This window comes from Cherax quadricarinatus, chromosome 42, assembly GCF_038502225.1.
Source record: "Cherax quadricarinatus isolate ZL_2023a chromosome 42, ASM3850222v1, whole genome shotgun sequence".
NCBI classification, from domain to species: Eukaryota; Metazoa; Arthropoda; class Malacostraca; order Decapoda; family Parastacidae; genus Cherax; species Cherax quadricarinatus.
The window spans coordinates 7245569-7389747 of record NC_091333.1 but is presented as its reverse complement, the minus strand read 5'-3'; the positions used below and the strand labels follow the sequence as shown (position 1 = coordinate 7389747).

The 144179-nt window shown below is 40.2% G+C and overlaps 4 protein-coding genes across 7 annotated transcripts in view; 2 read left to right on the top strand and 2 right to left on the bottom strand.

Annotated features, from left to right (window-relative positions):
• Positions 1 to 34754: 34754 nt before the first annotated feature.
• On the top strand, positions 34755 to 51139 carry LOC128695621 (uncharacterized). 2 transcript variants are annotated; one of them, XM_053786347.2, is made up of 2 exons: positions 34755 to 36545; positions 50589 to 51139. In XM_053786347.2, the coding sequence occupies exon 1, from the start codon at positions 35188 to 35190 to the stop codon at positions 36517 to 36519; it is 1332 nt and encodes a 443-aa protein (XP_053642322.1). In that variant the 5' UTR covers positions 34755 to 35187; the 3' UTR covers positions 36520 to 36545; positions 50589 to 51139. The 2 variants fall into 2 exon arrangements, with proteins under 2 accessions (XP_053642322.1, XP_053642321.1); XM_053786346.2 differs by having other exon boundaries at positions 34758 to 36499.
• A 12423-nt stretch (positions 51140 to 63562) lies between these two features.
• Mat89Ba (nucleolar protein 6 Mat89Ba) lies at positions 63563 to 117902 on the bottom strand. The gene is made up of 22 exons (XM_053786344.2): positions 117556 to 117902; positions 116127 to 116324; positions 107547 to 107678; positions 103847 to 103963; positions 100207 to 100389; positions 97508 to 97666; positions 94288 to 94429; positions 91463 to 91626; positions 89271 to 89391; positions 87434 to 87594; positions 87181 to 87302; positions 85741 to 86014; positions 84870 to 85135; positions 83809 to 83986; positions 81199 to 81277; positions 76932 to 77083; positions 75848 to 76011; positions 73554 to 73804; positions 68779 to 69038; positions 68388 to 68582; positions 67152 to 67253; positions 63563 to 66076 (listed from the first exon to the last, which is right to left on the bottom strand). Exons 1-22 carry the CDS (start codon positions 117568 to 117570, stop codon positions 65942 to 65944), a joined length of 3570 nt encoding a protein of 1189 aa, XP_053642319.1. The 5' UTR covers positions 117571 to 117902; the 3' UTR covers positions 63563 to 65941.
• A 4375-nt stretch (positions 117903 to 122277) lies between these two features.
• On the bottom strand, positions 122278 to 128176 carry LOC128695619 (uncharacterized protein CG1161). The gene is made up of 4 exons (XM_053786343.2): positions 128022 to 128176; positions 126880 to 126989; positions 126215 to 126329; positions 122278 to 123786 (listed from the first exon to the last, which is right to left on the bottom strand). The coding sequence occupies exons 1-4, from the start codon at positions 128085 to 128087 to the stop codon at positions 123499 to 123501; spliced, it is 579 nt and encodes a 192-aa protein (XP_053642318.1). The 5' UTR covers positions 128088 to 128176; the 3' UTR covers positions 122278 to 123498.
• Positions 128177 to 131777: 3601 nt separating this feature from the next.
• Positions 131778 to 144179, top strand: part of Strump (WASH complex subunit strump) — a 42193-nt gene continuing 29791 nt past the window's right edge. Inside the window, exons 1-8 of one of the 3 annotated variants that reach the window (XM_070093242.1) lie at positions 131778 to 131800; positions 134231 to 134379; positions 136031 to 136133; positions 136532 to 136723; positions 138144 to 138361; positions 138695 to 138767; positions 140820 to 141065; positions 141464 to 141706. In XM_070093242.1, the coding sequence (XP_069949343.1) occupies positions 134261 to 134379; positions 136031 to 136133; positions 136532 to 136723; positions 138144 to 138361; positions 138695 to 138767; positions 140820 to 141065; positions 141464 to 141706 (1194 nt within the window). In that variant the 5' untranslated portion in view covers positions 131778 to 131800; positions 134231 to 134260. Of the gene's footprint in view, positions 131878 to 134230; positions 134380 to 136030; positions 136134 to 136531; positions 136724 to 138143; positions 138362 to 138694; positions 138768 to 140819; positions 141066 to 141463; positions 141707 to 144179 lie in introns of all 3 variants that reach the window. The other 2 variants (XM_070093240.1, XM_070093241.1) reach the window with 2 other exon arrangements.

The window sequence follows — 144179 nt, the reverse complement described above, 5'->3', positions numbered from 1 at the left end:
TACTAGAGAATGGAAAAGGTACAGAAGACAGAGAACTCAGGAAAATAAAGAGATTAGCCGAAGAGCCAGAAACGAATATGCACAGATAAGAAGGGAGGCTCAGCGACAATATGAAAATGACATAGCATCAAAAGTCAAGACTGACCCGAAGCTGTTGTACAGCCACATCAGGAGGAAAACAACAGTCAAGGATAAGGTAATCAGACTGAGGAAGGGTGATGGGGAATTCACAAGAAACGACCGGGAGGTATGTCAGGAGCTCAACACGAGATTTAAAGAAGTATTTACAGTGGAAACCAGTAGGACTCCAGGAAATCAGAACAGGGGGAGGGCACCAGCAAGTGCTGGATGAAATACATATAACCAAGGAGGAGGTGAAGAAGCTGCTGTGCGAACTTGACACCTCAAAGGCGGTGGGACCAGACAACATCTCTCCATGGGTCCTTAAAGAGGGAGCAGAGATATTGTGTGTACCATTAACAAAGATCTTCAACACATCATTTGAAACTGGGCAACTCCCCGAGGTATGGAAGATGGCAAATGTAGTCCCAATTTTTAAAAAGGGCGACAGACATGAGGCACTAAACTACAGACCTGTATCACTAACGTGTATAGTATGCAAGGTCATGGAGAAGATCAGGAGGAGAGTGGTGGAGCACCTGGAAAGAAACAAGTGTAAAATTGACAACCAGCACGGTTTCAGGGAAGGAAAATCCTGTGTCACAAACCTACTAGAGTTTTATGACAAGGTGACAGAAGTAAGACAAGAGAGAGAGGGGTGGATCGACTGCATTTTTTTGGACTGCAAGAAGGCCTTCGACACAGTTCCTCACAAGAGGTTACTGCAAAAGCTAAAGGATCAGGCACACATAACAGGAAAGGCACTGCAATGGATCAGAGAATACCTGACAGGGAGGCAACAACGAGTCATGGTACGTGACGAGGTGTCAGAGTGGGCGCCTGTGACAAGCGGGGTTCCACAGGGGTCAGTCCTAGGACCTGTGCTGTTCTTGGTATATGTGAACGACATAACGGAAGGGATAGACTCAGAAGTGTCCTTGTTTGCAGATGATGTGAAGTTAATGGGAAGAATCAAATCGGATGAGGATCAGGCAGGACTACAAAGAGACTTGGACAGGCTACAAGCCTGGTCCAGTAACTGGCTTCTTGAGTTTAACCCTGCCAAATGCAAAGTCATGAAGATTGGGGAAGGGCAAAGAAGACCGCAGACACAGTATAGTTTAGATGGCCAAAGACTGCAAACTTCACTCAAGGAAAAAGATCTGGGGGTGAGTATAACACCGAGCATATCTCCTGAGGCGCACATCAATCAGATAACTGCTGCAGCATACGGGCGCCTGGCAAACCTACGGATAGCGTTCCGATACCTCAGCAAGGATTCGTTCAAGACTCTGTATACCATTTACGTCAGACCCATACTGGAGTATGCAGCACCAGTTTGGAATCCACACCTAGTCAAGCACGTCAAGAAATTAGAGAAGGTGCAAAGGTTTGCAACAAGACTAGTCCCAGAGCTACGGAGATTGTCCTACGAAGAAAGGTTGAGGGAAATCGGCGTGACGACACTGGAGGACAGGAGGGTCAGGGGAGACATGATAACGACATATAAAATACTGCGCGGAATAGACAAGGTGGACAAAGATGGGATGTTCCAGAGATGGGACACAGACACAAGAGGTCACAATTGGAAGTTGGACTCAGATGAATCAAAGGGATGTTAGAAAGTATTTCTTCAGTCATAGAGTGGTCAGGCCGTGGAATGGCCTACAAAGTGAAGCAGTGGAGGCGGGAACCATACATAGTTTTAAGGCGAGGTATGATAAAGCTCATGGGGCAGGAATAGAGAGGACCTAGTAGCAATCAGTGAAGAGGCGGGGCCAGGAGCTATGAATCGACCCCTGCAACCACAAATAGGCGAGTACAAATAGGTGAGTACACACACACACACACACACACACACACACACACACACACACACACAGGATGTTCCAGAGATGGGACACAGAAAAAAGGGGTCACAATTGGAAGCTGAAGACTCAGACGAGTCACAGGGATGTTAGGAAGTATTTCTTCAGTCGTCAGAAAGTGGAATAGCCTAGGAAATGAGGTAGTGGAGGCAGGAACCATACATAGCTTTAAGACTAGGTATGACAAAGCTCAGGAAGCAGAGAGGGGACCTAATATCGATCAGCGAAGAGGCTGGGCCAGGAGGTGTCTCGACCCCTGCAACCACAATTAGGTGAGTAAACACACACACACATCGCCTTGTACCAGACCGTACCTGTAGCTGTACTAGTACCTGTACTAGGGCCAGTACCTGTCACAATCACCACCACAACCATTACCACAAACACCACCAGTTACTATTAACCCAACAACCACGATCGCCACCGTAAACCACAACACACTCAGCTACAACCGTCATCACTTATACCACAACCACTACTACAATCACTGTTGTAACCACTACAACCATCATAACCACCACTACAACCATCATAACCACCACTATAACCATCATAACCACTACAACCATCATAACCAGTACAACCATCATCACCACTACAACCATCATAACCACTACAACCATCATAACCACCACTACAACCATCATAACCACCACTACAACCATCATAACCACTATAACCATCATAACCACCACTACAACCATCATAACCAGTACAACCATCATAACCACTGCAACCATCATAACCACCACTATAACCATAACCACCACTACAACCACCATAACCACTACAACCATCATAACCACTACCACCATAACCACCACTACAACCATCATAACCACCACTACAACCACCACTACAACCATCATAACCACTACAACCACCATAACCACCACTACAACCATCATAACCACTACAACCACCATAACCACCACTACAACCATCATAACCACTACAACCACCATAACCACCACTACAACCATCATAACCACTACAACCATCATAACCACTACAACCACCATAACCACTACAACCACCATAACCACCACTACAACCACCATAACCACTACAACCACCATAACCACCACTACAACCACCATAACCACCACTACAACCACCATAACCACCACTACAACCATCAAAACCACTACAACCACCGTAACTACCACTACAACCACCATAACCACTACAACCACCATAACCGCCACTACAACCATCATAACCACTACAACCACCATAACCGCCACTACAACCACCATAACCACCTCTACAACCACCATAACCGCCACTACAACCACCATAACCATCATAACCACTACAACCACCATAACCACTACAACCACCATAACCGCCACTACAACCACCATAACCACCTCTACAACCACCATAACCGCCACTACAACCACCATAACCATCATAACCACTACAACCACCATAACCACCTCTACAACCACCATAACCGCCACTACAACCACCATAACCATCATAACCACTACAACCACCATAACCACTACAACCATCATAACCACTACAACCATCATAACCACCTCTACAACCACCATAACCGCCACTACAACCACCATAACCATCATAACCACTACAACCACCATAACCACTACAACCATCATAACCACTACAACCACCATAACCGCCACTACAACCACCATAACCACCACTACAACCACCATAACCACCACTACAACCACCATAACCACCACTACAACCATCATAACCACTACAACCACCATAACCACCACTACAACCATCATAACCACTACAACCACCATAACCACCACTACAACCACCATAACCACCACTACAACCACCATAACCACCACTACAACCATCATAACCACCACAACCACCATAACCACCACTACAACCACCATAACCACCACTACAACCATCATAACCACTACAACCACCATAACCACCACTACAACCATCATAACCACTACAACCACCATAACCACCACTAAAACCATCATAACCACCATAACCACTACAACCATCATAACCACTACAACCACCATAACCACTACAACCACCATAACCACCACTACAACTGCCATAACCACCACTACAACCACCATAACCACTACAACCACCATAACCACCACTACAACCACCATAAGTACAACCACCATAACCACCACTACAACCACCATAACCACTACAACCACCATAACCACCACGACAACCATCATCACCACTACAACCACCATAACCACACCACCACTACAACCACCCTAACCACCATTACAACCATCATAACCACTACAACCATAATCACTACAATCACCATAACCACCACTACAACCACCATAACCACTACAACCACCATAACCACCACTACAACCACCACAACAACCACCATAACCACTACAACCACCATAACCACTACAACCATCATAACCACTACAACCACCATAACCACTACAACCATCATAACCACTACAACCACCATAACCGCCACTACAACCACCATAACCACTACAACCATCATAACCACTACAACCATAACCACTACAACCATCATAACCACTACAACCATAACCGCCACTACAACCACCATAACCACTACAACCATCATAACCACTACAACCACCATAACCACTACAACCATCATAACCACTACAACCACCATAACCACCACTACAACCACCATAACCACTACAACCACCATAACCACTACAACCACCATAACCACTACAACCACCATAACCACTACAACCATCATAACCACTACAACCACCATAACCGCCACTACAACCACCATAACCACCTCTACAACCACCATAACCGCCACTACAACCACCATAACCATCATAACCACTACAACCACCATAACCACCTCTACAACCACCATAACCGCCACTACAACCACCATAACCATCATAACCACTACAACCACCATAACCACTACAACCATCATAACCACTACAACCATCATAACCACCTCTACAACCACCATAACCGCCACTACAACCACCATAACCATCATAACCACTACAACCACCATAACCACTACAACCATCATAACCACTACAACCACCATAACCACCACTACAACCACCATAACCACCACTACAACCACCATAACCACCACTACAACCACCATAACCACCACTACAACCATCATAACCACTACAACCACCATAACCACCACTACAACCATCATAACCACTACAACCACCATAACCACCACTACAACCACCATAACCACCACTACAACCACCATAACCACCACTACAACCATCATAACCACTACAACCACCATAACCACCACTACAACCACCATAACCACCACTACAACCATCATAACCACTACAACCACCATAACCACCACTACAACCATCATAACCACTACAACCACCATAACCACCACTAAAACCATCATAACCACCATAACCACTACAACCATCATAACCACTACAACCACCATAACCACTACAACCACCATAACCACCACTACAACTGCCATAACCACCGCTACAACCACCATAACCACTACAACCACCATAACCACCACTACAACCACCATAAGTACAACCACCATAACCACCACTACAACCACCATAACCACTACAACCACCATAACCACCACTACAACCATCATAACCACTACAACCACCATAACCACCACTACAACCACCCTAACCACCATTACAACCATCATAACCACTACAACCATAATCACTACAATCACCATAACCACCACTACAACCACCATAACCACTACAACCACCATAACCACCACTACAACCACCACAACAACCACCATAACCACTACAACCACCATAACCACTACAACCATCATAACCACTACAACCACCATAACCACTACAACCATCATAACCACTACAACCACCATAACCGCCACTACAACCACCATAACCACTACAACCATCATAACCACTACAACCATAACCGCCACTACAACCACCATAACCACTACAACCATCGTAACCACTACAACCACCATAACCGCCACTACAACCACCATAACCACCACTGCAACCATCATAACCACTTCAACCATCATAACCACCACTACAACCACCATAACCACCACTACAACCATCATAAACACCACTACAACCACCATAACCACCACTACAACCATCATAACCACTACAACCACCATAACCACCACTACAACCACCATAACCACCACTACAACCATCATAACCACTACAACCACCATAACCGCCACTACAACCACCATGACCACTACAACCACCATAACCGCCACAACAACCACCATAACCGCCACTACAACCTCCATAACCACTATAACCATCATAACCACTACAACCATCATAACCACTACAACCACCATAACCACCAATACAACCACCATAACCACCACTACAACCTCCATAACCACTACAACCTCCATAACCACCACTACAACCATAATAACCACTATAACCACCATAACCACCACTACAACCACCATAACCACTACAACCATCATAACCACCCCTACAACCATCATAACCACTACAACCACCATAAGCACCATTACAACCACCATAACCACCACAACCACCATAACCACTACAACCATCATAACCACTACAACCACTGTTGCAACCCCTGAATGGGTTACAATGATTATGTATATATGTAATGTATATTACCTTTTCATATAATTTTATATTGCTTATATTTGCGATAATAGCTAAATCGCAAATGTATGACTTTATATTATTATTTGACTTTTATATTGTTATTTAGCTTATGTTGTTAGGATGTATATAAAATGTGCTCAGTTAGTCTTGATTGTCAAACTACTGTAATTATCGCTTGTCGCTCGTTATACTGCCGGCTTCTGAGCTGCAGTTGTCCACGTAGCTATCACGTGATCGAGGGGGGGGTGTCCTCACCTCTCGTGAAATTGTCAGTCTGCTGGAGACTCGCTTGCTGGTTGGACAGATTGTCTGTCTCATTATTCTTGTTAATTCTGTAGAACTTTGTTCACAGAACATTGTAAAGACTTAGTGATTTTCGACGTTGTACTGAGGTTGTGTGTCACATAGACACTCTGAGTATCTCAGGTCCTTAGCTATAGCTTCTGACCTAATTTTGTACTGGTTCCTGTGTATTGTCACAGTCACAGTTTTTCCTATGCTGAACATAGTATTATGGGAGCTTTGTAACTTTTGTGGAGGATCTGCAGATGGTCCCTACTTAGTGTCGTTATATTATCTCCTTGTTCCTGATTCTGTGTCGCAGTCGCTTGATATTGCATTGCTATTGGGCTTAGCATTCTTTGTTGTTCAAGCAGACTGTTCGGGTTGCCAGTCGGTCAAGAAGTTAGTTTATTTGAGGACTTTGTCAGTCACTTGTTTAAGTCTTATTCGAGTCTTGAGACATAGCTAACTACTTAAGAGCACTTACACGCATACTCACACTTACTTGTACATATTTGTAATATCTTATTAAATGTTAATGTACCTGACGGTACGTAAGAATTATAAATGTGATATGTGCTTTCAGCACAATAATATTGAACTCGAGAGATTGATTTTATTTTGATTGCTGTAATTAATTTAATTTGATAAAATACCTCTAGACAACTTACTACTTAATAAATTTATTAAATTTTAATTTCTCTAGTTAGTAGCCTACCAGTTGTAATCCTGAAGCACTATTGAATAATACAGAATTTTAATGGATAATTGGACAAGGATACTGACTACTTGTTACGAAAACCCAGTAACAGGCTGGATGCTAGAAGGGCAGTCCTTTCTAGTATTCACTGGAGATCTCTAAGCTTTTAGAATCGCGTTTTTTGTAACAAATGGGGGCCTGTCCGGGAGGCTCTTGATCCAAGGTGTTGGAGAAATTGTCCAGTTTGACATACTAGTACTTCTATGATCAAACACTTTGAGTACTTTCCTAATCTGAAGACTTTGAGTTTAGTCTTGTACAACATACCAGGTGGATGTATGTACCTGACTGAGTCTCTTGATCCAAGGAGATGGAAATACTGTTTATGAGTTCTAACTCTAAGACAACTAACACTAAAATTCCTATTAGGATTATAGTTTCCCATAATCACTCTCTCGTAGTACAATTATTTTTGTGATGTATGCCAAAGTGAAACAGTTAATTGATACTCTGACTTTGTCTGAGTTAAGTACATTAAAACTTCAGACGTGTTGGCAAGTAGCCAAGTATCTCGGTGTGACGTATAACAGGAATTACACAGCTGAAACTGTCAGAGCGTTAATTAAAGATATATTGTTTCCTGCTCGTACAGAGATGTCTGATTATGATTCAGATTCAGAAAGCCTAGTGTCACAATTAGGAAGTATGACTCTATTTGAAGTTGATGAAAGAGCAACTAGAGCAGAAGTGAGCCTAGTGTCTGAGCATAGTGTAGCTCAGTTCTCGCTCGCTCCTTCCTTCACTGACACTATAGTACAGAGTATAGCTGGTAGTATGACACAGCCTAGTACTAGTACAGTGTATACTACACCTGTATTTACTTATCCTAGACCAGATCTAGACACTCTAGAGACGGCTGGACCAAGTGACCGACCTAAGGACCGTCCAGACCATGTTAATTTCCCTACTCCTCCATTACCCACTGGTCCTATCTCTCAGGAACAGTTTGAGAGGTTTGAACGCCTCATTATGTTGCAGACTGCACAAATAGAGGCACAGAGGAAATTGAACGAAGAAGATTTCCAAAGAGAAAATGTTCGTCTGGGAAGACAACAGACTGATATATCACAGGACACATTTAATGTGCAGAAAGCTGCATCCATGGTTCCTAAGTTTTTTGAAAGTGACTTAGACACATATTTTGATGTGTTTGAGAACCAGGCTCGTGCTATGAACTGGCCACGTAAGCACTGGGCAACATTGCTTCATACAGTGTTGACGGGAAGAGCTCAAAAGTGTTCTGCAGCCTTACCATTTGCCAAGTACATTAGTTATGACGCTGTCAAACAAACTATTCTAGAGACATATAACTTGTTACCTGTAAGTTATCAAAGAGCATTTCGTACGTTACAACGACGAAAAGACCAAACTTGTGTAGAGTTTGCTCGTGAGAAAAAAGTTGCTTTTGAGAGATGGTGTAGAGCTGCTAAGTGTAACAACTACGACAGCCTTGTTCAGTTGTTACTACACGAAGAGTTTAACAACTGTATGTCTGCTGACATACAAGAATATCTGATCGATCATACTACCTCAGATATTCTGGAAACTGCAGCATTAGCAGACAATTACGAGATTTCTCACGAACTGGTACGTACTAAAACACTCAGAAACAAGGTAACTAAAAATTGTCCTAGAAGTTGGCAACCTAAATCAGCTGCTCATTGCCGGCCTGATGTACCTGCTACTGTAACTTCTCGTACATTTACCAGGAAAACTCACAATCCTGAATCTGTCTCTGTGGCTAGACAGAAATTTGGTATCGAGAAGAAGAAAGTTAAATGTACCTATTGTAACAGAAAAGGACATACTAGAGAGTATTGCTATAAGTTAGAAAGAGATACGAGAAACAGTCGTGCGGCTGGCGCCCCCACTCAAGTCGTATCCTCTTCAGAGCAACAAAGGCACCAAAATCCTAGCAATACCTCTGATCCTACTGTTTTAGATAATGTTACTCAGGATAGATGACTAGCGTCAGAAAGTGTATCTGACGAAAAGATTCGTTCAGCGATGAGTCCTTACTTTTCGAGAGATAAAGTAGGATTTGACGAATCACATCTAACTGAGATAATTTCTTTCAGAGACACTGGCAGTTATCTCACGTTATTAAGAGAAGATGTACTGCCCATAACTGACGATACCTATTGCAAGATAGATGTATTGTTAGAAGCCTATGGAGGGGCTGTTATAAAAGTGCCTCTGCACAAAGTTTATATTGAAACAAGCTATTATACTGGTTATATTTCAGTGGGTATATCCAGTGGTGCATTTCCCCTCAGGTCAGTGGACTTGTTGATAGGGAACGATATCCTTCATGCTGGTATATGTAAAGAACCACTTGTGATTGATAATACCACTGATGATAATTATGCCATTGAAGCTTGTAGAGAGAAACCTATTTTATTTCCTCTCAGCGCAATTACTAGAGCTATGTCAAAGATGCAACAACCATCCTTGTCTCCTGTTGAGTTAGTGGATGACAATGATTTGGGGTTGAATATGTTGTTTAGTGACGCTCTGCGCCCAGGATCATTAACACTGACTCCCCCCGGTCATCAACCTAGTCAGGACACAACTGACGTTAAATTTCTAACTCATGATGATTTAATCAAGGATCAGTTTGTTGATCAGTCACTGGAAAGACTGAGAGATATAGCAGTTACTGAGAGTGAAGCAAAGGATCTCGATAATTGTTACTATTATAGTAACGGTGTACTGATGGAGAAAAACACATGTAAGTTGTCAGCTGATAGTGTTTCTACCACAGTCAAGAATCTAGTTGTGTTACCAGTTACATTTCGTGAACAAGCCATTGATTTTGCTCACAATAGTCCCATAGGAGGACATTTGGGTGTCAAGAAGACACTCGGTAAACTGGCAAAACATTTTACTTGGCCAAAGATGAAGGAAACAGTAGCTGATCATGTGCGACGTTGCCACGTGTGTCAAGAGACAGGCAAGCCAGCACACACACCTCCACCTCTCACTACGTTCATTAGTAGCAAAGTTCAGTTCATCTGGACTAGTGATTGTTCAGATTTGTTCAAAAGGTTGAAGCGCCTGCTATCCTCTGCTCCTGTGTTGAAGAGTCCTAATTTCAATCTTCCCTTCTTTTTACATATAGATGCGAGTGGTTATGCAGTGGGTGCTGTGCTGCTCCAACAGTCAACATCCACTGATATTCTCCATCCTATATGTTACTATTCATCTAAGCTTAAACGACACCAGAAAAATTATGCCACTATTGAGAAAGAGGCTCTAGCTCTTGTGGTGTCCTTGGAACATTTTGACGTGTATTTGGGCACTTCCCCATTTAAAATTAACGTTTTTTCAGACCACAATCCACTCACCTATATAAATACTATGAAAAGTAAAAATGCTAGGATCATGAGGTGGGCCCTCAGAATCCAACCTTATTCTATTAGTATAAAACACATAAGTGGTCATTGTAATGTAATTGCTGACGCTCTGTCACGTCCTTAATAATTATCAATTACATTAAATTAACGTAATTTTATGCCCAAATACGTTTTGTTACTTGCTATGTCAAATTCAGTAAAGTAACTTAATCCCTCCAGCCCATATTAACTATATATACTCATGTCATGTCTAATTATTATATTTATATATTCACAGTAATGTTGTGTGAGGAGGAGACAAGCTGAGTGTTGAGTGAGTAGTGTGGTGCGGGTGATGTCGCAGACCCCCCCCCTCACTACACACCTTAAGCTGTTTCATACTCAGATGTTCATACTGCCTCGCATTCCACAACCACTACTTAAGAGTGGAATGCAGTCTCCTCTACTATGATCGAGCCTCAACGTGCCCTCCTTTTCAGCGCTATCCTGTCTCTACACTGATGTATATAACCACGAGTATGCAGAAATACGATACTGTGTACTGCCCTAGTTAGGGGCATATCCTAGTGACGGACGCTGTAAAATTTTAGAAGTGCTTGGCACAAGAGACTCGGATTAATATTTTATTGATATGAGTAACCAGAAATAATGTGATAGACATTCATGCAACTCCTAGTGCGACCCTCTGTCGTGTTGGGGGGGGTGTTGCAACCCCTGAATGGGTTACAATGATTATGTATATATGTAATGTATATTACCTTTTCATATAATTTTATATTGCTTATATTTGCGATAATAGCTAAATCGCAAATGTATGACTTTATATTATTATTTGACTTTTATATTGTTATTTAGCTTATGTTGTTAGGATGTATATAAAATGTGCTCAGTTAGTCTTGATTGTCAAACTACTGTAATTATCGCTTGTCGCTCGTTATACTGCCGGCTTCTGAGCTGCAGTTGTCCACGTAGCTATCACGTGATCGAGGGGGGGGTGTCCTCACCTCTCGTGAAATTGTCAGTCTGCTGGAGACTCGCTTGCTGGTTGGACAGATTGTCTGTCTCATTATTCTTGTTAATTCTGTAGAACTTTGTTCACAGAACATTGTAAAGACTTAGTGATTTTCGACGTTGTACTGAGGTTGTGTGTCACATAGACACTCTGAGTATCTCAGGTCCTTAGCTATAGCTTCTGACCTAATTTTGTACTGGTTCCTGTGTATTGTCACAGTCACAGTTTTTCCTATGCTGAACATAGTATTATGGGAGCTTTGTAACTTTTGTGGAGGATCTGCAGATGGTCCCTACTTAGTGTCGTTATATTATCTCCTTGTTCCTGATTCTGTGTCGCAGTCGCTTGATATTGCATTGCTATTGGGCTTAGCATTCTTTGTTGTTCAAGCAGACTGTTCGGGTTGCCAGTCGGTCAAGAAGTTAGTTTATTTGAGGACTTTGTCAGTCACTTGTTTAAGTCTTATTCGAGTCTTGAGACATAGCTAACTACTTAAGAGCACTTACACGCATACTCACACTTACTTGTACATATTTGTAATATCTTATTAAATGTTAATGTACCTGACGGTACGTAAGAATTATAAATGTGATATGTGCTTTCAGCACAATAATATTGAACTCGAGAGATTGATTTTATTTTGATTGCTGTAATTAATTTAATTTGATAAAATACCTCTAGACAACTTACTACTTAATAAATTTATTAAATTTTAATTTCTCTAGTTAGTAGCCTACCAGTTGTAATCCTGAAGCACTATTGAATAATACAGAATTTTAATGGATAATTGGACAAGGATACTGACTACTTGTTACGAAAACCCAGTAACAGGCTGGATGCTAGAAGGGCAGTCCTTTCTAGTATTCACTGGAGATCTCTAAGCTTTTAGAATCGCGTTTTTTGTAACAACCACCATAACCACCACTACAACCACCATAACCACTATAACCATCATAACCACTACAACCACCATAACCGCCACTACAACCACCATGACCGCCACTACAACCACCATGACCACTACAACCACCATAACCGCCACTACAACCACCATAATCGCCACTACAACCTCCATAACCACTACAACCATCATAACCACTACAACCACCATAAACACTACAACCACCATCATAACCACTACAACCATCATAACCAATACAACCATCATAACCACTACAACCACCATAACCACCACTACAACCACCATAACCACCACCATAACCACTACAACCACCATAACCACTACAACCACCATAACCATCACTACAACCACCATAACCACCACTACAACCATCATAACCACCACTACAACCATCATAACCACCACTACAACCACCATAACCACCACTACAACCACCATAACCACCACTACAACCACCATAACCACTATAACCACCTACAACCACTACAACCACCATAACCACCTACAACCACTACAACCACCATAACCACCACTACAACCACCATAACCACCACTGCAACCACCATAACCACCACTACAGCCACCATAACCACTACAACCACTACAACCACCATAACCACCACTACAACTATCATAACCACCACTACAACTACCATAACCACCACTACAACCACCATAACCACTACAACCACCATAACCACCACTACAACCACCATAACCACCACTACAACCACCATAGCCACCACTACAACCATCATAACCACTACCAAACCCTTTCATTAAAAATTAAAAAAATTAAAAAAAAAAATCTTCAAAAACGATATTTTTCCCGCTTTATTTCCTACGTTACAGCCAAAAAAAAAAATCTTTTTTTTGTGCTATATTTTCTATATATCCAAAAAATATCTCTTTTAGGGTTCTGTGTATTTTCTACTGTTTTGTTTGTTACCGTTTTTTTTTAATGGTTGTTAAGTTCAATAATGAACGTTGCAATTTGCAAACGATCTATTTTGAGAATCCTTTGAGCTGTTGCAAAGAATTTGATCTTCCACTTCCCTTCCTCGGATCAAACCTGGCTACCTCCCATTTTTAGACATTTTATTAATATGGGTTTAAAGATTCCCAATAATAATAATAATAATAATAATAATAATAATAATTTATAAAAAGTCTGTTAGCAAAATTTTTCTGTTGGATGTACATCTGTTTACGGGAATCTGTTTTGTTTCTTCTAGACGACGAAGGGAGCAAGAGTGACAGCAACGGTAGCAACAGGAGCAGTAGCAACAGCAGTAACATCAGTCACAGAGCAGGTGAGAGTTAGCAAAGTAACGTCCAACGGTAGCAACAGGAGCAGTAGCAACAGCAGGTGAGAGGAAGCAAACAGCCAACGGTAGCAACAGGACCAGTAGCAACAGTAGCAGGTGAGAGGAAGCAAACAGCCAACGGTAGCAACAGGAGCAGTAGCAACAGCAGTAACAGCAGCAGGTGAAAGGAAGTAACGTCCACCGGCAGCAAACAGAAACAGTAGCAGCAACAGGTAAGAGGAATTAGCAAGATTAGATCCCCAATTATTAGGGAAGCGCTTAACCCGTATGGGTTGAGGAGGAGGGAAGGGTGTGTCACGCAGCTTACCTGGAAAATTAGAAACTAAGGTTTGATCCAAGGAAAGGGAGGGTGGCTCCAGTTCCATGGATCAAGAGCCCATCAGTATCAAAACAGCTTCCTTGGAGAGAATCTCTCTCTCTCTCTCTCTCTCTCTCTCTCTCTCTCTCTTTACCGGGTTTTCACTGCATCTTTCATGCTTTTTTGGTTCTTTGCACCTGCATGACGTCATTCTTTGTTTCGTCTTGATGTGTACCTCTGGTGTTATCGCCCGTACTGGTTTAGCGCTCTTTGTTCATGTAATACAACGCTTAATTTGCATCGGTTTGAGTCAGCTATAAGACGCATTGTCCTCTTGTCTTTATTCCCTCAGCCGACCACGGTAGAGAGAACTCGTTCCGTCCCTGGTCTTCCGTCCCTGGTCTTCCGTCCCTGGTCTTCCGTCCCTGGTCTTCCGTCCCTGGTCTTCCATCCCTGGTCTTCCATCCCTGGTCTTCCGTCCCTGGTCTTCCATCCCTGGTCTTCCGACCCTGGTCTTCCGACCCTGGTCTTCCGACCCTGGTCTTCCATCCCTGGTCTTCCGTCCCTGGTCTTCCGTCCCTGGTCTTCCGTCCCTGGTCTTCCGTCCCTGGTCTTCCGTCCCTGGTCTTCCGTCCCTGGTCTTCCGTCCCTGGTCTTCCGTCCCTGGTCTTCCATCCCTGGTCTTCCATCCCTGGTCTTCCATCCCTGGTCTTCCATCCCTGGTCTTTCATCCCTGGTCTTCCTGGCGTCAACTCTCCACATTTCATTCCAGGAGTGGCTGTAGTGAGTAGATGGAGAAAGAAGAGAGCCTTCTGCTTTACTAACCTTGCCAGATCTGAGATGCCTAAACTTTTTCGTCCCTTAATCTGATTCGCCTCGCGGCTCGTACAGTGGCACCTACCTTAAATGTTCCATAATAATAGGTAGTTCCCATTAAGGTAGTAGATGCCCTCTCGTGGCAGCCCAGAAAGTAGTTATCCATTCAGTGTCCTCAGCTGACTCAGTGAAAAAGGTTGTACCGGGATCAGCTGATCTTTGCTTACGTTCCTGAGCTGGTTGAATGAACGTGTGACATCTGATGAGAGATCCCTGGCCGGAAGTTTTTTTTTTTTTTCGTTTGCGAACACTCTTTTCGTATAAATTTCGTTGTTTTGATATCAATGCTTATCATCCTTCTTTTCATCATCAATGATATTATCACCACCACCACCACCACAGTTGTCATTATCAGCTTCGTCAGCTTCAGCCTTATTACCATCACCACCAATACCATCACCATCTCATTTATCAGTAACACCCTATACACATCACTCAACAAAACTGGTGTTATTGAGATTTTAATGGTACCTAACTATTTTCAAGGTTTAAAACTTTCCTCTGGCTGAAACTCTGTATATAATATGAACTTTACAAAGAATGCCCCATTCAAGCGCGCGCGCGCGCGCGCGCACACACGCGCACACACACACACACACACACACACACACACACACACACACACACACACACACACACACACACACACACACACACACACACACACACACACACACACACACACAAATATATATATATATATATATATATATATATATATATATATTTACACACATTGGCAGACTGGGGAGGACAGAAGCGAGGGAGCTCTTACCCTCCCAGTAAAGCACCAATCTCACTTGATTACCAGTTATTAAATATAATATCTTTGAGCTATTTAAACTGTCTCTCACCAAGGCAGGATGACCCAAGAAAGAAGTAACAGATTCACCATCACTCAGTTACTGTCTTGCTAGAAGTGTACTGACATCCCACCTCAGATAACCTACGGTACTGGGAAGGATTGAAAGAAAACTCTATGGAGAATACAAAGATTTATTACAGTACTGTGAGAAATAAGTTATAAAATATCTACTGTGCAAACAAGGAATTTCATTGTTGATTTCCAGTTGAGCAATAAACCCTGCGAGAATCCAGTCCTTCAGTCTTAGTCTGCAGTACCACTACTAAGGACCGGTTCTCCTAGACTAAGCTCTATGCTTGACCGAGACTGTCTCGTCTCCCGGTCCGTGAGTGGACCAGGTAAACGACCAGGGAACTCTTGTTTTCACCTTACCTTTCGTGTTAAGTGGAGATGTTAGGGCTGCACCAACATTATAATTTATTCTTAAAACAATAACAGCCATGGTAATTTATGTATTATTATAATTATTACTTATTATTATTAGTTTTATTATTGCTGTGTTATTATTCACGGAATTTTTATTTAATATTAGTGAAAAAAAATACTTTTCATAAAATTTTGTCATTTGCTTTAGTGATTATATAAATTAGCATAATGGTTGATGCAAGTTTTCCGTGACCACACACACACACACACACACACACACACACACACACACGCCTAAGGACGTATTTAATTTGCAAGCAGAGTGCCTATAAGGATCAGTTCCTGACTCCATGGTGTTTCTGGTGTCGGTTTATTCATTAGCTGGAAAAAACTTCTAGACGTCTGTGTTTGTGGATGACGAGATCACGGAAGAGAATAAGAACGGATGTCTGTAGGGTGATACAAGGAGTCACAGAGCTGCAGGAATGATCCAGCGAGAGTGACCACTGAAATGCCACTCCAGCAAACGAAAGGTGTGGATAGGGTCAGAAGGAAGGATGCCAGAGGAAAAGTACCACCTGAGAGGGAGGCCAGGAATGGAAGAGTACCACTTGAGAGGGAGGCCAGAAGGGAACAGTGCCACCTGAGAGGGAGGCCAGAAGGGAAGAGTGCCACCTGAGAGGGAGGCCAGAAGGGAAGAGTACCACCTGAGAGGGAGGCCAGAAGGGAAGAGTACCACCTGAGAGGGAGGCCAGAAGGGAAGAGTACCACCTGAGAGGAAGGCCAGAAGGGAAGAGTGCCACCTGAGAGGGAGGCCAGAAGGGAAGAGTACCACCTGAGAGGGAGGCCAGAAGAGAAGAGTACCACCTGAGAGGGAACCTATTCATTGAATCAAAGAGAACAGGACATCAGGTTGATCACCCCGACGCTCTGCAGAATCACAGAACCCTGTGGGTGTAGCGCTTACTTGTTATAATAGCAGCAGAACGAACAACTGCATTAACGAACATAAGAATAACCTTGGGAACTGTGAACAAGAAGTTCAGAACGGTGCTCACTGGGGGAACGTGGGGGGGGGGGGGGGCGGGTACCTGACACCGGTACTCGAGTACGCTGCACCAACAAGCAACCCTTGTGTTATGCCAAACCTGTCTTCCTCTCCCCCTCCCCCGAATTGAAGTAAATGGACCCCAGAGCTGGAGCTTAACCAGTACAGTCACTACAAGTGTTGCAGGATTTTACGTTGGTATTTGTATGTTTAGTAGCATTGTGTTTGTGGTGAGGGGTGCGTGTTTGTGTGTGTCAGGTTGTGTGTGTGTGTGCGCGAGGGGTGTGTGAGGGGTGTGTGTGTGTGAGGGGCGTGTGTGTGTGTGAGGGGCGTGTGTGTGTGTCAGGGGTGTGTGTGTGTGTGTGTGTGTGTGTGTGTGTGTGAGAGGGGTTTGTTTGTGTGTGCGTGTGTGCGCGCGTATGGTGTGTGTGTGGGTTTGTGAGTGTATTTGTGAGTGTGTATATATGGGTTTGTGAGTGTATATATGAATTTGTGAGTGTATATATGAGGGCTTGAGTGTATGTGGGGGGTGTGAATGATTGTGTGTGTGCGTGTCTGCGTGCGTGCGCTAGCGCGTACGTGCATGCATTTCCCAGTGCTGAGTGCTTGCCGCAGTGTGCCAGAACATGCCTGTCTGTCTGCCTGTCTGTCTGCCGTGTATTGACGGGACCGCACCTCTGCTGGTGTATAAGTCAGCTGCTCAGCATAAGTCACAATTACTGACTGCAGCACGTTGTTGCTGGGCGAGGTGCTCTTGATCCAGGGAATATGATCTAACCTCTCCTTCCTCGGATCAAACCCATTAAACTCTCCAGGTCGTGTATGACCCCTACTGACAGCACCACCAGCTGAATGTACTGCCAGCTGATAGTACCACCAGCTGACTGTACCACCAGCTGAATGTACTGCCAGCTGATAGTACCACCAGCTGACTGTATCACCAGCTGACTATACCATCATCTGATTATACCACGAACTGACAGCACCACCAGCTGAATGTACTGCCAGCTGACTGTACCACCAGCTGACTGTACCACCAGCTGACTGTACCACCAGCTGATTATACCACCAACTGACTGTACCACCCGCTGACTATAACACCAACTGTCTGTACCACCAGCTGACCGTAACACCAACTGACCAGTGTAAACACACTGCTACAACATTGCTTACTCAACGTTATCCCAGCTTCACAAAGTGGCGGGAGTTATAACGAAGGTTACAGCAGGACTGGAAACCATTGTCCATTAGGCAACGGCTGAGTCTGGGGGATCAGAATCCTCTCAAAGGGTTCAATCCCTCTCCCTATTTTAAAAAGAGGATTCGATCGTTTTCTTGCGATTTTTCTGTGGTATTCACGAGCGCTTTGATAGCTTCACGGATCTGACTGTGAGGTAAGACTGTGCAGTTGTTGCTACAGTTAAAGGTGACTGTGCAGTTGTTGCTACAGTTAAAGGTGACTGTGCAGTTGCTGGCTCAGTTAAAGGTGACTGTATATGTGAAAAGGATAATGGTTGACCCAGTAACGCACAGCTAACGGAACAGCTGACCCAGTAGTGAACAGTTAACGCAACAACACCCAATAACACAACAGCTGTCTTAGTAACGCACAGCTAACGAAACAGCCGACCTAGTACCGCACAGGTAAAGGAACAGCTGTCTCAGTAACGTTAGAACGTTACTGGCGTTGATAGAATTAGCTGGCAAAGCGAAAGAAGCTCTTGATCCAAGGCGAGTGAAGTTACCATCTCCTGTCTCGTATCAAACCTATCTTCCATTCCCAAGCAGTCACTGTCTCTCTTCATGTTGCTAATGGCACTGTATTAGTGTCGCTAATGGCACTGTACTGGTGTCGCTAATTCACTGTATTGTGTCGTTATTGGCACTATATTGGTGTGTCTAATGGCACTGTATTGGTGTCACTAATTGCACTGTATTGGTGTGTGTAATGGCACTGTATTGGTGTGTCTAATGGCACTGTATTGATGTGTCTAATGGCACTGTATTGGGGTGTCTAATGGCAATGTATTGGTGTCACTAATGGCACTGTCTACTCATGGCACTGTCTCAACCCGTTTCTGCGGAAATCTAGGCAACGCCCGTATCGATTCAATGCGGTGTACCCTGCTGCTGCTGCTGCTGCTGTTGTTGCTGTTGCTGTTACTGCTGCTGTTACTGCTGCTTCTGTTACTGTTGTTACTTTATCCGTTGCTGTTGCTGTTACTGCTGCTGTTACTGCTGCTTCTGTTACTGTTGTTACTTTATCCGTTGCTGTTGTTACTGCTGCTGTTGTGCTGCTATTGCTGTTTGTGCTGCTGCTGTTTTCACAGCTTGTATTCTCTACACCTTGATCTCCCTTCGTACATGCAACTGTAGGTGCCTGTCTCTGTATATATACACAGAGAGTTAACTCTTTATCTTAGGTGGTGAACAGGTGGCATGCAGCCTTAATGCCCCTCGTGTAGTAGATAGGCTTGAAACCTTGATATAAATTAACAATTTCCCCCTACCTATGGTGCTATGGTGTATGTCAACCGTGTGTGTGTGTGTGTGTGTGTGTGTGTGTGTACATGAGTGAAGAGTGAGAGAGGTTAGAGAGAGTTTGAGACAGATCGATCATTACACACACACACACACACACACACACACACACACACACACAGTTCCACACAAGAGATTAGTGCAAAAACTGGAGGACCAAGCAGGGATAACAGGGAAGGCACTACAATGGATCAGGGAATACCTGTTAGGAAGACAGCAGCGAGTCATGGTACGTGGTGAGGTGTCAGAGTGGGCGACTGTGACGAGTGGGGCTCCACAGGGGTCAGTCCTAGGACCAGTGTTGTTTCTGGTATTTGTGAATGACATAACGGAAGGAATAGACTCCGAAGTGCCCGTTTGCAGATGATGTGAAGGTGATGAGAAGATTCCTGTTGGACGAGGACCAGGCAGAGCTACAAAGGAATCTGGACAGCCTGCAGACTTGGTCCAGCAACTGGATCCTGGAGTTCAAACCCACCACGTGCAAAGTTATGAAGATTAGGGAAGGGCAAAGAAGACCGCAGACGGAGTACAGTCTAGGGGGGGGGCAGATACTACAAACTTCACTCGAGGTAAAATATCTTAGGGCGAGTATGACACCGGGAACATCTGAGGCGCACATCAACCAAATAACTGCTGCAGCATACTGGCGCCTAGCGAAGCTAAGAACAGCATTCCGACATCTTAATAAGGAATCATTCAGGACCCTGTACATTGTGTACGTTAGGTCCATATTGGAGTATGCAGCACCAGTTTGGAACCCACACTTACCCAAGCAAGTAAGGAAACTAGGAAAAAGTGCAAAGGTTTGCAACAAGACTAGTCCCAGAGCTAAGAGGTATGTCCTACGAGAAGAGGTTAAGGGAAATCAACCTGACTACGTTGGAAGACAGTAGAGATATGGGGGGATATGATAATGACATATAAACTACTGAGAGCAATCGACAAGGTGGACAGACAAAATATTCCAGATTTGGGACACAGCAACAAGGGGACACAGTTGGAAGTTGAAGATTCAGATGAATCACAGAGATGTTATGAAGTATTTTTTCAGTCAGAGTTGTCAGGAAGTGGAATAGTCTAGGAAGTGATGTGGTGGAGGCAGGATCGATACATAGCTGTAAGAAGAGGTATGATAAAGCTCATAGAGTAGAAAGTGACACCCAGTAGCGGCCAGTGAAGAGGCGGGGCCAGGAGCTGTGACTCGACCCCTGCAACCACTAGGTGAGTACGTACACACACACGCACACACAGATACAGATGAGGAGGTGAAGAAACTGCTAAGAGACATCGATACCTCAAAGGCAATGGGACCGGACAACATCTCCCCATGGGTCCTTAGAGAGGGAGTAGATATGTTGTGCGTGTCACTTACCACTATCTTCAACACGTCCCTGGAAACTAGGCAACTACCTGAGGTATGGAAGACGGCAAATGTAGTTCCCATTTTTAAAAAAGGAGACAGAAAAGAGGCACTAAACTATAGACTTGTGTCATTGACGTGTATAGTATGTAAAGTTATAGAGAAGATTATCAGGAGGAAAGTGGTGGAGCACCTGGAACGGAACAAGAGTATAAATGCCAACCAGCACGGATTCATGGAAGGCAAATCCTGTGTCACAAACCTTCTGGAGTTTTATGATAAAATAACAGAAGTAAGACACGAGAGAGGGGTGGGTTGATTGCATCTTCTTGGACTGCAAGAGGGCCTTTGACACAGTTCCTCACAAGAGATTAGTGCAGAAGCTAGAGCATCAGGTGCATATAACAGGAAGGGCACTGCAATGGATCAGAGAATACCTGACAGGGAGGCAACAACGAGTCATGGTACGTAATGATGCATCACAGTGGGCACCTGTGACGAGAGGGGTCCCACAGGGGTCGGTCCTAGGACCAGTGCTATTTTTGGTATATGTGAACGACATGATGGAAGGGTTAGACTCAGAAGTGTCCCTGTTTGCAGATGATGTGAAGTTAATGAGGAGAATTAAATCAGATGAGGACCAGGCAGGACTTCAAAGAGACCTGGACAGACTGGACACCTGGTCCAGCAAATGGCTTCTCGAATTTAATCCTGCCAAATGCAAAGTCATGAAGATAGGGGAAGGGCACAGAAGACCGCAGACAGAGTATAGGCTAGGTGGCCAAAGACTGCAAACCTCACTCAAGGAGAAAGATCTTGGGGTGAGTATAACACCGAGCATGTCTCCGGAAGCACACATCAACCAGATAACTGCTGCAGCATATGGGCGCCTGGCAAACCTGAGAACAGCATTCCGATACCTTAGTAAGGAATCGTTCAAGACACTGTACACCGTGTATGTCAGGCCCATACTGGAGTATGCAGCACCTGTTTGGAACCCGCACTTGATAAAGCACGTCAAGAAACTAGAGAAAGTACAAAGGTTTGCGACAAGGTTAGTTCCAGAGCTAAGGGGAATGTCCTATGAAGAAAGATTAAGGGAAATCGGCCTGACGACACTGGAGGACAGGAGGGTCAGGGGAGACATGATAACGACATATAAAATACTGCGTGGAATAGAAAAGGTGGACAAAGACAGGATGTTCCAGGGAGGGGACACAGAAACAAGAGGCCACAATTGGAAGTTGAAGACACAAATGAGTCAGAGAGATAGTAGGAAGTATTTCTTCAGTCATAGAGTTGTAAGGCAGTGGAATAGCCTAGAAAATGACGTAGTGGAGGCAGGAACCATACACAGTTTTAAGACGAGGTTTGATAAAGCTCATGGAGCGGGGAGAGAGAGGGCCCAGTAGCAACCGGTGAAGAGGCGGGGCCAGGAGCTAAGACTCGACCCCTGCAACCACAAATAGGTGAGTACAAATAGGTGAGTACACACACACACACACACACACACACACACACACACACACACACACAGGCGCCTGTCGACCATAAATAAACTATGACTAACCACTCAAAGGAATGCTCTTTCAGTCCTGAAAAAAATCTATATCACATTCTCTCACTAAATGTATATAGAATTCCCGCGAAATGTATATCAGATTTCCTGCCAAACTTACGCCATTTTTCCCCCCGCCAAATATGCTCTTATTATCCAGGAAATATTCAGTAAAATGGCCATTGACGGACCTCTATTATAGGCTAATCAGGCGCTTAACTTATTGTAATATGGCGTCATATACGCAAGTTATTCCTCTTATTTATAATTAACATTCTTAGTGTTTCGTATGTAAGGACGGTCATTAGTACCGTACTTATATTCACTAATTATTAACGTACGGGTACTTACAAGTAGGCAAATACAGTTGTGACATTTTACCCCGGGCTTGTTACAAGTTTTGTTATAACCGGTTATTTACATTGAGGTGTGTGTGTGTGTGTGTGTGTGTGTGTGTACATCTGCGTATATACACAAAGAGGTGTACGTTTCTGTTTGGCTACCAGAACACGTTATGATTTTTCAAGCGAGTGAGGGGTGGGGAGAGAGTCTTCAGCTTCGCTATCCTAGCTTATCTGACTAGACAAAAGTAATGGCTGTGGTTAGATAGTAGCTGCGGTTAGACAGTAGCTGCGGTTAAACAGTGGCTGCGGTTAGACAGTAGCTGCGGTTAGACAGTAGCTGCGGTTAAACAGTGGCTGCGGTTAGACAGTAGCTGCGGTTAGACAGTAGCTGCGGTTAGACAGTAGCTGCGATTAGACAGTAGCTGCGGTCAGACAGTAGCTGCGGTTAGACAGTAGCTGCGGTTAGACAGTTTAGACATTTGAGCAGCAGGTAACCCCGTCACTGTGTTCCCCCATATACTACAGTGCACTCCCATGTACTCCCGTGCACTCCCATGTACTCCCACGCACTACGGTGCACTTATATTCTACAGTGCACTCTCATGTACTACAGTGCACCTCGTGTACTTCCTTGTACTCTCAGATCCTCCCATGTCGCCTCGTGTACTCCCACGCACTCTCAGGTACTCCATTGTACACTCGTGTACTCCCAAGTACTCTCCAGAGTACACACTGGCCGGCACCGTAGTTAATGTAGGCTGGCTGTCTCCTCTATTATTTACAATACCTGGGAGCGCTGCCCCCCTCAACCCCCCTGAAATATAAGCTCCCACTACCCCTTCCCCTCCCCTCCCCTTTCCCTCGCCTTCCCCTCCCCTCCTTCAGCCTGAATAGCTCGTTGAACACTTGGTGTTGGTGGAGGGATCTTGATCCAGGGAATTGGAGGTGACCCCCCCCTCCATCCTCTCGGATCAAATGGGATCACTTCCCGTTCACCCTTCCTCCCCCCCCCATCGCCCTTACGGTTTCAACGTTTCCCCATGAGTGCATCCCCATAAATGTATTCCCATGAATGGCTACCCATGAATAGTTACCAATGGATGGTTCCCCCATGAATGGTTCCCCATAAATGTAAACCCATGAATGGTTCCCCATGAATGGTTCCCCATAAATGTAAACCCATGAATGGTTCCCCATAAATGTAAACCCATGAATGGTTCCCCATAAATGTAAACCCATGAATGGTTACCCATGAATAGTAACCCGTGGATGGTTCCCCATGAGTGGTTCCCCATGAACGGTTCCCCATGAATGGTTCCCCATGAAGGGTTCCCCATAAATTTAATAGATTTAAATCCCTACATAAAATGCTACAAACATATTTCGAGACTTCAAGTTAACAATTGTTGACTGATGGACTGAGGTGTCCACCAGTCCACCTTTATGATGGAAGGAGAGAGACCGAGAACGACCCAGGAGCTAGACAGGAGTAGACAGTGCCTCATCAGACATTTATTATTATATTATAATCATGGGGAAGTGCTAAGCCCGTAGGAAAGGGAGGCTAGGACTCTGGGTAGCTTTAAAGAGATGTTGGACAAATATGAGTGGAAGGTTTGATTGATGTCTGGCATATGTGAGTAAATTCTGGGGTTGGACAGATACATGGGTGGTTTCCAGAAGGACCTGCATTGTATGGGCCGATAGGCCCATACAAGGCAGGTCCTCTTTGAGGGGGCGGGTCATACAACCCCTGTTTATAATCCATTTAACACTTGTAAGCTGGCATTAGCATTGTCAAAGTGTCTACCTTAGGCGCTCGCAGCAAGTGCCTCAGCATTGACACTGTTCAGCATTAAATCTTTTAATTGTCCACAGTCGTGCGTGATTTCCCGGGGTAGTCCCGGCTCGGGTCTTGGTCGTTTTCCTCAGTCGTGTTTTGAAGACCTATGCTCTGCAAGATGAAATGGTTATGATCATAACCAAAATTTTTAGAGGGGTGGACTGGTAAGCCAGGAAGGCCTCGGTGAGATGACCAGAAGCTCCAGCTGCGGGTCATCATATGACCCGCGTCACGAAGCACTTGACCTATTTCCTGACAAATCTTACTTAACCTCTGCAAGTCTTTCTTTTTCGACAACCAGGCATTTTGAGCTACGATCAATATTATAGACCCCTACCTGGGGCTAATTCCATTGGTAAATTAATGAAACATGAGGTTAACTGAAGACGACTGTATATACCAAGAAAGAGACGGCTGTATATACCCAGGTAAGCTTAGATATAGAAGCGGCCATTCGACTAAAGACCCCTCTAATCAGGCTTGGTACGTACACTGACAGTGTCTTTGGCTCATTCTTGTAGCATACGAGGCCAACTCTTGCTGCTTCAGTAAGGTCTTTCTAACACTCTGTAGTGTTTCATGCAACAACAGCTTCTCTTCAGACTATGATGACGCAAAGGCGTTCCACAAGTGTGTGGTTATAACACAGATGTAACGTTAATATAACCTCACGAAACTTTGTCGTCTTTATATGTGGATTTTGTCATTGCTGGAGACGGTACAAATACTCGGCATGTGTCCACCTCCTTACAGGGCATAGTTGACCACGCGTCTAGACTGGCTTCGTCACATGGCTTCAAGTTCTCATTATCTAAATAGAACTCCATTATATTTACTCGGTGCCCTGTTAGTCCCCGTTTCGTAATTTGCTCTGTGGTTCCCCTATCCCGGTCTATCAAACGTAAATTTCTTGGTCTCTACTCTGTTCAATGTTGTGGGAATTACACGTTATAGTTCTGAAGGCTACGAGTGTTAGGGGACTGAATTTACATAAAAATTTGTCCCATTTTACTACTGGGATTGAGAGGCGAGTTCTTAGTCCTCATATATCCTTCATTCTGTCTGTACTTGGTTATAAGGATCACGTGTATATTCACTTGCTACAACAGTCGTGCTTTGCAAGCTTCATTCTGGACATCAAGAACCACATTTGTGTCTTGGTGCCTTTCGCTAGTTCACAGTCCAAAACCTGCATTCAGAGTCTGCTCTTCCTTCACTGCTAGAGCGTAAAGGCACTCACTATCTATGCTGTCTGCTTCACTTTCACGATCATGACCCTGCGACCTATACAACAACTACTGACGTTAGCAAAGCTGACACTCTTAATGGCTGTTCTTCTTTATCACGTCCTTGTTAATCGTCGCCTTCACACTCTAGTTACTTCTCTCCCTCTCTACATCCCTTTTCCCTCACTCTGTTTACTAAGTATAGCCGAAGGAGACACTTAAGAGGTTGCCTAAACTAATCTTTTTCTCCAACATTCGTCTCTGTTTCACTCTTAACTCGAGACAGCTGCATCAAATCAACTTCCAGTTCTTAGCACTTTTGTAAGGTGAGGAGGACCAGACTTTCAGAATAATTAGCATGTACACGTGGATAGTGCCAGGACAGTGGCTGGTGTGTCTTAGTACCAGGATAGGTCCTAGTGTGTCTTAGTGCCAGGATAGATCCTGGTGTGTCTTAGTGCCAGGATAGGTCCTGGTGTGTCTTAGTGCCAGGATAGGTCCTGGTGTGTCTTAGTGCCAGGATAGGTCCTGGTGAGTCTTAGTGCCAGGATAGTGGCTGGTGAGTCTTAGTGCCAGGATAGTGGCTGGTGAGTCTTAGTGCCAGGATAGTGGCTGGTGAGTCTTAGTGCCAGGATAGTGGCTGGTGAGTCTTAGTGCCAGAATAGTTCCCCTTGAGTTTTCTTCGCGTGCTGGCAAATTCGTTGCTGTAGTGAATAATTAGACTTGGAATCCGCGCCATAACTGGAAAATGACTCATTTGATTGACTTTGCTGGTTCGCTTATAAGTTACTTTGTCACACTATTTTTGTTTGTCAATAATAACCTTGTGGTACCTCGTAACCCATAAATTAATAACAATAATAACAGTAATAATAATACATGTGATCCTTTCCTCCACAGGAACTAGAGAATGTTTGCATGGGACCTTCCAGGTGAAAGCAGTGCCTATTTTTAATCTGGAATTTCATTCATTTGACCTATATTGCAAATTATTTTGTTTTTGTTTTCTCGGGGATAGAGATATTTTAATATGTTAAGGAAAGTGCAGTTAACGGCGTACTTATGGAAATGTATATATGTGGCAGAAAGTCAGTTGTTGGAGAAAGCATGTTGCATGTTTTGATATTGATGACGGTGGTGGTAGTGGTGGTGGGGGGTGATGGTGGGGGTAGTTATGGCTGGCAACGGTGGTGGTAGTTATGGCTGGCAACGGTGGTGGTGATGGTGGTTGGGTGTGGCTGGCAACGGTGGTGGTGGTGGTTGGTAGGTGTGGCTTGTGTGTCACAACCACCCCACTCTCACCTACCCATCTAGCTTAGTAACCCACACTTAGTAAACCGCACATAACCCACACATAGTAACCCACACCTTGTAAACCACACCTAACATTCCAGTACATAATGACCCATGGTGAGACAACAGTTCATCTGGCGAAGTTTACGTTGTAATATTTACATCTGGTGGTACAGACTACTAGAGGCGCCTGACATCTAGGAGTGTTCTAATTATGATGAATGTGCCGTAGACATGTGACTCCTCATACATGATAGTGATATATGGAGTGGCTGGTCTCTCTCTCTCTCTCTCTCTCTCTCTCTCTCTCACTCTGACGTAATGAAGTTTAGTTTAAGTTCGTGAAGTTCTCAAGCCACTATCTGACAACACAGTTAGAATCTACTCCCTGCTTGAAAGTGTATGCTTCTGTCAACTCGTCGATTCTATCAAGCATTGGAACCCAATGCGAGGGAATCCACAGGTATATTAGCTCGACTGTCCTCATTTCTACCAGACAAGTGTCTGGATTCTGACACAGCCACATCACGATTGACACTCGTGGAGCTGAGAGATTTATGGATAGAGAATCTCTTACAATCTGTGCTAGCGACATGTGGGCGGCTAGCAGCAACAGCATGACTGACCAGGCGGTCACCAAGGAAGCCTGCCTCAGGCCAGGTAGATGAACCCTGGGAATTGGTCACAGAAGTGGAACCAACATGGATTTCTCGATACACTTCCATTTTCCCTTGCGTTCTGTGTCAGCACTCGCTGTATATTTCGACCCCCACTCGTCTCCTGCTCTCCACAACCACATCGCCACCTCCATAATTAGTTTTTCCTCTTAGTTAAATTCTGTCGTGTTGACGCCACCGCCACCACAAGTCGCCCAAAAGAATCATGTTATCGGCATAGGGCAACTGTGACAATTCTCACTTGGCATCGATTCATTTCATTTTAATCCCACATCTCTCGACAACACCCTAGCAGTTTTCTTTTATAACTCCGTCTATAAATATATTAAACAACCTTGGTGACATTACTTGTCCCTGTCTAAACCAAACTTTCACTGGAAAACGGTCCCCTTCTCTCCTCCATGCCCTAACCTTAGCCTCACTGTCCGCATAATTTTTTTTAATAACTTACTGTCTTTTCCAAACATTTGCAACATCTACTGTAATGTATTGGGAGCAGTGAGAGGATTAAATACTGTTTATGTTCATTCATTTGTAGCTGTGTTGTTGTTATGGAGCTGGGCCATGGAGAGTACACTTGTTATTGTTACTCTGGTTGTCATTAACCTACACCATAACATCTACCACACAGTTATACCTTTTCTGTATCCATAAACTCATCCAGCAAGTGCCCATTCAGTTTAATATGTGGGCAAATTTGACAATACAATATATTAAACTTCGAATCGTTGGAATTTTTAATAATCTTAAGAAACACAAAATATTTGTTTTCTTGGAGGACTGTAGTTTTTTTTATTGCTAATACAACTGCAAAAATAAAACAGAAAAATATTGAAAACTCATTATTTTAAGACATGCGTCGTTAGACATGCAACGTTAAATTTGCGACTTTAGACTTGAGTTCCAGGGTCTGGAAGAGGGGTGAGAAGACGGTATTTTTCGATGTTGCAGCGAGACGATGGCTGGAAGCAGTGGAGATGTGGCATAAATATTAAAGATTAAGACACACGTTCAGCAGTTGGGTATCTTTACTGATGAAACCTTTCGCCTACATAGTAGGCTTCTTCAGTCAAATACAATAGGAGCAGTAGAAATTAAATAACGTAATCAGTCCCTCAGCCTGGAGAAAAATTCAGCTACATGGAGCTGAACTCTGGGGATTTGTTAGGTTTTAATTTATCTATTTTACCGATAGATGAACATAGACAGCAGGTGCCTTAAGGAAACACGTCCTAATGTTTTCACCCGTAATGGGGATCGACCCCCGGACTTTACTGTGTGAACCGAGTGCGCTAGCAATCGACCTACCGGGTTAAAAAGGACGTAATGAAGAATAAGGTCACAATACTTTGACTTATCAACAGTCGAAATCGGACCAAAACGTCGTCATAAATTTGTCTCTTAAGTTCGGGTTATTTGAGTATAGGAGGTTATGAAAGACCTGGTTTTTTTTTTTTTTTTTTTTTTTTTTAGATGTAAAGATTTAAGTATCGTGCAGGTATGTGTTGAGTGGAGACAATGTGGTTTTGGGGATATGTGCTGTTGGAGTGTAAGAAAGGTAACATCTAGGAAGAGATTCAGGCAAATTAGTTAGATGAACATACGTTCTGGAGATTAGGTTAGGTAAGATTCGTCAGGAAACAGGACAAGTTTCCTGACGCGGGTGTTAGTCACATGATGACCCGCCACTGGAGGATTTGGTCATCTGACAGAAGCCTTCCACTGGCTTACCCCTCCACCACTTTAAAAATTAATTTGATTCTGGAGGTGGGAAGTACATTGGGGAAGGGTTGCTCCGGTTTGGTGGGTCAGTTGCACACTCACACGAGCTTTTAAATCTCTGCACAAAATTCAATTTAAACCAGCAAATAATAGAGCCTACTAGACTGGAGAATACACTAGACCTCATCTTCACTAACAGTGATGATCTGATAAGAAATGTCACCATATCAAAAACAATATACTCAGATCACAACATAATTGAGGTTCAGACATGTATGCGTGGAGCCCCAGACCGACATAATGAGACTAGTCACGAGGAAGCATTCACCAAATTCAACTTCAATGACAAAAACATAAAGTGGGACCAAGTAAACCAAGTCCTAACCTACATAAGCTGGGAAGATGTACTAAGCAAAACAGACCCCAACTTATGCCTAGAACAGATTAACTCGGTGGCACTCGATGTATGCACAAGGCTTATTCGTCTAAGAAAAAGAAGGAGTAGATGTAAAATAGAAAGAGACAGGCGCTCCCTTTACAGGCGACGGAAAAGAATAACAGAGCGGCTAAAAGAGGTCAATATATCTAAAATGCGTAGGGAGACACTGGTCAGAGAAATAGCAAGCATCGAACTTAAGCTAAAAGAATCCTTTAGGAGTCAGGAATCGCGGGAAGAACTAAAAGCCATAAATGAAATCGAAAGAAACCCAAAGTATTTCTTCTCCTATGCCAAATCAAAATCGAGAACAACGTCCAGTATTGGGCCCCTACTTAAACAAGATGGGTCCTACACAGATGACAGCAAGGAAATGAGTGAGCTACTCAAGTCCCAATATGACTCAGTTTTTAGCAAGCCGCTAACCAGACTGAGAGTCGAAGATCAAAATGAATTTTTTATGAGAGAGCCACAAAATTTGATTAACACAAGCCTATCCGATGTTATCCTGACGCCAAATGACTTCGAACAGGCGATAAATGACATGCCCATGCACTCTGCCCCAGGGCCAGACTCATGGAACTCTGTGTTCATCAAGAACTGCAAGAAGCCCCTATCACGAGCCTTTTCCATCCTATGGAGAGGGAGCATGGACACGGGGGTCGTCCCACAGTTACTAAAAACAACAGACATAGCCCCACTCCACAAAGGGGGCAGTAAAGCAACAGCAAAGAACTACAGACCAATAGCACTAACATCCCATATCATAAAAATCTTTGAAAGGGTCCTAAGAAGCAAGATCACCACCCATCTAGAAACCCATCAGTTACACAACCCAGGGCAACATGGGTTTAGAACAGGTCGCTCCTGTCTGTCTCAACTATTGGATCACTACGACAAGGTCCTAAATGCACTAGAAGACAAAAAGAATGCAGATGTAATATATACAGACTTTGCAAAAGCCTTCGACAAGTGTGACCATGGCGTAATAGCGCACAAAATGCGTGCTAAAAGAATAACAGGAAAAGTCGGTCGATGGATCTATAATTTCCTCACTAACAGAACACAGAGAGTAGTCGTTAACAGAGTAAAGTCCGAGGCAGCTACGGTGAAAAGCTCTGTTCCACAAGGCACAGTACTCGCTCCCATCTTGTTCCTCATCCTCATATCCGACATAGACAAGGATGTCAGCCACACCACCGTGTCTTCCTTCGCAGATGACACCCGAATCTGCATGACAGTGTCTTCCATTGCAGACACTGCAAGGCTCCAGGCAGACATCAACCAAATCTTTCAGTGGGCTGCAGAAAACAATATGAAGTTCAACGATGAGAAATTTCAATTACTCAGATATGGTAAACATGAGAAAATTAAATCTTCATCAGAGTACAAAACAAATTCTGGCCACAAAATAGAGCGAAACACCAACGTCAAAGACCTGGGAGTGATTATGTCGGAGGATCTCACCTTCAAGGACCATAACATTGTATCAATCGCATCTGCTAGAAAAATGACAGGATGGATAATGAGAACCTTCAAAACTAGGGAGGCCAAGCCCATGATGACACTCTTCAGGTCACTTGTTCTATCTAGGCTGGAATATTGCTGCACACTAGCAGCACCTTTCAAGGCAGGTGAAATTGCCGACCTAGAAAATGTACAGAGAACTTTCACGGCGCACATAACGGAGATAAAACACCTCAATTACTGGGAGCGCCTGAGGTTCCTAAACCTGTATTCCCTGGAACGCAGGCGGGAGAGATACATGATTATATACACCTGGAAAATCCTAGAGGGACTAGTACCGAACTTGTACACGAAAATCACTCACTACGAAAGCAAAAGACTTGGCAGACGATGCACCATCCCCCCAATGAAAAGCAGGAGTGTCATTAGCACGTTAAGAGACCATACAATAAGTGTCAGGGGCCCGAGACTGTTCAACTGCCTCCCAGCACACGTAAGGGGGATTACCAACAGACCCCTGGCAGTCTTCAAGCAGGCACTGGACAAGCACCTAAAGCCGGTTCCTGACCAGCCGGGCTGTGGCTCGTACGTTGGTTTGCGTGCAGCCAGCAGCAACAGCCTGGTTGATCAGGCTCTGATCCACCAGGAGGCCTGGTCACAGACCGGGCCGCGGGGGCGTTGACCCCCGGAACTCTCTCCAGGTAAACTCCAGGTATATCTCTGCACTTCAGCAAAGACAACTATTGATTGAGGGTGAATTTCTCATTTGGGTCAACTTGCTGAGAAACAGCCAAGTTGTTACTCGACTCCCAAAACCTATTTTATTTTCAACCATAATGCAAGATATCCAGTGACTTAGACAAGAATTACTTTGATGAAAGTTTGGAACCAATACTAGGTTTCACCCTAAAATTCTTGTTTGTGAACATATTTAGTGAGCAAACTTCAAAATCTATATCAAAGTTGTAGTGACGTGCATGATGGAACACAACTCCGCTTTTATTGTCAGTTCTAACATCACTTGTGTTAATACATGACATTATTCAAAGTCTCATCTGTTTCTTACACATTTTCCAAACCTTCTCTTGGTTTTAATTTTGTGTATTTGTTAGTGTTGTTATATCAATAAGTCATATAAATGTCCACTCTGGGACATTTTTTTTTTTTACCTCTTGTAGCTTTCCATAAACTACCGCTAATCATTTACTTAAATACTTAAAATCTTCAATGTTATTACTGAACTAATGCCGCACTCTACACTATTCCTTTCGTGTGTATTAAGGTACAGGAGACTAGTATGGGGATCGTACAGCGACTGAAATATATCTAGGTGATGTTAGTGTACAGAATTGCAGCCTTGTTGACACTTATGCAGTCGATAGGCTTCAAACTTGCTTAACAAGCGAAGGTGATGAACGGTGACTTTATAGGTTATGACTAATTAAAAAGAACCTTTCTGTTTCCAAAATATAACTGTTACCATTGCATAACCTGCTTAATACTGGAGAATTTACTTAATTAACTATCGTTTATTTAAAGAACCCTGGCTTGAAGTAAATATTAACCCAGTATATGATTTTTTGAGGATAGTGAGGGTATATACACGAAGTAAACATGTTACGTGTAGTCAACAGGTTTTTAAACCCCAATAACCAACCATTCACAGAGATTTTGAATGAATATAACAAGGATTAGATTTAGATTTTGCCATCGAAGTGGCTAGTTTACTGTGCACCCCATGTCCATCCTGTGGAGGGTAGCACAAGAGCATATGGATACATAAAAGGCCTAGGAACTAGGCCCCAGAAAGGCTACAAAGTGTACATTTGGATTTATATCTACAGTTCACTTATATGCTACAAACAAATTTAGGAAATTTGCTTAGTATATCTGGTATCTTATTTTCATTAATAAGATATCTTGACATGTCACATAGGTTATTATACTGTTTGTCTCTGTATTCCTCAATAAGTGGACAATTAAGCACATAGTGTTCAAGTGGAGTAAGAATGAATTGGAATGTGTTTAAGAGAAAATGGAAGCAGTGTGTCCAGAGAGAACGGTGGTGCAGTGAAGGCCCGACCCAGGTATTGATCTGTCTAGTCTCACCCCCCCTCTAGGGAGGTTCCTTGACGACGATAAAGGGGTTCTTGATCCTAGGAATTGGACTTGACCTCCCATGGATCGAACTTGATTGCCTGTCATTTTTCCCAGGCACTCTCTGACTGGCTAGCGCTCCTCTCCATTAACATAATAAGAGTTCTGTCAGTCTATATTTTATCCCGTCTCGTTTAATTCGTAAGGATTCAGGTTGAATTTATATGGGAGATTGCGTTTTCCATTGGTAAACCAATTATAAAACTGCATAAAATAGGAAAAAAGGAATGAAATTAGTGGCGGTAAAAGGTTATTTGGCCTCTCCCCGCTAGACTACTGCAGTGCCACTCACACATGCGCACCTCAGGCGCTCTGTGCCATGTATTACTATATAAACATTAACTCTTTTAGCAAAAATATTAAATGGTTTCAACTGAGCATCGCATAAGTTGCAAATCAGTTTGGTTCTCCAGGTGTTGATAATGCGGGTGTGGTGTTTCCGTGTAAATATTTCTATACTTAGCTTCCTTGTGTTCCATGAGGGTGAAGGGCGCCTGCGTCAGTCACTTGCACGCCATCTTTGCTTCGCTACTGATGACAATTCTCCCAGTTTGTGATTATGCGGTGGTAGGTGGACTTGGAGAACCCATAGCCGGAGTCATACCAGTTGTCGCCGTTATGCTCGCGAGGGAGAATCGGGCATGAGTGAGAATGTTCGTGCCTGCCGTGCCTGACGCCATGCACACAAATTCCTGAGACAAGACTGGGCGAGGCTCGCACCACAGCGGCCAGTGTTATGGTGGACGCTACCTTGTGGCTCTCAACTGTGGCCGCTACACACTCGTGCTTACCTGTTATCTGGTGTAACATCAACTAGCAAACATGACAGCCGAGAAGCAGATTTGTTTAGGCATTTGCGTGTGTCAGTTGGTAGCCATTTTGTCTGGGGTGTCTCTGCTCTACCTGGCAGTCATCGTTATTATTCCTTCGAAGGACGAACTGGGGATGGGTTTTCACAGGACGCCCATAATGTGTACGACAGTGGAGGCTAAAGACATAGCCTCGGGGAGTAAGAAGTTGTCGTGTGATTGGTCGACATGTGGAGAGTGGTGCTTGTCCAAGGGCTCTGGCAAATGCATGCAGATTCACGTCATGGTACGCAACAACGGCTCCAAAGTCAACTTTCGCGACTGCGTCGACATTGCTGACGACAACTGCTCGGCGCTTGATGTAAACGCAACCCAAGTTTGGTACTGTAAGAAGGGTCAGTGTAAAGATCTCACCGGCCTCTACTATTGTACAAAAGACGATGATAATGGCTGCAGCAACCTCACTCCAGCGTTTATTTGTCACAGCCGTAAGGTAGAGAGGACTCCAATCAAGTGCACAGAAGAAAAATGTGAAGAACGTCTTAACGGAGTATACTCCTGCAAGGCTGGTACGTGCCATCACCTCAAGGAGATCCACAAGTACTGGCGCGACTGTGAACGCAAGTGTACCAAGCTAGAAATGCGAGAGCGAAACGTAGTTATCTTCAGTCGTGAGAGACTTGTGGCCACAGCATGCTCGTCCATGGACTCGCCAGACAACAACACCCTCAACACCACTGCCAACATCGAGGCTGTCAGCTCGAGTCAAGAATGGCGGGACAAAAAACAGGTTCTACTCATTTTCTGCTCGTACGTGCAGAAGGTTACTGGCAAGAAAACATACGACTTACTGAGTGAAGATTGCTTCAACGCCACTCTAGCCAATGTAGAAGACGTAAGAGTCCTAAAGGATTACTTGCAGCTCCTCCAGCTCCACCAGAACCTTGGCAACCGCTCCGATTGGGTCATCCCGCCAGAGCACACACTCCGAGTCATGAACAACACTCAGCTACGCATAAACTCCGAGGGATGCGTCAACACACTACGTAAGGAATGCGCCGCCTTCTTCGAGACCCATGCTCACGACGGTTCTGATGGCATGACTCCAGACAGATATCCCTGCTACATCACCGACAAGAGTCAAGAGTTCGTCATTGGGAAATTCGACCCACAGTTAACCACCACCATCCTACTAGTAGCGACCATCCTACCTGGCTGCCTCTTCATACTGGCCTGTTCCTGCCTCTTCATCTGCTCCAAATCGGTAGGAGTGGACGACGAGGGGCACCTGAGATTGACACTTCTTCAGGCAGGGGGCGCAGGAGGTAACGCAAGCGAGCTGTGAGCCCACTCCTTGTCTCACGCTCATCAGTAGGTGTAGTAGCCCTCCGTATTGTTCCTTCTCCAGCACCGCCACCACCACTACTACTTCTACTACCACTACTACCAATAATAATAATACCACAACTAACGCTGCAACCATTGCCAGTCGCACCAGCACCCCCGCGCATTCACTTTCCAGAATTCATTAACTTAATTTACACACACATTCTCTTCATCGTTTACACTCTTATTTTCACCCCTCGCATCATTGTCCATGTCTTCAAACTATATTCTGAGAGCCAATGTATGTACAAAGAGGGTTATATAGCTTAGTACATATACCCTTAATTACTTTAATCCCTATATTTGGTATTAAAGTATTCTTGACTTCGGGTGTTTAGGTGACATGTAGCCTTAATAACCCTCGTGTAGACGATAGGTTTTAAACCTAATGAACCAACTCTTGCTCACCCAAATTATTATAATCATGGGGGAGCGCTAGACCCGTAGGATTATACAGCGCATGTGGGGGGAGGGGGTGGAAGGTATTCAGGCTCAATTCAGGGAACTGGAGCACAGATCCAATTCCCTGGGTCAAGAGCCCCTTACCAGCGTCAAGGAACCTCCCTGGAGAGGGTGCTCACCCAAAACCTCGCATTTCATATTTATACTAATCACTTTCCCCTCACCTCATCATTGATTCGAATTCACCTCTTCTTCCTCTTACTTTGTTATCCAGAGTTGTTTGTACGCTCACCATCGTTTACACACGTGCACGCACGCGTTTGGCACCAGGATAAAGCTCTAGTTTAGAAAATATGAATGAAAAATCGAAAAGATCCCAAGGTTTGCATCATGGCTAGTCCCGGAGCGAGAGAATTAAGTTGTTACAAAAGACTTAGCATATATCCTCCAGGTAAACTCCAGGTATACCTGACGAATGTAGAAAAGAGTACTAGGGGAAAGATGCTTATATACAAGGTACTCAGAATTTGGCAAGAGTTAAACAGCTAGAGACAAACTCAAAACATAATTTCAAGGGTAGGTATGATAAGGCCCATGAGAAAGAAGTCACTGTACCGTGGCTGGTACAATTCACCAGAAAACTCGCACTACTAAGAGCTACCTCTTAACGTTAAGGTCCATCTTGGACCACTGTGACTTGATTGGTGCAGGGCTGACCGAATTATGGATGAAGTCAGGAAGTAACAATGCCAGCGACTGTAGTTGAGGCGGGGGCCAGGAGCGAAGACTCGACCTCCTCTAGCCCCCTTCAGCCACATATACACGAGTACAGTGAATATACATACACACCCTTGAAGATATAAATTAGGGATGAAGGCTGAGGCACTATGCTGCCTGCTAGCAGGGCAATGTACCTTATTTTTGTCCTGTTTTCTGACAAAACTTACTAACCTAACGCCTTACGACGATGTTTCGATCCATCATAGGGCGAAACTTTGTCATGTAATAACTTTGCATCAGCAGACACAATCTAAAATGGGATGAGGGAAGCGTTACACCCGTAAAAGGGGGGAAGGATGGAGGCATTCAGGTTCGATCCAAAGGATGAGATGGATAGATACAATTCCTCGGAGGAGCCTCACTTGAGAGCTGGATGTTACAGTAGCAGCATCCTTGGTTTTGGTAGTATCCCACAGATAGGACTGAGTCTTGAATTAAACTAAGATAACTGTTCTTAGGCTCCAGGATGTACATGTTTATAGAGGGGCAACTGATATATCGGATCATTATTTAGTTGTAGCTACAGTTAGAGTAAGAGGTAGATGGGAAAAGAGGAAGGTGGCAACAACAAGTAAGAGGGAGGTGAAAGTGTATAAACTAAGGGAGGAGGAAGTTCGGGTGAGATATAAGCGACTATTGGCAGAAAGGTGGGCTAGTGCAAAGATGAGTAGTGGGGGGGTTGAAGAGGGTTGGAATAGTTTTAAAAATGCAGTATTAGAATGTGGGGCAGAAGTTTGTGGTTATAGGAGGGTGGGGGCAGGAGGAAAGAGGAGTGATTGGTGGAATGATGAAGTAAAGGGTGTGATAAAAGAGAAAAAGGTAGCTTATGAGAGGTTTTTACAAAGCAGAAGTGTTATAAGAAGAGCAGAGTATATGGAGAGTAAAAGAAAGGTAAAGAGAGTGGTGAGAGAGTGCAAAAGGAGAGCAGATGATAGAGTGGGAGAGGCACTGTCAAGAAATTTTAATGAAAATAAGAAAAAATTTTGGAGTGAGTTAAACAAGTTAAGAAAGCCTAGGGAAAATATGGATTTGTCAGTTAAAAACAGAGTAGGGGAGTTAGTAGATGGGGAGATGGAGGTATTGGGAAGATGGCGAGAATATTTTGAGGAACTTTTAAATGTTAAGGAAGAAACAGAGGCAGTAATTTCATGCACTGGTCAGGGAGGTATACCATCTTTTAGGAGTGAAGAAGAGCAGAATGTAAGTGTGGGGGAGGTACGTGAGGCATTACGTAAAATGAAAGGGGGTAAAGCAGCTGGAACTGATGGGATCATGACAGAAATGTTAAAAGCAGGGGGGGATATAGTGTTGGAGTGGTTGGTACTTTTGTTTAATAAATGTATGAAAGAGGGGAAGGTACCTAGGGATTGGCAGAGAGCATGTATAGTCCCTTTATATAAAGGGAAAGGGGACAAAAGAGACTGTAAAAATTATAGAGGAATAAGCTTACTGAGTATACCAGGAAAAGTGTACGGTAGGGTTATAATTGAAAGAATTAGAGGTAAGACAGAATGTAGGATTGCGGATGAGCAAGGAGGTTTTAGAGTGGGTAGGGGATGTGTAGATCAGGTGTTTACATTGAAGCATATATGTGAACAGTATTTAGATAAAGATAGGGAAGTTTTTATTGCATTTATGGATTTAGAAAAGGCATATGATAGAGTGGATAGAGGAGCAATGTGGCAGATGTTGCAAGTATATGGAATAGGTGGTAAGTTATTAAATGCTGTAAAGAGTTTTTATGAGGATAGTGAGGCTCAGGTTAGGGTGTGTAGAAGAGAGGGAGACTACTTCCCGGTAAAAGTAGGTCTTAGACAGGGATGTGTAATGTCACCATGGTTGTTTAATATATTTATAGATGGGGTTGTAAAGGAAGTAAATGCTAGGGTGTTTGGGAGAGGGGTGGGATTAAATTATGGGGAATCAAATTCAAAATGGGAATTGACACAGTTACTTTTTGCTGATGATACTGTGCTTATGGGAGATTCTAAAGAAAAATTGCAAAGGTTAGTGGATGAGTTTGGGAATGTGTGTAAAGGTAGAAAGTTGAAAGTGAACATAGAAAAGAGTAAGGTGATGAGGGTGTCAAATGATTTAGATAAAGAAAAATTGGATATCAAATTGGGGAGGAGGAGTATGGAAGAAGTGAATGTTTTCAGATACTTGGGAGTTGACGTGTCGGCGGATGGATTTATGAAGGATGAGGTTAATCATAGAATTGATGAGGGAAAAAAGGTGAGTGGTGCGTTGAGGTATATGTGGAGTCAAAAAACGTTATCTATGGAGGCAAAGAAGGGAATGTATGAAAGTATAGTAGTACCAACACTCTTATATGGGTGTGAAGCTTGGGTGGTAAATGCAGCAGCGAGGAGACGGTTGGAGGCAGCGGAGATGTCCTGTTTAAGGGCAATGTGTGGTGTAAATATTATGCAGAAAATTCGGAGTGTGGAAATTAGGAGAAGGTGTGGAGTTAATAAAAGTATTAGTCAGAGGGCAGAAGAGGGGTTGTTGAGGTGGTTTGGTCATTTAGAGAGAATGGATCACAGTAGAATGACATGGAAAGCATATAAATCTATAGGGGAAGGAAGGCGGGGTAGGGGTCGTCCTCGAAAGGGTTGGAGAGAGGGGGTAAAGGAGGTTTTGTGGGTAAGGGGCTTGGACTTCCAGCAAGCGTGCGTGAGCGTGTTAGATAGGAGTGAATGGAGACGAATGGTACTTGGGACCTGACGATCTGTTGGAGTGTGAGCAGGGTAATATTTAGTGAAGGGATTCAGGGAAACCGGTTATTTTCATATAGTCGGACTTGAGTCCTGGAAATGGGAAGTACAATGCCTGCACTTTAAAGGAGGGGTTTGGGATATTGGCAGTTTGGAGGGATATGTTGTGTATCTTTATATGTGTATGCTTCTAGACTGTTGTATTCTGAGCACCTCTGCAAAAACAGTGATAATGTGCGAGTGTGGTGAAAGTGTTGAATGATGATGAAAGTATTTTCTTTTTGGGGATTTTCTTTCTTTTTTGGGTCACCCTGCCTCGGTGGGAGACGGCCGACTTGTTGAAAAAAAAAAAAAAAAAACTGTTCTTAACCTGTAAATAAACTGATGATAATAACTCTTAGCCTGTAAATTAACCAGGTTAGGATAACAGCTACTAGCCTGTAAATTCGACATGGTGAACCAATGGAATGAGTTACAAGATATGGTAAGGTGGCTCAACCTCCGGAGACTGTGATGAATAGGTAATATGTAAATATATGTCGTGCCGAATAAGGAAAACTTGATATTTGGTCTTAAATAGCAACGCCATTCTTGCCGAATAGGGTAAGCTAAAATTTGTGTATAATTTCGCAAAAATTATTCTGAATCTAACGAAAAAAAATATATTTCATTGTGTTTGTTTATTATTAAATTATTGTAAACTTGTATAAAATGCATTTAGGTGGATTTAGGCTAAATTAAATTGCGCTTGTTATAATAAGATTAGGTAAGTTTTCTAAGGTTCTTTTGGTACAAAATCATTAATTTTTATATTAACATCAATAAAAAAATATATCTTTAAATGTACAAGAGAAAATTTTAGAAGGGGCTTAATTTTAAAAGAGTTCTTGTTAATTGACCAGTTTTACCTATTCGGCACGACGTGTATGTTTATTGTGGGTTCTTCCGTTGCACTTCATACGTTCATTTTTGAAGTTCATGTTACCTTTGAACAAAGTCAGCAGCGCCATCGCGTTTGTTCATGTCCACTTGTGCATAGAACTTCATCACTGTTTCGCCCTTTGTAGAGCTCCATCGACGTTTCACTCTTAAGAACTTCATTGGGCTTTTTTATGGTAATGGTTTATAAAACATGCTTAGGACACGTGCAACATATGAACATCCTTACTGTAGAGACGTTTCGCCCACCAGTGGCTTTATCAGTCCAACACAGAGAATAACCCTGGAGACTGGAAGACATGAACAAGTAGTTGGTGGTGATCAGTCTTTCAGCCTTGCAGGGAAGTGTCCAGTCTATCAGTCTACCTGGAGGGTGTTCCGGCTTCTTCAGTCGAGTACAGAAAGTAGGCAAGAGCAGTAGAGATGACATTTCTACTTTCTGTACTCGACTGAAGAAGTCTACTGTGCAGGCGAAGCGTTTCAACAATAAAGATATGGGTTTGGCCCTTGCAGGTTTTAGGTCACTTAATCTAAGTTATTTGTCTGCACACAACGTTAAAAAATTAACGTCAGCGGAGGCTAGGTGAACGTGTTGACTGGGAGCACGAAATCCACAAGGGATCATTTCTTACCCTCTTCCCATCATCTAAGTGAATGTTATGACTCTGTGAACGAGGGAAACGCCTTGATCAATGTGGTTACCATGGTAACATTGCCCTACTCAACACCTTTCAATTGTTACAGCTAGTGGGGAAGCTTTAAACCAGTAGGGGGAGCCCACATAGCACTTGGGGGGGAGGGGGGGGAAGGAGGGGGAAGGAGAAGTCTAGTTTCAACCATGGCTACATGGATCAAAAGCTCCTTCGCTTGCGTGTAGGGACCACTGCTCGAAGTATTGTGGCGCCAGCCACGGTATACCTGTCTAGACATTGTCTACCGGTCTACCTGCGGTCACTGGAGACTGGCTGGCCACTGGAGACTGGCTGGTCACTGAAGACTGGCTGGTCACTGGAGGCTGGCTGGTCACTGGAGGCTGGCTGGTCACTGGAGACTGGCTGGTCACTGGAGACTGGCTGGTCACTGGAGACTGGCTGGTCGTTCTCCAACTGTCGCTTTTTGGCTATGACTTTTTTTTTCTTTTTTTATCTGATCGTCAGCTACACAACAGAGCTGGTAATAGTCATATAAACTAAAAACAAATCAGTGACACTGTATTAACTGTACTGTTGTAAGTATAAACATTGTGTTACTTGCACTGGTTCAGTTTATTGGTTCAGTAGTAACGTCGTTTGACTCGTAACTAAAAGAGCTCGGGTCTGATCCTGAGGCTGGTGGAGACGGGCATGTTGCCTAAGAGAGAGATTTTGTTCGGGTTTTTTAACGCCGAAGGGTTAGCCTTCCACGATAACCCGTCGAGGGATTGTCTTATTTCCATTGGAGTCCTCAGGTCTTGTCCCATAGGATGCGACCCACACCAGTCGACTAACACCCAGGTACCTACTTGCTGGGTGAACGGGAGAACAGGTGTAACAAAATAATCCCAGTGTTTCTACCTTGCCGAGAATCGAGCCACACTGTGTGTGTGTGTGTGTGTGTGTGTGTGTGTGTGTGTGTGTGTGTGTGTGTGTGTGTGTGTGTGTGTGTGTGTGTGTGTGTGTGAAGCGAGAGCGGTGCCTACCAGGCCACGGACCCGTTTACAAACTGTTGGTGGTCGCATTCTGAAGCCTCAAAACGGGATTAAGTAACATTCATGCCTTTATTATCAAGTGAAAACGTCTCATACTCATTTCATTTATAAAAAAAAAGGCACAGTGTGACTGTAAACAGTCCAAGTCGGACCAAACCTCGTCGTAAGCTCCTCTCTTCTACGTGCGGGTTATTTGTGCAACATTTCATTTGCCACCATCATACCAAGTCCATACCAACACATTTTTTTTTATTTGAAAACTTCTTACCCTGCCCTAGTGTGATGTATAAACTTCCATAGCCATCTCTGTAGCCCTGGCTACTAAACTACCCTAGAAATTATGCTTGTTAGACTGGTCTTGTGCATCCTCACACGTGCATGATATCCATTAGTTTTGCTTGTGTTTCAGTATATCTTGACTTTGTACTCTAAAATGTGCTCGTATGTTGGCTGTTACTCAACATTTTCTAAACTGGTACTTGATCTTTGTAGTATTTTACTCGGGGTGGGGGGTGCTAAATGCATTGGTATTATATACCACTTGGGAAGTGGGAAGCAGTCAGGTTTAATCCGAGGAAAGGGAGGATGAGTCCATTGCTTTGGATTAAGAGCCCCTCTCCAGCACCTGGCACCTTCCTCCAGGGAGGCTCTTGCATACTCTCAGCTTGGTCTCACACACTCGCTGGGTGTTGTGCTCACTGGACTTTTATGTAAACTGGGAAAAACAGCACTAAATTACAGCATGTTTAGAACACCTTGAACATCAGTATCTTGTGAATGAGTCTGTTTCTCTAATGTTTAATGTGTGTGTGTGTACTCACCTATTTGTACTCACCTATTTGTGGTTGCAGGGGTCGAGTCTTAGCTCCTGGCCCCGCCTCTTCACCGGTTGCTACTGGGCCCTCTCTCTCCCCGCTCCATGAGCTTTATCAAACCTCGTCTTAAAACTGTGTATGGTTCCTGCCTCCACTACGTCATGTTCTAGGCTATTCCACTGCCTTACAACTCTATGACTGAAGAAATACTTCATAATATCTCTCTGACTCATTTGTGTCTTCAACTTCCAATTGTGGCCTCTTGTTTCTGTGTCCCCTCCCTGGAACATCCTGTCTTTGTCCACCTTGTCTATTCCACGCAGTATTTTATATGTCGTTATCATGTCTCCCCTGACCCTCCTGTCCTCCAGTGTCGTCAGGCCGATTTCCCTTAATCTTTCTTCATAGGACATTCCTCTTAGCTCTGGAACTAACCTTGTGGCAAACCTTTGTACTTTCTCTAGTTTCTTGACGTGCTTTATCAAGTGCGGGTTCCAAACAGGTGCTGCATACTCCAGTATGGGCCTGACATACACGGTGTACAGTGTCTTGAACGATTCCTTACTAAGGTATCGGAATGCTGTTCTCAGGTTTGCCAGGCGCCCATATGCTGCAGCAGTTATCTGATTGATGTGTGCTTCCGGAGACATGCTCGGTCTTATACTCACCCCAAGATCTTTCTCCTTGAGTGAGGTTTGCAGTCTTTGGCCACCTAGCCTATACTCTGTCTGTGGTCTTCTGTGCCCTTCCCCTATCTTCATGACTTTGCATTTGGCAGGATTAAATTCGAGAAGCCATTTGCTGGACCAGGTGTCCAGTCTGTCCAGGTCTCTTTGAAGTCCTGCCTGCTCCTCATCAGATTTAATTCTCCTCATTAACTTCACATCATCTGCAAACAGGGACACTTCTGAGTCTAACCCTTCCATCATGTTCACATATACCAAAAATAGCACTGGTCCTAGGACCGACCCCTGTGGGACCCCTCTCGTCACAGGTGCCCACTGTGATACATCATTACGTACCATGACTCGTTGTTGCCTCCCTGTCAGGTATTCTCTGATCCTTTGCAGTGCCCTTCCTGTTATATGCGCCTGATGCTCTAGCTTCTGCACTAATCTCTTGTGAGGAACTGTGTCAAAGGCCTTCTTGCAGTCCAATTATTATTATAATCAAGGGGGAAGCGCTAAACCCGGAGGAATATACAGCGCCTTGCAGTCCAAGAAGATGCAATCAACCCACCCCTCTCTCTCGTGTCTTACTTCTGTTATTTTATCATAAAACTCCAGAAGGTTTGTGACAGGATTTGCCTTCCGTGAATCCGTGCTGGTTGGCATTTATACTCTTGTTCAGTTCCAGGTGCTCCACCACTCTCCTCCTGATAATTTTCTCCATAATTTGTGTGTGTGTGTGTGTGTGTGTGTGTGTGTGTGTGTGTGTGTGTGTGTGTGTGTGTGTGTGTGTGTGTGTGTGTGTGTGTATATATATATATATATATATATATATATATATATATATATATATATATATATATATATATATATATATATATATATATATATATATATATATATATATATATATGTCGTGCCGAATAGGCAGAACTTGCCATCTTGGCTTAAATAGCAACCTTCATCTTGCCATATAGGACAAGTGAAAATTTGTGTATGCAATAATTTCGCCAAATTCATTCTAAACCAAACGAAAAAAATATATTTCACTGCGTTTGTTTAGTATTAAATTACTGTAAACAAATCTAAAATATATTTAGTTGGGTTAGGCTAAAATAAATTAATTTTGTTATAATAAGGTTAGGTAAGTTTTCTAAGATTCTTTTAGTGCAAAATTATAAACTTTTACATTAACATTAATGAAAAAAATATATCTTTAAACGTATAAGAGAAAATTTTAGAAAGGACTTAATTTTAAATGAGTTCTTGCTAATTGACCAGTTTTACATATTCGGCACGACATATATATATATATATATATATATATATATATATATATATATATATATATATATATATATATATATAATGTCGTGCCGAATAGGTAAAACTGGTCAATTAGTAAGAACTCATTTAAAATTAAGTCCTTTCTGAAATTTTCTCTTATACGTTTAAAGATATATATTTATGTAAAAATTAATAATTTTGTACCAAAAGAACCTTAGAAAACTTACCTAACCTTATTATAACAAGTTCAATTTAATTTAGCTTAATCCGTCTAAATATATTTTAGATAAGCTTACAAAAATTTAATAATAAACAAATATATTTTTTCTCGTTAGTTTCAGAATGAATTTTGCGAAATCATTGCATACACAAATTTTCGCTTGCCTTATTCGGCAAGAAGAGCGTTGCTATTTAAGCCAAAATCACAAGTTTTACCTATTCGGCACGACATTATATAGTGTGTAATACAATATAAACTATATATAGTATCCAACCTAGTGTTTCTACTATACCATAAAACTTAAACCACCACAGTCTACTAAAAGGTGGGTCATAATAGGTGTTTTACAGTGTAATTACTGTGATAGATGATAGTGTTTGTAGTGTCCTCAGTGGAGGTTAGTGTAGGGTAGGTAGTGTTGACTTGTGTTCATAGCTTATATTTCCACCCCACACATTACCGTGTTGTGATATTGTTGCACTTTTAGTAGTAATGTGTAGCATTGTTAATATGAATTAACGTAATAATAAATATAAAAGTATTAGACATCTCTGCTTAAAGGAACTTTGCCTAAGGTATGTTTTTTTTTTGTCTTTTTTTTATTACTGCGTGTGTACTCGCCTATATATGGTTGCAGGGGTCGAGTCTCTGTACCTGGCTCTGCCTCTTGGCTTCAAGGCCCTTGTCATACATTATATATGCCTCGACCACTTCATTCTTCAGATCGTTCCACATCCTGACTAAAACTGGAGAAATACTTCCTAACGTCCCTGTGACTCCTCTGTTTTTAACTTCCACCTGTACCCTTGTGTTCCTGTTTCCCATCTCTCAAACGGTCCCTGTCCACCCTATCAATTCTTTAGTATTTTGTACTTAATCATATCACCAATAGTCTTTCTTTCCTCTAATGCCATCAGGTATAGTTCCCATAACCTCTCTCATATTATTATTATTATAATCAAGGGGGAAGCGCTAAACCCGGAGGATTATACAGCGCCTGGGGGGGGATGTGGAAGGCATTCAGGCTTAATTCGGGGAACTGGAGCACAGATCTAATTCCCTAAATCAAGAGCCCCTCACCAACATCACGGAACCTTCCTTGCCTGGAGTTTACCTGGAGAGAGTTCCGAGGGTCAACGCCCCCGCGGCCTGGTCTGTGACCAGGCCTCCTGGTGGATCAGAGCCTGATCAACCAGGCTGTTGCTGCTGGCTGCACGCAAACCAACGTACGAGCCACAGCCCGGCTGATCAGGAACTGACTTTAGGTGCTTGTCCAGTGCCAGCTTGAAGACTGCCAGGGGTCTGTTGGTAATCCCCCTTATGCAGATGACACCCGAATCTGCATGACAGTGTCTTCCATTGCAGACACTGCAAGGCTCCAGGCGGACATCAACCAAATCTTTCAGTGGGCTGCAGAAAACAATATGAAGTTCAACGATGAGAAATTTCAATTACTCAGATATGGTAAACATGAGGAAATTAAATCTTCATCAGAGTACAAAACAAATTCTGGCCACAAAATAGAGCGAAACACCAACGTCAAAGACCTGGGAGTGATTATGTCGGAGGATCTCAACTTCAAGGACCATAACATTGTATCAATCGCATCTGCTAGAAAAATGACAGGATGGATAATGAGAACCTTCAAAACTAGGGAGGCCAAGCCCATGATGACACTCTTCAGGTCACTTGTTCTATCTAGGCTGGAATATTGCTGCACTCTAACAGCACCTTTCAAGGCAGGTGAAATTGCCGACCTAGAAAATGTACAGAGAACTTTCACGGAGCGCATAACGGAGATAAAACACCTCAATTACTGGGAGCGCTTGAGGTTTCTAAACCTGTATTCCCTGGAACGCAGGAGGGAGAGATACATGATTATATACACCTGGAAAATCCTAGAGGGACTAGTACCGAACTTGCACACGAAAATCACTCACTACGAAAGCAAAAGACTTGGCAGACGATGCACCATCCCCCCAATGAAAAGCAGGGGTGTCACTAGCACGTTAAGAGACCATACAATAAGTGTCAGGGGCCCCAGACTGTTCAACTGCCTCCCAGCACACATAAGGGGGATTACCAACAGACCCCTGGCAGTCTTCAAGCTGGCACTGGACAAGCACCTAAAGTCAGTTCCTGATCGGCCGGGCTGTGGCTCGTACGTTGGTTTGCGTGCAGCCAGCAGCAACAGCCTGGTTGATCAGGTGCTGATCCACCAGGAGGCCTGGTCACAGACCGGGCCGCGGGGGCGTTGACCCCCGAAACTCTCTCCAGGTAAACTCCAGGTATGTGTGCTGGGAGGCAATTGAACAGTCTCGGGCCCCTGACACTTATTGTATGGTCTCTTAACGTGCTAGTGACACCCTTGCTTTTCATTGGGGGGATGGTGCATCGTCTGCCAAGTCTTTTGCTTTCGTAGTGAGTGATTTTCGTGTGCAAGTTCGGTACTAGTCCCTCTAGGATTTTCCAGGTGTATATAATCATGTATCTCTCCCTCCTGCGTTCCAGGGAATACAGGTTTAGGAACCTCAAGCGCTCCCAGTAATTGAGGCGTTTTATCTCCGTTATGCGCGCCGTGAAAGTTCTCTGTACATTCTCTAGGTCGGCAGTTTCACCTGCCTTGAAAGGTGCTGTTAGTGTGCAGCAATACTCCAGCCTAGATAGAACAAGTGACCTGAAGAGTGTCATCATGGGCTTGGCCTCCCTAGTTATGAAGGTTCTCATTAGTGCCATTTGTCTCCTTTCTTAAAAATTAGGACTACATTTGCTATCTTCCACACCTTAGGCAGTTGCCCTATGTAAAGTGATCTGTTGACAATGATTGTTAGGGGCGCACCAAATACCTCTGCTCCTCTCAGGATTTACGGATATTTTCTGGTCCCACTTCCTTGAAGGTATCTAGTTCACACAATAGTTTCTTCACCTCTTCTCTGTTTTGCTCCGTGCAAAGTGCTCACTAGACACTGCTTGGTTCGCTGATAGCCTTCCTCTCTTCTCTGAGAATACCTCCCTATATTTCTTGCAGAGCTCCTCACCAACTTCTTGGTCATTCTTTGTGAGCTCTCCTACTCCTTCAGCCTGATTGCCTGGTCCCTTACTGTTGTCTTCCTCCTGATGGGGCTATATAAAAACTTTGGATCAGATTTGGCTTTCGGTGCTGTGCCATTCTCGAATTGTGTTAAGCCTCTTACTTACCCATGCATATTTGTTTCTGGCCCTTCTGTTCAGTTCATTGCATTTCTGCATTCTTATTTTTTTTTCCATCCTCGAGCACATTTAGCTTTGGTGCCTCTGCACCTCTGGGTGAACCACAGGCTCACTTTGCTTTTCCAATTGCTTTTGCTGCTCTGTATGAATTTGTCCTCTGCCTCCCTGCACTTTCCTTCCACATATTCCATCTTATTCACTACCTTCCCTTCTAGTTCCCTTTCCCTCTGCACCTCATTCAGGAACTGTCTCATACCTGCCCATTATGTTTCTCTTGGTCCTTCTCTCCTCCTTTAGCCTCTCTTCATAGTTCACACCCCTAACCTCTGGAACTAGTCTCGTTCCATACCTCTGCATTTTCTCCAGTTTCTTACATACTTCCCTTAGGTGGGTTCCATATTAGTGCTTCATACTCCAAGATGGGCCTGACATTTGTTGTTGCATAAAGTACATGTATGTGTGTACTCGCCTAATTCTGGTTGCAAAGGCCGAGTCATAGCTCCTGGCCCTGCCTCTTCACTGGTTGCTACTAGGTCCACACTCTCCCTGCTCCATGAGCCTTGTCATACCTCTTCTTAGAGCTATGTATGGATCCTGGCTCCACTACCTCACTTTCCAGACTATTTCACTTCCTGACAAATCTATGACTGGAGAAATGCTTCCTAACATCCCTGTGACTCATCTAAGTCTTCAGCTTCCAATTGTGACCTTGTTGCTGTGTCCCATCTCTGGAACATCCTGTCTCTGTACACCTTGTCGATTCCTCTCAATATTTTATACGTCGTTATCACGTCCCCGCTATCCCTCCTATCGTCCAGTGTTGTGTAGATTTCCCTTAACCTCTCCTCGTAGGACATGCCCTTTAGTTCCAGGACTAATCTCTTATTTCCTGACGTGCTTGGCTAGGTGTGGGTTCCAAACTGGTGGTGTGTTTGTGTTTGTGCACATGTGCATGCATGTGTTCATTTGTGTGCACACACAAATATGCACTCATGCACACACACACACACACACACTGTGTGCCATTCGTAAGTTTTAGATTATAGAATAAATTTTAATGTTTAACTGATATTGTCTGATTAGTTAATGAAACACTGAATGATATTTAGATATACATACATAAATACAAGCACATATGCATCAACTGATTTAAACTTTACCACATTATTATTATTATTATTATCAAAAAGAAGCGCTAAGCCACAAGGACTATACAGCGCTGCAGCTTTACCACAAGAACATTATAAATTGTCTTCCTCTATTCAATTCGATCCCTCGTTAAGATTTTAATTTTGTTTTTCAGCATCTAAGGAACCTGTTCAGTTTGACGAACTATTGTGACGGTGCACGCGACCAAGCGACTACACCCTCATCCCTAACCAGTGAACCAGGGACTGTCTCACCTCCAGCCAACCAGCCACTACTCTTATCTTCAATCAGAAAACCATTGGCTGTAGGCCTGCTTTGGCCTCCATCTCGGACTCTGCAGTTTAAAGTCTTCAAATTCTTGATCGATAATCACATCAAAATATTTTTTAAAGTGATAGTTTTCTTCCTGTTATACATTTAAGTAACATCTGCTTACATAATTAAAATCTATTACAGCATTTTAGCATTTGGCTATTTGACATAGTGCATAAGATATATGCTATAACCTTAGAGGAAGCTTTCACTGATTCAAGCTTTGATTCTTTAGTGAAAAAATGGGTTAATCTCAAAAAAACAAAAAACAAAAAAAAACAAAAAAATAAACCGGAAAAATATTAATTGTGGATGCAGTATATTGAGACTTGCATTGTTAGGTGCAAACTATTGATACTTGCATTGTTAGTTTCCAGGTCATTATTCAACAATTACTTGGAATGCACTCAGCATCCAAGGACTAGCACTTTCACCTTTGACGGCTTGATCCAAGCTTTATCATACACCTAAGGTACAGTGTTGAGCCTAGCAATAGCAGCAGGTACATCAGGACAAATCAAATTAGAAGCAGTGGGTAGAGAGATAATTAGTATCAGCCATTTAAAAAAAAAAAAAAAAAAGGCAACATTCAAAATTATTAAAATTCATAGCAAAAAATTTTTTATAACGCTTTAGTATACTTGTATGAAACACCATCCCATCTTGCGCTTTTTGCTAGGGGAAAAACACCCCATTATTTACAACTTTATATACAGTACAGCTAATTTTTCAATCAAATTTCAGATCTCTTTAGGCAAGGTAGAAACCTAATACAAAAAGTAGTGACAAAATTGACAATACATAATATGTACTGTACATTAAAGCTTGTATTTACATATGTAAGCATTCACAGTCCATGATTAAAGAAAAATTAATAATTTCCAAAAACTACACTATAAACTGTGTACATTGAACTCCTTGTGCTCTCATACTTAAAAATATTTTATTGTAAATATATATTTTTAAAGTGCCTAGTCCCATTTACATTTGTAGTATAAATAAGATTGGATTTGTACAATGTTTAATATATGAACTAATTATAACTTGATGAAGAATGCACTGGTGTGATATCTATTATAATAAAAGTTTGTCTCATTACCACTGTACATAAAGTTAACAAAATCGTCCTTCACTTCAGGTTTAAATATGCTTTTTTGTATTAAGCTTTAAAGTGTATTCTGCTTTGTTAGTATAAAGCTTATTTAGGTTTCATCCCTCTCAACCTTCAGTATCCCAAATTATACAGTGGAGATATAACTGTAGATACTGTAGTGCTCTACCTTAACCTGTCGTTAGGTAATTCTGCCATATTCTTACCTGTTATCTAACACTGCATCAGTACAGCTTCTCCAGATTCAAGCTTAGAGTTAGCTTCATAGTACATCTGAAGACACAATGAGTGACGAAGAGGAGCAAACCTTCCTTGAGAAGTTGAAATACTACGTCACTCTCACTCTTGGGACAACAGCATGTATCTCATCGTTTGTTTTCATGTTTCTGATCCCATGGGTATTGGACCCATCTATATCTACACTTGTGGCCAACTTTGATCCAGAGCCAGTTGTGTGTAAAAGTATACAATCGGACCATCTAGTGGGAATGAAAAATTGCTCGTGGTCCTCGTGCAAGGAAGGTTGCACAGTAGATCAATATGAATGTGACCAGATCTATATCAACTACATGCATCTTCCTTTTGCAAGCTACGAAGGACAGGAGATAGATGACGATGACGAGTTTTGGGTCGGTCGTGGCATTCCACTCTTCATCAACATTAAAGCTTGTGGGTACCCTCCTGGTACAAACTGCTCCATCTTTGCTGATGTTTATAGCCCCGAGGGCTCCATATTTCCTTGCTACTACTCTCGAGCAAACCCTGACATGGTCATCACTAACTATGACTGGGACACTGAGGTTCAGAACATTATAATGGCTCTTCTCATCCCTAATCTACTGAGTGGTCTCTCTCTTGGAGTGGTGAGCTACTGGTGGTACCCAGGATGCCAGAAGAAACGCTGTCAATACCAACTACCGCCAGACCAAGAAGATGCCTCCTCTAATAATGCAAATGATGATGATGATGAAAACAGTGAAAAAGGAGATGATGATGGAGAGGAAAACGATGGATCTAACAAGGAAGAGAGATGTGACAAGATGAATAGATCCCAAGAAGAGGAAAAAGACCGTGACACAGCAATCAATATGCCTGAAGAGTAAGCAGCTTCCATTTTATTTGGCAGTAGAATATGATGCCTTTGGTGAAAGTAATCTGAATTATCTTTAAATTGCAGTCATCATTATCTTCAATTAAAGAAATTACTATTAATATAAATTCACAGTTCACTTATTTTAGATATATATTTTCACCCTGCCTTGGCGGGAGACGGCTAACGTGTTAAAAATAAAAATTCCAATTGCACTGAAATTAAACCTTAGGCCATTATTATTCAAGGTTACTCCATTTTAGGCATCAGCACTGCTATACTGTACATAGCTTTGGTTTAGCCTATGGTCACTATATATATATATATATCTTTAGAAATTACCCCCTACAACTTGTTTACAAAGTCCTTATTATTAAAGTTCTCCATCTTCACTATCATGATTGTATGTGCCTATAGCACAAATGTCAGGCTTTCAGTATATTACCTTAATATTGTCTTCTTTATAATGTGATTTTTCATTATAAACATGCTAGTAAAGGATCCAGGATAATTATTTTGTAATTTGGGCAATTAATGACCAAATTTTACTAACATGCATCAATGAATACCATATTTTTAGTATTTTTTTTTTTTTTTTTTTTCAACAAGTCGGCCGTCTCCCACCGAGGCAGGGTGACCCAAAAAAGAAAGAAAATCCCCAAAAAGAAAATACTTTCATTATCATTCAACACTTTCACCACACTTACACATTATCACTGTTTTTGCAGAGGTGCTCAGAATACAACAGTTTAGAAGCATATACGTATAAAGATACACAACATATCCCTCCAAACTGCCAATATCCCAAACCCCTCCTTTAAAGTGCAGGCATTGTACTTCCCATTTCCAGGACTCAAGTCCGACTATATGAAAATAACCGGTTTCCCTGAATCCCTTCACTAAATATTACCCTGCTCACACTCCAACAGATCGTCAGGTCCCAAGTATCATTCGTCTCCATTCACTCCTATCTAACACACTCATGCACGCTTGCTGGAAGTTCAAGCCCCTCACCCACAAAACCTTTACCCCCTCTTTCCAACCCTTTCAAGGACGACCCCTACCCCTCCTTCCTTCCCCTATAGATTTATATGCTTTCCATGTCATTCTACTTTGATCCATTCTCTCTAAATGACCAAACCACCTCAACAACCCCTCTTCAGCCCTCTGACTAATGCTTTTATTAACTCCACACCTTCTCCTAATTTCCACACTCCGAATTTTCTGCATAATATTTACACCACACATTGCCCTTAGACAGGACATCTCCACTGCCTCCAACCGTCTCCTCGCTGCTGCATTTACCACCCAAGCTTCACATCCATATAAGTGTGTTGGTACTACTATACTTTCATACATTCCCTTCTTTGCCTCCATAGATAACGTTTTTTGACTCCACATATACCTCAACGCACCACTCACCTTTTTTCCCTCATCAATTCTATGATTAACCTCATCCTTCATAAATCCATCCGCCGACACGTCAACTCCCAAGTATCTGAAAACATTCACTTCTTCCATACTCCTCCTCCCCAATTTGATATCCAATTTTTCTTTATCTAAATCATTTGATACCCTCATCACCTTACTCTTTTCTATGTTCACTTTCAACTTTCTACCTTTACACACATTCTCAAACTCATCCACTAACCTTTGCAATTTTTCTTTAGAATCTCCCATAAGCACAGTATCATCGGCAAAAAGTAACTGTCAATTTTTAGTATATGTCTGGTTAATGAATCATTAATAAATTGATTACATACTCATTTCACTCACCATATGTGCAAGATATACTAATGTTGATGAATATATTGCATTTGCTTTATGTTACCACTACTTCCAGGAAAGTGTGACTACTGGATGGTGGGGCTGTTGGACAGGGTGGAGGATGAGCCTAGCAGTGCCTCGCTCCACACTGACACACACACTATTTGGGTGGGCTTGTGCAGCTTAGGAAACCTACTGAGATGGTTTTCATGGAAAAATTCCTTCAGAAAATTTAAAATTTGATACTTTGCCTGTACATTGAAGCTGCATCCATGCCATAGTCTTATGGTGATTCCAGCTACTAAAGACTATCACCCCCAGAAGTGAATAACAACCCACCTTCAGCCCCAGACTGAGGTCACTTGCCTCACCACTTCAAATTACACCTTAGCACAGCAAGCTTTAGAGAGATTCCTCGAGTGATGTACTGAAAGCAGGCACCAATGCAACCTCTCTAAACTATCTTTGTTCAAACTCTTACTCTCTTTTATCTGATATATTGTACTTAAGCTCCAAAACACAAGTAAATTGTGGAAAGGTAAACCACAAATTGCAGAGCAGAGATCTAAGTTTTCTTGATATTCCACCAAGACAGCTTCAAGAATATCAAAGTATGGATGTACAGTGAGGCTTGTACAATGCCAGCCATTGTTGACATTATACAAGTGTTATACAAGGGGAATAATGACACCTTGGACTAGTTCACATTTAAGAAATTAACAAGCAAGATACTTTGGCAACACAAAGTGAAACTTACTAACATTCCAGTTTTACAGATAAATGTATTACTATTATAATCAGAACTAAGCACTAAACTACCAGGGTCATACAGTGCTACCAGGTAAACGTACATTCTACATACAGTGTCTTTATTTTATAACCACTTTCACATTAACTACGTAGCTTTAGTTTATGGTTAGGAAGTACACTGTATTAAAATGATACTCTTACGCTAAGCCAATATTTGTCAGTATCTTGTACTCTCATCCATAACATGTCAAAATCACTACAAAGGATGCACTGCACATCAGATACTTCAAAATATTTCCCAGCAGTTCTAGAGGAAGTTTGAACTATGTTAAGCTTTGCCTCAGTCATAATAGGAGGGATTCCGTTAATTGCTAAAAACTATGATGTTGACAGGAGTTACAATGTATCCCATCCCATGTAGTAATTGTGACAGTATATGTGTAACAGAGTTTGTGACACTGACAAGGGTGGCTGAGCATGAGTTTTCTCTTAAAATACAATATACATACATCATAACAATGGTTTTAACCAGAGATTAGTATTTATGTAGGTATAACAGTGCGAAGATAAATTATTTTAACCATAAACTAGTATCTGGGTAAAACACTGCGAGGGTATAACATTGTGAAAGTAATATTGTACAATGAAAATGCATAGCATTTATATTTGTTTTTATTATTACCATCAAAACTAAGTGCTAAACCTACAAGTGTCATACAGCACTGCTATCAGTTTTTTATAATTAATAATCAATGTAAAAAGTTATTTATGCAGTCAAGACCCCTTGCTCATTTGTCAATATCTGAAAAGGTTGTTTTCCTGTATTTGCTGTTATCTCGCTGGTACACTGGCTGGCACCATATGAGCTATGAAGATATGCTGAGGAATCGAGTATAATGACCCTAGAGGATAGAAGGACTAGAGAGGATATGATAAACATACATTATAATAATAAAAAAGAAGCGCTAAGCCACAAGGACTATACAGCGCGATAAACATACAAAATGCCAAAGGAATTGCTAAGGCAGACAGAGACAGGCTGTTTGAGAGGTGAGAAACAGGTACTTAGGGACACACCTGGAAGTTAGACAGATGAGTCACAGGGATGTCAGGAAATATTTCTTCAGTCTCAGGGTGGTCAAGAAGTGGAATGACCTCAAAGAAATGGTGGAGGCAGACTCCACATACAGTTTTAAGAATAGGTATAACAGGGCCAACAAGACTAGAAGAGAGGGGCTAGGAGCTAAGACTCGACCCTTGCTACCACATACAGGCGAGTATTTTGTGTCCTACATTTGTTATTCCCATGGAGGTTGTCTTGGTGAAATGTTGAATACTCTTCCTGCTCTGCATTTGGTCTTGAAAATAATACTCTCATCCTGAACATAATGGAAGAGACAGCTTGGGAATACATTGCACTTAAGAGCAGCAAAGAGCTTGGTATTGCTCATATAACTTAAGCTTGTCTCCCAAAAATATTATATGTAGTTATAACATCTATATAAAGGGTACTTTTATTTTACTGTAGAGGCTAATGCACTGCATAACTAACCTGACTACAGATTATATATGCAGTAGTATTACTGAAATATATATTATAAATATTAGTACTTAAAAGAACATAGTATGACCTTTGTCTGTTTAGTGCTTTATTTGATTATAAGAGTATAGTGAAGTGAACTCTCAAATGTGATATAATGTACATTCTTCAAATACGAAAAAATCATTTAAATTTCTATTAGCGTAAGTTGTACATTATTTCAATTTCTTAAATCAACATATGAGAATAAATACCTTTAATATACATAATCATAAGATACTTATACCTGCAGCATCCTGTCTAGTAACTGCTGTGTGGAAAACTTTTGTTAAATAGATTTTGCAACCCATTAAGAAATTTTTGTACAAAATAACATAGCTATGGATGATAGAAGTTTACTAATGGTATTAATGAGAAATAAACAAGGTAAGGCAGAATTGCAAAACATGCAGAAAATCATTCTTGACTGCCATTGTGAAAGATGTTTCTTTGTACTCTTGTATATACAGGTGCTGCTTTACTTAGTGGGGTTACATTCCGACAAACCCATCGTAAGTTGAAAATATCGTGAGTTGAACGTAAAGATATGATTAAATAACTGTCACTGAATAAGTAAATAAAATAATTACTGTAACTAACTAAATACCAGTATTGAAAAGTAAATAAATGAATACAAGTTTATCCTATCAATAAATGTACAGTACGTACAGCATTCCTATCGCATCATCATAAAGTCAAACATTCGTACAGCGAGGAGCATCCGTACATGATTCAGAGTGAAATATAAAATGTTTTGTCAAACATTTAATCATATTATTTATTAATGTTAAAAATTAACACTGAATAGTATGACAAAGGATATATATATGGTAGAGCTGGTATTGATAAGATACATCTTGTACCTGTACAGTACCAGTGTTCAAGTTAAAACTGTACTTTTTATAGATTTTCTTTAACTGTTTTTCAAAGCTAGAAATGCTGTATATTAATTTGCACAAATGCTGTTGTATCATATACAGTACTGTATTGTTAAGTTTTATGGGCTTGTCACTTCATATGCATTCTAAAGCCATTGTATCTACATAACTGTTATGTAACATAGTAAATAGACTTAATACATGTCTCCTGTTTGCCTCAAGTTTGTATATATAAAAACAAAACAGATTTAACTTCTTTCATCCAAAATTACTTTTCTGCTCCAGAGAGAATAGTTATTGTTCAATGGCAAATAGGGTTACTGCTGAAGTATGTACATAGCTACAGTGCAAGGAAATATTTAACTCCCATGCTAGTGATTTGCTATTCTGTCAAGCATCCTTGGTGAACCATGCAATACCATAGATTCCAGGTGACTGATGTAAGCTGTGCACAACTAGGCTGCCACCTCCATAATCCCCATCCCCCCACCCCCCTCACCTTTTTCCCATCATTAGCAGTGAGAAGTTTCGACTGTTAAGTTTTGTATACAATAATTCTAGTGTTATTCCTTGTTGTTATTATTATAACAATTATTTAAAATTGTTACATTTTTTGGATATACCTTTGGAAATGCTGTACCAGTACTCAAAAAAATGGTGGAGTTTGACACAAGATAACAACCCCTCTTATTATATTCACAAAATAGTGCTAAGCTTGTAGGGGTTATTCAGCACACCACTATCATGAGCAAAGATACTGTTAAAACACTTAGTGCCAGGACTTGTTACAAAGCTCATGGTACTCTATATCTTGAAACAACGGTTTTAGTATGTGGAAAAGTTATGGCAGGCCGTACGTATGGCACAAAGACCTCCTATTATACATTATATGGACTAGTAACTTGATAAGGTTTCATTGATGGTGTCGAGCCTTAAGTAACAGAACCTGCCATTGTGAAATAGCGTATATCCAGGAGAGGTAACACACTATCAAAGGGATATACGTACCAAAGTGTACCCTTATGATGATGTAACCTGCCATTTTTCATCAATTATAATTACTGTTGTAATCACCATAAACTTACAAATTCCCTGTCCATATGAACTGGGTACTACAAACACAAACTCATATGCACAATTCATAGTTTATATGAATGGGTAAAAAATGCATCATGCTGTATTCTTGAAACATTATCAATAGTAAGAGCTGTGTCCAGTTGTGTTAGAAAAAGATAATGGAGGGAGCTTTACTATGCTATAAATATATTAGGAAACTAAATATAATGAGTCAATTTAACTATGGCATTAGAGCTCCCTCCTGTTACCTTTTGTGTGTGTGTACGTGTCTGTACGCGTGTGCGTACGTGTGTCTGTACGCGTGTGCATACGTGTGTATGTGTACGTGTACACATGTATGTACATTTTGTGTGTGTATGTATATGTACAGTGTGTGTGTGTGTGTGTGTGTGTGTGTGTGTACGTGTATGTGTGTACTCGCCTAATTGTGGTGTGTGTGTACGTGTACTCACCTAGTTATGGCTGCAGGGGTCGAGTCACAGCTCCTGGCCCCGCGTCTACACTGGTCGCTACTAAGCCACTCTTCCTGCTCCATGAGCTTTATCATACCTCTTCCTAAAGCTATGTATGAATCTTGCCTCCACTACATCACTTCCCAGACTATTCCACTTTGACAACTGTGACTGAAGAAATACTTCCTAACATCCCTGTGATTCATCTGAGTCTTCAGATTCCAATTGTGACCCCTTGTTGCTGTGTCCCATCTCTGGAACAACCTGTCTTTGTCCACCTTGTCAATTCCTCTCAGTATTTTATATATCTTTATATCCTCCTCTAGTGTCATCAGCTCGATTTCCCTTTAACCTCTCCTTGTGTGTGTGTGTGTGTGTGTGTGTGTGTGTGTGTGTGTGTGTGTGTGTATACATGTGTGTATGTACATTGTGTACGTGTGTATGTACATGTGTGTACATGTATGTGTGTGTACATGTATGTGTGTGTACATGTGTATGTATGTGTGCACATGTGTGCACATGTGTGTACACATGTGCAAAACAACCACAGGGGTAGTTGAATAATAGCTCTAGGCCTTTCATGTTGCAATCAGCACATAACCAGGAGTTTGCAAAGTTTCAGAAATGAGTAAGAAATCTCGGCAGATTCGTTCCAAGGGACACTTCTAAGATGTGTCCTAACAAGCGTCCCTCAGAACGAATCTGCTGAGATTTCTTACCCATTTCTGAAACTTTGCAAACTCCTGATGTGTTGATAGCAACACAAAAAGCCTAGAGCTATTATGCAACTCCCCCTATGGTTTTTTGCATCTTGTATTATTGTTTGCGATTCTTGCATATATGTATTATATAATGTATGTACAGTACATATATTTTAGGGTGGCCCACTGATGGAGGAGTAAAGCATAATTTCTTAATTTTTGTCTCCTCTCCCCTTTGTTGTGTTCCTTCTTTGTGCTAAAAATTTTATGTAAAGCTTTGTGATGATTGCAATTCATGGAGAAGAACCACAGCAACAGATTTTCACCACCTATAAATAGGAAATTCTTTTTTGTTATTATTGGTCTATTATTTATTTATTACTTAGTTTTGTTATACAACTGCTCTCCTCCCCCCCCCCACCTAAAAAAAAATAAAAAAAGTTTGAGGTTCTTGGGGCATCCCTAAATGAACCCTAAAATTATTAAAATGTGTGATTTTTTTTTCTTTCAGTGGAATATGACAGTGGAAAAACTTTTAGCGTGGACTGCCCCTGATATATGCACATACACGTGCATGTATTATATGTATGTATGCATATAATTTTATGTATGTATGTATTTGTGAATATATATATACATATAAAATGTATGTGCAAAAATACTCATGCACTGTTGATAAGTATTATATTGTTAGGTACAAGATTAGCTACAACTAAAAGACACAGCATACAATAACCTGGTGCTATTATCAGAGTAAATTCTATTTGAGAAATTTGTTAAAATAAATTTACTGCTGTTATGTAATTCATGATAGGTTTAAGATATTAAAAGGCTCTAATCTGTCCAAAATTAGATGATGTAGCCATTTATATATATTTGATTTTACAAATGTCTAAGTACTTTACCTACCTATAATTTCAAAGTTTTTAAAGTTTTATCTATATAGCACAATTTATTAACAAGAGTAAATCTAAGTCACCAGGATTTGTTGCTTTATTTTGCCATGTCCTCATTTATAACAACTTGCATATGCATTCAAAATACATCTGCACAATATTTGTGCTTGTTGATGCTTATATTTCTACACAAAGTTTGCAATAAACATTGCTCAACAGTTTATTTATTTGCATCCCTGAAGTGATATATATGGAGGTGGAAAGTACAATACCAGTGCCCTGGAGGAGGAGGAGTGGGAATGTTGAAGTTCAGAGGGTTATTTGACCTGGCTTGTCTTTCCACTTCTGGAAATAGTTACTGAATGAATAGTGGTGAATGTGTTTTTCTTCTTTTTTTTTTTTTCTTTGGTTCACTTTAGCTTGACAGGAGATGGCTGGCTTGTTGACAATATATATATATGTACCAGTGAAACTTCAATTGAACAGACTAATAGGTAAATGGGGTATCCATTAAAGTTGAGGGTCCACTGAATCCAAATTATGAATCTGAAACTGATTTTTGTTGATCAGAACAAATGGACAAAATCTGGATACAATGGGGTTGGTCCATTGCATCTAAATCGTAATGAACATGTCACATTGACAATTCTTTAAACAACAATGTCTTTTGGCTTGAGACACTATAAGACACATCAAGAACAACCTGTAACAGAGTACAGTAAATAAAGATGGAGGAGGTCAAAGTGCTATACATGTATGGTACAGATTTACCTCTTGTGGTGGATAGAAGAGACTTAAATTATGGGCATGCCATGACCTCTAGTTGTGACTGAATAATTTTTATTTCAAGCCACAAGAGCTGTAAATCTCCACTGGTGAATTTGTAGAGAGTCAAGGCGAAGTGGCTCGAGTAGGTATCATTGAAGCCTGTTTGTATGTAAAGGGTTTGGGAAACTTAGAATGAGAAAAATGGAGTGGCGATACTGACAAGATGTGGAAAAAGACTGACGTACAATTTAGGAAATTTATTAGAGGAAACATTTTACCATGAGCCAATTTTTGTAAATTTCTTAATTCATCAGAATACTAAAGTCTTTGATAACTTCACTGTAGAAGTCACTATTTATTGATGTAAAAATGTGGTGAGGGCTGATGTTGCCCAGTAGACCTAGTTGGATGTAGTGAGGTACAGACAGTCAAACAGGAGTAAATGTAGACACAAAATTTATGAAAAACTATTTTTTCTTACCTTAAATTCTGGTGATCTCGATGTCAGAAAAAGAGGTGCTAGTGGCCCTACTTGGTTGAGGTGGATGGCAATGGTTCTTGGGTTGAGGTGCATTGCTGTGGTTTTTGGGCTGTGATCAACATTGTTCTTATCTGATGGATCTACCATGATGCTTAGGTATTCTATAAGGCACTTTTGCTCTGATACACCCAGAAGTAGTTTATACAGCTGATAAGGCATCATATCAGCTGCTTCAGTCTCCATTTCACAGTAATGCTTCTGGATGTGTCAGATGTACCTTTCAGTTAAAATCTGCAACACTGCCAATACTATGGAACATCTCGTGGATCTCTAAGGTCAACTGTTTTGGCATGAGTGATATCTCATCCTCGTGTGTTACCTACCTCCATTCTAACTTGGAATTGCTCTCTTCCATTTCTGCAGTTTGTTCTTTGACATCATCTAAGTTCACTTATGTCTTCTTCCTGCATTTCTCCAAAGCCCTCACCTGGCACTGTCCTCCTTGTATTAACAATTTCCTGTATTTAACTACTGAGAGGAAACCTGTGAAATTATTCACTAAACTGGGTTACGATTTCCTTCGATTTGCATTTGCAAATATTTGGGGAGCTTCATCCCATGACACTTTTATGTGGGTTATTGCATCTAAATTGTTAAAAGTCCACTAGGTTCAACTTTATTGCAAAAATAATAAAGTGCTTAACCACGCAACAGAGCCTCACTCATCCATGCTGCCTTGTTACACCACCAAATAAAAAGCAGGGGCTTTGTCATTACATTTTAGAGCATGGGGACTGGGAGTGATAAATTAGCATAAGCTTGCATGTTAAATCACCCAAAGCATTAATGCACAGAACTTGAAGCAATCCTTTATTACCTTGAATCAAGATGCAATCTTTTCTGTCTTGCTGATATAAGTTGTAGAGGAATGGGGTTATTTGTATGGGTTAGCAGCAGTTGTACTATCTCTCTTTCTCACTCCCTCAGTGTTATGGTATATAATGTGAGAAGGCAGTGAAGATAATTGTGTGAGGGATGGGAGGTTTGGTGCAAGCTCATGCTGTTCTGTGCCTCATGCGTGGACATGTCCAGTGTTACGACTTTGATGTTGTAACTTTAATAAAATGGTCCTGGCTTCTAAAGGCTGCTCACACTGCTGTCTAGGGGCATTTAAACTACACTGAAAAACACAGCAACTCTTGGGCCAGCATGTACTCATATATTAAACAATGTTATTATTAGGAAGGAAGGACAAAAACTCGCCTATATAAAAATGTATCTATATTAATGAATAACTTGTAAACAACTTACAATCTACTCCAAAAAGACTACCACACTCCAGTTCACATTAGCTCATTAGCACACTGCTACTAATGAGTTAAACAAAATAAATCATCAGGAAGGCACCATGACATACATACCCCCCTCTTCACTTCTGCCTGGTAGACTAATTACCAGCAGGCAAAACACCATACAGTACTCTAGCATAAACAGGCCTCTGCATACTAGGGCTTTACAAATAAACATGAGAGCACTTAAACACAAATGCCTATAGTATACACTAAAAAACTTACCAAAATTACCTACTCAAACTACTGCCAACCCATGAAGACTTCACCTAGCCGCCTTCCTACACATACTGAACTAAACACACTTCTCATCTGCTCCTGTCCTGGCCACTGCCTGACTGACAGGAATAAAATGCATTCGCTTTCAGTTCAATCCTGGTACTATGGAACATTATTTTATAAAATATTTTTCTGTAGCACAATGAGTAATATGTGGAAAGCAGCAGTGTTTACCACAGAACACAATTAAACCCCAGACTGAATAGGTCTCATTTTAACAGACTCAAAAATAAGTAACAAAAGGTGATGGGTCAATTGTTTTGGAAACAACAAAGTCTGTTGGTCACAAAATTGTCTGTTAATGTTACAATCACATAAAAAACTTTAATCTCTACTCATCACAATCACCATTACTGGCCACATGTGACAAACACTCAGTCAAGAGTATATTTGTCACATGGCCACAGAAATTTTTCAAAATTTTGAAAAATGCAGTACTTACCATATGTACATACAGATCATGGTACTTTTAGGACTCGAGGCCATTCTAGTTCCTCCTCTTCAAGCACTAGCTCCATTTCGAGGTATTTCCATGAATTACCCATATCCTATTCATCGTTGACTAATTATGACATGTCGAGGCCATTATATATCTCCAACCATTGGGAAACATTAGCTGGTGGTCAACTTGCAGAATTGCTTGTCAGGATCAGCTTGCATCCCTAAAACAAGCGCAGCACCTCACTTGGATAAGTCATTATGTGGAGTCCTCACAAGCATTTACTCACTGTCTTGTAATGTGTGTGTGTGACTGTGCCACTTGGCAGGACTGACACTGAGGGAGACAGTGTTAAAAAAAAAAATCCTAATATATAATCTGTGCAGACAAAGGCCTGATAAACTTTAGGTTCCTGGGTTAGGAGTATATAAAGAAACCTAGGAACCAGTGTATAACACTACTGGATAATTTTTTTCTTTATGAAGAGAAACTAAGACAAAAAGTTCTGCCAAGTGGAAGGGATAGTTACCCTGACATAATGATAATCTTCATAGACCACCGTTGATGAAGATGCCATTCCAAACAGCATATTATAGAAAAATTTTCACTAAGATTTGAGAAATGGGCTAAATTTAAAAGTCATTAAAGAAATATACTAATATACATTATATGCTGGGTAGTGAAAGATTTGTGATATGGAAAAACCAAAGATGAGTAGTGAGAATTTTATAAGAACTATCCTATACTACCTCAGACTATAGTAACCTCAGTCTTTTGATTCTTCTATATATCCCCCTAACACCACACCTGTATTTCATATCTACAAATAAGGGGTGGATTTTTATTATTATAAGTATATTGACAGCGATAAACCCATGCTGGTGATCCATTGTAGACAATGAGAGTTAAAACAGTCACTTCATACAGACATCTAACCACATCCCTTTACTTTTGATGTACCTTTGACGAGTTCCAAGAATCTCTCTACTGCCAGAGCCCGGCCACAGGCCAGGCTCATCTGGTGTTTGCCTTGTCAACCAGGCTGTTGCTGCCAGTAGCCCACTGTTCTTGTTCTCCTTAATAAGGATTGCACTGCTTCATTCCTCCCCAACTCACTCTCCTTAATTACACTTCATGTAAACCATTTTATATGACAAATCAATTGCTCATGTCTACTGCATATATTTTCTAGAGAAATTCTAAATGAGTATAAATTTGAAAACCAATAAATCTTTTAATTTTTTATTATATCTTAAATCACACAATACCTATGAAGGTCGCTATACACATTTATTTCCCATAAACCTATTTACAGCAGACACTGTGTATAATTGCTAGACAATTTGATCACTCAAACATTTGAGCAGAATTTATTAGGAATTAGTTATCTTATTATAAAAATATTGTAATGTAATTCCTAGTAAAAAGAACAAAAGCATTTTGTAATTTGGATCCTCTGATGAAAAATAAACACTGTGTACCTGAATTTTTTCCTTTCGAATTTACTAATCAGCAAACTAACAATATTTACGGTAGCACAGTCTTGTGCTCAAACACGTATCTTAACATAAATTTGTTTTATGTGTTCTTAACAGATATTTTGCGGACGAGATCGACACCAATAGTTTGGAAATCGTCAAGAATTGCTTCGATGTTGGTCACCTGCTTCACTTCTTTCACACCTACCAGCTGCTGACCCTCCAGTCCACCCACCTGAAACATTTCCTATTATTACCATATTTGTAACCTTTTCTGTACATAACGATAATGAATGTGCAGCTCGTTGATATAAAAGAAAACAGATACAGCAAAGAATGTATCTAAACACTCTGGTAACATGAATATTATCTATTAAATACAGTGCTAATTATAGCACTTGTAGGTTGAGGAGCTGCAGCTGGGCAACACAAGAACATTTGTTCATGGTCAACGTGTTTCTTACAACAAATATTCCAGGAAATGTAGGCATCGATACTAAACTGGGGGAAACATTTTTTAACAAACTGGATGTCTCCCACCAAGGCAGAGTGACCCTAAAAAATGGAAACACATTCACCATCATTCATTCAATAGCTGTCTGACCATCAAAATTCAAACTGCAACATCCCCACCCCAATCTCAGTGCAAGCTCTTTTCTCCACCTCCAGGACTCAAGTCCAATAAACCAGCTTCTTTGAATCATTTTATAATTGTTACCATGCTCAAACTCCAACAATACATCAAGCCTTCAATATACTTGCTTCCACTAGCTCTAATCAAACACGTTTACACGAGCCTGCTGGATGCTCAAGCCTCTAGCACTCAAAACTTTTATGCTCTCCTTCAAATCCTTCCTGGCATGACCTCTACCCTTCCTTCCTTCCATCCCTAATTTATATACCCTCTTAGTCATCCAGTTCTACTTCATCTTCTTTAATTGCCCAAACCACCTCAAGAACCCCTCCTCAGCCCTCTGAATATACCTTTGGTAAACCCACACACACACACTTCTAATTTCTATGCAATGAATTCTCCACATATTCCCACCACACACCACCCTCAAACATGACATTTGTCTCCAGCCTCCTTCTCACTGCAACATTCAAAGCTCATGCCTCACACCCATGTAACATGAATATATATGTCCAACTACAGAACATAACTGATATTGTATATGACTAAAATGCTTAAGAATATGTACATGGTCACTAATCTTGCATGCAGAATTTTAATGGCCTAAAAAATAAATCAGCAGAGAATAAGAAGCAAAGGATGTTATTTTAGAAGAAACAATAGCAGATGGTGTAACCTTGAGCTCCTGTGGTAGGAGGGCCGACGGCTTCCAAACAACACCCACGAACTTTCCTCCATGTTCATCGTAGAAGAACAGTGCCACATGATTAAATGCATCCTGCAAAATTTATTCTTTTAGCAGGACAACCAATTTATCAATAAAGAAAGAATAAAAGTAATTGTGAAGAGAATCCTTTATGTTATAAGGTTCAAAAATTTTTGAGTATAAAGGTATATAATTTGGCATTAATATTCCCTAAATGATTTTCAAGAGAAGTGTAAGTATTCCAATCAATATGAAAAAAAAAGCAATAGTCTGAAACAAGCAATCCTTTTTATTTAAATTAAAATTTGGCTTATTTTCTAGACATCTCGCAATGGATTGAGAGACTGTCAAAAATAAAATACATTATTATGCATAACAATACAAACAAATGACCAGACTGCAATACAGATAGAGGCAGAGACTGGGGCAGCACCAAGGAAGGGGAACAAGAGGTAGGAGTGAAGCCTTCAAAATTTCCATCAACACTTCTTCAATACAAGTCCCACTGCTCCCTCTTTCAACCAGATAGCCAACCCATAGCCCCTCTTACATAAAGCCTCTAGAGCTGCCCCTGACTGGGTAGAGTATCATTATAAAGGCAGTCATTTCAATAAGCAGAAAATGAAAAGAACAAAGATATTGCTGAAAGGAGTTTAAGCAAACGTGGACATTGTTATCCCCAATTACACCTTAAATAAAAGGCATAATGTATATAACAATCAATCGTACACATTATTTAACAGCAAAATAGTTTAAAAACTTTTTGTCAAGCAGGAAACTGGAATAAAAGCAAGCATAACTTGAAAATTAACAAGCATAAAAACAAACTTTTCAGGAAGAAGAAAAAGCCACAATACCATGGTTGGAACAAATCACAAATAAGCTGTACTCAGGAGAGGAAACTTGTTGTTTCGAGAATAAAAAGGCACAATACCGCGACTGGAACAATACACAAATAACCCACACGTAGGAGAAACAGACTTATGGTGACGTTTCGGTCTGACTTGGACCATTAACTAGTCACACACCGAAACATCGTAAAAAGTTTCCTTCTCATAAGTGCGGGTTATTTGTGTATTATTATGTTTCGGTCTGTGGCACTTGTAACTTTGACAGTGGTCCAGAACAGAAGGAAACATCATAAGTTTTCTCTCCAAGTGTAAATTACTTATGAATTTTTTCAAGGTAAGATAATAATATACAAACCCTTAGTTCTTTTAAATACAGAAAAGCTGCATCAAACATCACAATAGGCATTAATTCGTTGGTATGGCGTTCATAGGGTTTAATCTTCAGTGGCTTGGGTGAAGTCCAGTTAACAGATTCATTTAAACGGCACAGATGCTTATGATTCAAGTGAATGACAACATCAAAGTCATCAGATGAGGGTCGGAAAATAGTCTGTAAATTTCAAAGGCAAACATTTTCAGTGATTCAAATAAGCATAAGAAAAAAAAATTAATTTTTTAATTAGGCTGAACAATGTGAGGCAAAGAATATTATACATGAGTGTGCTCGTAAGCTACTCAAGCAATTTACAGGTATGTTTATAAAGAAAAGAAAATTTATAATAAATATGAAATACCATAATTCTCACCTTGAAATTCAGGACACCTTTCAACAGTTTGGCATTTACAAAACTAAGGGCAGCTTCAGCTAGCTGCTTACTTCGATATAATATCTGTACCGATGGGGAGGTTTTGGTCCACATAGAAGCTAGTTTATATCGTCGTTGTAAGTCACCTGATGTTTCAGTGCTTGGTACAGATCGTAACTCATATGGGGTGACTATAAACATGTGTGGGAAAGCCGAGCGCTGGGTGAGGAAAAGTCGATTGAGCTCTGCCACATCTTCCACTTAAAGACAAATTATTCTCATTAGTTAGCAATCATTTTTGACAATCTTATTATAAAGTATGGAACAGGGTGCACTTTTGTGTATTCTAACTATAACTTTGAATAATGCTTGCATAAAACACAGGAATTCACAAGAGCATTTGACGAGATGGAAAGATGCCAAATTGGTCACGAAGAACAACAATCTGCATAAGTGTTGGTCTTAAGACTGCCTGGATAGCAGCTTCTGACCCAAAATCCAGGTTGTTTTAGCACCTCAAGAGTGCTAGCCAAGCTGAATTTACCCCACCACAGGAGCAGGCAATACATACTCAAGCACTTGACATCCTGAGACCTGATCCTGCTTTCCTCACCTCACTTCCTTTCCCGATATATTCTGTGTTTTTTTTATCTCTGCACTGGACTGATAAATGTCCCCTAATTAAATATCCTAGATGTTGCATTTGTGTTTCCAGCACAGTTTGTTGGTACTGTCAAACTTGCACCTGTACCACTGTATATATCTGAGGACTTAACCACATATACAATCTTCTCACACATTTTGACTGCCTTTAAGTGGTAAAATAAGTTTTAACAAGCTTTAGAAGCATTATTCAAAATCAATAAGTTAGTATGAAAAAAGGTGATATAGTTTTCTAACTGAGAAGTAATTTGACAAAGCTAAACCAACACTTACATCACACTACACATACATGTACATGTTTATTTATGCACACTCATCTGAGTTTTCTTTGATTTTATCTTAATAGTTCTTGGTCTTATTACTTTTCCTTTTATATCCATGGGGAAGTGGAATAAGAATCTTTCCTCCGTAAGCCATGCATGTTGTAAAAGGCAACTAAAATGCCGGGAACAATGGGCTAGTAACCCCTTTTCCTGTAAAGATTACTAAAAACAATAAGAAGAAAATTGTCAAAGTGGGAAGTCTGAATGTGCGTGGATGTTGTGCAAATGATAAGAAAGAGATGATTGTGAATGTTATGAATGAGAAGAAGCTGGATGTCCTGGCTTTAAGTGAAACAAAGCTGAAGGGGGTGGGAGAGTTTCAATGGAGAGGAATAAATGGGATTAGGTCAGGGGTTTCAAATAGAGTTAGAGCTAAAGAAGGAGTAGCAATAATGTTGAAGGATAAGCTATGGCAGGAAAAGAGGGACTATAAATGTATTAATTCAAGGATTATGTGGAGTAAAATAAAGATTGGATGTGAAAAGTGGGTTATAGTAAGCATGTATGCACCTGGAGAAGAGAGAAGTGTAGAGGAGAGAGAGAGGTTTTGGGAAATGTTGAGTGAATGTGTGGGGAGTTTTGAATCAAGTGTGAGAGTAATGGTGGTTGGGGATTTCAATGCTAAAGTGGGTAAAAATATTATGGAGGGAGTAGTAGGTAAATTTGGGGTGCAAGGGGTAAATGTAAATGGGGAACCTTTAATTGAGCTATGTGTAGAAAGAAATTTGGTAATAAGTAATACATATTTTATGAAAAAGAGGATAAATAAATATACAAGGTATGATGTAGCACGTACTGAAAGTAGTTTGTTAGATTATGTATTGGTGGATGAAAGGTTGATGGGTAGGCTCCAGGATGTACATGTTTATAGAGGGGCAACTGATATATCGGATCATTATTTAGTTGTAGCTACAGTTAGAGTAAGAGGTAGATGGGAAAAGAGGAAGGTGGCAACAACAAGTAAGAGGGAGGTGAAAGTGTATAAACTAAGGGAGGAGGAAGTTCGGGCGAGATATAAGCGACTATTGGCAGAAAGGTGGGCTAGTGCAAAGATGAGTAGTGGGGGGGGGGGGGGTTGAAGAGGGTTGGAATAGTTTTAAAAATGCAGTATTAGAATGTGGGGCAGAAGTTTGTGGTTATAGGAGGGTGGGTGCAGGAGGAGAGAGGAGTGATTGGTGGAATGATGAAGTAAAGGGTGTGATAAAAGAGAAAAAGTTAGCTTATGAAAGGTTTTTACAAAGCAGAAGTGTTATAAGAAGAGTAGAGTATATGGAGAATAAAAGAAAGGTGAAGAGAGTGGTGAGGGAGTGCAAAAGGTGAGCAGATGATAGAGTGGGAGAGGCACTGTCAAGAAATTTTAATGAAAATAAGAAAAAATTTTGGAGTGAGTTAAACAAGTTAAGAAAGCCTAGGGTAAGTATGGATTTGTCAGTTAAGAACAGAGTAGGGGAGTTAGTAGATGGGAAGAGTGAGGTATTAGGTAGATGGCGAGAATATTTTGAGGAACTTTTAAATGCTGAGGAAGAAAGGGAGGCGGTAATTTCATGCACTGGTCAGGGAGGTATACCATCTTTTAGGAGTGAAGAAGAGCAGAATGTAATGTAAGTGTGGGGGAGGTACGTGAGGCATTACGTAGAATGAAAGGGGGTAAAGCAGCTGGAACTGATGGGATCATGACAGAAATGTTAAAAGCAGGGGGGATATAGTGTTGGTGTGATTGGTACTTTTGTTTAATTAAATGTATGAAAGAGGGGAAGGTACCTAGGGATTGCCAGAGAGCATGTATAGTCCCTTTACATAAAGGAAAAGGGGACAAAAGAGATTGTAAAAATTATAGAGGAATAAGTTTATTGAGTATACCAGGAAAAGTGTACGGTAGGGTTATAATTGAAAGAATTAGAGGTAAGACAGAATGTAGGATTGTGGATGAGCAAGGAGGATTCAGAGTGGGTAGGGGATGTGTAGATCAAGTGTTTACATTGAAGCATATATGTGAACAGTATTTAGATAAAGGTAGGGAAGTTTTATTGCATTTATGGATTTAGAAAAGGCATATGATAGAGTGGATAGAGGAGCAACGTGGCAGATGTTGCAAGTATATGGAATAGGTGGTAAGTTACTAAATGCTGTAAAGAGTTTTTATGAGGATAGTGAGGCTCAGGTTAGGGTGTGTAGAAGAGAGGGAGACTACTTCCCGGTAAAAGGTCTTAGACAGGGATGTGTTATGTCACCATGGTTGTTTAATATATTTATAGATGGAGTTGTAAAAGAAGTAAATGCTAGGGTGTCCGGGAGAGGGGTGGGATTAAATTATGGGGAATCAAATTCAAAATGGGAATTAACACAGTTACTTTTTGCTGATGATACTGTGCTTATGGGAGATTCTAAAGAAAAATTGCAAAGGTTAGTGGATGAGTTTGGGAAGTGTGTAAAGTTAGAAAGTTGAAAGTGAACATAGAAAAGAGTAAGGTGATGAGGGTATCAAATGATTTAGATAAAGAAAAATTGGATATCAAATTGGGGAGGAGGAGTATGGAAGAAGTGAACGTTTTCAGATAATTGGGAGTTGACGTGTCGGCGGATGGATTTATGAAGGATGAGGTTAATCATAGAATTGATGAGGGAAAAAAGGTGAGTGGTGCATTGAGGTATATGTGGAGTCAAAAAACGTTATCTATGGAGGCAAAGAAGGGAATGTGTGAAAGTATAGTAGTACCAACACTCTTATATGGGTGTGAAGCTTGGGTGGTAAATGCAGCAGCGAAGAGACGGTTGGAAGCAGTGGAGATGTCCTGTCTAAGGGCAATGTGTGGTGTAAATATTATGCAGAAAATTCGGAGTGTGGAAATTAGGAAAAGGTGTGGAGTTAATAAAAATATTAGTCAGAGGGCAGAAGAGGGGTTGTTGAGGTGGTTTTGGTCATTTAGAGAGAATGGATCAAAGTAGAATGACATGGAAAGCATATAAATCTATAGGGGAAGGAAGGCGAGGTAGGGGTCATCCTCGAAAGGGTTGGAGAGAGGGGGTAAAGGAGGTTTTGTGGGCGAGGGGCTTGGACTTCAAGCAAGCGTGCATGAGCGTATTAGATAGGAGTGAATGGAGACGAATGGTACTTGGGATCTGACGATCTGTTGGAGTGTGAGCAGGGTAATATTTAGTGAAGGGATTCAGGGAAACCGGTTATTTTCATATAGTCGGACTTGAGTCCTGGAAATGGGAAGTACAATGCCTGCACTTTAAAGGAGGGGTTTGGGATATTGGCAGTTTGGAAGGATATGTTGTGTATCTTTATACGTATATGCTTCTAAACTGTTGTATTCTGAGCACCTCTGCCAAAACAGTGATAATGTGTGAGTGTGGTGAAAGTGTTGAATGATGATGAAAGCATTTTCTTTTTGGGGATTTTCTTTCTTTTGTGGGTCACCCTGCCTCGGTGGGAGACGGCCGACTTGTTGAGAGAGAGAGAGAGAAAAAAAAAAAAACATAACAAGTCTTTCAGAATTTGAACTTCAATTTAAACATTCACACATTTCCAGTAGGTGTGAACATTTACTAACTGGACAGATTGTTTAACTAAAATTTAATGGTATTGTATACATAAATTATCCTTTGCTTAAATTCTTGTATACAAAAAACACAATCTGATGAAGAAAGTCACAAGACTATAGCTGGAGCAATTCACAACTATCTCATATGCAAAGTAAATCCTTTATTTTGCTTTTCAAGTCTAGACCTCACAAAAAGCTAACAGTGTGTAATTACTACTAAAAATAAACCATCATAACTTACCTGTGAAGGTTTCATTGAGATTAACAAGGATGGGTGTCATCTTCCAATCAGTGTTAACCAGGAGGTGGAGAAATCTTAATAGAGTTACATGAGGTGTGCTTGGAGGCATATATGGAGCTGGGTTCAGGTAGAGAGAAGCCACCAGCAGCTCCACTGCTATGTGTGGAAGATGTGGTAAAAGCAGTTGTGACCCTGCCCATTGCTTACATAAACGAACCCCACCACTGAAACTTGGGTGATCTGCTTGAATACTGGTGACAAAAAAAAAAAAAAAAAAAAAAAAAAAAAAAAAAAAAAAAAAAAGTGTACAGTAAATCTTCATAAGGTAATTCTACATAGTGCATAGTGTGACTTTGTATAATGAATGAATTTTTCATTTTATTCACAGGGAAGCAGAAAACCTGCAAGGGTTACATAGCACCTGGGGAATGGGAGGCATTCAGTTATGATTCAAGGAAGAGGAGACATAGTCCCCTTCCTTAGATTGAGAGTGCCTCACCAGCATCAAGGCGCCTCGCACCTGGACGACAAGAGGTGGATCCAAAACTGCACAGCACATGTAAAATGAACAATGTGCTCCGTAAGCATGGGGCATTAGGTTATGTGCAAAAATCTAGGAATTACCTGCCGTGACATCTTTCCCCTTCAGCTTATAAGTCGAGTGTTTGGAGAGACACATCTCACTGCCTTCCCTATTGACACCCACACTACCTATATTTGTTTTCTGGGAGTGTCACATGCCTAACTCTCTGCACTTATCAAATGATTTTGGATATTTTCTCTGGCTTTTTCTCAGTAAGAGAGTTAGGGGTTAGGAAATTGTGGCTCTGGCACAGACGGAGATAAACTGGTAGGGTCTTTGAAGATGTGCTGCATGAACAAGATATTTATGAAGTGCTAGAAAAGAATGACAAAGAGCCAACTGCAGAAGAAATACTGAAAGCTCAGTTTCCAGTTAAGAGAGAGAGAGGCAGATAAAAGACTAGGAGTAGGTAGAAAAAGCTGCAGATAAACAGTTAATACTACAATAGTCATCATATTGCCACTGCACCACATCAACACTATGAACCACAGATGTTGTGGCTAGCATTTCTTTTATCTGTTTGCTATGAGAATTTAAAATAATACAAGTGCCAGGACCGTGTCTTGGGGTATTGAACATGTTACTACGCTAAAACTAGATTTTGCTTTGTTTGCTACCTCTCTCTGCATTTCATTTGATAGAACACTCAAGTCATTTTCCTTCTTTTCTTGTTATACCTACTGACCTTATTTCATAGGCTATCACTCCATAATTGCATTTGACAGACGATATTAGTAGTTAGAGCACTGCATTTCCACTAAGAAAAGTGCAGAATATACTTGGTTAGTCATGAGACTCATTCTACAAGAACAGATGCCATTACGTACTATAAAAACTAAAGCTAGCTTGAATAATGAAATATGCTATACTAAAAAAAAAAAAAATAGAAAGATAACACCAAAGACATGTTGAGGTAGTGAATATGAGGGAGAAAGCGGCATGTATGTAAGCAACTCAGGAAAGGTGCCAATGAACAGAGCTTAGTGGAATTACCATATTTTCCAGCATATAAGGCGCATAACAAACGCATCATAACGGTAAATCACTAATTATATTCAAGGGTTAATTACCCTCTTACTTTTAGCTAAAGCCTAACACAAAGCATACACTTGAACATGACCTTGAGCATATAAGGTGCAAGGTGATTTTCCAAGTCTTTCTTGGGGGAGGGGGGGCCTTATATGGCAGAAAACACGCCATATTTTGAATGTGGAAATTCATGCAGAGTACTTTACACATGAAACAGCCAAGATAATGAGGATACATATTTTGCTAAGGTGTGACGGCACTAAATTTTCGTGATTATAATAACTGTGGATATTATAGTGTAAACATTACCTCATTTAATAGCTTTCTTATTTTTACCTTAATGTACAGTATTTTTATTTTTTTATAGACAATTTACTTAAGGAATCATTTCTAGAATTCTCATTATCTCTTTTTTAAAAAACATTTTTCCTCTGTTTTTGGCAAGCTCATAGCAACATCAAGTAATAAGAGTTGAAATAATGATATACTGAAAATGATAATTCTAACAGTAAAGAATAAAAATAAAATTAAACAAATGAATATTCAATACTAAATGATGGCACAAGCATGTAGTTATACATTCATGCACTTGTATTTTTTATACGTGACAAAAATTTGTTACTTGGAAAATTAACACTGAATAATATACGCACTCATATGTCAAGGAAAGGCAATCATGTACCTGGCCAGAGCTGTTGTGAATCGTGGAATAATCTCAATATGTTTCTCCAGCTGTATGGAAGCAGCAGTGTCTTGCTCTTGCCAGTCTCCCTGTGGTGTTTCCACTAGTCGCTGCAGGTAGATTTCTCTCAAGTAAGAGACACGAACACGGAAGACGTAGCCCTCCTGCAGGAGATCTTCATTAAAGACATACAGTACTTACAATTACACAATCAAGGGGAAATAAATATACAACAGATTACAAAAACGTCAATTTATTAGTATAATGTAATGCACTCTGATGCCTAAAGTGGGGATGTTCTGTTCATTGGATCACTTGACTCACAAAATCCTAATAACACGGTTACAAACAAACCATGGAATAGGTGAGGATTTGAACCCATGGCTTCAAACTCCACCTGCTCTGTGGTTTGGATCACTTGAACTGTGATGTTCATGCACCTCTGAAAAGATAACTAGAGAATAAATAATAATACCGGCCCTGTTTTGATTAACCCTAACCTGGTAAAACACACCTGTATTGAAAAGAGCATATTATTAATTAGAATATCAAATTCAGCATACTGATATTCTTCTCTTACAAAAAAAAAAAAAAAAATGTTGAGGTGGTTTGGACATTCAGAGAGGATGAAACAAAACTGAATGACTTGGGTGTATAAATTTGTAGTGGAAGAAAGACAGGATAGGGGTCATCCTAGGAAAGGTTTGAGGGAGGGAGTAAAGGAGGTTTTTGTGTGTGAGGCACTTAGACATCTAGCAAGCATGCATGAGTGTGGTAGACAGGAGTGTAGGCAAATGGTTTTTATGACGATGTGGTGTTGGAGTGTGAGCAAGTTAACATTTATGAAGGGATTCAGGGAAACTGGTTAATTGGACTTGAGTCCTGGAGGTGGGACGTACAGTGCCTGCGCTCTGAAGGAGGGGTGAAGATATGTTGTAGTTTTTAAACTGTAGTGTAGGTGCACCTCTGGCAAGACAGTCACCTGCCTTGATGGAAAACAGCCGGCATGTTAATTAAAACTATAAAAAAAAAATTCTACATTTAATAAATCAAGAGTAATAAATATAAAAATGCACAGCAGTACCCAGAGTATCTGAAGAAACTTGGGGAAGACAACTGTTGTCACACTGTCTTTTTGGAGTAGATCAGACATCTTGGTGTGAAATTCTGCCTTGATAGCTTGAATGGCCTCCAAGTCATCTGGCCACTTGCCACTGATCTCCAGGAAGACAATAACTGCAGGGCAAATAATTCTAAATATCTTAAAGGATACATATTTTATATCTGAAAAATATTAAAAACAGAATTTTTCCAATTATTGGTAAATTGCTCAAAGTAAATAGCTTATTTCTAGCAAAATTTAATTTATTTTATAACTAAAATCAAATATGCATTTTTTTTTTTTTAAAAAATCTGTACAACAAACAAAAAAGAATTAAAATGGTGGTCTTATAGGGAAAGAAAAGAAAATCAAGAAATGAAAAGCATTATGAAGAAACAATGTGAGTTTTTCTATTTTATTGTCTTTAAATGGCTCTGCTTGTGCCATTGTTTTATTTTCTCACAGGGAAGTGCTAAATCCACAGGGGGTCATACAGTACCTGGGGAATGAAAGGTAATCAGGTTAGCTTAGGTTTTTTGATTCTGGAAGAATGAAGAACATTGGATACCATTAAGATGTACATATACAAAATAATTCTAAGCCACAATGAGGGCTGACATAGTGGGATTTTTAACAGGGTTGAAACAGGAACAAAAGGGTATAGATGGAAATTATAAACACAGATTAAAAAAAAGTTTTTTTTTTAACACATCGGCCATTTCCCACTCTATCACTGTCTTGTCAGAAGAATGCTTACACTACAGTTTAAAAAGTGCATCTCCACCTCTCCTTCAGAGCACAGGCACTATACTATTTTTAAAACTACACAACATTTTAGCTTTAAGAATGCCTTTCTAGAGAGAGCAGATTTAGGGGGGGGCCCCCTCAGTCTAGCCTTGTAGGAAAGATTTCTGATACATCGGATCAAATATGCCAGCCTTCTTTGTAAGTTTTCCAGCGCATTTATATCCATCCTATAATACGGTGATCAGATCTGTGCAGAATAATCTAAGTGAGGCTTAACCAATGATATACAGAGATGAAGAATAACCTGAGGACTCCTATTATTTTTAGTTCTTGACATGAAGCCAAAAATTCTGATCCGATATAACAGCTGCCCCTGATATTAGGTAAAAAAAAATTAAAAATATTTCCTGTCTGAATATCTGTAATGACTGCAAATGAAGATCAGCAATTATTAGGACTGTTATTTTGTTCCAAAATACCAATGTACAAGTGTGGAACATCATAAGTCGTAGACATGTATTATGGCCATGAGAAATAGGAGAGCTGAATTAAGAATATTTATGACACTCATAGCTAGGTAGTAAGTTGGTAGACAGCAACCACCCAGGGAGGTACTATCGTCCTACCAAGTGAGTATAAAAGAGAAGCCTGCAATTGTTTTACATGATGGTGCCTTTTTTCTGTCTCATAAACATCCAAGATTTCAGATACGACTTGCTACTTCTACTTACACGTAAGTCACACTACACATGCATGTTTCTTTTTTTTTTTTTTTTTCAACAAGTCGGCCGTCTCCCACCGAGGCAGGGTGACCCTTTTTTTTTTTTTCTCATCCGCAATCCTACATTCTGTCTTACCTCTAATTCTTTCAATTATAACCCTACTGTATACTTTTCCTGGTATACTCAGTAAACTTATTCCTCTATAATTTTTACAATCTATTTTGTCCCCCTTCCCTTTATATAAAGGGACTATACATGCTCTCCGCCAATCCCTAGGTACCTTCCCCTCTTTCATACATTTATTAAACAAAAGTACCAACCACTCCAACACTATATCCCCCCCTGCTTTTAACATTTCTGTCATGATCCCATCAGTTCCAGCTGCTTTACCCCCTTTCATTCTACGTAATGCCTCACGTACCTCCACCATACTTACATTCTGCTCATCTTCACTCCTAAAAGATGGTATACCTCCCTGGCCAGTGCATGAAATTACCGCCTCCCTTTCTTCCTCAACATTTAAAAGTTCCTCAAAATATTCTCGCCATCTACCTAATACCTCCCTCTCCCCATCTACTAACTCCCCTACTCTGTTTTTAACTGACAAATCCATACTTTCCATAGGCTTTCTAAACTTGTTTAACTCACTCCAAAATTTTTTTCTTATTTTCATTAAAATTTCTTCACAGTGCCTCTCCCACTCTTTCATCTGCTCTCCTTCTGCACTCTCTCACCACTCTCTTCACCTTTCTTTTACTCTCCATATACTCTGCTCTTCTTATAACACTTCTGCTTTGTAAAAACCTCTCGTAAGCTACCTTTTTCTCTTTTATCACACCTTTTACTTCATCATTCCACCAATCACCCCTCTTTCCTCCTGCCCCCACCCTCCTATAACCACAAACTTCTGCCCCACATTCTACTACTGCATTTTTAAAACTATTCCAACCCTTTTCAACCCCCCCCCCCCACTACTCATCTTTGCACTAGCCCACCTTTCTGCCAATAGTCGCTTATATCTCGCCCGAACTTCCTCCTCCCTTAGTTTATACACTTTCACCTCCCTCTTACTTGTTGTTGCCACCTTCCTCTTTTCCCATCTACCTCTTACTCTAACTGTAGCTACAACTAAATAATGATCCGATATATCAGTTGCCCCTCTATAAACATGTACATCCTGGAGCCTACCCATCAACCTTTTATCCACCAATACATAATCTAATAAACTACTTTCATTACGTGCTACATCATACCTTGTATATTTATTTATCCTCTTTTTCATAAAATATGTATTACTTATTACCAAATTTCTTTCTACACATAGCTCAATTAAAGGCTCCCCATTTATATTTACCCCTGGCACCCCAAATTTACCTACTACTCTCTCCATAATATTTTTACCCACTTTAGCATTGAAATCCCCAACCACCATTACTCTCACACTTGATTTAAAACTCCCCACGCATTCACTCAACATTTCCCAAAATCTCTCTCTCTCCTCTACACTTCTCTCTTCTCCAGGTGCATACATGCTTACTATAACCCACTTTTCACATCCAATCTTTATTTTACTCTACATAATCCTTGAATTTATACATTTGTAGTCCCTCTTTTCTTGCCATAGCTTATCCTTCAACATTATTGCTACTCCTTCTTTAGCTCTAACTCTATTTGAAACCCCTGACCTAATCCCATTTATTCCTCTCCATTGAAACTCTCCCACCCCCTTCAGCTTTGTTTCACTTAAAGCCAGGACATGTATGTACAAGCATATATATATATATATACACACACACCCCTCTGGGTTTTCTTTTTCCTTACTGGTTCCTTTTCTTGTTTATTTCCTCTTATCTCCATGGGAAGGTGGAACAGAATTTTTCCTCTAAGCCATGTGTCATAAGAGGTGACTAAAATGTCAGGAGCATGGGGCTACTAACCTCTTCTCCTGTATACATCACTAAATTTAAAAAGAGAAACTCATTTTTCTTTTTGGGCCACCTTGCCTCGGTGAGATACGGCCAGTGCTTTGAAAGAAGAAAGATGACAGTTATAGCTGGTAAAAAGCACAAGAGGCAAACAAAGATTAAGATAAGATGATGCAGTGAATGAGCATTATATAAAGAAGTGACCTTACAAAAGATATTGCAAGAAGAATAAATGCAAATTGCGAGCAGAATTATTATTTTAGTAATGGGGAAGCACCAAACCTGTAAATAAATCACAGAATAGGTGGAATTTAAATCCATGGCAAGGAAGTCCTAAAACTCACAGGCCAGTGTATGAACTACTCACTTGCCATGGGTTTGAAATCCAACCGTTCTGCAATTTGTTAGCAATCATGTTATTACGATTTTGTGATTTAACCTGTAAGGCTCATATAGTGCCTAGGGAATAAGATACTCAAATTTGTTCCAAAGAAATGGAAGACAGCTCCATTTCCTTGTATCTGAAGCTCTTCACTAGGATCAAGGTACCCCCTTAGAAAGGTTGTAGCAATTTTTTTTAGGTGTAAACCTCATTATCAATAAAATGAATAAGCTGTGTGAAAGATTTGAACCAGAGATCTGTATCTGATCCACCACATTTGTATATGAAAGGAGATACAGTATAAATTCAAGATAAAGATCGATATTCATGGCAAGTGAAGTGCCAACAATGTGATAGAGTTAAGACCATCCTATGCACCAAACACCAGTATCGTGTGTGAAAAAACTACCTTGCTACATTGCAAGTTTACCTTGCAGAATTGGAAAAAATCATTTTGTTCAAAATATTCTTACCTTCTATGGCGTAATCAAAGTTTTGGTATAGTCCTCCGAGATCAGAAAACTTTAGGTAGTTCCCAGATGCTTCTATTGCCTGAATATATGAAATAAATAATAGAAGATTATGAACAATTTCCTGAAAGAATTTAATGAATAATATTTTTCATATATTAACACTCAATACAGTACAGTATACTAGCAATCTTAATAAAGGCAACAATTTCTAGTTTCCTTTAATTCAAGGCTATGGGCCTATATTATATAAACAATTATATCCTACCATAATATCTTTCACATACAAAAGAATACTGCCCTAAGTGCAGAAAAACTTTTCCTGCGGAAATTTTTTCTGAACAGCTCTCTCAAGTCAATTAGCTTGACAGAGCTCTACCAAGGGTAAAACAATGTCACATTACTAGTTTGCTTTGCATGTCTCTTTTCTTCACACTATTTTTTTTTTTTTTTTTTTTTTTTTTCAACAAGTCGGTCGTCTCCCACCGAGGCAGGGTGACCCAAAAAAGAAAGAAAATCCCCAAAAAGAAAATACTTTCATCATCATTCAACACTTTCACCACACACACACATTATCACTGCTTTTGCAGAGGTGCTCAGAATATAACAGTTTAGAAGCATATACGTATAGAGATACACAACATATCCCTCCAAACTGCCAATATCCCAAACCCCTCCCTTAAAGTGCAGGCATTGTACTTCCCATTTCCAGGACTCAAGTCCGACTATATGAAAATAACCGGTTTCCCTGAATCCCTTCACTAAATATTACCCTGCTCACACTCCAACAGATCGTCAGGTCCCAAGTATCATTCGTCTCCATTCACTCCTATCTAACACGCTCATGCACGCTTGCTGGAAGTCCAAGCCCCTCACCCACAAAACCTCCTTTACCCCCTCTTTCCAACCCTTTCGAGGACGACCCCTACCCCTCTTTCCTTCCCCTATAGATTTATATGCTTTCCATGTCATTCTACTTTGATCCATTCTCTCTAAATGACCAAACCACCTCAACAACCCCTCTTCTGCCCTCTGACTAATGCTTTTATTAACTCCACACCTTCTCCTAATTTCCACACTCCGAATTTTCTGCATAATATTTACACCACACATTGCCCTTAGACAGGACATCTCCACTGCCTCCAACCGTCTCCTCGCTGCTGCATTTACCACCCAAGCTTCACATCCATATAAGAGTGTTGGTACTACTATACTTTCATACATTCCCTTCTTTGCCTCCATAGATAACGTTTTTTGACTCCACATATACCTCAACGCACCACTCACCTTTTTTCCCTCATCAATTCTATGATTAACCTCATCCTTCATAAATCCATCCGCCGACACGTCAACTCCCAAGTATCTGAAAACATTCACTTCTTCCATACTCCTCCTCCCCAATTTGATATCCAATTTTTCTTTATCTAAATCATTTGATACCCTCATCACCTTACTCTTTTCTATGTTCACTTTCAACTTTCTACCTTTACACACATTCTCAAACTCATCCACTAACCTTTGCAATTTTTCTTTAGAATCTCCCATAAGCACAGTATCATCAGCAAAAAGTAACTGTGTCAATTCCCATTTTGAATTTGATTCCCAATAATTTAATCCCACCCCTCTCCCGAACACCCTAGCATTTACTTCTTTTACAACCCCATCTATAAATATATTAAACAACCATGGTGACATTACACATCCCTGTCTAAGACCTACTTTTACCGGGAAGTATTCTCCCTCTTTTCTACACACCCTAACCTGAGCCTCACTATCCTCATAAAAGCTCTTTACAGCATTTATTAACTTACCACCTATTCCATATACTTGCAACATCTGCCACATTGCTCCTCTATCCACTCTATCATATGCCTTTTCTAAATCCATAAATGCAATAAAAACTTCCCTACCTTTATCTAAATACTGTTCACATATATGCTTCAATGTAAACACTTGATCTACACATCCCCTACCCACTCTGAAACCTCCTTGTTCGTCCGCAATTCTACATTCTGTCTTACCTCTAATTCTTTCAATTATAACCCTACCGTACACTTTTCCTGGTATACTCAGTAAGCTTATTCCTCTATAATTTTTACAGTCTCTTTTGTCCCCTTTCCCTTTATATAAAGGGACTATACATGCTCTCTGCCAATCCCTAGGTACCTTCCCCTCTTTCATACATTTATTAAACAAAAGTACCAACCACTCCAACACTATATCCCCCCCTGCTTTTAACATTTCTGTCATGATCCCATCAGTTCCAGCTGCTTTACCCCCTTTCATTCTACGTAATGCCTCACGTACCTCCACCACACTTACAGTCTGCTCTTCTTCACTCCTAAAAGATGGTATACCTCCCTGGCCAGTGCATGAAATTACCGCCTCCCTTTCTTCCTTAACATTTAAAAGTTCCTCAAAATATTCTCGCCATCTACCTAATACCTCCCTCTCCCCATCTACTAACTCCCCTACTCTGTTTTTAACTGACAAATCCATACTTTCCCTAGGCTTTCTTAACTTGTTTAACTCACTCCAAAATTTATTTATTTTATATAAAAGTGAGAAAGATATTACCTGCACTTTACTTACAAATGTTACATTAAGACATACCTTTCCAGTTACCCGTAATGCCTTTGCCAGGGGTGGAAACACCCGGGTGTGCCTGCTTACATCTGAGGTTGACTGAACTGCTGTTATCTTCAAAGGTAGATCAAGAGAGCGAAGCTTCCGAGATAGAGAATCAAATGCTTGGATGGCAGAAACTGTAGCCTCCTCACCAGTAGCATAACTGCAAATGAGAACTTAAGAGCATAAGAAAGGAGGAACACTGCAACAGGCCTACTGGCCCATGCAAGGCAGGTCCAAGTCTCCTACTAGCTTAAGCCAATGGCCCAACCTAGTCAGGTAAGGTCACTTCCACTTAAATGAAACAATTCAATAAAAACTGAGCTTGAAATTAATTTAGCTATCTTTGAAATGCAAGAGAATCACTTTATGAAGAAAGATACATGCCTTTATACATTATACAAATCAATAAAGACCAAAACTATTATTTACATGGAAAATCGGCCCACACAAAGGTCTCCTAGTATGACAGGTATGGAATGTATGGTGGTTTTTAGAACCCAGTGATGCAATTTAAGATTAAATTAGCATTCAATAAGAATGTGTGACTACACTGCAGAGGCCCCTATTTGTCAATAGGACTTAATATTAAAATTGCATATCTTTCTTCCTTTCACTATTACTTTGCTGGCACACTTTAAAAAATCTGAAACTATAAAGTTTACAAATATATATTTAGTGTAAGGTAAAAAAGCAACTGGGTCAAATATGAAGCAGTAGTTTGTTTCATTAATATGTCTAATATATTTTTTTTTTTTTTTTGCTTTACATCAACCAGTGCTAACGGTACTCTTATCCATGCATTAGGAATAATGTGTATGGAGTTTGACATAATTCCACTCATCTATTAAAATATGAAAAGGTTTCTTAAAATGGCCAACAGAGAAGCTACACTAAAATTTTTAACAGAAAGATTAATTTTAAATAAATAAAAAAAAAAGGCAGTGAGAAGCTCAAGCATCGACAAATACAACTGATCATCTTAGTTAAAATTCTATTTCCAAACAAACAAAATTAATGCACTTTGCTTATTAGTAGCAACTTACTTGTACTTCATTTTGTAATAAGGATGACAAAGAAAGCCCTCCATTTGTTTAGCAATGTATACATATTTTCCCTTCTTCCTATAATGAAGCCTTAGAAGGTACTTGCAAATTTTTCCTGGAATAAGACGTCGCTCCCCAATGGACTGCTGAGGCTCTGCCCAAAGAACAGCTTCATGGAAGCTTCCGTCCTGAAATCTGCGAAGAGAACTTTTCGCACCCCAAAACTTTTTGAAAATTGCTGCTTCTGGAGAATCTGCAGGTGGACCCTGAAATGAAGACACCATGAGCATTGAAAGACTGAAAACATGAATAAGATGCTGCATCATTGTGACTAAGAATGGAAGATTTCTCCTGCAATACCCTCATACTTATGGATATGTTACACTGTACGATATCCACACTGGATGAAATCCGGGGTTCCATTGTAATCCACATCGAGGAGATTGAAACTTATTATGAAATTTCGGTCCAACTTCGACCATTAACTAGTCACACAGAAGTTCATCACATTCTACTATTTCCAGACCCCCAACCCCAGCTCTCATAGATATATACTGGCACCCTTCTCTTTGCACTTCTGCATGATTAGTTACTGGCTCAAGTCTGACCAAAACATCATAAGTTTCAGAGTCCTATGGGCAGATTATCTGTGTAAATTAAATCAAATCTTTTCATTCCTAAAATAGAGCATCCCTTAATGTATCAACAAAATTTTTATTAAACAGTCCACTGATCAATGGGTAGTGTTTGTGCTAAGCTAATCAATAATGGAAAAACAGCACTTAAAGTTCAAAACAGTATTAAATAGGCAATGTTTCTTGATATTCCAGAAATATGGATTCTGGGATTAAAACAAAAAATATTTCCTAACCTTTGTCAATAATGCAGAAGCTGTCGTTGGGTTGAGCACAATACCAACAATAAAAATCTTTTTAAAGGCAGGAGGAGGCTGATGTAGAGGCCACACTGCTGGAGGTTTCCTCATAGGCACCAGTAACTGCACTCTATCACCAAGACCTTTGCTCAGCAGTTGTATAATGGATGACAACATCACTCTCTGTACATCACCTAAAGCATCCATAACAAGTTCCTGATATTTTGGTATTGTTTTACTTAATACTGTCTCTGCATCACTTTTAAAAAACCTAAAAAGCAAAAAACAAATTATATTAATCCCAAATTAACTATGTAGCTAAAATAAATAATAAATAACCGGCTTGTTGAAAAAAAAAAATAATTTCCCACCAAGTTTGGGCAACCCAAACAAAACACTTTCATTGTCAACTTACTCCCAAGCTATCCTACCAGAGGGTACAAACATCACAGTCCCATGTTGAGCCATTCAACTGCAACAACTACACCCACTATCAGTGCAAACACTGTGCTTACCTATCTCTAAAACTGTAACCCAGTTAACTTGTACCATGCTCATACTAACCGCAAATTAAAACCCTATTATTATTATTATTATTTCAACACACAGGCCGTATCCCACCGAGGCGGGTGGCCCAAGAGGAAAAACAAAAGCTTCTCCTTTTACATTTAGTAATATATACTGGAGAAGGGGTTACTAGCCCCTTGCTCCTGGCATTTTAGTCGCCTCTTACAACACACATGGCTTATGGAGGAAGAATTCTATTCCACTTCCCATGGAGATATGAGGAAATAAACAAGAACAAGAACTAGAAAGAAAATAGCAGAAAACCCAGAGGGGTGTGTATATATATGCTTGTACATGTATGTGTAGTGTGACCTAAGTGTTAAGTAGAAGTACCAAGACATACATGAAACCTTGCATGTTTATGAGACAGAAAAAAGGACACCAGCAATCCTACCATCATGTAAAACAATTACAGGCTTTCGTTTTACACTCACTTGGCAGGACGGTAGTACCTCCCTGGGCGGTTGCTGTCTACCAACCTACTACCTAGAATTATTATTATTATTCTTTTCTTTCTTTCAACACACCGGCCGTATCCCACCGAGGCAGGGTGGCCCAAGAGGAAAAACGAAAGTTTCTCCTTTTACATTTAGTAATATATACAGGAGAAGAGGTTACTAGCCCCTTGCTCCCGGCATTTTAGTCGCCTCTTACAACATGCACGGCTTATGGAGGAAGAATTCTGTTCCACTTCCCCATGGAGAATTATTATTATTATTAGTAATTATCATAATACTCATGGAGAGGCTCCAAGTCCATAGAAGTCACACATCACTTGGGAAATGGGAGATAATCATATTTAATCTAAGGAAGGGAAGCAGAGCTCCAATTTCTTAAATCAAGTGTGATGCATCTATTAATGAGGCTCACCGCATGCGCAAGAGCTGATCACTCAGTTGGAAGATCTCGACCTTCTTAATGAAGAGCATTTCAAAACTGTCTGCAGCTGAGGAATCAAGGAAAGACAGTGCCAGCTGAGCTTCATGTTTAATCTGAGGAGGACAAGAAATGCATTTATAAACATGTGTCCACAAACAATATGCAATTTATTTCCTCTCAACCCCTTATTTATATAACCTTTCACAATGCATTTTATATTTTTTCTTTTTATTTCCAGACTTACCCTTAAATAGTCTGCAGCAATTAAATTGGCTGTCATATTCACCATACCAGAAGGGTCAACAAATACTACTTCATACAACTTATGAAAATCCTCTAGAGTAGAATTATCAGCATGAGATGGTGCTCTCATGTTAGGTCCACTCTCACACCAATTTCCAGAGCCTGCAAAAGAAATAACATTACAGACCTATACATCTAACAGTAGCCATTACCCACCAAGGCAGGGTGACTTCACACTTCTGTAATACCCCAAAATCCACACCCATCCCTCAGAATACAGGTACTGTATTTCCCACATACTAGACTCAAGTCTGGCTGACTGACTTTACTGAATCCCTTTATAGATGTTACCTTATACAGGCAGGCCCTGCTTAGAGATTTTAGCTAATACAGTGGTTTTCAATTATACCCATTCTCCATTTATTCAGACTTCCTACAATAAATTTATTCACCGCTCACTATAAGCTAAGGACGAAAACATTTTAAGGTAAGTAACGTAATTACTGTATATGCATTTTTTAGGTCTAGCTATATTGTTCCCTCAATATAAGATAGTGTAAATATGTTATCAGGCTTTTATATGTATTGGAAAGTGAAAAAAAGCTATGATTCACTTTACAGCAGTAGCCTAGAACCTAACCAACTGTATAAGTGGAGCCCTCCTATATTTCAACAGTACATCAAATCCCAAAAATCACTTGTATCTGCTCTTTCTGATACATCAAACCTTCAATAAATACAGCTGGTTAAATTTTTCCCTTAGCGACTATTATTATTCGTCTTTCAACAAACCGGCTGTATCCCGCCGAGGCAGGGTGGCCCAAAAAGAAAAACGAAAGTCTCTCTTTTTAAGCTTAGTAATTTACACAGGAGAAGGGGTTACTAGCCCCTTGCTCCCAGCATTTTAGTCACCTCTTACAACACACGTGGCTTACGGAGGAAAAATTTTGTTCCACTTCCCCATGGAGATAAGAGGAAATAAACAAGAACAAGAACTAGTAAGAAAATAGAAGAAAACCCAGAGGGGTGTGTATATATATATATGCTTGTACATGTATGTGTAGTGTGACCTAGGTGTAAGTTGAAGTAACAAGACATACCTGAAATCTTGCATGTTTATAAGATAGAAAAGATACCAGTAATCCTACCATCATGTAAAACAATTACAGGCTTCCATTTTACATTCACTTGACAGGATGGCTGTACCTCCCTGGGCGGTTGCTGTCTACCAACCTACTACACAGAATGACTATTATTATTATTATTATTATTATTATTATTATTATTATTACTACTATTATTATTATTATTATTATTAATTATTATTATTATTATTGTTACTATTATTATTATTGCATTCATGGGGTAGCTGTAAACCCGTAGGGATCATACAGTACATGGGGAAATAAGAGGCAACCAGGTTTGATCCGTGGAATTGGCAGTTATGTCCAGTTTCCTTAAACAAGAGCCCCTCACTATCATGAAGGATCCTCCCTTGAAGGGGTTCCAATGACTAGCAATTCTGAATATACAAAATGATAAATAAAATGATGAACAACCAAACACAATAAAAATTACCTTATCAGTAAACAGATAAAAAAGAAATTACAGTTTTACATTACACACCATACACTGTATGTTATGGAAGAAATCACAACAAAGTGCATGACAGCAAAAATGAAAAAAATACCAATGAAAATAGGAAATAAAACCCGAGAGCTTTTATGTACTTTCACACAAATCCGAAGCTTTGTGTTTAAGTACACTGTGGTATTTTTTCACTGTATATCATACAAAGACCTACAGTAGATTTACAGCAATAATCCAAAGTTACTTACCAAGATATACAATGACATTGCGGAACACCTGGTATGCGGACATCTGTGGATTAATTTTGCGAGTTTGCAAAAGATGAATCATAAGTAAGGTGACCAAGTGGCCAGAAAAGCTTCCTACACCCTGAAAACAAATTCAGTTTATTGTATAAGTGAATGTTAAATACAACAATTAAATAAAACACACACACACACACACACACACACACACACACACACACACACACACACACACACAAAAGATAACATTTTTATCCTAAAACACTTTCTACCAATGTCACTGTAGGAGTATACAGTTGGAGGGGCACCATTAGTCTGTCCTACCATTCCCCTCAACTTGCTTCCATTAAAAAAAAATGCTAATTTTCAGCCTAAAACTCTATAAAAATTCTTGAACTGCGCTGCAAATTTCTCATATTCATCATCGAGCATTTTCTATACTGATGAACTCTATTAAAGTTTAGAGAATCATCATAGTCTCATAGAAAACAGACCATTAAGGCTCATTTCTTAAAACAAAACTTCACTCTGAAAGTCCAAATTCACCAGTCACTGCTTTAACCCTTTGAGGGTCCGCCCCATAGTTCTACGGTCTTGAAGCCTGGGTCCAAGCCGTAGTTCTACTCCATGAGTTCAGTTCACTCAGATAAGCTGTGAGTGGTAAATCTGGGCCTAGACATGAGAGATTAGATCTATGTGGTAAGTGTGTGCCATATAAAAACAAATCCTTCAGCACATAGTGCATAATGGAAAAAAAATTGCGACCGTGTTTTTGGATTAAAACAACGAATTTGCGGTGTATTTTCATGTGGTTTTTACAGTTGTATTCATGGTTTCTTTATCTCATTTGATAGAATGGAAGATACGTTACAAAATAGAGATGATTTTGATTGGTTTTAGTATTGAAAATAGCTTGAAATTGAGCTCAAAGTAGCAGAAATATTCGATTTTTGCTGATGTTCAGGAGTAAACAAATGACATCACGCATCTAACACACGTCAACTGGTGGGTCTAATATATGTTCACGAATGTGTTGATATTATTTATACAATTATTACAATACTGCATAACAGTAAATCTTCTATTTTTTTGGTGTGAATAAAAATTCTTTGTGAATAAAAAATCAAAATGGAATTCATCTGTAAAGCCTGAAAACCTAACTAATAAACAGAGGAAATGTTATTTTAATGCCACGAATGCCTGCATTAATTCTAAACCCTATTTTGAAATTGGAATACTTTGAACTTTGTGTGAAATTGGCCAAATTACCAATTTCTGGTCACTTTATTGGGTAGTCCCCTCAAGGGAGGTTCCTTGATGCTGGCGAGGGGCTCTTGACCTAGGAAACTGGATCTATACTCCGGTTCCCTGAACTGAGCCTGAATACCTTCCATCCCCTCCCCCCACATGTGCTGTATAATCCTATGGGTTTAGCGCTCCCCCATAATTATAATATAATTTATTGGGTAGTTGAAATAGTTGACTGGGCAGTTTCCTGTGCTCGATCGATAAAATAGAAGCGATACTAGTGAAACAGCTTAGAATTTTGTTGACTGGAATAATGTAATTGGCCTAAAAGAGGAGTCAAGGTGGATAAAATCGTCAATACATAAATATCATGGACACAATGCGATTCGGATAGTGTAATTTCATAAATTTTTCATCAAATTTTATACTTTTTGTTTTATAACCTTCAGAAAAAGATTCTCTACCATTTCATAACAAAAATAAATTTTTTTTTTTTAAATTCTTGGACCCTGTGGACAAAGCGTAGAACCCTCAAAAGGTTAATCTTCCATTATATGGTAAATTCCTATATCCACTAAGAATCATCCATCTAAATAATCTTTTATAATAATTTTAGAAATGTTTATAACATGCATTACCACGACAGTAGCTAGAAATGAAGAAACTACTGTACGTAATAATGTATTCAGCCCTAAATCACTAAATCACATAATTATGCAACTGAGTTTGCAAGAAAGGAATAGGGGTGAGAAACAGTTCTTTATACCATCTTTAACTTTTGACTGACTGGTGCGAATTAGCCCCATCATAACTACTTAACTCCAGTATATGTTTATGTAGTTGACAATTTCATGCTTCTTTTATAACATTACCGGCATAACCAGGAAAAAAATAAACTCTCTAAGGAAGCACCATCCACATACACACTGGCAAGTGTTAAAACTAACCTTGTCTAACTCTCGCTGGGCTAACCAAATCTTAAGAAGTTTGATGCCTTGTGCCAGGTTTGGGTGTTTCTTCACACAGTCCCTCAACAGTTGTAAGTGTTCCAGCATAACTATGTCCACTGCACATGCCCAGTTATAGTGTGGAGTTGGCGGGAGCGTTTCCACTATTATGAATAAAAAAAGGTGAGAAGTGATCTTCCTCCAGTTCCATTCTAAAAAATATGTAATTGTAAAGTACTCAATTAGGAAAAAAAAAAAACATTTAGTTTACATGTCTAGTTTTCTTTCAAAGCTATTTTCCTTTTTTAAATTGCAAAAACTGTATTTATAAATCCTTCCTTATACAATTAAATAATAATGAGATAAGCAAGATTAACCAACTAATTTACATGGATTAAGGTTATAAATATTATGTAGTTTATATTGATGATCAATTTAATCAGAAAATATTATATGCCAACAGGGATGAAAGAGACCAAGAATGAAGTACTAAAACAACAAAAACAAAGAGATGACATTCTCAATCCATCTGTCCACTGTGTATGAAGGCAGGAAAGGTACCCAAGAATTTGGCAGTGAGTGTGTGGTCCTTTTGTATAAAAAGACATGGGTTAAAAAGAGAAAGAATTATAAAGAAAAAAGTCTATTGCAAATACCAAGTAAAGATGATCACAGATTTGCAAATAATAATACAGGATGAATATCTGCAAAAGAACAGAGAAGATTTAAGAAATGAAGGGGATGTGTGGATCAAGATGTCATTGAAGTATGAAACTGAAATGCTACATTAAGAAAAGAAATAGCTTGTTTCATTTATGGTTTAGGAAAAAAAAAGTATATGACAAAGGAAACCCGAGTGAAAAAGCTATTGCTGTAAATGTATGGAACAAGTGGTAAGTGGTTACAAATGGTTGAGTTTATACGAAGAGGATGAAGCCCAGGTTAAGATGTACACAACAGGCAGAGAACATTTTTCAGTAAAAGTGAGTCTTCAACAAAGATAATGTGTAATGTCACTGTGGTTTATTAATCTGATTATAATTCTTTGAACAGGGACTGTAAGCTGCTAAAATGGTGCCAGGAAACAGCTGTAGAAGAAAATATTATTGTGAAAAAGGGTGTGTGATATTCACACAATGTGTGAGTATCACACACCTCTGGCACCATTTGAGCAGCTTACAGTCCCTGTTCCTTTAAGAATTATAATCAGATTAATAAACCACAGTGACATTATACATCATCTTTGCTGAAGACCCACTTTTACTGAAAAACGTTCTCTGCCTGTTGTGTACATCTTAACCTGGGCTTCACATAAGCTCGACCATTTGTAACCATTTACCACTTGTTCCATACATTTACAGCAACAGCTTTTTCACTTGGAAGCTGTCACAGCCGAGGTTTGCAAATGACAGAAAAGAAACTGCAGGAGTTAGTGGAGTTTGATATACGGTATAAAAGATGGAAGTACTATATACAGAAAAGAGCAAGGTGATAAGAATAAGTAAAGATATGGTGAAAGACTGGAGGTTAGAGTGGAACAAAGGAGAATGGAAGAACTGAACGCAAATAATTACATACTTGGGAGTGAATGTATTGGTAGACAGGTTTATGAAGGATACGTTAAACTGTAGGTAGTTGAGAAAAAGAAAATGACAGGAGTGCTCAAATAAGGAAAGAAAATAGATTGCCAATGCATACAAAAAGAAAAATTAATCAGAATGGTGGTTCTGAAACTCTTATTTATGGATATGAAGAAGGTAGCGAGATGTAGGAGCTTGAGCAAACATGTTAGGTAGGAGAGAGTGAAGGCGAATGGTTCTTGGGACTTGACAAGCTGTTGAGTGTGAGCAAGGTAACATTTGTGAAGGGATTCAGGGAAACCTTTTAACCAGACTTGGGTTCTGGAGGTGAGAAATGCAGTACCTGCATGCTGAAAAAGGGTTGGGGATACTTGCAGTTTCTGAACTGTAGTATCAGCACACCTCTGACAAAACAGGAATAGAGCGAATAATTGTTTCTTCTTTTTTTAGCTCACCCTACCTCAGTGAAAGATAGTCATTGTTAAAAAAATAAAATGTTTACAAATTCTGTGCAGACAAAGAACTTATCCACTGAGGCAACAAGGAGAATGTACCAGAGTACAATGTAACCCATCCTGTTTGTTGCATGCGTGAAGCATGGGTTTTGAATATTACATCGAGGAGGAGATTAGGAAGAGATGTGGAGTTACCAAAAGTATTATTCAAAAGATGGGGAAGGGGTTGTTGAGATGGTTTAGATATTCAGAAAGGATGGAGAAAAACAGGATAACTAGAAAGGCTTTATGTATAAATCTGAGGCGGAGGTTGTCCTAAGAAACTTTGGAGGGACTATAAGAGGTTTAGAATGCCATGGGTTTGGATATCCAACAGGCTTGTGTATACAATGCACATGTTAGATAGGAATGAGTGGAGACAAGTAGTTTTCATGATTTGACATGCTGTAGGAATGGGACTAAGGTAACATTTATGAAAGAATTCATGAAAAACCAGTTAGCCACACTCAAGCCCTGGAGGCAAAAAATACAGTGCCTGCACTCTGAAGGATGAGTGGGAATGTTGTAGTTTGGAAGATCACCTGAACTGTGATGTTGGCACCCTTCTGGCAAGACAGTGATTGAATGAGCGTTAGTAAAAGTGTCTACTACTTTTTTGAGGAACGCTACCTTGGTGGGCGACGGCCAAAGAATTGAAAAAAAAAAAATTATTTTAGCAAGCTGGGACTGATTGAAAACATGCTGAAAGGGATGAATTAACCTGCATCTGCTTAAAGCCATTATATCTTACTTTTTGCCTCTTCTGAAAAAAACCATGCTGGCTGCAGGTTACTTCTCTCTGGCGAGAATCGCTTAGCTTTAAAACTCTCTGGTGGCGGGACAGGAAACAGATTTACTTTCCACTTTTTGCCTAATTTCCCACTAGGTGTAACCTACAAAAATATAGAGAAAATATATCAAATATATTTTAAGAGGTCTGAGAAAATTATCAGAATATCAAGAAAAGTATCCCATCATGCTTTGGTTGTTTATGGGTTGAAGGGTTGTGACGGCTCCAAGGCTGACTAATGGTGGGCAGAAAGGATGCAAGTAAATAATATATGAACTTGATCATGCAAAATGTGACAAGAACTTTGGAGTTATGGTAAGTAGAAATCTGAAGCCAAGACAGCAGCATTTTAATGTCTACAATAAGGCCCAAGGGCCATAGCAACTCTCACTTTATAATATAGTCATAAGAGCTGCTGCAACTCTTCAACCCCCCCCCCCCCCAAAAAAAAAAAAAAAACTATCATTTTTTCAGTCTCTTATGTTTTGCACTCATATATAACAGGTATGAACACCACTATGCATCTACTAAACAACAGATCTATCTCTGATGAAGAAAGGGATGAGTGACAGAAGGTTACATTCATACTGTGTGTGTTATGAACTCAAAAGAAATAATATCACTATGACTCTCCTAAACAATGGATCCATCTCTGGTGAGCACATATTTATTTAGTTCCTTCATGGAAAAAATTAATAGGAATTAGACATGGAGCATTAGCATCTCGGTCCCTGTCTCAAGTTATAACTTGAGCATCTGCGGAAAAATGCAAATTGCGTTATATATTTTTCGTATAATTTTTTTTTTATTTTAGCAATTTATATAGGACAAGGGGTCACTAGCCTTCCCCCCCCCTGCTCCTGACATTTCTGTCACCTCTTTTAACACTCATGACTTATGGAGGAAGGATTCTTCTCCACTTCCCCACAGAGATAAAAGGGAATATAAGAACAGGAACTAAAAAGAAAATTCAGATGGGTGTGTATACACATACATATATACATGCAGGTGTAGTATGAACTAAGTGTAAGTAGAAGTAGAAATGGCAAAATGTACCTGCCATCTTGTGTGTCTGAGAAAGAAAAGGACCATACCCCGGCCGGGATTGAACCCGCGGTCAGTCTCGTTAGCCACTAGACCAGCTAGCCACAATAAGATTCGTCCAACTAGGTATATTTCTACACCATAGGAAGGTTAGCACAAGCACCACTGTGACCACAAATGCAAGTTTTTACAGACGAATCTCCAGCAAGCGTGGCCGCGTCGAACTCTAGCTCAAGTCCCCTCACTGCCGTCAGTGAGTTCCTGTGCTAACCTTCCTATGGTGTAGAAATATACCTAGTTGGACGAATCTTATTGTGGCTAGCTGGTCTAGTGGCCAACGCGACGGTTTGGAGTTTTGAGACTCTCTGACCGCGGGTTCAATCCCGGCAGGGGTATGGTTTGTTTGCAATCGTGTCATTACGATTTCGTGAGTAAAGAAAAGGACACCAGAAATCCCATCATTTCGTGAAACTACAGTTTCCTGTTTCACATTCATTTGGCAGGACGGTATTACCTTCCTGGGAGTTTACTTCCAGCCTAGAGATGGGAAGTGCAGTAACTGTACCATAAAGTTGAAGGTGAGGATATTGCAGTTTAGAGGAGCATCTGAGCTCTAAGGTCAGCATGCCTATGACAGAACAGTGACAGAGTGAGTGATGGTGAATGTTTTTTTTTTTTTTTTTTTTTTTTTGAGGTCAGCCTGCCTCAGTGGAAGACAGCTGGTGAGTTTAAAAAAAAAAATCTTCCAGTCTCTGTTTAGACTAATAAGTGGAGGTCCACTCTATTAACGATTAAAATTAATATCTACGGTTGGAGGCAGGAAAGTTGTCCTGTCTAAGGGCAATGTGTGGTGTAAATATTATGCAGAGAATTCAGAGTGTGGAAATTAGAAGGTGTGGAGTTAGTAAAAGTATTAGTCAGAGGGCTGAAGAGGGGTTGTTGAGGTGGTTTGGTCATTTAGAGAGAATAGATCAAAATAGAATGACATGGAGAGCGTATAAATCTGTAGGGAAAGAAAGGTGGGGTAGGGGTCATCCTTAATATGGTTGGAGGGTGGAGGTAAAGGAGGTTTTGTGGGTGAGGGGCTTGGACTTCCAGCAAGTGTGTGTGTCAGCGTGTTAGATAGGAGTGAATGGAGACAAATGGTTGTTGGGACCTGACGAGCTGTTGGAGTGTAAGCAGGGTAATATTTAGTGAAGGGATTCAGGGAAAACTAGGTAGTAGGTTGGTAAACAGCAACCGCCCAGGGAGACACTACTGTCCTGCCAAGTGAGTGTACAATGAAAACCTGTAATTTTTTTACATGATGGTAGGATTGCTGGTGTCTTTTGTCTGTCTCATAAACATGCAAGATTTCAGGTATGTCTTGCTACTTCTACTTACGCTTAGGTCACTACACATACATGTACAAGCATATATATACACACCCCTCTGGGTTTTCTTCTATTTTCTTTCTAGTTCTTGTTCTTGTTTATTTCCTCTTATCTCCATGGGGAAGCGGAACATAATTCTTCCTCCGTAAGCCATGCGTGTTGTAAGAGGCGACTAAAATACCGGGAGCAAGGGGCTAGTAACCACTTCTCCCGTATAAATTACTAAATTTAAAAGAAAAACTTTCGTTTTTCTTTTTGGGCCACCCTACCTTGGTGGGATATGGCCGGTGTGTTGAAAGAAAGAAGAAAGAGTCAGGGAAACTGGTTATTTTTATATATCCAGAATTGAGTACTGGAAATGGGAAGTACAATGCCTGTACTTTAAAGGAGGGGTTTGGGATATTGGTAGTTTGGAGGGATATATTTCATTATATATGCTTCTAAGCTGTTGTATCTGGGCACCTCTGCAAAGACAGTGATTATGTATGAGTAAGGTGAAAATGTTGAATGATGATGCAAGTATTTTCTTTTTGGGGGATTTTCTTTCTTTTTGGGTTTGGGAAAAATAATAAGAGAGCCATGGTAAACAACATGAAGGGGAAGAGAGAACAGTCAATAGCATATGGATGGCAGGCAATGAATAAGTATGAAATGTTAAAATGACATGAGACAAAACTATACATGGATAATGGAAGGCTTTTTTTCACCGTAAGCTGATACATAAAAACTCGAGGGTAAAAATTTATTAGTAATCAAACACTAACCTGCAGCACGGGTCTAAGCGAGCTTCCCAAATGAGTAGTCCAGTTTAAATCTGCTACAAGTTCTGTTTTATTTTGCAAAGAGATCGCTATCCAGGCTAAGTACTTGATTCGCTTTACCAGCCACCTTCCATTTCGCCAATCTGCAGCATGTACACATTTCTGTAATGAAGAGAGGGATAAAAATTTAGTCCTGGAGGTGGAAAGTACAGTGCCAGCACTCTGGAGGAGGGGTGGGATATTGTAGTTTGGAGAGGTATCTGAACTATAGTGTCAGCACATCTCTTGCACGATGGTAATGGAGCGAGTTATGGTGAAAGCGTTTCTTCTTTTCCGGGTCACCCTACCTCGATGGGAGACGGCTGGTGTGTTTACAAAAAATACTGTTACCAAAGCCTTAAAAGAGTCATTATAAAACATATCAAGTCTTTTTGAATTAATCATTCAGGCTACTAAGCCCAGCACCGATAAGGTACTGCTGCTGTGGCTCACCACAGGGCAAATCAGCTACTACACCTTCATGTGTCCTTAGACATACTGGCTGGACTCTGGGAGTAGAACAACTCTCAGAACTCATCAAAGATATAAGGTAAACGTATACATTTCTTTTTATATGGATCTCTCTAGTACACTGTTAAGGTAATGTGTAGATTTGGGACTAAGCCCTCAAATATCTTTTATGTCTATATAATCAGGTATCTCTCTTCTGGGAATGCTTACTTTGTAAGCATTCCCAGTAGTTCAAATGCTTTACTGCTTCTTTGTAAGCATCATTCCAAGTCTTAACATGCAGACATAAATTGCCAGTGTTCAAATGTTGCAGTATTTATATTTATGGTACTGCAGTTGCACACTGTTATTATAATCAAAACTACTTTCTTAGGAAAAAATACACACACTACAGTTTGGGTAAATTCATATTATTGGTCACAGTGTTTATACACATACTGTGAGTTGCTCAACCCTTCTACCCAACAATAACAAAACTTCTTTCAACAAACTGGCCATATCCCACTGAGGCAGGGTGGCCCAAAAAGAAAAACAAAATTTCTCTTTTTAATTTTAGTAATGTATACAGGAGAAGGGGTTACTAGCCCCTTGCTCCTGGCATTTTAGTTGCCTCTTACAACACGCATGCCTTACGGAGGAAGACTTCTGTTCTACTTCTCCATGGAGATATGTGGAAATAAATAAGAACAAGAGCTAGTAAGAAAATAGAAGAAAACCCAGAGGGGTGTGTATATGAATACTTGTACACGCAAGTGTAGTGTGACCTAATGCAAGTAAAAGTAGCAAGACGTACCTGAAATCTTACATATTTACGAGACAAAAAAAGACACCAGCAATCCTACCATCATGTAAAACAATTACAGGCTTCCATTTCACACTCACTTAGTAGGACGGTAGCACAGTGGACCCTCGACCAACGATATTAATCCGTTCCTGAGGGCTCATCGTTAGTCAAAATTATCGTTAGTCGAGTTAATTTTCCCCAAAAGAAATAATGGAAATCAAATTAATCCGTGCAAGACACCCAAAAGTATAAAAAAAAAAATTTACCACATGAAATATTAAGTTTAATGCAATAGAATAATTACAATAGCAACAATAACAATAGATTAATAACAATAGAATAATTGACACTTACCTTTAATTAATGAAGATTTGGTGATGATTGATGGGATGGGAGGAGGGGAGAGTGTGGATAGTGTTAATGTTTAGAAGGGGAATCCCCTTCCATTAGGACTTGGTGTCAAGTCCTTGAGGACATTGTTTTTCCTGAACACTCTGGGAGTTTCTTAGCGATACACCAATAAAGGCTTCACTTTGCAATCACCACTAGCATTAGCACACATCACCACTAGTTGCAGGCATTTTTTTAATTAAATCGACATGCAACATCCTAGCCTTTTCACATATGATTGCTTGAGAGATGCTATCTCCTGCTATCTGTTTTTCATTTATCCACACCAATAACAGTCTCTCAACATCTTCTATCACTTGCGATCTCAGTTTTGAAAACATAGTTGCACCTTTGGCAAGAACAGCTTCCTTGATTGCTGTTTTCTTGCCCACAATAGTAGCGATGGTTGATTGGGGTTTTGTGTACAACCTGGCCAGCTCGGAGACACGCACTCCACTTTCATACTTAGCAATGATCTCTTTCTTCATATCCATAGTAATTCTCACCCTTTTTGCTGTAGGGTTGGCACTAGAAGCTTTCTTGGGGCCCATGGTGACTTATTTTGCAAGTACAATCACTACAAACACTGTAATAATATGAAATGTTCCGATTGTATGTTTGGATGGGACCGCGGTGGCTGGCTGACTGGCTTGTAAACACTGGCCACAAGTGGACGCGTCTCGGAAGGAGCGAATCGCGTTGAATTTTTTAGCGCTAGTCAAGGCAAAATTTTTGCATTAAAATGTATCGCTAGTCAGATTTAACATTGGACGATGCCAGTGTTGGTTGAGGGTCCACTGTACCTCCCTGGGCGGCTGCTGTCTACCAACCTACTACCTTAACAGACGTACTGGTCAGGCTGTGGGAGCGACCACCAAAAAAATAAGAAAAGATACTGATTATATCTCAACAAGCACCTTTTCTATATTCTGATCATTTTTCTAATTTTTTTTTGCATTCATTACACGAGAGGGTGAGAGAGTATTACTCATGGCATATGGCTGATAATATACCATACCTTGGGAAGGGTGATCATGATATCAACGCTGCAATTTCGTGTTGTTATTGTGCCTGAAGCAAAGGAACCAACAAACTGCACATCTGTAGGTGCAGCAAACAGAAAGGTTCCTCTGGCCTTGGGCATATCCTGCACCAATGGGTCAGAAACTCCATTCTCATCCATCCACTTTGTTTGACAAAGCTGTTGGGATAAATTTACCTGTTAATACAAGTGAGCTTGCAGTATCAAAGGAAAAATTATAAGGAATCACTGGCAAAAATCTGAAAAAAATCTAGATTTTACATTAAAACAAAGTAAATCTATTACTAAATATGAAGAGGATTCAAATGCTCCATTTATTCTTTAACCCTTTGACTGTCGCAGCCGTATATATACGTCTTACGAGGTACCGTGTTTGACGCATATATACTCAAATTCTAGAGGCTTCAAATCAAGCAGGAGAAAGCTGGTAGGCCCACATGTGAGAGAATGGGTCTGTGTGGTCAGTGTGCACCATATAAAAAAAATCCTGGAGCACGCAGTGCATAATGAGAAAAAAACCTCCGACTGTTTTTTTTAATTAAAATGCCGACTTTGTGGTCTATTTTTGTATAGTATTTATGGTTGTATTCTCGTTTTCTTGGTCTCATTTGATAGAATGAAAAATATATTATGGAGATAGAGGTGATTTTGATTAATTTTCCTGGAAATGGGAAGTACAATGCCTGCACTTTAAAGGAGGGGTTTGGGATATTGGCAGTTTGGAGGGATATGTTGTGTATCTTTATATGTGTATGCTTCTAGACTGTTGTATTCTGAGCACCTCTGCAAAAACAGTGATAATGTGCAAGTGTGGTGAAAGTGTTGAATGATGATGAAAGTATTTTCTTTTTGGGGATTTTCTTTCTTTTTTGGGTCACCCTGCCTCGGTGGGAGACGGCCGACTTGTTGAAAAAAAAAAAAAAAAAAAAAAAAAAAAAAAAAAACAAGAACCTGTAAATGGAGCACAAATTACGGGAAATGTTTGATTTTTGCCGATGTTCAAAAGTAAACAAATGATGTCATTGTCCAATAAATGTCCAAATAGCCATTCTAATATGCAGTCATGAATGGGTTGACATTATTTATATAATTATTACAATATTGGAGTAGTCTGCATAACAGTAAATCTTCTATTTTTTGTTTGAATAAAATTTCAAAATAAAAAGCAAGAGTAATATCATAGGGGCCTGGAGACATGACTGATGAACAAAGAAAATGTTATTTTAGAGCCAGGAATGTCTGCATTGTTCATTCTGGACCTTATTTTCTTCAACACACCGGCCGTATCCCACCGAGGCGGGGTGGCCCAAAAGGAAAAACGAAAGTTTCTCCTTTTACATTTAGTAATATATACAGGAGAAGAGGTTACTAGCCCCTTGCTCCCGGCATTTTAGTCGCCTCTTACAACACGCATGGCTTACGGAGGAAGAATTCTGTTCCACTTCCCCATGGAGATAAGAGGAAATAAACAAGAATAAGAACTAGAAAGAAAATAGAAGAAAACCCAGAGGGGTGTGTATATATGTGCTTGTACATGTATGTGTAGTGGGACCTAAGTGTAAGTAGAAGTAGCAAGACGTACCTGAAAACTTGCATGTTCATGAGACAGAAAAAAGGACACCAGCAATCCTACCATCATGTAAAACAATTACAGGCTTTCGTTTTACACTCACTTGGCAGGACGGTAGTACCTCCCTGGGCGGTTGCTGTCTACCAACCTACTACCTAGGACCTTATTTTGAAATTGTCATATTTTTTAATTTTCGTGAAATTGGCCAAATTGCAAATTTCTAACCATGTTATTGGATAATTGAAATCGGTAAATGGGCAGTTTCTTGTACTCAATCGATAGAAAAAATGGAGTTCTGAAGAAATATCTACGAGTTTGGTTGACTGGAATAATGGAATTAGCCGAAAATAGGGCTCAAAGTGGGCGAAATCGCCGATTTGTAAATATCGCCAAGGTCACTAATTTCGCGAGAGCGTAATTCCGTCAGTTTTCCATCAAATTTCGTTGTTTTTGGTGTCTTTACAATCGGGAAAAGATTCTCTATCATTTCATAAGATTTTTTTTTTTTTTTTTTTAAATTTTGCGACACCAGGAGACACCTCAGGATTGGGGGTTGCGACAGTCAAGGGGTTAAAAGGTTTGAGTCATCCTATTATTCTTGTTATTATTATTATTATTATCATCATTATTACGTTCATGGAGGAGCACTAAACCTGTTGAGGGCCACACACTGTCTGGGAATATGAGAGGCGATCAGGTTTGGCCTATGAAAAGGAAGGATAGCTGCAATTTCTTAAATTAAGAACCTTATATCAGCATTAAAGCACTTCCCTTGAGGAATAATCATTTTACTGATTAGCCAAAAATTAAAAAAAAAAAATTATTATTTCTAAAAAAATAAATCTAAAATAAAGAGTAAGAAAATTTTGCCTTTTTTTCATTGGGTTACCCTTCATGGGTGAGAACAGTGGATGTAGCAAAAATTAATACCTAAAATTTCTCTTACAAAATTTCTTTACAATTCAAATGTCAGTCAAAATTTGGTAGAAGACAGATGGAATATTTTGAAGGTAAGTAATAACAACCATTTTATTGCATACTATATCATGGTACCATACCATCAGAATACTATATCATGGTACCATACCACGATATAGTATTCTGCTTTGTTCTTAAGCTTCTACTTCGTCTTGACTCATGATAACATAAAAACACGATAACAAACACATGACAAAATGCGTGTCATGGATTCGAGCCCCACTCATTCTGTAGTTTCTCATTCTTCCCTTCATGGAAATCTGCCTCTCTGACAAAGATGGCCTCATGGACTATCTCTAAATGATATTCAACCACTCTCAGCAATACAGTAAAAGACTTTAGAAGCAACACTTTTAGTCTTATAGAAAACAAATATCAGTATTTGGTGAAACAAATATCAGTATTTTAATAAAAGTTTATTATAATAACAAATGACATGGATGTACCTGCATAAATTAATACTGTTTTGTGAGTAGAGACTTGTATGCATTTAGCTAAAAGACACCAATTTTGTTGACCTCGGGCAGTTGAAGAACTTAAAGCAAAAAGAAGCTAAAAGTCTAATAAAGTCTGAGTGAAAAAAAAACTTTTTGCTCATTAGTTCATCCTTACATCCAAACAATATTGCAGAACAGCCTGTTCCAGGACAGCAGATGCCAGCCAACAGCACCAGTGACTCTGCCTCACAGGTGCCGAGACATACTCTGCCGATGCCATGAGGACCTCTTCAAGATCACAACACTAGCTGGGACAGCAAGCGTCCAAAGACTCAAGAGGATGCATGCTTACCAAGATGTGACCAGAGTATGAGAAAGAAAAAATGACCACTACCAAAGACGACCATAGACATTTCCCACCCCGGGGAGCCATGGCAAGATTGAAGAAGATGAATGTCACCCTCCAACCAGAGGGACCACAGCAAGATGTCCATGCAGGACATAAGAAAGAAGAGCAACACCCTCCACCCAGGGAGGGCCACTGCTGGGTCACCATCTGGAAAAGACCCAGACCAGGACATGTACCAGCTAATCATTCAAGTTCAAGCCAAATAGTGATCTATCATCTGACCTTGTGTTCTGAAGATGGCACCATAGACTTCAGATGTGTCGAGAACTGGACAAACCACTGGTCCAGCTGCTGACGATACTGTTCCTTCATGCTAACCTCCATCAGCATCTCTTCCATCTGCTCATCAATATACTCCCATTAGTACAATTACTTAGAAATTAAGTGAAGCAATTAATTAATGGGTAAAGCAGTCTTCCAATCCTCTTTAAAATACAAATGTGTAAATATTGGGCATGTATAAAATTACTTGGCTCCAACCATCATGCTAATTGATTAGTCTGTCCATACTATTACCCCCTACATCCTCTTAGAAAGACCTACATTGAAGAGGAGACTCAGAAGACAAAATATTTTAACTACCTCCATAAAACTAAAGATCTTTTAAAAACTTTAAAAACTGATTATCATAGAAAAAGACTGCTACAGTACTTATAGTACAAAAAACATGCAATGAAAAGAATAAAGATTACAAGAAGTGCATTCAATGAATAAATACAACAGAATATCTAACTATTCCTAGGTAGTAGGTTGGTAGACAGCAACCGCCCAGGGAGGTCCTACCGTCCTGCCAAGTGAGTGTAAAACGAAAGCCTGTAATTGTTTTACATGATGGTAGGATTGCTGGTGTCCATTTTTCTGTCTCAAACATGCAAGGTTTCAGGTACATCTTGCTACTTCTACTTACACTTAGGTCACACTACACATACATGTACAAGCATATATATACACACCCTCTGGGTTTTCTTCTATTTTCTTACTAGTTTTTGTTCTTGTTTATTTCCTCCTATCTCCATAGGGAAGTGGAATTCTTCCTCCGTAAGCTATGCGTGTTGTAAGAGGCGACTAAAATACCAGGACCAAGGAGCTAGTAGCCCACCAAGGAGCTAGTAGCCCCTTCTCCTGTACAAATTACTAAATTTAAAAAGAGAAACTTTTGTTTTTCTTTTTGGGCCACCCTGCTTCGGTGGGATACAGCCGGTTTGTTGAAAGAAAGAAGATTTAACTATTTTCCTTTAAAATGTGAAATGCCAAAAGGATTATGAATAACCAACAATGCCTTCAAGTTTTGAGACTCTATGACCGCGGGTTCAATCCCGGCCGGGGGTATGGTTTGTAAGCATCATTATTTTTAATATACAGTGGACCCCCGGTTTACGATATTTTTTCATTCCAGAAGTATGTTCAGGTGCCAGTACTGACCGAATTTGTTCCCATAAGGAATATTGTGAATTAGATTAGCCCATTTCAGACCCCCAAACATACACGTACAAACGCACTTACATAAATACACTTACATAATCGGTCGCATTGGGAGGTGATCGTAAAGCGGGGGTCCACTATTAATTTTGTTGTTAGTGGTATTACAAATTTCAAATTCAAATTTATTCATTTCTTTGCAAGTAGTACACTGAGGTTATGTAGTATTTACATGAGTACTTAACACTAGAGAAATGTATCATATTTGTACAATATTTCTATTTATTATAAATTAATCTAATTTATATAAACTAAAGTATATATTCATATTTTCAAAAATGTTTTTTGTGAAACATGATTCAATTATAATCTTGTCGACAATGAACAATAGGTTCAAAAGTAATTATTGAAATTACATTATGGGAATATAACATTGCGACTTGCTAAAAGTAGTTTACAGTATGAGAATGCTACAATTTGGTGTAGGGCAATACTGTTTTGGGTAGGTATTTATACTACTATGTAGTATTAGTCAATGTATGAACTTGGTTATCATAGTCTTGAAATTTAAGATTTAGGTGATTGAGAGATTTATTGGTAAAGTTAAATATTGAGTATTGAGTATTTAGTCTAGGGTGATTAAGTGGTTTTTGAGAAGAGTCTTAAACTGATTTTCAGACCGGGTTTTAGTATTTTCTGGTAATGAATTCCAAATTTTGGGAACCTTTATGTGCATAGAGTTTTTACACAGTACGATATGGACACGGGGTACATCAAAAAGAGATCTGTGTCTTATGTTATGGTCATGTGTCCTGTTAAGGTTGGTGAGAAGTTTGAGTGGAGGGTTTATGTTTGCGTATATTGTTCTATGTATGTAGTAGGCACGTGAATAAGTATGGATGTTCTTTATGGTGAGCAGATTTAAACTTTTGAATATTGGTGGGGTATGCTGTCGGGAATGGGAATTTATCATCATTCTGACTGCAGCCTTTTGCTGTGTTATTAGTGGTCTTAGGTGATTTAATGTTGTTGATCCCCATGCACAAATTCCATATGTGATATAAGGGTAGATGAGTGAATGATACAGTGCAAGGAGAGCTGATTGTGGAACATAGTACCGTATCTTTGATAGTATGCCTATTGTCTTAGAGATTTTCTTGGAAATTCGTTGTATGTGTGTCTGGAATTTGAGGCTACTGTCAAAATAAAGTTTGTACAGTGTAAAGAAAATATAAAGAACAGAATTACAATTTAATTACATCAAAACTTATCACAGCATTCTTTGAGAAGAATCTACAAACTTCAAAGTCCTAATGGACTATGCCTTTAATGAGTTTCGAGTCTTTACTACTCTCAGAGCCTGGCCATGGGCCAGGCTTGTCTGGTGCTAGCCTGGTCCACCAGGCTGTTGCTATTGAAGGCCCGCTGCCCCACATGCCCATCATAGCCTGGTTGACCTGGCACCTGGTGACTAATACACAAAGATATTACATGACTATATATATCTACCATCCTAGGTAGTAGGTTGGTAAACAGCAACCGCCCAGGGAGGTACTACCGTCCTGCCAAGTGAGTGTACAACGAAAACCTGTAATTGTTTTACATGATGGTAGGACTGCTGGTGTCTTTTGTCTGTCTCATAAACATGCAAGATTTCAGGTACGTCTTGCTACTTCTACTTACACTTAGGTCACACTACACATACATGTGCAAGCATATATATATACATACCCCTCTGGGTTTTCTTCTATTTTCTTTTTTAGTTCTTGTTCTTGTCTATTTCCTATTATCTCCATGGGGAAGTGGATCAGAATTCTTCCTCCGTAAGCCATGCGTGTTGTAAGAGTCGACTAAAATGCCAGGAGCAAGGTGCTAGTAACCCCTTCTCCTGTATATATTAGTAAATGTAAAAGGAGAAACTTTTGTTTTTCCTTTTGGGCCACCCCGCCTCGGTGGGATATGGCCGGTGTGTTGAAAGAAAGAAGATATATCTACCATCCTAGGTAGTAGGTTGGTAAACAGCAACTGCCCAGGGAGGTACTACTGTCCTGCCAAGTGAGTGTACAATGAAAACCTGTAATTGTTTTACATGATGGTAGGATTGCTGGTGTCTTTTGTCTGTCTCATAAACATGCAAGATTTCAGGCATGTCTTGCTACTTCTACTTGCACTTAGGTCACACTACACATACATGTATAAGCATATATATACACACCCCTCTGGGTATTCTTCTATTTTCTTTCTAGTTCTTGTTCTTGTTTATTTCCTTTTATCTCCATGGGGAAGTGGAACAGAATTCTTCCTCCGTAAGCCATGCGTGTTGTAAGAGGCGACTAAAATGCCGGGAGCAAGGGGCTAGTAACCCCTTCTCCCGTATAAACTACTAAATTTAAAAGAGAAACTTTCATTTTTCTTTTCGGGCCACCCTGCCTTGGTGGGATATGGCCGGTGTGTTGAAAGAATATATCTACCATACATTACTTACAAAAGAGGGCTTTCATACCTGCATTCGAAAGAGGTTGGAATGATACAGCATCTGAGTCTCCCTTAGAGTGTTTAGTTCCTCCATTGTTGGTAGTTTGTATAAACTTCCATCTTTACTGTCCCGTTTAGCAGACTTTGCTTGCTTTCCACCCTGTAAATACAGTAATAATAATTTTTTGATATACAGTACTGTATAATCTTGCATAAAAATATGAGAACAGGGGATTAACAAGAACAGCATGAACCTACATAAAAGTATGAGATCAGATTAACAAGAACAGCTGTAAGGTTTCATACATATATATCCATATGGCATTTATGGATTTGGAAAAGGCATATGACAGGGTGGATAGGGGGGCAATGTGGCAGATGTTGCAGGTGTATGGTATAGGAGGTAGGTTACTGAAAGCAGTGAAGAGATTTTACGAGGATAGTGAGGCTCAAGTTAGAGTATGTAGGAAAGAGGGAGATTATTTCCCAGTAAAAGTAGACTTTAGACAAGAATGTGTAATGTCACTGTGGTTGTTTAATATATTTATAGATGGGGTTGTAAGAGAAGTAAATGCGAGGGTCTTGGCAAGAGGCGTGGAGTTAAAAGATAAAGAATCACACATAAAGTGGGAGTTGTCACAGTTGCTCTTTGCTGATGACACTGTGCTCTTGGAAGATTCTGAAGAGAAGTTGCAGAGGTTGGTGGATGAATTTGGTAGGGTATGCAAAAGAAGAAAATTAATAGTGAATACAGGAAAGAGTAAGGTTATGAGGATAACAAAAAAAGATTAGGTGATGAAAGATTGGATATCAGATTGGAGGGAGAGAGCATGGAGGAGGTGAATGTATTCAGATATTTGGGAGCGGATGTGTCAGCAGACAGATCTATGAAAGTTAGTTAGTTAGTTTAATATCTTCATTATGCACCTCATACCCATCCTGTGGGCGGTAGTCAAAAGATTACAAAGGTACATAATGGGTCCAGGGACTGGACCCCAAAGTTATGATAGCTGAACTAGTTACAAAGGTAATGAACTTCAGGTAGATCTAGTCACAATCATGGCAAGTTACAGAGGTAATGAATCAGCCTCACTCCTATACATGGTTACAGTCATGAACAAATTACAAAGTAATGAACCACTGATACGTCCACACCTGGTCACAATTGTAATGAGTTATACATACAAATATTAAGTGGGTCACACACCCACACTAGCGCGCGCACACATACACACACGAGGGCGCACGCATGGACATATGCACACGAGCATACAAATATATGCATACACACAAGCACGCACACCCACACACACACACACCCACACACACACACACCCACACACACACACACCCACACCCACACCCACACACACACACACCCACACACACACCCACACACACACCCGCACACACACCTGCACACACACCTGCACACACACCCACACCCACACCCACACCCACACACACACATACACATGGTAATGCATTATTTACAGCTAGCAAAGTCAGGGTATTTCTCCAGAATGGTCTGTAATATACCACTGTGGATAAAATACTTTGCCATTTCTTGAACATTTCTGAGTGAATTGTCTCTAAATTCATTAATTTGATCACACTCCAGTACATAATGACGCAAGGTGTGACAATAGTCCATCTGGCAAAGTTTACATTTCATTTGGTCTACATCTGGTGGTGGTGATTTAACCTGCCATAGATACAGTGGTCCCTCGTTTTTCGTAATTAATCCGTTCCTAGAGCCATTACTATAAACGAAATTTACAATTTACAAATCAATTTTCCCCATAAGAAATAATGTAAATACAATTAATCCGTTCCTGACACCCAGAAGTATTAAAACAAAAAAAAATTTTACATGAAATATACATGTAGTACACACACAATACAATGGGAAATGATGAATGAAACATTAACAGCATAACACTTACCTTTATTGGAGATTCTTCTTAGTGTATGGGAGACTGGAGGAGGAGAGCGAGTGGCTTGGTTATAGTTTGGAAGGGGAATCCCCTTCCAGCAACACCTCAGGTACCAATTGCTTTTCTGGGGTTGCTTCTCTTCTCTGTTTTTTAATGCCACTAGGACCACCTTGAGAGTCACTGGATTCCTGTCTCGCAAAATAACTGTGGAGAGAGCTCTGTTTCTGGCGTCTCTTTAACACTTCCCTAAAATGGCCCAAGACTTTGTCACTGTACATGCTGCCAACCTGGCTTGCAACAACCTTGTTAGGGTGATGTTTCTCCATAAAGCTTTCCAACTTACCCCACATAGTAAAAATCTCTTTAATTTCTGAAGAAGGCACCTTCTTCCATCTTTCTTCTCCTCCTCCTCTGCAGCAAGATTCTGAGCTGCGATGTGTTGCTCTTCCTGATGAAGCTTTTGCAGCTCCTCAGTGGTGAGCTCTTCGTTGTGGTCTTCCACCAATTCTTCCACATCCTCCAAACTCACATCCAACCCCACGGAACTCCCCAGTGCCACAATTGATTTTACAACAGACATAGGCTCATTAGGGTCAGTCCCAAACCCTTCAAAATCCCCCTTGTCGACACAATCTGGCCACAATTTTCTCCAGGCAGAGTTCAAAGTCCTGGTTGTCACTCCCTCCCAAGCCATACCTATAAGGGTTATGCAATGGAGGATGCTGAAGTGTTCTCTCCAAAATTCCCTTAGGGTCAAGTGAGTGTCTGTGGTCACAGTCAAGCACCTGTGAAACATTGCTTTTGTGTAGAGTTTTTTAAAGTTTGCAATGACCTGCTGGTCCATGGGCTGGAGGAGAGGAGTGGTATTCGGGGGCAAGAACTTTACTGTGATGAACCCAAACTCCTCGAAAATTAGGTCATCCAAGTTTGGAGGATGAGCAGGTGCATTGTCCATTACTAGGAGGCACTTGAGATCCAATTTCTTTTCCAGGAGATACTCCTTCAAACTAGGGCCAAACACTTCATTGAACCACTCAACGAAAATTTCCCTCGTGACCCATGCCTTACTATTAGATTTCCAAAACACACACAATTTACTCTTCATAACAAGGCTCCAGGCGGACATCAACCAAATCTTTCAGTGGGCTGCAGAAAACAATATGAAGTTCAACGATGAGAAATTTCAATTACTCAGATATGGTAAACACGAGGAAATTAAATCTTCATCAGAGTACAAAACAAATTCTGGCCACAAAATAGAGCGAAACACCAACGTCAAAGACCTGGGAGTGATCATGTCGGAGGATCTCACCTTCAAGGACCATAACATTGTATCAATCGCATCTGCTAGAAAAATGACAGGATGGATAATGAGAACCTTCAAAACTAGGGAGGCCAAGCCCATGATGACACTCTTCAGGTCACTTGTTCTATCTAGGCTGGAATATTGCTGCACACTAACAGCACCTTTCAAGGCAGGTGAAATTGCTGACCTAGAAAATGTACAGAGAACCTTCACGGCGCGCATAACGGAGATAAAACACCTCAATTACTGGGAGCGCTTGAGGTTCCTAAACCTGTATTCCCTGGAACGCAGGCAGGAGAGATACATGATTATATACACCTGGAAAATCCTAGAGGGACTAGTACCGAACTTGCACACGAAAATCACTCACTACGAAAGCAAAAGACTTGGCAGACGATGCAACATCCCCCCAATGAAAAGCAGGGGTGTCACTAGCACGTTAAGAGACCATACAATAAGTGTCAGGGGCCCCGAGACTGTTCAACTGCCTCCCAGCATACATAAGGGGGATTACCAACAGACCCCTGGCAGTCTTCAAGCTGGCACTGGACAAGCACCTAAAGTCGGTTCCTAACCAGCCGGGCTGTGGCTCGTACGTTGGTTTGCGTGCAGCCAGCAGCAACAGCCTGGTTGATCAGGCTCTGATCCACCAGGAGGCTTGGTCACAGACCGGGCCTCGGGGGCGTTGACCCCCGGAACTCTCTCCAGGTAAACTCCAGGTAATAACATTGTTTTTCCTGAACACTCTGGGATTTTCAGAATGGTACACTAGTACGTAATGGCTTCACTTTGAAATCCCCACTAGCATTAGCACAGAACATTAGCGTCAGCCTGTCTTTCAAAGGCTTGTGTCCTGGCATTGCCTTTTCCTCTTGTGTAATGAAGGTCCTCTTTGGCATTTTCTTCCAAAAGAAGCCTGTTCCATCACAATTGAACACTTGTTCAGGTTTCAGTCCTTCAGCCTCTATGTACTCCTGGAATTCATGCACATATTTTTCAGCCGCCTTGTGGTCCAAACTGGCAGCCTCACCATGCCTTACCACACTGTGTATGCCAGTACGGTTCTTAAATCTCTCAAACCAGCCTTTGCTGGCCTTAAATTCACCCACATCACCACTATTTGCACGCAATTTCTTTACCAAATCTTCATGCAACTGCTTAGCCTTTTCACAAATAATCGAAGTCATAAGAGTATCTCCTGCTAACTGTTTCTCATTTATCCGCACCAATAATAACTTCTCAACCTCTTCAAGTACTGGTGATCTCATTTTTGTCAGCATAGTTACCCCCTTTGCAACAACAGCATCCTTGATTTCCTTTTTCTTGGCCACTATGGAACATAAGGTTATGTAGGGTTTCTTATACATCCTGGACAGTTCGGCCACACTTGTACCACTTTCATATTGTTCAATGATGGTTTTCTTAAATTCAATCGTATTTCTCACCTTCTTTACCACAGGCTTGGCACTAGGAGCTTTCTTTGGAGCCATGGTAGCTTATTTAGTACTTGCAAGCACTAAAATAAATGAAATATTATGAAATATTTCGCTGGAGCACGTGAGGGGACCTTCGCTCACTGGTAAACAATGCCAGACTGGCTGCCGCCCCGGCTCACGCCGTGGGTATGCATCCCGGACGAACTACGACTCGCGAGTCAACCTAGGAAAAGCGAGTCCAAGTTTATACCGGCAGGCCGGACTTGAGTCCTGGAGATGGGAAGTACAGTGCCTGCACTCTGAAGGAGGGGTGTTAATGTTGCAGTTTATAAACTGTAGTGTAAAGCACCCTTCTGGCAAGACAGTGATGGAGTGAATGATGGTGAAAGTTTTTCTTTTTCGGGCCACCCTGCCTTGGTGGGAATCGGCCGGTGTGATAATAAAAAAAAAAAAAAAAAAAAAAAAAAAAAAAGTTTATACGAAAATACCCCTATGATTGGCGAAATTTACGATTGCCGGGAACTACGAAAAGCGGAGGACCAATGTACTTGTAACCCAGCCGGAGCCGGGCAGCAGTGACATCCAAGAGTTTGCTTATCTTGTTGGATGCACCATAGACATGTGGCTCCTTCTGCATGATGGAATGATGATAGATGGACTGACTTGTGTCAATCTCCCTAAGTCTTAAGTCAATAAAGTTCATTTGAAGTTCTTTTCGTATTGTTCTCAAACTGCTAACTGACAACCCAAGATTGTAATCTACTCCCTCTTTGAAAGCATACAGTTTAGCCAATTTATCTGTTCTATCATGCATCTGAAGACCAATGTGAGATGGAATCCATAGCATGTGCACTCTGACTCCACTGTCCACAATCTTACCATACCTATGTCTGGCTTCTGACACAAGCATTCCACAATTTATACTTAATGAGTTGAGAGCATTTATGGATGACAGAGAATCAGTTACCATTAAAGTGTCAACCTTAGATACATGGACGCATTTGAGTACAAGGAGTATGGCAAACATTTCTGTTTGAAGGGTAGAGGCCCAGTGACTCAAGAAATCGTAATGACACGATTGCAAACAAACCATACCCCCGGCTGGGATTGAACCCGCGGTCATAGAGTTTTGAGACTCTATGACTGCGGGTTCAATCCCGGCCGGGGATATGGTTTGTTTGCAATCGTGTCATTAGGATTTCTTGAGTCATGTTGACGGCAGTGAAGGGACTTGAGCTAGAGTTCGTCACGGCCATGCTAGCTGGAGATTCGTCTGTAAAAACTTGCATTTGTGGTCACAGTGGTGCCTGTGCTAACCTTCCTATGGTGTAGAAATATACCTAGTTGGATGAATCTTATTGTGGCTAGCTGGTCTAGTGGCTAACGCGACGGGCTGGAGTTTTGCGACTCTATGACCGCGGGTTCAATCCCGGCCGGGGGTATGGTTGGTTTTAGAGGCCCAGTTATTGATGCGTGCTCCAATTTCTTTATGAGAGCCATCACTCTGTATGACAACAGCAGCACTACCAGCTGCACCAGTGGACTGGTGAACAGAACCATCAATGTAAATAATTTGTGAAAGAGTGTTCTGTGTGACTAAGTTATCAATATAGCTTAAGGCATCATGTGTGGCTTCAAGACGAAGCTTTGGTTGTGATTTAAGAAGAGTTTTGGGGGGAAATGGAGGAATGGTAGTTTGGAATGGGGTAATATCCCATGGAGCAGGGAAATGTCTCTGTTGTTTAACTTGACATAGATCATGTAGCTGGTTCATGTGGAGGTCGGTTCCAGTTTTTTCGATCCATCTGGAAGGATGTTCACCAGTGCTGAGGAAAGTTTGGAGGGCTTCTGTGCAGGGGTTTGAATGGGCTAATCTAAGCATATTGACCCCAATAAGGATATTTCTTTCAGTAACACGATCTCTAATGGTTGGAATGTTAAGTTCTTTCCGCATATTTAGAATTTTGGCAGTACGAGGGCATCCTAGGACGATCCTCATTGCTTCGTTTTGCAGTTTTTCCAGCCCTCCAAGCTTCCAGTCAGACACGATTGCAAGTAGTGGCGCAGCATAATCAACCAATGATCTAATATAAGCAAGATACATCATTTTCACAATTTTAACATTAGTTCCATACCTGGGATGAAAACCTGCCACAACTCTTAGTGCTCTCAGCCTTTCTTTGTATTGGTGACAAAGTCTCGTTACAACAGGTCCAAGTAGTGGAACCTCAAATCCTAGATACCTGTATCTGCTTACATATTCTAGAAGAGACCCATCATGCAACTGGATCTGACGAACTGTGCCTCTCTGTCGAGGAGGACGCCTGTTGAGTATCTTTGTTTTATCCCCTGAGATTATTAACCCCAGGTCCTGACACAAGGCTAGTGCATGATTAAGAATGTTTTGGGTGTTGGAGAAAGATGAGGTGAATCATAGAATTGATGAGGGAAAAAGGGTGAGCGGTGCACTTAGGAGTCTGTGGAGACAAAGAACTTTGTCCTTGGAGGCAAAGAGGGGAATGTATGAGAGTACATGTATAGTTTTACCAACGCTCTTACATGGGTGTGAAGCATGGGTGATGAATGTTGCAGCGAGGAGAAGGCTGGAGGCAGTGGAGATGTCATGTCTGAGGGCAATGTGTGGTGTGAATATAATGCAGAGAATTCGTAGTTTGGAAGTTAGGAGGAGGTGCGGGATTGCCAAAACTGTTGTCCAGAGGGCTGAGGAAGGGTTGTTGAGGTGCTTCGGACATGTAGAGAGAATGGAGTGAAACAGAATGACTTCAAGAGTGTATCAGTCTGTAGCGGAAGGAAGGCGGGGTAGGGGTTGGCCTAGGAAAGGTTGGAGGGAGGGGGTAAAGGAGGTTTTGTGTGCGAGGGGCTTGGACTTCCAGCGGGCATGCGTGAGCGTGTTTGATAGGAGTAAATGGAGACAAATGGTTTTTAATACTTGACGTGCTGTTGGAGTGTGAGCAAAGTAACATTTATAAAGGGATTTAGGGAAACCGGCAGGCCAGACTTGAGTCCTGGAGATGGGAAGTTAATGTTGTTAATGGGGTGTTAATGTTGCAGTTTAAAAACTGTAGTGTAAAACACCCTTCTGGCAAGACAGTGACAGAGTGAATGATGGTGAAAGTTTTTCTTTTTCGGGCCACCCTGCCTTGGTGGGAATTGGCCGGTGTGTTAATAATAATAATAATAATAAAAATTATACTGATATACAATACTGCATAAACCTACATAAACATATGAGATCAGGAGATTAACAAGAACAGCCAAAAGGTTGCACAAAATTTTAATATATAAAAATTACCACAGGCCACTCAACTTCCTTACCACACACAAATGGTACATGCAGTGATGGGAAAGGAGAAGTAACTCAAATGTGCTTCAAAGAACTACTCTAAAGTTCTCACCTACTACTGCTGTCAGTTGTGTCAGAAAAAAAACAATTCAGATACACACACAAGCAGTTCTTGCAGATATACTTGGTTTAATCCAATTTACACCTCCCCACTGAAATTCTCCCACCCCTTTAAGCTTTGTTTTACTTAGTGCTAGGGCATCCAGTTTCTAATAATTCATAACAATAATAAATAATTCTACATCTTGTGTTCCGTGGTTTGATTACTTTCTCATGGAAATTGATTGGAAACACTATAAGGATAAGACCTATTAAGAAATTCAGAAGAAAAATTAGATGAGTGTGTACACACACACACATACATACACATTTGCACATATATGATGTAACTGAATGTTAGTAGTAGTTGTAAGATTTACCTACCATCTTATATGCTTATGAGACACTATAGTATTTATCAAGTTGAAAGAGCTCTGTGATGCATAACTAACAAAGAAGATTGATGAGAAAATTAGACATGTCCGCCTTTCTAAACTCACGCAACGTACTCATCATAGAAACTTACTTGTTCAGGGAGTTTACGCTTATTGTTTTCATCCGTTTTTTCCTCTTCATCACTAAAACCATCATCAGCTTCCTCCTCTTCGTCCTCCTCTTCGTCCTCCTCTTCATCCTCATCTTCATCTGCTTCTTCCTCGGAGTTGTCCACATTACTCATCTTATCTTCAGAGCCAGAAGCCTGAATCTCATTATCTTTTCCTACCTGAAATAAAATTTAAATTTTTTTTTTTTTTAAGAACTCTGGCCATCACCTGTGTTACGGTGACCTGATAAAGAAAATGCTTTCACTGTAACTCATGACAGATACATGTACAACACTTTAATGTGGAAAAGTTTCACAAACAAGTGATTTCTTCAGTCCAGTATAGAGAAGAATGGTGAAAGATGAGAATTTTGAGGTAATCAGTCCCTTAACCTGAGTCAATGTATTCAGTCCATCAATTTTGATCAAAGTCCAGCATATGCATGGTGCTGATATCTTTGTAGTTGACTGATGAAGCCTGCAGCACAGGCTAAACGTTTCATCAATTAAGTACATTTAGGTACAGATACACACAAATACGATTACACAAATTATCATACATAATAACATGTAAATTACCTAGGATAACCCAAAAAAAGTCAAAGTGACTTATTTCCACTGGGGTCTAGTGTTGCTCATATGTCTTACTCCAACTCTGATGACAAAAGTTGCATAATCTACAAATGAAGTTGGCCTTTAAGTTCCTGTGAAGCATTGGGAAGTCCCTGACGTAGACGAGGAACAGCAGAGGACCCAGGATACTGCCCTGTGGAACCCCTGTGTTGACTGAATTGCTGAAACATAAGAATATGAGAAAGAAGGACCACTGCAGCAGGCCTACTGGCCTGTCACTCAGGTAAGATGTTATATATGTGAACAGCAGGATGCTGCAGTCTAATGTATAGACCCCAATAGAAATCAAGGACCCCAATGGTGGAAACATTTCGACACGTTTCCTTACACCTGTTGTCCTGTTCACCTAGCAGCAAATAGGTACCTGAGTGCTAGTTGACTGGTGTGGGTCGCATCCTGGGGGACAAGATTAAGGACCCCAATGGAAATAAGTTAGACAGTCCTCGATGACGCACTGACTTTCTTGGGTTATCCTGGGTGGCTAACCCTCCGGGGTTAAAAATCCGAACGAAATCTTATCTTATGCGCTAAACTTACAAGGGTCATACAGCCCTGCCTCGATTATTATTATTATTATAATCAAGGGGGAAGCGCTAAACCCGAAGGATTATACAGCGCCTGGGGGGGGATGTGGAAGGCATTCAGGCTTAATTCGGGGAACTGGAGCACAGATCCAATTCCCTAAATCAAGAGCCCCTCACCAACATCAAGGAACCTTCCTTGAGGGGAGCCCTGCCTCGAATAATCATAAAACTACCACTCAAAAGGCAAGTCTTACCTGTAAATGCTTCATTTTTGTGTCCTCGTCCAAGAAGCAGGAAGATTTAACACATGCAGCCACTCACTATCTTATTCCCTCTTATATTGGTCGTATTATTATTATAATCAAAAAGAAGCGCTAAGCCACAAGGGCTATACAGCGCTGCTATATTGGTCGTCGAGTCACTGTAGTGAACCTTATGTGGCTCTCGTCTCGCCCCTGTAGCTAGCCTGGTATTTCTCTACCAGTGTTGCACTAGTTGGTTGAGGAAAGAATCTTAAAAAAAGTGAATTAATTGCGAGTTTGTTCAGTTTCTTCACGTGGGTCAGCCAGCAGCAGCTGTCACATCCACCACAGTTTTTGTCTTACCCGCGAGTTTATAAAACTTTTTTCTTGTCATTTACTTTGGAGTTCAGTCCCTGGACCAATTATGTACCTCTGTAATCTTTTGACTACCGCCCACAGGATGGGTATGGGGTGCATAATAAACATATTAAACTAACTAAACTAAACTTGTCATTTAGCACTATTTTGTACTTCACCGCAACTTCTTTACAATATATTTACTTGGTTATGAGGCTAAGTAAGTTCATTTAGATATAGGTACACGTAAGTACAATTACCATATATAGTTTAACATATGTGTAAATTACTTAAAATAATCCAGAAATGTCAGAAAAGTGAATTATTTCCATTTTGGGTGTAAGACTACAGTCACTTTTCTAGTTATTTTATTACTACTGTAATAAAATGCTTTAACCCTGGCAAGAGAGAATTATCATCGCATTTATAAATTGAATAATGTAGATCTCAATCACTCTGAATGCGAAAAAAATATTTACTTCTTGTTAGCAGTGGGACCAGCAGTAACAGCCTGGTTGATCAGGCCCTGATTCACCGTTGACGCGATGACGCAATGATGCACTGATTGTATTGGGTTATTTAAGTATGGTATACAATACCCGCAAGATAAATAAGACACATGTGCAACATCTGGGTATCTTTATTGTAGACGTTTCGCCCTCCAGCCTCCCGAGTAGCCATGTGTAAAATATGTCAGACAAGTACATGAGTGGGTTTTACTTAGGCTTGTCTAGCACAGGCCAGTAGGCCTGCAGCAGTGCTCCTCCTTTCTTACGTTCTCATGAGTCCATTATTCTTATAAACTGTTCACTACTACTGTACAGAACCTTACTTATAATAATAATAATAATAATAATAATAATAATATCTTCATTTACTACAAGTACATGTACAAGATATACAGACCATAACTGACATCAATGACATATTACTATGTATATAGAAAGCCCCTTGTTATGGAGTTTACCTGGAGAGAGTTCCGGGGGTCAACGCCCCCGCGGCCCGGTCTGTGACCAGGCCTCCTGGTGGATCAGAGCCTGATCAACCAGGCTGTTGCTGCTGGCTGCACGCAAACCAACGTGAGCCACAGCCCGGCTGGTCAGGAACCGACTTTAGGTGCTTGTCCAGTGCCAGCTTGAAGACTGCCAGGGGTCTATTGGTAATCCCCCTTATGTATGCTGGGAGGCAGTTGAACAGTCTCGGGCCCCTGACACTTATTGCATGGTCTCTTAACGTGCTAGTGACACCCCTGCTTTTCATTGGGGGGATGTTGCATCGTCTGCCAAGTCTTTTGCTTTCGTAGTGAGTGATTTTCGTGTGCAAGTTCGGTACTAGTCCCTCTAAGATTTTCCAGGTGTATATAATCATGTATCTCTCCCGCCTGCGTACAGGAACCTCAAGCGCTCCCAGTAATTGAGGTGTTTTATCTCCGTTACGCGCGCCGTGAAGGTTCTCTGTACATTTTCTAGGTCAGCAATTTCACCTGCCTTGAAAGGTGCTGTTAGTGTGCAGCAATATTCCAGCCTAGATAGAACAAGTGACCTGAAGAGCATTTCGGGCAAATTGTCCCAGGATGCGACCCAAACCAGTCGACTAACACCCAGGTACCCATTTTACTGATGGGTGAACAGGGACAACCGGTGTAAGGAAACACGTTTGATTCCCTTTCGCAGGGAATCGAACATGGACCCTCACCGTGTGAAGGGAGAGCTTTTGCCACCAGGCCACGTGGCACCATAAACTTAACGAACAGAGTGTAGGAGCCCAGTCCCTGAACCCATTATATGCATTATATTATAATCGAAACTAAGTGCTAAACCCACAAGGGTCATACAGCGCTACAGGGTAGGATGTGCTAAATCAAATCAAAATCAAAACTTTATTTTTCAATTCAATTCAATTCAAGTTTATTCTCTATAAGTGTTACAATGTGGGGTTTACAGGTTTTGGGTATTGTGTGGTTTACATGTTATAAAATACTAATTACAGAGGGGGCCACTAGGACACCTAGCATGGCTAGGCATTTCGAGCAGACTTAGATTAATTCTTAACATTAAATCCTTACAGATTATGGTATTAAGGCTAAGTGACTACATCATAATTTGTGTGTTTAGCAATGTGAATGCTTTTGTTTTGGCACAATGCAAAGTGTCTATATTGGAGTATCATAGGTAAGCTTATGACTAGTTAGGATTTATTTTTTAAGATTAAGATTAGTATTTCTGGGTTTATAGTCGGTGGGTGAGTGAGTGTAATTGTGAACCACCAGGTGGTTATCCTGTAGTTAGTTGTCGGGGTGGATCAGGGAGATAAGATGTTTTCTAACTGTAGTTTTGAAAGTGATGAGTGTGTCTGCAGTTCTAGTTTTCAGGTAGGGTGTTCCAGATTTTAGGTCCTTTGAAATACATTGAATTTTTGTAAAGGTTTAGTCGAACACGGGGAATGTCATAGAGATGTTTGTGTCTGGTGATATGCCTGTGGGTCCAGTCACAACTATCAAGAAAGCATTTTAGGTCAAGGTTAATATTGGAATTTAAGGTCCTGTTATAGATTGCACAGTAGTAAGTGTGGATGTTCTGAATGGAGTAAGTTTAGATCTATGAAGAGTGGGGGGGTGTGTTGCCAGGGATGGGATTTAGTGATTATTCTTACTGCGGCTTTTTGTTGGGTTATTGTCTTTAGGCGTGTTGCTGCAGTTGATCCCCAAGCACAGATAGCATAGGTGAGGTATGGATATATGAATGGTATAGTGTGAGAAGGGCAGTTTGCGGCACGTAGTATCGTATCTTGGAGAGGATCCCCACCGTTTTGGATACTTTTTTTGTTATGTGTTGGATATGGGTGCTGAAATTTAGGTTGTTGTCGAGGTATAGGCCAAGGAATTTGCCCTCATTATGTCTGGCAATTAGAGTGTTGTCGATCTTAATATTAAGTTGCGCAACACCTGCTCTGCTACCAAACATAATATAGTAGGTTTTGCCAGTGTTAAGTGTAAGTTTATTGGCTGTCATCCAAGTCGATATTTTTGAGAAGCTCCTCATTAACAATGGTGTTGAGGGTGGCAAGATTAGGGTGGGAGATGACATAAGTCGTGTCGTCAGCAAAGAGAATGGGTTTCAGGTGTTGGGATATTTCTGTCTGGTGGCGAAAGCTCTCGCTTCACTGTGTGAAGCGAGAGCTTTTAAATCCCGGCTAAGGAGTGGAAACATTGGACGTGTTTTCTTACACCTGTTGTCTCTGTTCACCCATCAGTAAAATGGGTATCTGGGTGTTAGTCGACTGATGCGGGTCGCATCCTGGGACAAAATTGACCTGATTTGTCCGAAATGTTCTGCATAACAAGGGGCTTTCTCTACAGTAGTACGTTATTGAAGTCAGAAATATATTGTTGAAGTAGAAATATATTATCTATTATTATTATTATTATAACTCAAAACCCTTAAAAAAAGGTCCAGAAACTAGGTATCAGCACCAGGCACCTAGTCAGTACCTGACCAGCCGTTTGTACATCAGCTTGTGTGCAGCCAGTAGTAACAGCCTGGTTGATCAGACGTTGATGCACCGTGAAGCCTTGTCTCAGACCGAGCCGCGGGGGTGTTGACCCCTGAAACCCTCTCCAGGTAAACTCCAGGTCTGTGTAGATGTTAATTTGCTAATTTATTAATATTAAAGTGGGTTTTTTAAATCAACAGCTTAGTATTTATCTTAAGAATAAGCCACCGACTGGCAAAATGTGTCCATGATAAAGATATCCAAATGTTGCACAAGTGTTTCGTTTATCAGTTTTATAAACTATTCAAAAAAGTAGTGTTGATGTTAAAAAAAAACACTGAAACTCGGCTTCTGCTATTACATATGTGTGGGGTGAAGGAATAGTCAAAATAAAGAGCAATAATTTATTCATTACACATTTTAATAAATTTAAGTTGAAAAGTTTACAATTTTTTTTTTTTTTCAACAAGTCGGCCGTCTCCCACCGAGGCATTTCAACTTTAGCCCACAACTAATGTGAATGCCTTAAATATAATACCTTAAAATAATATTTAAATAATACTATAGTTTATGAATGCATCAGCAATATATAAATATATATATACTATTCTCCATGGGGACATGGAAAAGAATTCTTCCTCTGTAAGCCATACATGTCCTAAGAAGCGACTAAAATGCTGAGTGAGAGAGGCTAGTAACCCCTTCTCTTGTATAAATTACTAAATTTAAAAAGGAAAACTTGTTTTTCTTTTCCTTTCAAGGCGACGTAAAAAAAAACTCGTTTTTTCTTGTTACGTCACCTTGCCTTGGTGAGATGTGACTGGTGTGTTGAAAAAAAAATATACACTGTACATTGTATATGCTGCAAAAAGCCTACCAAAGCATTTACCATCAACTTAATATATTATGTGTAAGAGGAATATAACTGCTATCCCTTGATGGTAACAAAAAACAAATATTTTCATTCTCCCATTTTTTTTTTTGGATTCCTGTAGAGGACAGAAGTGAACATCCCTTACATCTGGCTCTAAAAAAGACAGAAAATCGAATTTTACACAAAATAATGATATAAACCATTTTTTTATTCTACACACTGTTCCATCACTATATTTAGTTACTGTACATGAAAGGGGGGACTCAAATGCATAATACACAGTGATCAACAACATTAACCCAGACAGACAGTAAAATAAAAGATAAGTAGTGTATATTGTGGCCTCCCACTCATATGCAGCACTCATCTTCAGGTCTATCGTCTATATGAGAGTTCATTTAATACAGAAGTGCTATTCACATGTCAGCCAACATGGATTTACAACTTTCTTACAACTATATTTGTATGACTATATCACTATATTTTTATGATAGTCCACTTCCAGCTCACCTACCCAGTCAGCTCAGCACCATTGAGCTAATAATTCAAGAACTGAAATAAAATATACACTTAGCAGGTTTCCAAATTCTGTACCACTTGAAATTTTAGTTGAAGCTGTGCTCCTATCTACTACATTGCTGATGCCTGCAATACATATACTGTTTCTATATGTATTTTTGTCATTAGAGCAAAATATATCGAAATATAACACTATTTCATCCCTGTTTTATTGCTCTGTATTGGGGAATTCAAGTGCAACTTCCTTTGCACAGACATAGTCAGTGTAATCTGCTGCTCTAATTTACCTCCTTCCTCAAGTTTCCCTTCAACTAACTTGGATCTACCTTTACATCTTTTTTTTTACTCAAATCTTCTGTATCTAGAATTATGAAGTATTCAATTCATCCTTTTTTTTATACAACAGTTGGTATGACAGAAAAGCATATTGCTGAAACTTTTACGAAAAACAAAAGACAACCTAGGCGAGGTTGAGTTTATTATATAGATGTATCCCAAGTATGATATTAAAACATGACCTTAACCAACAAAAGTACAGAGAATGCAAAGCATATGTTATTTATTTCGTATAATTTATCTACAAAGAAAATAAGAGAATAAAACAAATAAAGGAAGACAATTTTATGAAAGGAATGTTAACACTAACATTTAATGTACTTCAAAATTATCACTGGGTGTTCTGTATTCCAGTTAACCAAAATGTTACAAACAATTTAATTAAGCATGGTATGTCTATCGTAAATGTGACGGCGCTGTTCTTGAACCTGTCGCTTCCACTTGTCTTGCTGGTGACCCACACGACCCAGAACATTGGGCCGCACACGGAGAGGCTGAGCCATTCCTGGGGCTCCCCCAACAACCCCAGCATCATCGTCTTCATTTGTGTGTTCCTGGTATGAAGGCTGCGAGCGTCGTTTGTTGAGCAGTGGGTCCAGGCATAAGAGAAAGCCCATGTACACCACCAGTAAGGAGATGATCCAGATAACCAGGATGACCACTACCTATTGTGGAAACAAATACAGTACAGTAATAAACAGAAAGCTGTAAATTCCAGCCATTAAAGACATACTCATATGCAAATCCTAAAAATAAACATTAGACTTGTATTAAACAAATCAATACTGTATCTTCTTCTTTCTTTCAACACACCGGCCGTATCCCACCGAGGCGGGGTGGCCCAAAAGGAAAAACGAAAGTTTCTCCTTTTACATTTAGTAATATATACAGGAGAAGAGGTTACTAGCCCCTTGCTCCCGGCATTTTAGTTGCCTCTTACAACACGCATGGCTTACGGAGGAAGAATTCTGTTCCACTTCCCCATGGAGATAAGAGGAAATAAACAAGAATAAGAACTAGAAAGAAAATAGAAGAAAACCCAGAGGGGTGTGTATATATGTGCTTGTACATGTATGTGTAGTGTGACCTAAGTGTAAGTAGAAGTAACAAGACGTACCTGAAATCTTGCATGTTCATGAGACAGAAAAAAGGACACCAGCAATCCTACCATCATGTAAAACAATTACAGGCTTTCGTTTTACACTCACTTGGCAGGACGGTAGTACCTCCCTGGGTGGTTGCTGTCTACCAACCTACTACCTACAATCAATACTGTATGTCTTTCATATTTTAAAATATTAAGTGTGTTTCATAATTATTTTAAAGAACATTTTAATCAGAAAACATCCACATAAAATTTACTGCATGATATTACAGTGTAGTACAGGCGATAAATGACGTGCCCATGCACTCTGCCCCAGGGCCAGACTCATGGAACTCCGTGTTCATCAAGAACTGCAAGAAGCCCCTATCACGAGCTTTTACCATCCTATGGAGAGGGAGCATGGACACGGGGGTTGTCCCACAGTTACTAAAAACAACAGACATAGCCCCACTCCACAAAGGGGGCAGTAAAGCAATAGCAAAGAACTACAGACTGATAGCACTAACATCCCATATCATAAAAATCTTTGAAAGGCTCCTAAGAAGCAAGATCACCACCCATCTAGAAACCCATAAATTACACAACCCAGGGCAACATGGGTTTAGAACAGGTCGCTCCTGTCTGTCTCAACTATTGGATCACTACGACAAGGTCCTAGATGCACTAGAAGACAAAAAGAATGCAGATGTAATATATACAGACTTTGCAAAAGCCTTCGACAAGTGTGACCATGACGTAATAGCGCATGTCGTTCGATGGATCTATAATTTCCTCACTAATAGAACACAGAGAGTAGTAATCAACAGAGTAAAGTCCGAGGCAGCTACGGTGAAAAGCTCAGTTCCACAAGGCACAGTACTCGCTCCCATCTTGTTCCTCATCCTCATATCTGACATAGACAAGGATGTCAGCCACAGCACCGTGTCTTCCTTTGCAGATGACACCCGAATCTGCATGACAGTGTCTTCCATTGCAGACACTGCAAGGCTCCAGGCGGACATCAACCAAATCTTTCAGTGGGCTGCAGAAAACAATATGAAGTTCAACGATGAGAAATTTCAATTACTCAGATATGGTAAACACGAGGAAATTAAATCTTCATCAGAGTACAAAACAAATTCTAGCCACAAAATAGAGCGAAACACCAACGTCAAAGACCTGGGAGTGATCATGTTGGAGGATCTCACCTTCAAGGACCATAACATTGTATCAATCGCATCTGCTAGAAAAATGACAGGATGGATAACGAGAACCTTCAAAACTAGGGAGGCCAAGCCCATGATGGCACTCTTCAGGTCATTTGTTCTATCTAGGCTGGAATATTGCTGCACACTAACAGCACCTTTCAAGGCAGGTGAAATTGCTGACCTAGAAAATGTACAGAGAACCTTCACGGCGCGCATAACGGAGATAAAACACCTCAATTACTGGGAGCGCTTGAGGTTCCTAAACCTGTATTCCCTGGAACGCAGGCGGGAGAGATACACGATTATATACACCTGGAAAATCCTAGAGGGACTAGTACCGAACTTGCACACGAAAATCACTCACTACGAAAGCAAAAGACTTGGCAGACGATGCAACATCCCCCCAATGAAAAGCAGGGGTGTCACTAGCACGTTAAGAGACCATACAATAAGTGTCAGGGGCCCGAGACTGTTCAACTGCCTCCCAGCATACATAAGGGGGATTACCAACAGACCCCTGGCAGTCTTCAAGCTGGCACTGGACAAGCACCTAAAGTCGGTTCCTGACCAGCCGGGCTGTGGCTCGTACGTTGGTTTGCGTGCAGCCAGCAGTAACAGCATGGTTGATCAGGCTCTGATCCACCAGGAGGCCTGGTCACAGACTGGGCCATGGGGGTGTTGACCCCCGGAACTCTCTCCAGGTAAACTCCAGGTATAGTGCATTTTAGCAACTTATTTCTCCTAAATTAAAGTTAAGATTAAGATTAAGTTAAAACAGGAGCAGAGCACTAAAACACTCACTTTGATAGTAGTGCTGTTGCGGCTCTCATACTTGCACTCACAGCGAGGGCAGAATTCCTGTTCACGGCCCCTGATGTCATCAGCAACTTTAGGTAGAACTACATTGTCACAGTCACTGAAACACAAAACAAAAAATTAATTGAATAAAAAAATTTCATGTATATTTTAAATTAATTTATCATTTTCCACCAAGTTACAATGACCAAATGAAGGAAACATTCACCATCACTTGTTTCCATGTGGCCTTTTCCCAGTAACATAGACAATGTGCTTCACATGATGCAATGATGCTCACATTTCACACTGATCACAGATATGGGATTTTCACCGCTTCCAACCTGTACTAAACTTGTATACATTATGACTCAAAATCATAACAACATGATTGCAAACAAACCATGGTATGGGTGGAGTTAGAACCCATGACAAACGAGTCGTAAAACTCCAGGCTAGTGTGTAAGCCACTGAGCCAGATGACGGAAGATTCATTTGTAAAAATTTGCATTTGTGGTCATATGGGGCCCATGCTAATTTCTCTATGGTATATAAATATACACAGCTGGCCCAGTGGAGTTTTACAACTTACTTGCCATGGGTTCTCATCCCATCCATACTGTGGTTTGTATACATTATATGCATTCCAAGAGAAGATAAGTGTGACTCACCACTTGCTAGGGGCTACAGGTTCTTTGTATACCATGCGATTACTCTTCGTCCCATTGACAACCGATGGATCAGGACAGATGCAAATACACCTCTTGTCTTCATATTCTCCCTAAAAATAAAAATAGTACATTTAATAACTCTTAAAGGCTTTCACAGATAGTTACTTTAACCCTTAAACTGTCCAAACGTAGATCTACGTTCACTCGTGTAGTGCTCCAAATGTAGATCTACATTTTTTTTTTAAATTTGAAAGCATGCAAAATAAAACATAGATCTACAAGTAGAGTGCGTAGATCTACGTTTGGTCAGTTTAAAGATTAGAATCAAGTCATCCGCAACTGGACAATGTAAGATAAATTCCTACAAAAGTAAATCACAAGGAATTGTTCAAGACTTGTATATGTTTACTACTACATACAACATTACATATACGTATAATGGCATGTAAAAATTAACGCTTTTTCTTTAGGATTTGTGAATATTACAAAAAAAATTATTTTAAGAACACATATACTATTTGTATTAAAATTACATATGTAGATTTAACACCAATGGAAATAAGTCACTTTGTCTGACTTTTTTGGGTTATCCAAAGTAATTTACACGTTACTATGCATGATAATTTGTATAATTGTATTTTTGTGTATCTAAATAAACCAATAAATAAAACTATTTCCATCGTTCAAACCTGAATTAAAAATTCCCTACATGTTTGTAATAATCATTATATTAAAAAGTAAGCACAAAACCCGTGTGGGTCACAGCAATGGCACATGATTATAACAACTTTGCATCACGGCAATTTAAAAAAAATAAGTATATATCATCATATTCACGGGGAAGCGCTAATCCTGTAGGGGTTATACAGCGCCTTAGAAATGGCAGGCAATCATGCTTGATCCGAGGAAGAGGAGGACAGCTCCAATTTCTTAGATCAATTATTATTATTATAATCAAAAAGAAGCGCTAAGCCACAAGGACTATACAGTTCTTAGATCAAGAGCTCTTCAACATCAAGAGATTAATCACGGAGGTCACATGATTCAACCAAGGAAATTTTTTTTTATTTTGCCACATATATCCCTGTTGAAAGCTTCATGCAGAATAAAAACATATATGAGGAGTGTTTTCCAGGGCTCACCTTGACCGAGGGAGTACAATATGCAAGAAAAACACAAATAAACAGGAATTTAAACATATTCTCCATCTTCTTTTTCCTCTTGTTGGGTTTATAAGGATCAATGACAACTTAAGGTGTATCAAGTCCTGCTTCCCGATAGACGTACCCCTCACGGAAGGTTCCTTGATGTTGGTGAGGGGCTCTTGATTTAGGGAATTGGATCTGTGCTCCAGTTCCCCGAATTAAGCCTGAATGCCTTCCACATCCCCCCCAGGCGCTGTATAATCCTACGGGTTTAGCGCTTCCCCTTGATTATAATAATAATAATTCCCGATGGACGGATGTTGCTCAAAACTGGACGATGGAAGGACAGGAAAACTGAATTCCTCTCTAAATAGAAATAGAAACTAGAAGTTCCCAGATAGACGAGGTGGACCCCTGGCCAGGCCTTAGCAGAGTGGGGACGCCAACAAATCCACTCAAATAAAAGGACGCAAGTGCAACTAATGTGACACTCTATTGTGGCAACGTTTCTCTCTCCAGGAGCTTTGTCAAGCTGTTACAAACATTACAGGGACACAGAGGGTATATATAGGCTCAGAGTGAGATGTAATACTAGTGGTAGTAGTAGGAGCTTTATATTACAAACAATACATGGTCAGAGTGAGTGTACAATCACTAGTGGTATAAGTAGTTGTAGTAGTAGTTGTAGTAATACAACATTGTAGAACAATTAACTTGATAAATTAAACACATATGCAAAACTTAGGCATCTTTAAAGATACCCAAGTGTTGCATTGTGTCTAATTTATCAACTTGTCGGTTCTCTGGACCATTCATCTACAATAATTAACTTGCACATGAGTAAAAGGATATAAAAGCTATTACTTAAGTCCATCAAGATTGATGGACTGAACACATCGACTCAGGTTGAGGGACTGATTACCTCATTCTCCTCCTGTTCTTCAAGTTTCTCCTATGTATGGACTGATGAAGCCACTGTGTGGCGAAACGTTTCCTCAATAAAGATACCCAAGAGTTGAACATTAAAATGGTTTCGAAATAAAGATACCTAACTGTTGCACATACCCAAGAGTTGCACATGTGTCAAATTTATCATTCACAAATATTTCTGTTGGAGGCTGGATTAGAGACAGTCTGTTTCAATGTTCATCCTTTGTAAAGTGCTTGTGTGTATTAGCAGAAGAGACTATGATGGCAGGGTTTACTGTTTTCAGGAGGATTCTTGCTAAGACTTCAGAGATGGTGAAGCTGCCTTTGTTTTGTTTAATTGTATTAGAAACGGCGATTTAGATTATGCCGCTCAGTTTTGGTCTCCTTACTACATGATGGATATAGACTCATTGGAGAACATACAGAGAAGAATGACTAAAATGATTTACTGTGTAAGGAACCTCCCGTATGAAGATAGACTTAAAGCCTTAAATCTCCACTCTCTGGAGAGACGTAGACTGAGGGGAAATATCATTGAGGAGTATAAGTGGGTGACGGGCATAAACAAAGGTGATATTAATAAAGGTAAGAACCAGAACCAGGTAAGAACCAGAAATAATGGATTTAAGTTGGATAAATTTAGATTTAGAAAGGACATAGGTAAGTACTGGTTTTCGAACAGAGTTGTGGATGAGTGGAACAATCTCCCGAATAGGGTTATCGAGGCTAGAGCTTCGGGTTGCTTTAAAAAGAGATTGGACAAATGTATGAGTGGGAGGGGCTGGGTTTGATTGGTGTCATTGGGTATAGTTCTTCTGTTTTCTAATTATGTCCAAGAATCTGTATTGATAAAGCCACTGGATGGCGAAACGTCTACAATAAAGATAACCAGATGTTGTACAAGTGTCTTAACTTTCATCTAGTCGGTATTGTATACCTGTCTTGCATAACAAGGATATTCTTGGGAAGCTTTGGGTAGGGGTCGTTTCAAGAACATAAGAACATAAGAATGGAGGAACATTGCAGAAGGCCTACTGGCCCATACAAGGCAGGTTCTCATCAAAACGACCTCTACCCATAGCTACCCAAGAATGAACTCCCGTACCCAATGACACCAATCAAACCCAGCACCTCCCACTCATACATGTGTCCACTCATACATTTGTCCAATCCCTCAGCCTGGAGTCGATGCGTTCAGTCCATCAATCTTGTAGAATGTACAGCATAGGGCCGTAGACGTGGCTTATATACTGTAGTCAGGTGAGGCGAAGCAGGAGGAGGCGGGGTCATAGTGGTACCATCCACTAGTCGAAGTAGGTCTTCGTCCAAAGGTTGGGCAAGTGTTGAAGAATTCTTTGTAACAAGATCCCATGATACTGCAGCATCATGGGATGCAGCAAGACTGATTACCTCAAACTCCTCCTCTCCTTACACCTTCTTCTTTGTATTGGACCGATGAAGCCACTGTGTGGCGAAACGATTCCTGAATAAAGATTCCCATATGTTGCATAATGTTGCCTTATTACGTATGAGTGTCTGTTTACAGCAGGACTTAAAGGAAACGTTTCGCCACGACGTACGCTTTTTAGGTATCACCATACCATTTCCTCATTGCTGTCTTGGTTTAAGGTTACTGCTCACCATAACCCCCAAGTCCTTTTCGCAATCTGTATGGCTAAGCTCTACATTATTTAACTTATAAGTGCTAGGGTTGTGGACACTCCCGAGCTTCAGAACGTGGCATTTATCTACATTGAACTGCAACTGCCACTTTTCTGACCAGGTATTGTGTTTGTCTAAATCCTCCTGAAGTTCCCTGATATCTACGTTTGAATCAATTATCCTACCTATCTTTGTGTCATCGGCGAATTTGTTCATTTCACTAGTAATTCCCTCATCAAGATCATTGATATATATTATAAACAACAACGGGCCCAAAACTGATCCCTGTGGAACGCCACTTGTTACAGATCCCCGCTCTACTTCTAGTTTATAACTTTGAGGGCTATTTTCATTACCAAGGACTAGTACCTTACACTTATCCACATTGAACTTCATCTGCCATTTTTCAGACCAAGACATTAATTTGTCCAAATACTTCTGGAGTTCATTGCTATCCTCCTCAGAATGAATCATACGGCCTATCTTTGTATCATCAGCAAATTTGCTCTTGCCACTCGTAATCCCTTCATCAAGGTCATTAATGTAAATTATGAACAAGAGAGGGCCTAAAACTGACCCTTTTGGAACACCACTAGCGACTAATCCCCATTTAGATTTGACCCCATTAATCGAAACTCTCTGCTTTCTATTGGTAAGCCATACCTCTATCCATGCTAGAACTTTACCTCCTATACCATGAGCTGCCACTTTTCTTGAGAGTCTCTTGTGAGGTACTCTATCGAAGGTTTTACTAAACTCTATCAAAGGCTTAACTAAATTGTTCTACCATATTGTATTTCTACAACTTATATCACTACTTCTACTACTACCACTAGTATTACACCTCACTCTGAGCCTATATATACCACAATAAAATGTTACTTAACTGTTTTAATTTTTATGGTTATAATCATAACTGATTTCTACCGTATCTGACAGCTAGGCTTTAAATAATAAAATATGACAAGGACCCTCAGTGATAATAAGTCACTTTGTCTGACTTTTTCTTTGGGGGGGGGGTTATCCTGGTGGGTAATTTACACATACGTTACTATATATAATAACTGCAATCACCTAAATTTATATAACTGTACCTGTGTGTACATGTACCTAAATAAACTAATTTATATACTGAATAAACTTACTTATCTAGCTGTCAGTGTCCCTTATAAACCCAACAAGAGGTGTGTGAGGTGGGCGGTTCCTCGGATCAAACTTTGACGAATTTGTTAAATTTACGTACAGTCGCGTTGTATGGCAGGTGTGTGAGCTGGTGTGTAGGACAGGTGTGTATGTGTGTGTGTGAACTGGTGTGTAGGACAGGTGTGTGTGTGAGCTGGTGTGTAGGACAGGTGTGTGTGTGAGCTGGTGTGTAGGACAGGTGTGTATGTGTGTGTGTGAACTGGTGTGTAGGACAGGTGTGTGTGTGAGCTGGTGTGTAGGACAGGTGTGTGTGTGAGCTGGTGTGTAGGACAGGTGTGTGTGTGAGCTGGTGTGTAGGACAGGTGTGTGTGTGAGCTGGTGTGTAGGACAGGTGTGTGTGTGAGCTGGTGTGTAGGACAGGTGTGAGCTGGTGTGTAGGACAGGTGTGAGCTGGTGTGTAGGACAGGTGTGTGTAAACTGGTGTGTAGAACTTGTGTGGGTGAACTGGTGTGTAGGACAGGTGTGTGTGTGAGCTGGTGTGTAGGACAGGTGTGTGAGCTGGTGTGTAGGACAGGTGTGTGTAAACTGGTGTGTAGAACTTGTGTGGGTGAACTGGTGTGTAGGACAGGTGTGTGGGTGAACTGGTGTGTAGGACAGGTGTGTGTGTGAGCTGGTGTGTAGGACAGGTGTGTGTAAACTGGTGTGTAGAACTTGTGTGGGTGAACTGGTGTGTAGGACAGGTGTGTGAGTGAACTGGTGTGTAGAACTTGTGTGGGTGAACTGGTGTGTAGGACAGGTGTGTGTGAGCTGGTGTGTAGGACAGGTGTGAGCTGGTGTGTAGGACAGGTGTGTGTGTGTGCATGCTGGTATATAGAACAAGTGTGAGTGTTTGTGTGTGTGCATGTGTGTGTGTAAGAAGTGTCACAAGACAAAATAAGAGAGTAAATGTATGCAAGAGGAAGAAACAAGATCCTGATGGAGTTGTCATATTTGACTTTTATTGGGTTTTATCGTAGGATAATTCTTCCCAGTGTAGTTTATGTGCGCTCGTAATATCTATTTGCTTTCAAAACCATCGTGAAAAATTATACGTTGTGTATGCAAAGCCTAAATAAAAAAATCAAGGACCCCAGTGGAAATAAGTCACTTTATGTGACTTTTTTTAGGGGTTATTCTAGGTAATATAAATTTTGACATTTACATATACTTTATGTGTACCTGTACCTAAATAAGCTTATTATTTTCAAGGTTGAGGATACTCTACTGAACTTGCAGCTGGTTGCCCAACTGGCTTTTAAGCCAGCCAACTGGTTCCTTTTATTACAATGTTTCACCCAAGGCTGGGCCTTATCAAATGTATGGGAAGAAACTAATGCATAACCCTAAAAGGGAGGCAAACACTCTGAGGTCAGGCTCAGAGAAAGATATGTCGCTTGTAAGGTCATGAAAAGGCTGGATCATTTTCATGACGTCACATGTGACCTGTCAATGTCTACTTGACCTCACATTCTCATGAGCCTGACCTCATTGTGCTTGTTTGCCTTATGAGGTGGTGTATAGTCTTGCTTGTATCATAATCTAATGGTCATAATCATAACCATAATTTTTAAAGGGGTGGAGGGGTAAGCCAGAGGAAGGACTCTGTCAGGTGACTGAAAGCTCCAGCTGCGGGTCATCAGATGACTAAGACCCACATCAGGAAACACTTGTCCTGTTCCTTAACAAACCATACCTAACATAACCTGCTTATTCCTGTATACAGTAGTATTTAACAATGCTCAGACTTGGGCAAAGCACATTAACTGGATTCTCTGCTCCCTGTGTTTTTATTTTACTTTTGGGCTTGGGCCAGCAGCCATGCATTAGCAATTATTAGTTCATTAAGCTCCTAAGTTTTATTTTAGTAAACACGGAAATAATAAAACTGATTGTATTTAATTATTGATAATAGTTTATTTTTATTGAACATTAGTTTGAACTGTAATCTAGTAAACAGTAATAATCAGTATAGTACCTGAGTTTTCTTAAATTCAGATTCAATATGACATTCCAAGAATTGTCAATCTACTACAGGTCGGTCATCACTAATCCGGCAATCAGTTATCAGGTTCCACCAGTAATCCCGCACTAATTTTGGCTAGCATACTTTGAAATTTCATCATTATACTGACTCGGAAATCGTGCAGATCGTTGTAAATCCACAGCAGCAACCCGTGAAATAGAAAGCAGTGATGAAAATGATGATGTAGCAGAAAGAGTCGCTATTGAGAGGTTAATTAAGTATATTCTAACCTAACCACTCTGTAATCCGGCAAACTCACTAATCTGGCACCCTACAGGTCCCAATGATGCCGGATTAGTGATGGCTGACCTGTATTTCGTATCATTTACTTTTTTAAATTGTGTTAATAAAGTCAGCAAATGAGTTATAAATTAGAATTTTAAAAAATCTGTTACCTATCCTTCTTTAGGGTTCAGAGTATGCTTGAGAGACAATTGTGATGGACCTCCTTGCAGAAAACAATGTATGTGGGCAGGCATTGCTTCGTTTAGTAGCAAGAGGAAATGCTATCATTGCTGAACTGATGAGACTGTCTGAATATGTTCCTCAGGTTTTCAGGTAAGCTTACAGTTATTGTTATTATATTATCATTTAATTCTGAAATATTTACAATACAGGCAACCTCCTGGCTCTGCCTTTGATGGTTCTTGGGATTACTGTAGTTCAGTGTGCTGATTTGAAAGTAGTCCGTATATACTGTATTTTCCAGGTGTAATTTCTCATCTGTACTCCAGAGAGTTAAGTCTTTGTAATTTTACCCTTTCAGGGTCGAGAGGCCAAATTTCAAAGTGTGCACCAGTGTCCAAGAATTTTCAAAAAATAATTTTGTTATTTTTTCTTATGAAATGGTAGAGAATCTTTTTCTAAAGGTAATAAAACAAAAAGTAAGAAATTTAATGGAAAATTGACAAAATTATGCTCTCACAAATTTTGATGTGTCAGCGATATTTACGCATCGGCGATTTTGCTGACTTTGACTCCCATTTTAGGCCAGTTACATCATTCCAGTTGACAAAATTCTTAGCTATTTCACTAGTATTACTTCTATTCTATCGATTGAACACAATAATTTGCCAAGTCAACTGTTTCAACTACAAAATAAAGTGATCGGAAATTAGTAATTTGGTCAATTTAATGCAAAGTTCAAAATACCCAATTTCAAAACAAGGTCCAGAATAAACAATGCAGGCATTCCTGCCACTAAACTAACATTTCCTTTGTTCATTAGTTATGTTTTCAGGCTTTACTAATGAATTCCATTTTGATTTTTTATTCACATAATGAATTTTTATTCAAACCAAAAAATAGAAGATTTACTGTTATGCAATATTGTAATAATTGTATAACTAATATCACCACATTTGTGAACGTATATTAAACCCACCACCAGGCGTGTATTAGATGTGTGAGGTCATTTGTTTACTCTTGAACATCTGCAAAAGTTTAACATTTCCACTACTTTGAGCTCAGTTCCAAGCCATTTCCAGTACTAAAATCAATCAAAATAATCTGTAATTCTGTAATATATCTTCCATTCTATCAAATGAGACCAAGAAATCGCAAATACAACTATAAAAAACATAGAAAAAAACACTGCAAAGTCGCTGTTTTAATAAAAAATTTTGGTCAGTTTTTCTCTCTCATTATGCACTATGTGCTGCAGGATTTGTTTTATGTGGTGCACACATACCACATAGATGTATCCTCTCATATCTAGGCCCAAATTTACCATTCACAGCTTATCAGAGTGAGCTGAGCTCATGATGTAGATCTATAGGTGGCCCGGTGGCCTGGTGGCTAAAGCTCCCGCTTCACACACGGAGGGCCCGGGTTCGATTCCCGGCGGGTGGAAACATTTCGACACGTTTCCTTACTCCTATTGTCCTGTTCACCTAGCAGCAAATAGGTACCTGGGTGTTAGTCGACTGGTGTGGGTCGATTCCTGGGGGACAAGATTAAGGACCCCAATGGAAATAAGTTAGACAGTCCTCGATGACGCACTGACTTTCTTGGGTTATCCTGGGTGGCTAACCCTCCGGGGTTAAAAATCTGAACGAAATCTTATCTTATCTTATCTTATCTCTATGGTTTGGACCCTCAACGTAAAACTACGGCACGGACTCTCAAAGGGTTAAGAGTTTGAGTTGTTACTGGTGGTGAAAGTTGATAACTTTTTGATGATCTTTCATATATTTTTTCCAATTTTCAGATTAGAGACCAGGATAGAACAACAGAAGTATGGAGATGTTGTCCTAGATTTTACATACTTGAAGGCTGCTGAGGGGTTTAACAAGAAGATTGAAGATTCACCTGTAAGTGTAACACAAGGTTGCATCACAAAAAATTGTACTGCATCGATGTGTACAAGTCCATCACAAGAGTGATGGACTGAACACATCGATTCCAGGCTGAGGGACTGATTACCTCAAATTCCTCCTCTCCTTACCCATTTCTACTTTGTTTGCGACTGATGAAGCCACTATGTGGTGAAACGTTTCTTCAATAAAGATTCCCATATATTGCATAAGTGTCTCAATTCTTCAACTTGTCGGTTTTCAAAAACCATTCATCACAATAATTTTAATATAAGATAAATGTTCATCTTAATCAATATTTCTCATATACCACACATGCAAGTTAATCAGTTCCTTGAAGAATGTAGAACAAACATTACATACATGTTATGAGCATTTCTTATCACATTTCACAGACCCTACTTGATATTGATGATGAAATTCGTGAAAGCCACAGCAACATCTTAAGCAGAATTTATGCTGTGTTTGAGAGCATTCACCGATATGTGACTGACCTCAATGGTTTCTTGCAAGATCTTGGCGAGGGGATATTTATTCAGAGGACTTTGGAAAATATGTTCACCAATGAGGATGGAAAACAGCTTATGGTAAGATTATTAACTACTGTATGTACCTTTTCTTATGGCTGGTTATGGGTCTATTGATCTGAAGTGTAAAACAGTGTTGTCATATGTGGTATATCTTGTATAATATGCTGGACTTGGTTCATTTCTCTTGTGGGATTTCTTGTGTATATGTGAATGCAGATGCTTTTCTCTTTTATTAAAAATTTTTTTTGATTTTTAATTATCATTGCTTGAATGTGTATTTAGCATTTTAGAAAGGGTGCAAAAAATAATTAACTATAATTAGTCTTATTTTGCCCTTAACAAAAATAGCTTTTAGTTTTTTGGATAAATCAAATCTAAAGTGGTAATTACAAGAAGCATAAATTCATTATAGACCTGGGATTAATTATGTTAAATTTGAGTAATTTCCCACATTTTTGAAAGCTCATAGCATTCATTCTCATTTCTTGATACACTACTATATTATGGAAAGCAAGTTTATTCATGTATATGCAGCAGCATATAAGAGATAAGATAAGATTTCGTTCGGATTTTTAACCCTGGAGGGTTAGCCACCCAGGATAACCCAAGAAAGTCAGTGCGTCATCGAGGACTGTCTAACTTATTTCCATTGGGGTCCTTAATCTTGTCCCCCAGGATGTGACCCACCAGTTGACTAACACCCAGGTACCTATTTGCTGCTAGGTGAACAGGACAACAGGTGTAAGGAAACGTGTCGAAATGTTTCCACCCGCCGGGAATCGAACCCGGGCAGAGAACCTAGGATAACTCATATATTTTATATTCTTCATAATAAAGAGAAAAATGCTTAACCTATTTAAATATAACTGGAAAATAATTTATTTATTTATTTATTTATTTTTTATTTGGTCATGTTACATACTTGTACAAAGAAATATAGTGATTGGGTGTACATACCAAAAGCCCCTTGTATGCAGAGCATTATGGGCAGGCTTAAAATTAACTTAAGATTAACTAAGCAATGATACATTCAGTGGTAAAAATTACAGTAAACAAATTACAACATGAAGTACAAATGAGTATTTCAAATAAGAAGCATTAAAGTTATACAAATTTGTAGCATAACAATGTATAATATGAGGTTATTCATTGCAGCTACTCTACTTTACTCTGAAGCATAACAATGTAACTTCAGCATGCAACATTGTACCTTACTGTGTCTGTGTTGTAAATTGTTGCAGTTTATCTCTGTCACCTCTGCATTGTAAAGAATTCTACCTGCATCACGACTCGTGAAATCTTAACACGATTACAAACAAATCAAATCATGAGTTCAAACCCCACCTGTTCTGTGATTTACCTGTATCACTTGTCAGCAGTCTGAAGCATTACATCTGAATCACTTGTCAGCAGTTTGAAGCAAAACATTTCTATCACTTCTGTAGTGTGAAGCATTATATCTTTATTACCTCTCCAGTGTGAAGCATTATACCTGTATGGAGTGATGCTGCTGGTAGTGGACACACTCTTCCCTGGCTTAGTGCGAGAGAGGATCATCGTTACCCATCATCGCCATGCTGGCCAGAAAGCAAGTGACACCAATATAGATGATGTGTGCAAACTACTCCGATCCACCGGCTTTTCTGCACTTCCTGGAAGCAAGAGACCTTTAAATTATCCAGAGGACTATTTTAGGTTACTTGAAATTTTTCTTTGAATTATTCATACAGTTTTTTCCAAGTAGCACCATTCACTCTTAATCTCTTATTCAGAATGCTATTAAAGTACAAATGATTTATTTTTTAGAAAGTAGTACAGTAGTACAATGAATTATTTTTTTACTATCTCACCTCATTTAATTTCATTGTTTTTTACTATTTTAACATATTGGCTATTTCTTATTTTCTGCATATTCACTTCTCAAACATTGATCTCTGAAAATATGTTTCCAGACCAGTAAGTAATCATTTTTTTAATGCGTATTCTGACTATATGATTAAAAAAATACCGTTCTCTTTTTTATTTCAGGAGAGTTGAATTACCCAGTAATTACTTGAACCTTGTGTTGGGTCACTTAAGATCAGATGACATCTATCATCAGGTCTGTACTCTTTGGACTTTTATCTTTATTATTTGTTATTATTAATATCATAAATATTACTCTTGAATTATTAGAATGTTGGTTGTCTGTTGCACCTGTTAATTGTATATATAATATACATTTCAAATCAATATAGGTAGTAGGTTGTTAGACAGCAACCACCCAGGGAAGTACTACCGTCCTGCCAAGTGAGTGTAAAACGAAAGCCTGTAATTGTTTTACATGATGGTAAGATTGCTGGTGTCTTTTTTCTGTCTTATAAACATGCAAGATTACAGGTACGTCTTGCTACTTCTACTTACACTTAGGTCACACTATACACACATGTACAAGCATATATATACACACCCTTCTGGGTTTTCTGCCATTTTCTTTCTAGTTCTTGTTCTTGTTTATTTCCTCTTATCTCCATGGGGAAGTGGAACAGAATTCTTCCTCCGTAAGCCATGCGTGTTGTAAGAGGCAACTAAAATGCCAGGGGCAAGGGGCTAGTAACCCCTTCTCCTGTATATATTACTAAATGTAAAAGGAGAAACTTTCGTTTTTCCTTTTGGGCCACCCTGCCTCGGTGGGATACGGCCGGTGTGTTGAAAGAAAGAAGAAACATGCAAGATTCCAAGTACGTCTTGCTACTTCTTCTTACACTTAGGTCACACTACACATACATGTACAAGCATATATACACACACACCCCTCTGGGTTTTCTTCTATTTTCTTTCTAGTTCTTGTTCCTGTTTCTTTCCTCTTATCTCCATGGGGAAGTGGAACAGAATTCTTCCTCCGTAAGCCATACATGTTGTAAGAGGCTACTAAAATGCCGGGAGCAAGGGGCTAGTAACCCCTTCTCCTGTATATATTACTAAATGTAAAAGGAGAAACTTTCATTTTTTCTTTTGGGCCACCCCGCCTTGGTGGGATACGGCCGGTGTGTTGAAAGGAAAGGATTTCAAATCAAGAAGAAAACTATAGTATTGTGCACTGGCTATTTTTATCAGTATCACGTACAGTATACTTAATTCTGTCTTTGGGAGTGATAAATGTAAAAGCTAAAGATAGAGAATGACAGTAACATCATGCAGTTTAAACACAGTCATTTTGTTACAAATTGCCTAAGACCAGCTTAGGCTGGTCCAAGTACAGTACCTGCAGACCTGACTAGTCAGGTTAAAGAACAAAAAGGCACAATACTGTGACTTGAGTAATACATAATTAACCTGCACATAGGAGAAAGAAACTTTTGACAACATTTCAGTCCTGCATGGACTAGTTAATGGTCCAAATCGGACTGAAACATTTTCACAAATTTCTTTCTCCTCTGTGCAGGTTATTTGTGTATAGTCAGGAGGTTAAAGGTGACACTGCCTGTCAGCTTAAGTGGAAGTTTTAGTTCATAATGGCTGCATATTACTAAACACCCTAGTTGAAAATATTGTATTAATTCAGAATTTTGGAATAAGGTTGCTTTTTTTTTACTACACTGGCCATCTCACACCATGGTTAGGATGACATTCATCAATAGCTGTATTGCGAGTAGTGCATAAAGATCACAGTTCAAATGACCTTTGAATTGCGGCATTCTCACCTCTTCTTCAGAGTTCAGGCAGTGTACCTCCCACCTCCAGGACTCAAGTCTAGCTGACTAATTTCCTTGAATCCCTTCATAAATATTACCACTATACTCTGGTACCTTTTCCTTCTTTGCCTCCATAGATAAACCCTTCTTTCTTTCCACAGATCTCTCTCCATACCACCTGCTTTTTTTCTTGTCTGTTCTGTGGTTCACCTCATCTTTCATAGTCCCATCTGTCTACAAGTCTACTTTCAAATATCTAAATACAGCCACTTCCTCTATAGTCCTTCCCACCAATCTGATATCCAATCTCTCATTGCTTCCCAAATTCATCCACCAAGTTTTGCAACTTGTTTTCAGAAATGCTTAAAGGAACTGTGTCTTCAGCTGATAACACTTTTTGAGTGATTGGTAAATTGTTTCATGCTACAGTTGTTAACTGCTTGTTTAGAAATTTATTCAGGTTTACATTTTTCTTTCAGGTTCAAGCCTACCCATCACCTGAACATCGTTCAGCTGCACTGGCCAACCAGTCAGCCATGCTATTTGTTTGTTTGTATTTCACGCCTGCTACGCTCCATTCTCAAACGGCCAAGATGCGAGAGATTGTTGATAAGTTCTTTCCTGACAACTGGGTCATCAGTTACTACATGGGAATGACAGCAAATCTCATTGATGTTTGGGAAACCTATAAAGCTGCCAAACAAGCTCTCAACAATACACTAGAGGTAAGGAAAGTATAGAGGATGGCTAGGTATTCCAGGTGACACACTACTGGCTGGATAAGACTGTTTTGTTCTGTTTTAGTTAGTGAAAATAAACCAATAATTGTGTTTGTGTTGTTGAGATTGTAACTCAGCTCTTGATTTGGGCCTTGTGGGCTTAGTGCTTTCACATGATTGTAATAAAAGCTATTTTTTTCAACATAGCAGCCGTCTTCCACCGAGGCAGGGTGACCCAAAAAAGTGGAAGACTATAAAATTAATCTTTTTACATTTAGTAATTTATACAGGAGAAAGTGTTACTAGCTCCTTGCTTCCAGCATTTTAGTTGCCTCTATGAAATGCATGGCTTACATAGGAAAGATAATAGCTGATACATATGTATTGTATAAATTTATTTACAGGCATCAAATATCAGAGATCAAGCATGCAAAGTGAGTGCAAAAATGAACAGGTTGGTTAAACAAACTGATCAGTTGCTGGCTGAGGGAGCCATGAATGAGGGAAGAGTCTTGGATCACAGTAACAAGTTTCTCAACCTTCTGCGGGAATGCAATGTAACTCTGCGGTGGGCGGTGCTACATGCTGCTTCCTTGATGAAGGCAGGCGGAGACGGGAATAAGCGTTGTAAAATCATTCGAGATCAGGTAAGTGCACTTCATTGCAAAATCATTTTGTACTCTGCTCTCTTTAAAACTGATTAACTGTTTTCCAGTGTTTAAACTTGAGCTACAGCACACTTTTCATATAAATTGCTTGCTGTATATTTGATAAAGTATTTTGAATTTATTTTGGTTTTAATGTTAAATGGAGAACTTGAAGTATGTACTATAAAGATAGAGGGAGCATATTAAACTGTTACAAATTGACTGTAAAAGGGAGGCAGTGATTTCCTGAATTTAGCAAGAAGCACTTGAGATCTGGTAGGAGTCAAAAAGAGTCAGAGTTGAATGTAGAAAGTGCATGAGGCAGCAGGAAATATGAGAGGTGGATCAGATGGGACTAAGACAGTTTTCTTGAGTCGTTGATGTTTTTATTCAGTATATGCGTGAAAGAGAAAGATCACCTTCCTATAAGGGAAATGGAGACAAAAGAGAGAGTAAGAATTTTAGAGGAATAGAACTGTTGATTATGCCAGGTAAAGTGTATGGAAGAATTTTTTTAAAGAATTGGGGATAAGATAGAAAACAGGATCGCAGAGGAACAAGGAGGATTTACGAATGGAAGAGGATTGGAAGTGCTTACAATGAAACATGTACAGAAAAACCTTGCATAGTTTGGGTTTTGATATAATACTGTTTTATAAATTTAATTAATACAGTTACACAAATTATCATACATAGTAGGATGACACAGTTCTTTGTTGTACATTACTGCTATTGTTACTTCATGATGTAGAATGAGATTGTAAATAGTAATGGTAACAATACCATGGGTGAAGCACTTCACAAATAACCTTCACTTGAGAGAAAACTTAGGACAACTACTAAAATACTGTACTGTACTTCCCTCTTCTAGTCTTTGTTTCTTGCTCAGTTGTGACCCAGTCCCAGTAATGGTCCAGGAGACACTGAAATGTTGTCATACGTTTTCTCTTCTAAGCCTGGGTTAAGAGTTATTTGAGTGTGAGTGTGTCAGTCTGTATCAGTACACAAATAACCTGCACATGGGAGAATGAAATTTCTGGCCCATGGCCAGGCTCAGAGAGTAGATAAACTTTCGAAACTCTTCAAAGATACAAAGATCAAAGATGATGACACTTTGATCTGACTTGGGACATTAACTAGTCACACAGAAACATGAAGGGAAGGGAGCCAGTATATATATATATATTTTTTTTCAACAAACCGGCCATATCCCACCAAGGCAGGGTGGCCCAAAAAGAAAAACGAAAGTTTCTCTTTTAAATTTAGTAATTTATACGGGAGAAGGGGTTACTAGCCCCTTGCTCCCGGCATTTTAGTTGCCTCTTACAACACGCATGGCTTACGGAGGAAGAATTCTGTTCAACTTCCCCATGGAGATAAGAGGAAATAAACAAGAACAAGAACTAGAAAGAAAATAGAATACCCAGAGGGGTGTATATATGTATGCTTGTACATGTATGTGTAGTGTGACCTAAGTGCAAGTAGAAGTAGCAAGACATACCTGAAATCTTGCATGTTTATGAGACAGACAAAAGACACCAGGAATCCTACCATCATGTAAAACAATTACAGGTTTTTGTTGTACACTCACTTGGCAGGATGGTAGTACCTCCCTGGGCGGTTGCTGTTTACCAACCTACTACCTAGGATATATATATATATATATATATATATATATATCTTTCTTTCTCTTTCTTTCAACACACCGGCCGTATCCCACCGAGGCGGGGTGGCCCAAAAGAAAAAAACAAAGTTTCTCCTTTCAAATTTAGTAATATATACAGGAGAAGGGGTTACTAGCCCCTTGCTCCCGGCATTTTAGTCACCTCTTACAACACGCATGGCCTACGGAGGAAGAATTCTGTTCCACTTCCCCATGGAGATAAGAGGAAATAAACAAGAACAAGAACTAGAAAGAAAATAGAAGAAAACCCAGAGGGGTATGTATATATACGCTTGTACATGTATGTGTAGTGTGACCTGAGTGTAAGTAGAAGTAGCAAGACATACCTGAAATTTTGCATGTTCATGAGACAGAAAAAAGGACACAAGCAATCCTACCATCATGTAAAACAATTACAGGCTTTCGTTTTACACTCACTTGGCAGGACGGTAGTACCTCCCTGGGCGGTTGCTGTCTACCAACCTACTACCTAGGATATATATATATATATTTTTTTTTTTTGTCAACAAGTCGGCCGTCTCCCACCGAGGCAGGGTGACCCAAAAAAGAAAGAAAATCCCCAAAAAGAAAATACTTTCATCGTCATTCAACACTTTCACCACACTCGCACATTATCACTGTTTTTGCAGAGGTGCTCAGAATACAACAGTCTAGAAGCATACACATATAAAGATACACAACATATCCCTCCAAACTGCCAATATCCCAAACCCCTCCTTTAAAGTGCAGGCATTGTACTTCCCATTTCCAGGACTCAAGTCCGACTATATGAAAATAACCGGTTTCCCT

Coding starts and splice junctions, on each gene's coding strand:
- Mat89Ba (XM_053786344.2), bottom strand. Junction 68,583..68,778: donor AAGGTGTCCTGAATTTCAAG/GTGAGAATTATG, acceptor TGAAATTTACAG/ACTATTTTCCGACCCTCATC. Junction 67,254..68,387: donor TGTATTTAAAAGAACTAAGG/GTTTGTATATTA, acceptor TAAATTTTGCAG/GATGCATTTAATCATGTGGC.
- LOC128695619 (XM_053786343.2), bottom strand. CDS start 128,087: ATGGAGAATATGTTTAAATTCCTGTTTATTTGTGTTTTTCTTGCATAT. Junction 126,990..128,021: donor ATTGTACTCCCTCGGTCAAG/GTGAGCCCTGGA, acceptor TTTTATTTTTAG/GGAGAATATGAAGACAAGAG. Junction 123,787..126,214: donor GCAACAGCACTACTATCAAA/GTGAGTGTTTTA, acceptor TTTCCACAATAG/GTAGTGGTCATCCTGGTTAT.
- LOC128695621 (XM_053786346.2), top strand. CDS start 35,188: ATGACAGCCGAGAAGCAGATTTGTTTAGGCATTTGCGTGTGTCAGTTG. Junction 36,500..50,588: donor TCAGGCAGGGGGCGCAGGAG/GTAACGCAAGCG, acceptor TTTGTTTTTCAG/CATCTAAGGAACCTGTTCAG.